Source organism: Mytilus californianus, unplaced genomic scaffold (assembly GCF_021869535.1).
Source record: "Mytilus californianus isolate M0D057914Y unplaced genomic scaffold, xbMytCali1.0.p SCAF_10, whole genome shotgun sequence".
NCBI lineage: Eukaryota > Metazoa > Mollusca > Bivalvia > Mytilida > Mytilidae > Mytilus > Mytilus californianus.
The window spans coordinates 57883831-58020767 of NW_026262582.1; the positions used below are offsets into that span (position 1 = coordinate 57883831).

Below are 136937 nucleotides of genomic sequence, written 5' to 3' on the forward strand. Positions count from 1 at the left end.
ATATGGGTCAAGTGAAATACCTTTCAAGTGAGTCATAACAACAGAGTAGGTGTGTTTGAATAAAAGTACTTGACAGATCTTAAAAATGCATAACTTCAAAATAACTTCAACTTTTGTGTGTGTTATCTAGGGTAATTAGTCTTCAACCTCTGAAAATGTTTAGTCTGCCCCTCCACGAAATATTTTATTAGAATTTTTTTAAATATTTTTGAACTTTTGAAAATTCTGTTCTTGTCTCTTATTAATGAAATGGTTCAGTAAGTATGAAAATAAGGAGATGTGATGGGATTGCCTGAGACAACTATCTAGGATCTACCAGTCAAAGTGAAGTGGATGAAAGCATTTATAGGTCACTGTATGGCCTTCAACAATGAGCAAAACTTGTACCGTAAAGTCAACCATAAAAGGCCATGACATGACAAAATGTTAAACAACTGAAATGAGAAAACCAACCGCCTGATTTATGACAAAACAATAAACGAAAACAATTGACAGGTGGTAACCAAGACAACCATTGAATCAATGTCTCCTGACTTGGGATAGGTTCATAAAGAATATATATGGTAGGGTAAAACATGTTTGTGAGCGTTCAACAATCCTCCTAACCTGGGACAGTGGTGTAATAGTAAGTTATTCTCAATTATGCAGTGTCCTTAAAGAGTTGTTAAGGATTTGTTTGGTCTCATGCGACTTAAGTTTCAGAGTGAAAATATAAGATTTACTTTTCTTGGCAGTTGCATGCATTAATAGTTTGCAAATACCTCAATATCCAAACATTCACCTAAGATAAAAGAAAATTTTAATGAAGGCCATGTATGAGAAGTACTGTTAAATTTTCTGCATGAGGGTCATTTTTCTGCAACTGAACATGACAGGTCAACAACTTTTGGTTTGTGTATGTTGTGAGCAGTTTATGTCTTTCTGACAAGTGATATATGGCCTGACCTCATTTTCATACTTCACTGGCCAGGGCTAAATTTTCAATGGTTTTCATTAACTACCAGTATGTACAATTCAATAAAATTTTGTATATGGATTGGTTACAAGGATTCTTGAGGGCTATTCTCCGGGTCCAATCTTTCTGCATTACACGTACCTAATGAAAGTTATTACAAAAATGTGTGATGAGCATATCATAAACCTTCCACTAGTGGTTCTCCTTAAACTGACGTAATTACAAACAAAGTTGACTTTGATACTGTCAGAAACAGCACAACTCAGTCCCACTTCCCCAAATTTGTTGAGACACAACAAAAATTATCAAGTGTATAGTTTATTTTTAGGCTTGATCTGTCCAACAATTATTCAAATGAAAATAGAACATTTAGAGATCCTAATAGTTAAGGTATCCAAAATGATTCAAATACATTTAATAGTTAAGGTATCCAAAATGATTCAAACACATTTTTAGAGGGATCTGAAAATAAACTTATAACCCCACATTTATGTGCCGGTTTGAAAATTCTTTTGTTGATTTCAAACTTATTATTAATAATATCAGTTTTTAAGTCATTATTAATATTCCTTTGCTATTAGTAAAGGAATGATTTTAATCTGAGTGGGCAATTGTTCATCATTTTACACTGCAGTGCTCCAGCTAGAAATCAAAAGGGGCAGGGTGCCAGTGGAGGGCAGGGCACTTTTTTATGAAAGGAAAAGGCACTGCTCATTTCTTTTGTCTACGTTTCTGTGTGTATTACGAGTTCACATTTTTTTTTACTGTATATGTTGTTAATAAAGATGTATAAGTTGTTGTTTTGATTATTTATTCTATAAAATTTGCATTAGAAAATGTAATTCATAGGACATGTTCATAAAACATGTCAATACACATTCATACATCACATCACTATAAACCAATAGAGGCAAATTAACTAACTATTCTCACCCCCTTTTCCGAAAAAAACAACATAAACTAAACATCTCATAGTTAAGCATACATGTGACAGAGTTGTCTTATTTCAAAATTCTCAGCTAGAGTTTGGCCCTCTAAACTTTTTTCATTGTTTGTGTTAAGGAATTATTTAGTAAAGTTTCATCAAGTTGATGTCATGATAGTTTAACTTCACACAGCCCATTTATGTAGGATTGCAGCTTAACATTATCATAACAATTGATCTTTTAAATTTCTTAATTGACAATGTATAGAACATGTTTTGCTAAAAGTATGATTATCAAAAATAAATTGCAATATATTTTTTTTGGTATGTTCAAAGACAGTTAATATCCTTAAGGTAACATTCTTATATAATTTTGTATTCAATTGGTAATTTATTCCTATTTTTAATACTAGATAATATTTTAGGAGCACAAATTTGTAATAAGCTAAAACAGGGGAAGTAACTCCACAATTAATTTCTAACACGTTTACTGTTTGCTTGTCGCTCACAAGTTGAGATGGACAGCATTTCTGTGAAGGCATAGTTGTATTTTGATGACTTAAATTCTATTCTAAAGTCATGAAAGTCTTCATTTATACACTCTTCTTGGAGATCGAAAATGCCAACCCAAGCTAAAAACACTCAGCTAAAAACACTCGCTGACACATCAAATTTATGACAAAAAGATACATTGTCTTAATTAAATTACCTAGTTATAAACACCTTTGAAGTCTTATCCACTGTAATTGATTGTAATGACATGATTAACCTGGGTGCAATCACCTGGTGTCATATATGTTATTAACTTTGTGATAAGAAATCGATGAAACAAAAGGCAATTTTACCAAAACGGCACAAGGGTTTTGGGGAAAAAGGCGTCAGGGCAGAAGGGCGCGGCTGAGGGCACACAGGGCGCGGCGCCCTTCTATTTTGGGCTAACGAGACAACTGCACTGTTAGGTGACCTCAAATTTTGTTGGTAAACTTTTAATTTGACTGCATTCTCAATGATGTTCTCTCAATCAAATCTCTTTTTATCACTATTTCTGCTTTACTTATTTCCACAAGTTTTGTAATAGCATTTTAAACAACTATTTAAATAGTTCTACCATATTAATTATATAAAGCAACAAAAAACATTAATTCAACAATTTTATTTTAACAATTCACCTGATTTAACATTAAAATTGATTAATAAAAATTCAATTCAATTTAAAAATTACATTATACAGAAAATAGAAAAACTGATTTAATACAGTCATATAAAAATGAAACAATCAGACAAACCAATACTGTATAATTATTGTTATTTGTGCTATTTTCGAGAAGTCCCGATATCAAATTGGTTCATCTAATAATAACCACCGACTCTGAATTTCAAGGTTGATATTACACAGTAGGTATACTGAGGATTTAGATAACACATAGGTCTGTTTATCAGAAATAGGAAAACTGATGCATGATGTTACTCCAATTCATAGTTATTTTTCCCTTATTTTGAAACTGATCAAATACCATTTGCTAAATCATTTCTTTCAACAGTTCACGATTAAATCAATCATATACCGTTCATTAATACTTTATATTGAAAGAGAAAAATAAATTATTTTTTCATTTTGAAATATACAGAATGAATAATAGTAAAATCCGCCTATCAAACCCGACTTACAGTTTTGACAATTTAAGGAATGTTCTCTATAAATCTTCAGTATACATTTATATTGGGCAATTCTCACCTTTTTTACCTATATTTCAAAATCAACAGCAGACTTGAATAAAAAATTCATTCATTTACAATTGAACAGCACTTTCTATTGTTAAGATAGAAATTGTTTTTTTTAGAAGTTGAAAAAGTGATCTAATGTTAATTTTCAATTCCATTAATTAATTAATGAAACAACCCTTGATCCATCAATGGTCAAACGGTGGTAAAAATTAATTTGTATCTTTAAACATGTTAAATATAATATAAATGACTTGAATAATTAAAAAAAAATCTATGATAAGAATCATTAAATTCCTTGCATACAATGTAAAATTATTTCACTCTATCACATGGCATCATTACTATTTTTAAGTATTTCAAACTCAATTTTATCACCATTCATTCTGAAAACAATAGTTTCTTCTGTGAAGCTACTCTTAATAAATACTTGTATCAAACAGTCATGTTTACTTATTTTCTATACAGACAATACACATATTTCAAATACAAACTACTTCCCAATTAACAATTTATAAATAATAACATGTACTAAAATTACAAGTCATACTTAAATAAATTCAAATACATGATTCTTTCCTCACAAAACCACTTACACAAAATCAATCTCTATTCCTTAAAAATTACATTCATTTCAAATAAATATTCATATTCAAACATACATATACATGTACATTTTCAAATACACAATTCTCTCATTTACAATGCCAAAGACTTTTCAAAAGTGTTTTTTTCTCATGGCAATAAATGTTATGCCAAAAAAATCCAAGAATTTTCAGAACTTAACCATTTCACTAAATACAGGACACCAACATTATTGTAAATGATATGAAGATCAATAACATACTTGGGAATGTACAATTTTATCTAAAACTTTATGCCTAAAAATATAGGTATGAAAGATGTTTTTTTTTTCATTTTTTAAATAGTTTTAAACAAGTATTGCCCAAAATGTGATAATAATTTTTCTTCTCTGAACAATAGAGACAAAAGCATTCATGTCAAAAGTATTAATTTTCAACACATCGGACCAAGATGTCATTCTTACAGACTTTAATTCTAATTGTGAGGTGCAAGCGTAGAGAACAATAAATCTTGCTTGGTCTTCAAAAGTCTCTCACTTTACAAAAAATTAGTACTATCAGTTTAAATTCACTTTGGATCAAATATACAAAGTATAACAATCAAATGAAAGCTCAAAATGACTCTTAAACCAAATATCTGGTCACAAGAATTGGCACATCCTTAAAATAAAAATTTTCCTTAGATTTAAAGCAGTTGCAGCTTTTTCATTAAAATCAGATATTCAAAAATGGAATTATACCAATCATACAAACTACATATATCTCTTGTATAAAAAAGAAAAAAAGAAATGTACTATAATGTTTCACAAATGATTGCAATGTTATAGCAATTCACATTTTGCATATGCATAATCTAGACACGACTTGCATCATTTAGAAATGGTTTAGCTTGAATTGTAAGTTATAAAATGGAGTGAACTTCATAATATAAAGTAAAGTGCAATTGTAAGCATAAGGAATTCTACATCCATAAAAAGGAATTTCTAAAAATTCTTATATATTTTGGTACATCAGTTTATAAGACACATGCATCAAGTGTGCCTTGAATTTCATCTATTACTACTACTATTTCATTTTGTTTGAACTTTTTGCAATTTTTATGGTAAAACTATTTTTTGTTTGTACTATTTTTTTGCATTTTTCTTCATTTAAGTCAATTATAACAAAATAAGCATTATAAATGTTCCTGTTCAGAGAACATCTACCATGGATTTTCTTCTAAGCCGATTCCTCTATTGAATCTCTTTTTACAATATCATTGTGGACATTTAATCCTGTACATCAAATGCATTGTGGGATATATCATGGAAGTCCATCTTTCATTATTGATGACATTAAAATTTTATCTTGTAAAGTATGATCCAGTTCTCTTTCATCAAGTTTCAACACAATCTGCAAATAAATAAATAATCTAAAATCTGTAAAATGAAATATATCATACGATATTAAATCAAAAGGTTAAAAAGTGTTTTAACAGTACAATAATTTTTTTTTCTCCTTGTTAAAAGTTATATGGAACTATTATTAGTAACTCAATAATAAATATATGTCTACATGATGCTTAAAGCCATTTCAAATTTATAAAATCAATGTTCATACAACTTTAAAACAATATAACATTACCTTTTTTTATAATAATGGGCTTTTTTACCTGGATTTATGTGTAAAACTTTCTTTTATTATATGGTTATTTTAATTCAATATTTCCATTCTGGGAGAATCTTTGTGAAAAGTAGATTCAGGTCAAATGAAATAATTAATGGTGAAAACTAGATTTTCTATTTATGAATATTAGTGACATTGTTTTAAATTTCATAAATTGTCTTATGTGGATTTCATAAACAAACCTTTGCTAGACGTCCATCTTTAATTTTCTTAATACCCATAATTCCTCTGGTTTCCAGCAGATTACAAATGCCCTGGTATTCTGTGTAATCAACTATTGCCATCTGTCTTTTCTTGCATATTTTACAGTATGTATCATGGACCTATAAATTAAAATATAAAACAGATACAAAACATTTCATAATTATTAAATACATATTCTCCTGGAAAGATAAATTGTCCATCGTCCCATTCCCAACTTTCTGCAAATTAACAATTTTCAGTGTTTTAAAATAAAAAGCACAAGACTTCATTTTGTTTGTTTTTCCAAAACACTATACACAATTATAACAATGTGCTCCAACATATATCTATCAAAAATTATTAAACACTAAGGGTGATGCTGAACACTATTGACACTTTGCTTGCTTCATTTCTAAACTCAATTGTGATTATAATTGTTATCTTATTACCTTAAAATGTGATCTATTTTTAATAACTGTGTGAACCCGCAAAACCACCAAAGATATACAAGCAAGTTGTAAGTTCCACAACCTTTGATCTAAGGCGGGTGAAGTAGTTCATAACAGCATGATCGACATGCTGACTTAATATCTGACAATCTAAAACCACAAACTTTATAACTAGAAAGTTGTAGGGAACATTGTCAGGACAAAAAGAAAAATATGTACATTTTAGAAATACTAGGGTTTTGTGTTTGAATTTTAGTGGAAAATTTCTACATACATATTTATTAGAAGATTGCTTTTGTTGAACACCAAAATTTCTGATTGGTAAATTTGACTTATTAACACATTACAGTGTTCTCCCCAGGGCCTTAAAGCACTGTGGTACCATGGTGCTATCTTGGATGACTTTATAACAGAATGTATAGGAGCCATGGTGCTATCTTGGATGACTTTATAACAGAATGTATAGGAGCCATGGTGCTATCTTGGATGACTTTATAACAGAATGTATAGGAGCCATGGTGCTATCTTGGATGACTTTATAACAGAATGTATAGGAGCCATGGTGCTATATTTTTTGGAAAACCTGTACTATGTTACTTTCCATGGTGCTATTTGAAAATTCTGGGGAGAACACTGCATTACTTGTCTTGTGTAAAGAAGTTTTTATCATCTCTGCTCAAACTTGCATATCTTTTTCTTTTTTCGTAATAAGGAATGCTTTTTTTCATTTTTTACTTTAATTCAAACTACTTTGCTCATTGTAATCTCCTTTATCTTGCCTTCTTTACCTATCCTCAAGAATATAATATAACTTTTGCCTTTAATCAACCTACCTTGCCCATTGTGACCTCCTTCATCTTGCCTTGTTTAACCATCAACAGCAGTGTACAAACTATTAGTTTCTGTTGCAATGGAATGCTGTCTTGACTGTTGGATACAGAACTGGAGCCATATACCTCTGATAAAACTTTGTTGATCTGGACTACACCAATCTTTTTTGGTACTGCTGGTGGTCGTTTTGTAGGACTAGACAAGACCTTCTGTGTTTTCACTTCATGTTCCACAAGTTCTACGGCACGGCGACATACATCAAGAGCCTTTCTCATGTCCCCAGCCACTGCTGATATTTTACGGGCACAGAACTGTATAGCACTTGGTTCCATAACTGCCAAACCCTGTTCCTCTATCTGCAAATATCAAATTTTTTTGTGATAAACTTATTAGCATTGAACACATAAAAATACTCTATACAAACTTTGGGAATTTAATTAATCCTAATGAATACATTTTTATTTCCTAATGAAAGGACATTAACATTGTAAAGCAATGATAAAAGCTATTTCCTTACAAAACTGTATGGAATTTTAATAATGAGATACTTGAATAAGACTACATCTAAACTATTGCAGTTTATTTTTACATACCTTTTTTAATCTATCTTTAATAATATTTGCAATCTGGTCTTTGCTGTATGGAGCAAAGTTTAAGAGTTGCGGTTTACAGTTAGGTCTAGCCTGTAACCGTGGCAATATCCTATCTGTTAGATCTAAAGCATTGGCTATACCAATCAATACAAGTCTGGATTTCTGTAATGATGGCCACTCGAAGATTGTGTATAGTATTTCTTGATTTTTACTGTCGAGTTGATCAATCTCATCCAAAACCATAATACTGTAATAACAATGCAGTGTATTGTTTATATTTATTACGTGTGATCTTTTGATGCATGTCCCATTTCTCTCTTTTAAAGAAATAAATTGATATGGTGACCAAGAAAAATAATTAGCTGATCTGCAGACATAACAACATCACATTTTTCAGCTATTTGTATATTAACAATGTTTAATACTTATACAATAAAATTGAATGCATAAGACAACTCCATCATTTAATTTCTCTATTGCATTGCTTTGATTCCAAAACATTGTACATACTATGATTCAAATTAATTTTTCAATTTTTATTAGACACTCAAAGTGAACCTGAACAATTATATACACAACTGTCACTTTGCTGGATTAATTTCTAAACTTTGTTAATGTAAATGTTATCATAAGTCATATAACCATAGAATGTGTAGTCTTATTTAAATAACTGTTTGAACCCGCAAAACCACCAAAGATATACAAGCAAGTTGTTTAATCCACAGACTTTGATCTGAGGCGGGTGAAGTAGTTCACAACATCATGATCGACATGCTGACTTAATATCTGACAATCTAAAACCACAAACTTTATAACTAGAAAGTTGTAGGGAACATTGTCAGGACAAGAAAGAACAAGAAGATGTGATAGGAACATTTAAACTATATGGTATAAATGGAGAAAAAGAACTTACATGCTTGGTCCAGTCGTGGTGAGGTATTTCTCTACTGCACGTAGCCTGTCTTTAGCTGATGGTGGTGACTTTCCTGTAAGATCTGTATATAATTTACCATACACTGTTGCTGAGTCTCTCAATGACATACAGTTTAAATATACAGATTTACAGCTATGAGCAGCCTAACAATAGAAATAACAAATGGAATTGATGAAGTTTTCTGTGAAGGGTTATCATTTAAAGAATAAAACTAAAATACAATTTTGAAATTAAAGTGTTTTTCATAAAGAATAAAATATTGGTAGCTTATGTCTAATGTCTCTGACATGACTGATGTGTTATTGTTGTTGTTTTGTATGCATGCAACACTTGTGTATTTGTTGTGTGGTCATCAGATGTTATGTTATAGTATATGGGTGCAAACTTGAGAAATTTTTTTTTATTCCACTTGTATGATAGTCAAGTTATTTTATTTCCAGTCTGTCTCATATGAGGTTAAAGTTCTAGTTTCAGGTAGTCTCTCCTGAAGTTATGGTCACATCAAATTGAAATTTGTTCATTATGATTTGAAACTTATGCCCAATTAGGGTTGGAACCATATTTCATGATTCACTGACCAAGGAAATGTCTTGTTTAATTGTTTTCCAATTTAATCATGAACCACTAAAAGTGATGCTGAACAGTTATATACACCTCTGACACTTTGCTAAATTCATTTCTTAGCTTTGTTATTGTAACCATTATCATAAAACATATATTAAACCATAAAATCTGTGATTGATTTTCAATAACTGTTTGAACCCTCAAAACCACCAAAGATATACAAGCAAGTTGTTTGATCCACAGACTTTGATCTGAATTGGTGAAGTAGTTCACAACATCATGATCGACATGCTGACTTAAAATCTGACAATCTAAAACCACAAACTTTATAACTAGAAAGTTGTAGGGAACATTGTCAGGACAAGAATTTAAAGAAAAAGAAGAATATATTGGTAGCTTATAGAACCGGTTGTCCTACAGTCAGGGGACTTACTCAGTGTTCTCCCCAGGCCCTTAAAGGACCGCGATGTATAATTTTTTACCGTGGTGGTATCGTTCTTACCGTGATGTATAATTTTTCTCCATGGGGCTAAAATTTTCAGTTAAAAAATCGTAAATCGGTCAAGTTTTAAACGACTTGTTATATCTTTTCCGTGCGGTATAAAATTCCAGGTGAAATTTGACCAGTTCAAACCAGTTCAACACAGATTGTTTACACCACGTGATCGATTTACCTTATGAGGTTAACCTTGTTGATTGGATTTAATCGATGTAATTAACACTTGTAACATGATTCTTTTGTGTTTTAATTAAGAGTTCATAACTTTATAATCACAGATAACTATTTTATGGCTTCACTCTCCACCCAAGCACTGACCTGTGACAAGTCGGCAAATACTTTGTACGCAAACAGTGTCTTGACCCGAATGGTACATTTTTTGTACATCATAATGGTGGCTCCTTACGTATAATGGACAACTATACATTTCCCAATTTTTATATTATAGTATTATATGTCTCTGATTAAACCATGGCCAATATTATCTTTAATTATGACATACTAATTGCATGATAGTCGGGTTTCAAACTGTAGTATCTGTCTGTACATATCACATGACCCAGTTAGTTCATGTAGAATATTCAAGTTTATTTACAATTAATTGCAATCTATTATATTTTATAAATAAAATGCATGACTGTACCTTCAAACTGGATATCTATATCCATAATTAATGAATAACAGAAGTAATCTTGCAAATTTTATCCATAAGCACATGTTAAATCTATTTATATCTACTTCCTGTCATTTAGGCCGGAAAATAGGGAGACTTAGTTGTTGACATTGAATATGGTTACTTATAGATCTATAGACCAAAGATAAATTTATAGATTTAGGAATTCTTTTTAAATGGTTCATGACAAATAAAGATTTAGATTTTAGGGCAGTATTAAGTCTGTATCTATGTTTGATTATCACCAAAGACAAGAAAGGTTAATATTTACATGAAATCTATGGCAAAATGTTCTAAAATTTATGAAAAATTTCTTTTTATGAAAATCTAAGATAGAAACTGGTTCAAATAATAAAACAATATTTGCAATTGTTCTTGTTAATTTTATATCTTCTTATGACAGGAATCCTTTCACATACAACAACTTTTTTTTCTAGATACTAGAAAGATTTTTAAATTGAACATTTTTGTTCTCTTTTGAATGCTATTTTATTTTTATTGATTTTGGATTTTATAAAAGATTTAATTACTTTAAATTCAGATGAATATTTTATTATGAATCATAATTTATTTATTTTAAAAAAATATTAAAGTATACAAACTGTTTTTTGATTTACAGTAGACTCCACCTAATCGGATATCGGCTAAACGAATATATCGGCTATTGTAATATTATTTCAAAACACCAAACCCTTCCCTATATGTTTAATGTTAATTTTATCGTGTAATCGAATATCGGATATAAGAATATATCGGTAAATCGGATAAGAATATTCAGGTCATTTTGTTCAAAACCATGCACAATCGGATATTTTCAATGTTTTTCTGACAGGAAATGGACCCGGAAGTTACGAATTTACAATCTTGCAGACAAGAAGATTTTGTTTTTACTTAATAAAAGGAACTGTTTCTTAATAAATTGTTGTCTTTAATCATTGTCTTCCTTTGTCATATGAATTAGATGCCCTTTTACTTCAAATGGTTTGAATTTATTTATAAAATATGCAAGACTCAGTTGAAAACAATGACGTTGCTGTTTGGAGAATTTTGATTAAACTCTAAATGTTCACAGAATCAGAAATATAATCTAAACTGAATGTACCTCCTTCTGAATAATTTATTGCAATATAAATATAAATTCCCTTTTGAAACGAGAAATCTGACTTTTGTCAGATATATTTTTTTCACATGTGCAAAAGTAACCACATGTCATGGACGCCATTTTGGTTGTTTACAAATTTGAGAGGAAGCCTCTAGAACTATGACCTAAATATAAATAGTCTTCAGAAAACGTAAACTTTATGCAATAATATTTTATCAATCATGATTATTTTCATAAATTTAAATTTGATTATTTAAAGAAATAAAATTATAACAAATACGATTTTAGTTTGGAGATTCTACACGGACATGCTTAGATCTATTTATAGCCAAATTAGTTTACCTGTGTGATAATGTAAATAATGGATATTAATTTGCTTACAAAACAAATAAAGACAAACTATGGATGGTAGATAATAATTCACATAAATATTTCAGGACATTTGATTTAATTTAATAAATAAAGGATTTAAAAACTGCAAACAAATTTAATCATTACATAATCAGCTGATAATTTTTTACACAAACATCGTGGTGATGTAACTGATAAAAATCACTCCATCAATCCTCCAGCCCTTTCACATATTTAGCAATTGTCAGGGTTAGTAACACCTCAGGATTATATCTACTCATTATTGCAGAATATTCAATGAATATACATTCATCGTCTAATTGAATATATCGGGTAATCGGATATTTTTAGCTGACATTTTCGGTATCCGATTTGCCGGAGTCTACTGTACTTCTTTTTTACCAATAATTTTCTGAATCAATGTCTACATAACACAGTACCACAGTATTAAAACAAAACAAGAGACATAAAAACTACAGTAACTAGAGCTAAGCGACGCGACGCTACACAACTGATTGCATGAAATATTTCACCAATAAGTCCACACGCGTTACCCTGGTGCTAACCAAAAATCCTGGGGAGAACACTGTTACTTAAATGAGTGATTTAGAAAATCACTCATTTAACATTATGTCCATAAAGGTTGGAAGTAAGAGTTGTCTTTCTTTAATAATCACCTATTTAAGTAGTACAAATTAATCACTAGACTAAGTGATTTAATTTTATTGTAGCTTTAAATATAGAATACTAATGATCTGATGCAACTTTTGGGTTTATAGTCATATCAGGGACTAATCATGTTGCTAAAATTATCAGAACCAACATCTGTGTTGACCAGGTCATGTCAGGTGATGACCTTGTACTAAATCTAGGATAATGACATAAAAATCACTTGTTTATTTAAGTCTCATACCTCAATTTCCTTCCAAAAAATCACTTCTTTAAGTATCATTATTTTAATAACCCCCACTAATTTCAACACCCCCGAACAGTGAAATTTTGATGGCGAACAGTAGAATTTTATTACATAATCTATAAGATGAAACCTTGAATTTTACAGGAATAATACTCCCACTGCTGGAAAAAATCTGTTAAGAAAGTATCAGTTCATTATGTAAAGCCATTTTTATAGCATTTTTTCAACTAAAATAGAATTTGCAGCTAAATGATTGCATCAAAGGCATAAACCTTGCTGCTTCAAAGAAGCAAAAAGTTCATTCTTTTCAATTTTACTAATGAAAAGATATTATCTAAACCTATGTGTTTAAAATTTTGGTAAAACTACAAAATCACAATTTGTGACAAAACTTTGAATTTGCTACTTAAATAAGTGATTTAAAAATCACTTATTTCAAAGTCCCCTGACTGTCCTATAGATTATGTTTTTGTATCTGTCCAACATATTTTCACATATTAACAGTGATACATACTCTAACATTATCCAGTATATGGGTAAGCACAGCTGTTTTCCCTGTTCCCGGTGCCCCTGATATGTATAAACTTCCACCTGCTTTCTTTGTCACATGACCTCTGACAAACTGATTCACGGTTTCAGTCTCTACTTCTCTACCAACAATACGGTCTGGTTTGGCTGTATGAAATGACTGTTTAGCCAAGTGGTATGCATGTGCTACAAAAGAAGGAAGAAATCTGTCTTACAAGACATCTCAATATATCAAAGGAATGCCTGAAAAGGACTCTCTAAAAATGTCCATTAACTGTACATTTAGCTCGTAAAAGCACCATATATAAAGGGCACCTACTTAAGAAACATACATATTTTTCCCATGTTTGCTCTCTCTATAACAATTTGGCTAAATAGTAAAATACATTTAACATCTGCCACCAAAATAATCCAAACTACCTAGGCTTCAAATTGAATTTCTTTAACAAAAAGAGATGTCTGGTATACATCAACAGACAGCAAATGGATGCAAAAAGTCAAAGACAATCGCATTTCAACATTTGTCTACTTTCAGCATTATTATTTCCAATCAACACAATGGTCTCAATATTTTCAAATAACTCAAGATTTAAAATAGCACCGTCTCCCATAATTGATGACATATAACTCAATGGAATCTGCTTGTTTAGGTTTAAGAAACTCAAGTTAAAGAGCTCACTTTCAATGAAAATTCAAACTTTACATTAATCCTAAAACATTAGTTTTCATGCAGAGTCTTTGTTTTGAGAATTTTTTGTCAATTCAGTTTTGCGAATAATAATATAGAATCTTAAAGTCAAAGACTAAAGCATTTCAACATTTGTCTACTTTCAGCATTACTATTTCCAATCAACACAATGTTCTCAATATTTTCAAATAACACCATGGGATTTAAATAGCACCGTCTCCCATAATTCATGACATTTAACTCAATGGAATTCTGCTTGTTTAGGAACACGAAACTAAAGTTTAAGAGTCCCCTTTCAATGAAAATTCAAACTTTACATTCATTCTAAAACATTATTTTTTATGCAGCGTCTTTGTTTTGAGAATTTTTTGTCAATTCAGTTTTGTGAATAATAATATAGAATCTTACCTTCCTGTTTTTCTAATTTGAGTGAATTGGTTGGTGAAAACAGGGACTTGACTGGTGAACCCTGGGAAAACAATGACAGACCACCTTGAGATTTGCCTGGTGATGACATTATGTTGTAATCCATCTTTCTTGGTGACAGAGGAACTCGTACTGGAGACGACAGCTTCAGATTACCCATCATCGTTCCAGGTGACATCATTAAATTACGTGATGAGAACTGATTCTCGTTTCTAGATGGAGACATTACTTTCCGAGGAGAAAGTAATAAATCTGACTTTTTAGGAGACAAGAGATTTCTCCTCGGAGAATAGAAATGGTCTAACGATAGGTCTTTTCTTGGTGATAGGGGATGATCAGATCCCCTTGGTGATAATAAATGTTTTTTAGGAGATGGTGGGTACTCAGGTGATATGATAACTTGTTGTGGTACAATGCTCGGTGACGGTAAACTTTTCCCTTCTGGTGATCGGAAGGGTTCCACGGTTTTCTTTGGTGAGAAAGGGAACTCTGAAAAATTCAAATAAATTTATATAACTCACTTACATTATGAACATTACAATATCACATAATGTACTTGTACCATATAAGAAAATTACAAGCAATTACAATATCACTTTGAATACCAACACAATTCAACTAAAGCCAGAATTTCTTTGAAAGGAGTGCAAAGTGAAAATAATATTTAAATTCTGGGCTGATCTTTATCATAATATTCACAAGTAATGTATGTTTCACAAGATCTATTACCAAACAAGATAATTTTCCTTTGAACATTATAATGCTAAACATACTCTCAGTGATTTTACTTTCAGCAACGACTTCTCTTTGACCTTTTGACTTTGAAGAAGCTGGCATTGAATTTTCATCATCTAAAAGAAACCACTCAACATCTATTAATGTCATCAAATAATAACTTCAAGTCAAGTGCAAAGGCTGTTCATCAGTTTGGTTTAAATTCATGTATGCAATAAGAAAAAAAACCTGAAATCTGTCAAATGAACAGAAATTGTCAGTTTGGTCTATACATGATTCAAGCAGATAACACAAAAATCAAGCACATTTTCAATATTTTCATGTGATAATCATTGAATAAAATCATCTATGTAAATCATTTACTTAATGAAAAATAAAATATTTATTCATGCAAAATTTGATCTCAAATGTGCAGGAGATGCAAGTGATGATTTCATAATTTTTTTTTCTGTTTGTGCTTATCGATTTATCAGATTTTGGTAACTCCCTTGCATGTTCCTTCAGAAATGAATGAGTTGTCAATGAATATCTAGGAACCATTGAAGCTGACTCTAGGGCTGTACTGATCTCCTTGTAGGTGTCAGCTGTTCAATATAGAAATAAGATGTGGCATGATTGCTAATGAAAAAACTATCCACTAGAGTCAAAATGATGACCTGCTTTGAAAGAAAGCATTTTTCCTTGAGATATTGACTTCTAAGCACATGTGGAGCTTACAGATCACAGTCTTGTATAGCCTTACCACTTGATGATGTAGATATAAGTTCCCACATATCTGTGTTCATTTTTTCATTAGTCTCTCCTTTTTTTAGCTTCAGCTTGGTCTTTGTTTCACTAGAGTCCGATAAGCCATTTTTCCCCCTGATTGGTGTCTCAGCATTTCTCTGTCTGGCACTTCTCCTATTTGGTGTTTCAACTTTACGTCTGCCAGTTGTTGGTGTTTCTGATCTCTGTCTTGTGCTCGATGTCTTAGCACTTCTGAATAAAAGACAGTTAAAACTTTAAATTCACATCAACAGTGACATGTCAGTCATGAATATTTGTCAATGAAAAATGTTTATTCATAGCTATAATGGGTGATTACCATGTTTCATTTTACAGTTTTTTTTAAATCAGATTGGATTGGTATTTAATTAATGTTCTGTCGGCCAACCAAAGAATTTCTCTGTGTCGGTTACAAACCGATTTTTGTTTCCAAAATTGAACTGCATCATAACAGGGTCAGTGTATTGTTACAGCACTTCATATTTGAAGGAAATTAATTTCTACAGAAAGTATTTCTAAAAGATTTTAGATGAGTCGACCACTTTTGAAATTTAAAACTTGAAAAGTTATGCAAGCCAAACTCAAAATGAAATCTACAATTCATCTTACAACTTAAAGAAAGTTAAAGTAAGTACAAATTTTTACTTGTGTGTGTTGCAAGCACTGATATTTTCATGAGGACTATGAAAAACACAGGTAATACCTTGACATAACTCATGAAGGCTCTATTCTCAAATGAACATGCATTTAGGGAATATATTCTAAGTATAATACATTCCAACTGCCAGTTTTTCAATATATGTGATAATTGTCTCATTTAAAAAAAAAAATTTTTTGCTGAGCATGAGAAATGTTACAAAATGCTGCTTGTCTGCAACAAATGTCACTTTGGAAAAAGTGCTCCTACCTGTCAGTTGATGGTGTCTGTTGTCTTGTTGATCTTAGCCCTTTCTTCTGTTTACTTGGAGAACACTGTAAATTCTTGTCGCTGTTTTCTGGAGAAAAATAGTAGTGAGCGTGAAGTTCTAAATTTCTTTTATCTGTGAATTACTCAGTAAGTGAATTCGTAGTCGGACAAAGGATAGGATTAAACAATTGTTTCCCCTTCCTAATTCTGATATGTTTTGGGATAGGAAGTGAAATCGTTATTTTTTTTATAACTACAATGTATCATGGTATATGCAATTCCTAAAAATGTATTACTGCTCCCTTAAAATGTAAATAATTCATTTGAAAATTAATTCAAATATTTTTGCAATTGCTAAACTTCTTAAAAAATTTCTAAAATAGGATATTCACATAATATTTTTAGCATTATTACTCATAAAAAAACAAATATCAGGTTAACAAACAAAATTTGTCCTGACAAAAAGTGTTAACAGATAAAACACTATTAATAAAATTGCAACAGCAGTCATAAAACCGTTCCACCCCCCCTATTTGGGGCACACCAGTTGTTAGGATTCAAAGTCCTACAATATTGCATTTATTGTAAGGTTCAATTTTATCATAAATTAATATACCTCAATGAGACAACATCCCATCCTCAGTAGCTCACAAAATCCAAGCCAGTTCAACATTGAACAGATGCCTTTACAATGTGTCAAACTATAAATCTCCAAGTCTTAAAATGTCCTGAATTTATTTAAACAAGTTGGGACCAATCACCCAAACGGGATATAAATTTACAATGCAAAGAATTTTTAAGTTTTTAATTTTGCACAAATATTGAAAAGTGCATTTGCTTTAGATCAATAGTAGCATCTGTAGGTTAGCGTATTGTTCATAACTTAAGAATTCTTTGCATTGTAAATTTATATCCCAAATATAACCTGCCAAATGGGGATTAGTTCCCCAAATGAGGGATACTTTTCCAATGTACTTTTTTTTAATACACTATATGATCGAAATTGCACATATTCATGTAAAAATGCACAAAATTTCTCAAATAGATGAATAGCCCTAATCTGGTTTACTGAAAAGTAACAGGCCTATAAAAACTTTGAAAAATTGACAATTTTTAAGGCTTTAAACTTTTTTAAAAACCCAAAATAAAACTATAGTTCTTTTGAAGAAGTTGTTCTATTTTAAGTAAAAAAGACTCAACTAAGAAAAGTTCAACTTTAGCAATGCCACTTGATTACTAAATCATTATCAAGGGATTGTTACTCGGGGAATAGTTCCTAATTTTGCAGACAACCTGTTTAAGTAAATGTATAAACCCTGGACCTTCAAGTATTTATCATCTTAGTATTAATAAAACCATGTTGTATACCTTCTTTTGTTCTTTTTCTTGGGGACTCTGGTTTTACTGTATTTTCTTGACTATCAGCATCTTTAGAACTTCTAAGACGAGTCGACTTTCTGATGGGAAATTCCAATTTTCTCTGAACAATTGCAGACATTTTTTTACCTGAAATTTCAATAATAAAACCCCATCACATTTATTTAATCATCAAAGCATCCATCATAAGATTGGTTAGTGCTTGATCTCCAACCTGATGAACTGGTGAAGGCATTTGTCAAAAAGGAATTCAAAATGAGCAAGATATGCCCTAACTCGCGACAAATGATTCATTATTTTGACAGAAAAAAAAGCAAATAGCTTGCAACCCGTTTTAATTAAAGATTTAAGGTTGCATGACGAAATTGACATAAAAAAAAACATAATTTATAGATGATGAGATCGAGTCAAATATTCTGCCACATAAACAAACTTTTTTACCGTTACCTGGACACTTATTCCCTGTACTTGCAAATCATGAAAAATACTTTCATATAATATTAAACCAGTTATGACAACTCTTGGTACAGTCACTTCTCTGTTGTTCAGTTCACCGATCCACTGAGTAGGATGTGTAGAAGAAAGAAAGTAAACAAACTTGGCGGGAAAGTTATGTTAGCATCGATTTGATTGGTCATTAAAAGTAATATTTTTGTTAACTATAGTACAGACTTGTAGCATACCTGGTTGGACGTATAATTTGTTAACTTCGGCTGAGACTACTATAACACATTTGTTAGTAGTCTCAGACTTCGGTAAAAAAAAAATTCTGCTTTTTATTAAAATTTGAATTCGAATACTTTATTGATGAGAGTCAAAATACATAATTTGGGTATATTTTACGTGTAAAGATTTAAAGTTGCATGACGAAATTGACATAAAAAAACATTTTATGATGCTTTATGGATGATATTATTTTTCATGATAGATGAAAGGACTTAAATGTAACTTTATAGATTGTTTTCAATATCTTTGTCTCCAAACATTTTCTTCAAAAGGGGAGGAGGAGTGTTTCATAATCCTAGTCAAAAAGTTTATATTCTACTATCTAAAACGGTTGATTTTTGTTTACATCTTCTTTGAATATTTCAATTTTTATACTGCTTTAAAATGTTTACCCTGGAAAATTTTCGATACTATCTCATGATTTTTATATGGTTGAAATGATAGGAAATTTCAAAGAGCGAAGTACTGAATTATGGTTTCACCTTTTTTGAGAAAAGAGGAGTTGGAAATGTCATTTCTTTCAAAAAAGTAAAAATCAAGTATCAAATAAATAAACACCTTACACTGTTAAAACTGAGACTACTATAGATAATAAGATATATAAGATATTTTTATTCCAATTAAAGGGCCCATGAAGAGCTAAGTAATTTATTACAATGATTTTGATAATTGACACGACAATTTTGATAATCATATATAAATATGAATATAATGACCTCAATTCTAAGATCTTAAACCACAGCCAGACCAGAGCCATACGCATATAAGTAAAAAATCATAACAGTTATATATAATATTAACTGGCAAATATTCTTAATGGGTTACATAAAAACATATCTGTACTATAATGATATAGTTTTCTGAGTTCAAAACATTTATTGCATATGAATTGCAATAATTTTCAATACCTCTAGGTTTTCTTGAATAAAAGTATGCAATTTAACAAAAAAACTATATGCATGGTAATCTCAGTTCAAGGGGACACAATACAATGGGGAATAAACCTTTACATTGTATCGCATTTTGCTGGAGGTTAGACCAAGTAATTAACAATTTAAACCAGAAATATATATATATTAAAAAACTGGTTTTTATATGTCTCTGTTTAAAGTTATGTAATTTGCTTATTTTCTCAGTATGTGAAATGCTGATAAATGACGCTTAATTACTGATAAATTACACAGATCATTATTTCGCCAATATTACACGCAAAATATGCCCACCTTGGGTTTTCGATTTATACATAATTTGTTCTTATTGTTTTCTTTTTAAAAAAACACACACATCTGATTAATTCATAATAATTCATCTCTGAGGCATCATTTACAGAATGATGTTATTTAGTGTAGATCAAAAGTTATAGGTAAACATGGTAAATAAGTATAGCTTCGGGCAATTATGAAGTCCAATTATATCGTCATTTGAGAGCAATAACTCTAATAAGGAGTCATCTGACGATTTCGACCAGCTGACTTATTTGTATAGATCTTATCTTACTGATTATTTTTGCTATATACAGTTTCTCGCTATCTTTTATATATTTCAAGATATCAGGCTAAAATGGTAAAATTCGTCATTTAAGGGCAATAACCCCTATAGAATTCCTCTGACAGTTTTGACGTAAATAAACAATGGGTAGAGATCAGCATTCTGAAAATGTTTGCTCTGTCAATTTTCTCTATTTATAGCCAATATAATAGTGGTCAGGTGTATATGATACGGCGGATTAACCTTTTTATCAATCTGATTAAAACTCATATATATCTTAACTCGCGTGCTCAGTCATAAAAATAAGGATAACGAAATCAGAGATCTATATTTTAATTAGATTGAACCTGTTTATGCCTTTTGGTTATTTGTGTCGTTAGGTTGCTGTCTCATTGACGTATACATGGGAAATCCCCATCCTCATAAAAAAAATCATCGTATCCATTTTTATATAAAACTCTTGTTTACGCGGCCTATTTTAAAAACATGACACGTTTGATTTTTTTTGTTAGAGATCTATTTTTATTCATTATTAGAAGCAATAATATCTGTGAAAAACCTCACGAGATACATTGTATCTTCTTTTTCTATGGTTTGGAGTGTTATTCGGTAGGCATTTCTGATATTCTGCTATTTAGGACAATGGTATATAAAATTTATTTAATTTTTCAACCAATGAAAGCGGACATTTAATTTACAGAAGCGTTGTTCTCATGGAGATTCGTTACAAGTATCAGTCTCTAGTATGTCCAGACAGTGTGCACTTGTGTCTTAAAATGCCGATGATTTAGTGTCTCAAACTGTCCTATGATAGATAGTTGTGTCTTACAATGCCGACGATTTAGTGTCTCAAACTGTCCTATGATAGATAGTTGTGTCTTACAATGCCGACGATTTAGTGTCTCAAACTGTCCTATGATAGATAGTTGTTTCTTACAATGCCGACGATTTAGTGTCTCAAACTGTCCTATGATAGATAGTTGTGTCTTACAATACCGAATATTTGGTGTCTCAAACTGTCCTATGATAGATTAAAATGCCGACGATTTAGTGTCTAAAACTGTCCTATGATAGATAGTTGTTTCATTGGCAATTCTACTACATCTCCTCGTTTTAAACTCTTCTGAAATTTCAGACAAAGAATTTGAATAAGGACATCAGGTCTTACTTATAAGGTAGCATTAAGTTGCATAATTACAACAAATGATTTGAGTGTTTTTTTTACTATCGAGTTAAGAATAATTTGCTTTCCCCCGATATTATTGCTTATCTACACTTCATTTGAACTTTGGTTGACAGTTGTCTCGGTAGAAATCATACCACAGCTCCTTTAATTATTTCTATATTAAATATTTTTGTCAAAACAGATCCATATTTGAAGGAGATGTGTTATGGTTTCCAATGTGACAACTGAGTTCAAATGACGTGAATATAATCGTAATTGTGTCTTCTTGTTAGATATTATAATAAGACCGATCGTAAGTTTCAGTGCGTTGGGTTGATTCTTTCATTTGCCTTTGTAAATTATTAACCTTTACTGTTTAGTCCATTTTTGGTAATATCCTTTAGACATGGCTCGGTACTTATACATCCTGCCATTGTGTTATTGTGCTGAAGGTCATTTTTTTTGTATTCTTGTCTTTCATTTTGCTTATGTGCTTTGTCTGTATGCCCTTTTGTTTTTCTTTGTTGACATATTTGTTGGTTTTATAGTGATTAAGATTATAACACAATGATGAGTGCTGTACCCGTATTTTTGGCATTTTTACCTATTATGTCTGTTTGTTTTGTTCTCACATGCATTGTTGTCAATTGAATGGAATTTTATGCGACTGTCATACAAGTGAGAGGTTTAGCTAGCTATAAAACCAGGTTTAAGCCACCATTTTCTGCATAAGGAAATGCCTGTACCAATTCAGGAGTAAGACAGTTGTTTTTCATTCGTTTGATGTGTTTGAGCTTTTGATTTGCCATTTGATAAGGGACTTTCCGTTTTAAATTTTTCTTGGAGTTCGGTATTTTTGTTATTTTACTTTTTGATACGAAGGCTTGTTTGTGGTTCTCATTCATTTATCGGTATACAGGATAGGAATCCCCCCATTGTTTTTTTTATTTATAATATAAGTTGTTTTGAAGGAAAACTTCTTATTAAAATTGACGAAAATCATTCGCTCGAATGTCTTTCTCCGTAGATAAAAAGTTCCGTTCATAATTTTCCGAATCCGTCGTAGTTTATAGTAATCTAGACTGAATTATTACTATAGTGACCAAATCTCTACAGGCAATGGAAAACTCAGTCGAGTTTAGCATAGTATCTCAAATATCTTGTACTCAAAAGATTGTAATAGAAAGCACAAGTTTACGAGAAAAGTGAGAGAAAGAGAAGACTGGCACTCTATCAGATTATAGATAATTCCTGTAATGTCGCCGATACTGACCACAATTTGCCTTTTCAAAATGTCCCACGCAAGCTGCCAATACTATCAAAGACTCTCAGTTTGACAAAACTCCAAATCAATATCGCGTTTTCGTTTGTAAACAGAAAGTTCATTTTAAAACCCTACAAATAATCAAATACTGTTCAAAGGAAAATAAAGCTGAAAATCATAAGTCGGTAATTTTTCATTCACGACTATTCTTCGTTTTCAGCTGGATCCCAGAAATAATATGACATCGTTGTAATTTGAATCGGATGTAGAAATTAATAAGATATAAAGATTGTTACTATTGACGTGCCAGAGGAAACCAATTATGCATTGACGTTAAGCACGTTATTGCGTCTATGCGGCTCAGTCATACACAACACAATGATAAGCAACTAAGGTAAAATACAACAACAGATGTTTGAGCTCTTCAGGAAAAAAGGTGAAATTCGTGAAAATTTGTATGAAATTTCAATGGCATATTTCCTTTATGATTTAATTCTCAAATTTACGCTAATCCGATTACCAGACCGAATTTTGCAAAAATTAAAAGTTTTCACCATGGTCAGATTTCAGAAAATGTTAAGTTGTCAAAATTTATGTGTTTTTTTAATGTATGTTGATATGATATTTCGTTTTGATAATCGATGCTCACAAAAGTACATGGATATATCATTCCCAAAAATATTTTTTTTACAACATTCACGCCACAAATAAAAACGCAACTGTCTTGCAGAATGTCCAATGTCGAATTCTGTCGCTGTTTAACCTGTAAACCGTCATTTGCGACATCATTGATAAAAATATTCGATTTCAAGTATACGACATAGTACTTTTCCCTAATTGTATTTGAACGCATTAAAACGATCACATACTTTTTGATAGTTTGCTTACTCAAAAAGACCTTGTTTTTGAACAAATCCAATGTCTTGCAAGTTTGTCCACTCAACGATTTTCGTACGTAATGAACGTTATCTCGGTTCGGGACGCAATCAATGTCTTGTCAAATTGATTCAAAAGGTTTTCGAATTCCTCATTTGAACATTTTTATTGTGTTTTTTTAAATGCTTTGAAAATAAAAAGTACGGTTCGACCTCATTAATTTTAAAATTAGAGAACAAAACAGAATAAAATATTATATATATACTCTCATATGTTATATACAAAAGATAAGAAAAACAACGCATAAATAATTTTTAATAAATGAACCTATCTAAATAAAATGTATAAAAATTTGTCCATAAACCAGAAATATAGTAAAACTTAAAACTTAAAATCCGATGACCAGAATCTCAAAATACGCCAAATTACTTCCACAAACGCCTACTCCGAAACCTATCGTGTTACATACAACTGTGATAACCATTTAAGTGAAGAGATAAGCCATTGGAAATTAAAAATATAAATAAATTGCTCCAAACTATAAGCTACTCAAATTCTTATATAAATGATGACATTTGCGGTATAAATGATGATTTTATGCAAAGCGTCGTCGGAAAGACAATGTGGTTATGGTAATAGCAGGGGATTCAAATTATGACCCAGTGGCGGATCCAGAACTTTTCATAAGGAGGGGCGCTGACTGACCTAAGGGGGGCCCCGCTTCAGTCATGCTTCAGTGATTCCCTATATAATCAACCAAATTTTTCCCACAAAAGGGGGGCCCGGGCCCCCCAGGCGCCCCCTGGATCCGCCTATGTGACCAATACCTTTTTAATGTAACAGTAAGACCATATAAAATTTAATATAATAATTGCAGAATATGAAACAGTTACAGTTATTATCTTTCAAAATTTAAATTATGATCAGACTTTAAAATTTGAGAAGTGTTGATTATTTAATCGTGTTTAATAAACTTTTTTTAAGTAGGACTCAATCAATTGTAACCAAAATCTCCACTGCTTCATTTAAATCAAAATTTGGGGCTTCTTTCGGAACTAAATTGGACATAATTGCATTTTATTACATTTCATACCTTCTAATCTTACTCACACATATAGATGTATCTATATTGACCACAAACAACTTTGCCGACCAAAAGAAGAAAAAGAACAGACGTCCTCGATTATCTGTGGAAAACGTCAAATTACGTCGTTACCGGCCGATTGAGACTCAATATTTATCGTGCATAACGTCGTTATACTCCCTTCATAAATTTTCTCCTGGGACCAGTGTGTTACAGGGTTATTTCAAGGACTCCTGCACTGTGTAGACAGGAAAACTTTTAATCCAATGCTATGATTTCATTTTCTGCTACATAGATGAAAAAGAGGGACGAAAGATACCAGAGGGACAGTCAAACTCATAGATCGAAAACAAACTGACAACGCCATGGCCAAAAATAAAAGCGACAAACAGACAAATAATAGTACAGATGACACAACATAGAAAACTAAAACTAAACAACACGAACCCCACCAAAAAATGGGGGTGATCTCAGGTGCTCCGGAAGGGTAAGCAGATCCTGCTCCACATGTGGCACCCGTCGTGTTGCTTATGTTATTACAAATCCGGTAAATAGTCTAATTCGGTAAGTCACATTCGTGAAAAGGGAAGGGTATTGTAGTTACGACATAAAGAACATATCCGATATTCTCATGATATTCTCACTGTATCTTATAGTCATTTTGTTTCACCGAGGTTAGAAATCATGCAAGCTACATTAATAATAACTAATAAATCATTTCTAATCGATATCACGACAATATCATATCCACAATAACAACAATATCATAGATTAGTTTTCACTTATGTGAACATAACTGAATGTTGATGTATAATTATCGTTTGCAATTCGAAGAGTGGGGAACTTTTGTTCTTATACATCATTGGCTTTCAAATATTCGGCTGTGAGCGTTCCTGATCATGAAGGTAAATCCAGAAATTTAAAAGCGCTTCGGAAGCATGGAATTTGTAACGTGTTGTTTTCATTTTTATTACAATATTACAACGGCACTGTCAGAATTCAATTGCATTGCAACATATATATTATCCTTACTTTATTATCATCGTGACCCTTTTTACCATTTCAACACGCAATTCTGACAAATTGAATACAATAGATTTATGACAGGGTAGCCGACAAACAGAGGGGTGTGCTTTAGGTTAGCAGTGCTGTCAAGTCTCACGCATTTTCATGCTTATTTTGCGGTATTTTCCTTTGATCTATTGTTTTTTCTCTTTGATCTTTACAATTTTTACCAAATCGTACGCATTTGCTTCATGAAAACTGGGATAGTTGATATTTTAATAAAACTTATATAACATTTAATGTTTTTTTTATAGAAATCTTGTTTACATTTCAGTATGCAATTGTCAATCATTTGAATATTTTTCTTGTTCTGTGAATAAAGCCATGAGATCAGCTGTTGATACAAGAAAATGCCGCGGGACGTACACAAGTTGTCAAAAATATTTTAAACCGGAAGTGTATTTTTTATAGCAGAAAACGAGAACGGATGAACTTCGTTGAACTACAATATGCCGAGGTATTTTTTGTTATATTGTGTAACAACAGGGACAAATTACACGATCAAAGCCATATATATTTGATTTAATCCTTTATTTATTATTTAAATGTAACTTTGATTTTTCAACAGACTCATTTCACGTGTAAAACAAACATTTTTGAAGACGAAAAATCTGAAAATTTTCAGGGAAAAATTATCATTTGCGAACAGACATGTTGCAGGAACAAAACACGTGCATACATGATATAATTAGCAGAATAGATAACACTTAGATGCAGAATTAATCAACATAAATCGAAAAAAATATGGTTTCATGAGCTTGTGCATTGTAGAGAAAACTTAACAAAGTGAGAAATGCAAGTCTCGTACCATTGTAAACTCGTACCACTAAAAAAAAACTGGTACCACTGCTAACTCGTACCACGGTAAATTCATACCATTGTTAACTCGTACCAACTTATTTAATGTCTATGTTTTTGTGGTGTCGTTGTTTTTTCCTATCCTGCAATGGTCGTAAGTCGACCCTCGGCACCTGTTAAGCAGGCAGGATCTTTAGGTTTTGTACAGGGTAGGTTTCTGTCTTCGAGGGAAGTTTCTGCCGGCTGTTCCTTTGCGTTCGATTCCTCTAGGGATTGAGCTGTAGTGTCTACCAGCTCACCGGTGTTAATGGCGTCGGGGTCATTTTCTAGGTCTTCTTTATGAGCGGCATCTCCTATCTCATTAATCGGTGGCATGGATTTCCTAGCAATGAATGCTTCAAGGCGGCGTTTGTTTCTGTCAGCCCTGGCTTTCGATGACCTTTTCTGAGTCTTTGTTGTTGTGGTTGTTGTCTCGACATGCTCCACATTTTTGGATTTCTTTCATCTTTTTACAAGTTTGTAATTTCCTTTCCATGCTGAGAGATCCCAGTCTGCGGTTTGATGCTCAAGCAAGTGTAAGATGGTGAAAATATCTCCAGTTAATAGTGGAGGGGAGCATGGCTCATTACTCATTGTCATATCGATTCAGCTACCTGACATGTTTAACTAAATGGCACCATATACAATTGTCGTCTTCCGTTGTGATTATGAGGAACCTCACATACATGCCCCATTTTATGAGGAAATTGGGCTTTGAGACAACTCATGTCAGCTTGTGTTTTGATAATCAGGAATTGCATTTAATAATAAACATTATACATTTAATTCCAAGCTGTTAAATTATATAACAACAATCAAAATTTAATGATATGATTAAACAAGTTGATTAGTTAATAATCAACCAATAATCACACAATCAAAGGAATTTAATATATTAATTAGCATGGTAATTAAGAAATTACATTCATATTTTTGTCTAAGTTTTCATTAAAATCTAGTATAAAATTCAAGTAATTCAACTTTTAAGTTTTACCAAAAAGAAATCATAAAACATTCGTATTTTTGAATATATTTTTAATGGTATGAGTTCTGATTGGTACGACTTCCCAGTGGTACGAGTTTACGTTGGTACGAGTTTACAATGGTATGAGTTAACTTGCTTCCGCCTTTTCATACCGGGATCAGTTAACAATTGTTTTTGTTTAGGGTTAGGTTGAAACTGTCACTGATAAGTTGTGAGTCCTTCACATTCCACATGTTTCTCATCATTGTTTTCCCAACAAAATTTAAGTGCAGCTTGTCACAAAGTCAAAGAACATTCTCAAGAGTCAGAGCTCATGCCAGCAAGTGGACGAAGGAGACATCTGTTACTCTGCTTTTCCAGGCCTCCAAAAGGAACATCATGTCAACCTGGTTTTCCACCAGTTGCTCTTGTTGGTGGAAATTTTCTTGTTATTATGGAACAGAAATTTTTCATTCAAATACCATACATGTATATTTCTTTAAATGATGTCAAAGCCTTTACTCAACATATTTAAAAAAAAATTGTTTGATGCAAATCAACCTTGGTGTGTTACATGTATTTATGTTATTTAGATTTACACCAGTGAATGAACAATTTCAATTAACTGCAAATCAAATTTGTTACTTCCGTAAAGAAGTCTTGGTGGTTAATCCATAATGATGTCACATTTATTTCCGTACAAACTTCTTATTCCCTTCCGGAACTGTGTGTCAAAGATTGTTAAATTATGGTAAATTTGTAAAGCATATCCACTCTATATAGAAGACATCATTTTTTGGACTTGTGTGCCTATTTTCTGTCTCGAAATCATAATAATTCAATTTTCAAGAAGTTAATCACACATTATTTCAATTGTAAGTCCATGAATATATAACTTTTATTAGTGTATATTCCCCCTGTTAAACAAATAAAATCTTTATGTTAAATCAATTTCAATAGAGCTTTGCTTTTATTTTGAATAGCTTTTAATGATTCATAGTCAACAGCCATTTGCAAACATTTGCATTGAAAGATATTAAGGTAGCAATACACGGTTAGGAAAAAACTTAAAATTGACATTCATAATTTTTAACCGTTCTCTTTCCCTTGCTTTCTAACTAATAAAGCTTAATGTTTGTGTTATGTATGTGCATATGTATGGAAACAGCATCTTCCATAGATTTGATTTCCAATAGTTAAAATGGTGAAATATAATCTCTTTTTGATATAACCAAGGCAACAATCTGCATTTATTTGATACAAAATACGTATTGCAAAAAAAGGGGGTGAAAATGTCACAAAAGTCCCCAAAATTTGGTCCAAAGTAGAATTTCAATTCATTAGAGTGATACCTTTGCTGAAACCATTGACATTTATCTATCAAGATCATGATTTCACCTCATTTTTCCTTAAACATGTTAAAATTGAATTAAAAATTTCGAGCATCAAATATTTGTTGAAAAACACTACAATAATTTCTGGACCTACAGATGTGAAAATACTAACTGCCAAACAGAAAATGGCTTATAAAACATGCAAAAAAAAATCTTGATGTTCATATAAACCCACTTTGAAGGCTATATTATTCTTCAGCTATTAAAAACCAATTTTATTGCACAACAACTTTCATATTTAAAAATTCACCATGGCCTTAATGGAGAATCTGTTCCGTTCGCCCAAAATCAAATGTATAAATAAAAAATAACAGTCACAATTTTAATTAAAGTTCAAAGTCTGCAGTGGCGGAAAATTGTCAATTGGTTTGTTTCATGGTCCATACAGTCTTCATCAAATCCCCCCAAAAAATACTTCATTTTGAAATTCCCGAATTTTATTAATGAAAATATAAATATTTTGATTTATACATCTAAAAACATTTAATAATTCAATTGGTATTTGAATAAAAAAATGTGTTTTGCTACTTAAGTTCTCACATTTAAATTTTATGCTTTTAATTGACAAATGGCATTCTTTTAAAACCTCCCCTAAAAAACTTAGAAAAAAATAGCATTGTATCCCAAGGAAAAAATATGGTGCAGATTAAACTTTGAATATATACAAATGAAAGCATGTGTTTATAGATATATTAAATAACATTAAAATACTTATAAGAGCAGGGGCTAAATGGGGATGAAAAAATTAACAACCTTTGACATACGTTTAGGAATTAAACAAGATGTACAAACATGTATATATATATATTTATACTTAAGTCTAAATTGAAAACAACGTTCAAACCTATAATTGCGTTGGATAAAAACCGCAATTTTTATACGTGTGAATGCAAAACAAATTTCTTGGTAGAGGGGTCTAAAAACAGCACAAACAACATTTTCCAAAAGACCAAAAAAGTGAAAAAGTATATTTAAACAAAACGCATTTGACTAACAGGTCGAACAACGGATGTTCTTAAACCCTGCTGACTGCCATTGGCGATTGCCAAATAAATGGATCACAAGATGTAACAAAATGGATCTTTATTATAATTTAATACCAAACAGAAAACAATAAATTATATATACTGCTACAGATATGTCAAACTTTAATATGGATAATTTTAATCATGATTTTATGAAGTAATAGTTTTATTTAGTGGAATGTTGAAATCATTTGATGTATGTTAATGGCTAAAAGTAAAAGAAAATGCCTTGACTGTTCCTTAGAAAGATTGTATAATCAGCCTCATCATTCAACGAAGTCCGAAGACACATTGGTTTTCGCACTCTAACTTTAGTTTAAGTGAATGGATCTCTATGAAATTTTACCATAAGGTTCAATACCACAAAAGGAAGGTTGGGATTGATTTTGGGGGTTATGGTACCAACAGTTAAGGAATTAGGGGCCAAAAAGGGGCAAAAAATAAGCATTTTTGTAACTTCCAGACATAACTTGTGTGTTAGTGTATGGATCTCTCTGACATTGTACCACAAGGGTCCATATCACAAAGGGAATGCTGGGATTGATTTTGGGGACAATTGCCTCAAAATTTTAGGAATTAGGGGCCAAAAAAGGGGCAAAAAACAAGTTTTTTTCTAGTTTCATGACAATAACTTGTGTGTAAGTGTATGGATCTTTCTGAAATTGTACTACAAGGTTCCATATCACAAAGGGAAAGCTGGAATTGAGTTTGGGGGTAATTGCCCAAAATGTTTAGGAATAAGGGGCCAAAAAGGGGCAAAAAAATAAGCATGTTTCTAGTTTCCAGACAATAACTTGTGTTCAAGTGTATGGATCTCTCTGAAATTGTACTGCAAGGTACCATACCACAAAGGGAAGGTTTGGATTGATTTTGGGGGTAATTGCCTCAAAATTTTAGGAATTAGGAGCCAAAAAGGGGCAAAAAAACAAGCATTTTTCTAGTTTCAGGACAATAACTTGTGTGTAAGTGTATGGATCTGTATGAAATTGTACTACAAGGTTCCATATCACAAAGGGATGGCTGGGTTTGAGTTTGGGGGTAATTGCCCTAAACGTTTAGGAATTTGGGACCAAAAAGGGGCCTAAAAACAAGCATTTTTCTAGTTTCCAGACAATAACTTGTGTTCAAGTGTATGGATCTCTCTGAAATTGTACTGCAAGGTACCATACCACAAAGGGAAGGCTGGGATTGAGTTTGGGGGCGATGAATCATAAGGGGGTTCAAAAAATTTGGGGGAGGGATTTTTTTTTTCTTTAAAATTTTCCATTTTAAATTGGTTATTTCTGATTTATATATAAAAGCAAATAATAATGATATGGTTTGAATAGGTAAATTTAAAAAAATTAAGTTCTTAGACCACATTCATTCTGTGTCAGAAACCTATGCTGTGTCAAATATTTAATCACAATCCAAATTCAGTGCTGTATCAAGCTTGAATGTTGTGTCCATACTTGCCCCAACTGTTCAGGGTTCGACCTCTGCAGTCATATCAAGCTGCACCGAGTGGAGCATTTTATTAAAGAAATAAATCACATCTTTATCTAAAATTTTTAAAAAATTCACTTACATCATTTACACATCATTGAGTAGATTTATAGTCAAGTTACTTTTGAAATATGTTGGTTCTGTGTAAAATTTGCTTGTTTGCTAGCTGCGGAACTGTAGCTCTCAGGTCCACATGATATATTTTCACTGCAAATTGTCAAAAAATATCACAATAGTTACAGGTTTGTCATGTGGAAGAGATATTTTAACCCTTGTCCCATTGTAATACAGTATAGATGTAATTAATTATTGGGATTATATTTGATAAAGAAAATTTAAATACAGGTCATATTTTCATGATTTTCTAAAAATGCTTACACCTCAGGCTCATATATTTTTGCAATAGACATGAAAGATAACTTTTAAAAAAGAAAGGGTAATTTGATAGCAACTGAGTTTTTTTTTTTTAGGTTTATATACATGTATTTGTTAGACATGGCCTAAACTTAATAAGATCTATAATATATTAATTATCTACCTTACCATGTACCCCAAACATAACATGCCATTGTGGATAATAAGTTTTAAGAATTAAAAAAAAAGTTGCCAGATGCAAATAAAAATCAATGGAACCTTCACAACTGAAATGTAGCTGGTCTTTTCATTATATTGTCCAGACAAAATTACTGTTTCAAGGACATTTGATTAAGTTGTTAGCTCTCAACAAAACATAAAGATGAATATGTATGTTTTTGTTAACACAAATTCATGGTTTTCATCTAAAAACTTCATCATTGAAAACACCAATATTCCCAGAATATATGTAGTAGTTAAGGCGTAACAGAAATAGTTTTAAAAAGTTGCCACCATTATTTTGGGATTGCACTGTAATTTTACTGATTAAGCTCTTCAAATTCGGAACTATTATTTCTATTCTATTGCAATTCTTGTAAAATGTTCAAAATAAAACATTTGAAATAATAAGTAAATAGCGACTAGGCTTGTACAAACCTGTTGCCAATGACTCGGGTGGAATTTACAACAGAAATCATCAAATTTAAAGTTGCATTACATGTCATATTGTATTATAATAATGGATTGATTAATGATTTTTGCTCTGTCAGTGCGAAGTGGCTATACATGTATTTCGGCAAGAACCTGTTGATTATTTACATGTAGTTATCGTTATGGATGAGTATCAGTCAAGAGATCATTGATTTTACTAAATATTTTGCATAAGACAACATAACTTTTATGCAAATTTCATTACATGTACTACCAACCAAATCATAACACATAAAACAATTGATATATTTATAACACAATTAGATTTTGGAATACAGTAAATTCCTAATTCTTTCTAAAAGTAAATGACAATAATTTGACTTTTGTTGGTTTTGATAAACAAATCAAACACAAAAGTTTAGTCATTTCTTGATTGGAATTCTATAGGGGAATCATCAGTTTTCTTATATTTTGATCAAATTCATTATTTATTTTTTTATAAAAAGTATAATCTCAACAATATCTGTATATTTTTAGGTTAGAAATAGAAAATCGATCATCAAAGAGTAAGACCAAGATATCTCATAGAGACAGTTCATCTGGTACCTCAGATTCTGATTCAGATAGCTCATCTTCAAGTGATTCCTCAAGCAGTTCATCAAGTAGCAGCTCAGGTTCACATAAAAATAGGTCAAGAGCAAACAAGACAGACAAGTCCAGAAAATCAAGTACAGATTCCAGTTCTTCAGATGAATCCCGTGAGAGATATTTGAGGACAAAATCCAGCGTAAATCAACAGCCGTTAAGGAAATCACATGATCAGAAACAAAGATCTCGTTCTCGTGATAGAAAAAGGTCAAGATCTAGATCATATGACAAAAACAAGCACACTTCAAAGTTAAATGACAGAAATTTAAGTGGGAAATTGGCCACTGATTCTGGTAAAGAAAAATCAAATAAGGCCAGACAAAACTCTCCCAATAGACGCTCAAATCGTAGATCAAGGTCAAATGAAAGGAATTCCAGACATAGATTAGAAGGTGCACAAAGGTCATATGCAACCTTGAGGGATGACAGATCACCAAATTTTATTCCACCAAGGTCAAGGTCACCTGATGATAGATTCAGACGAGGTAGATCTCGGTCCCGTAGCCCAAGACTAGATCCAAGATATTACAAGAGAAATGATCATGGTGACTATGATGATTTAAGACACCCAGATGATATAGATCATCATGATGATTTCGTTAGACTTGATCGTAGGGATGACTTCAGGGATTATGGTAGGGATAGTCCTAGGGGATATGGTAGAGCTGGTTCCAGAGAATATAGAAGAGAGGACCCTAGAGATTTTAATCGAGACGATCCATGGGAATTTGGTAGGGAGGGTAGTAGGGGTTTTGACAGAGACAATTTGAGAGGTAGAAGACAAGATTATAGAGAATATGATGGAGATCGTGGGAATAGAGATATTCAGAGAACACGGGCAAATGATATCTCAGGGTCCAATAATATCTGGAGTTCACGTGGTAGAGGTGATCAAAGACAAAACAGACGTCAAGAAATTGCAATAGATAAAGAATTCTTGGAAAGAAACAAATCAAGTTGGACAGATAATAATTCTCCAAGAGAAACTGAGAGAAAATCTTCAAAAGATAACTTTTCTAATAATAAAAACAGCAGCAGATCTCCAGCTCCAGGATCAGGAATGAAGTATTCTAGGGAGCGAGAGACAAGCAGATTTAAAGAAAAATCCAGGGAAGATCAAAGGTTATCTAAGGAAAAAGGAACAGATGACAAGACAGATAATAAGTCATTAACAAAAGACAAGAAAGAAGAAAGGAAGAGTTCTGAAACTAGTAGATCTAGAGATAAACACAGGGAAAGTAGGTCACCAAGCCATAGAAAATCTAGGACAGAAGACAGCTCCAAGGAAAGTGGGAAACCTGGTGATAACAGGGACAGCAAAACAAAACATACAAAAAGTAGGTCACCTGAAAATAGAAAGAGTAAATCAGTAGTTAATGAAAGTAGGTCAAAGTCAAACCAAGCAAGGAAAAGCAGATCCCCAAGTGACACTAAAACGAGATCAGATGATAGAAGAATGGACAATAAGTCAAGGTCAAATCAAACCAGAAGTAGGTCACCTGATAATAGGAAAAGTAGGTCATCAGATGATAGAATTAAAGAAAGTAAGTCAAGGAAAGATCAGAAAGAAAATGAATTTGCCAAGAGAACTGGAAGTAAAGACAAAAAGGATTCGCAAAAGAAAAATGATAATGTTAATGAAAACCAAGGTTCAAAATCCAGAAGAAAAAGTTCCACATCTTCCTCAGACAGCTCATCTTCAAGTAGCTCAGATGATGACAGCAGTTCTTCATCATCTTCATCAGAGGATAGTGAACCTAGAACAAAAAAGACAAATATCAAACAGGCTACAAAATCTAAGCCAAGACATGATAGTTCAAGTGAAAGTGATGGTTCACCACAAAGAAGAAAAAGAGGTGAAAAGGAGAAAGAAGGGAGGGAAAAAGAGAACAAGTATAAAGAAGTATCATCAAAAAGCATTAAGTCCCCAAATTCACAAAAAAGGGAAAAACTTGGAGATAGAAGTGACAGATCTCTAAAACAGAAAAGGAGATCAATTTCTGATAGTCCACAACGTAAAGAGAGTAGGAACAAGGAAAAGTCTTCAAGAAGACATGAAGCATCACGATCTCAGAGCCCAACAAAGAAGGAGAAAACTATAAATAAAAGCCGGGAAAATTCATCTAAAAGACAAGAAAGTTCTGATTCTGAAAGTCCACAAAAGAAGAAAACTATTTCCAGAAAATCAGAAAAAATACCAGTTAGACGTCGAGATCAAAGACAGTCAGCGTCTGCTAGTCCTGTTAGAAAAGATCATAGACGGTCTGTTACTGCTAGTCCTATTAGAGAAAGAAGTGATAAGAAAAGGTCTGATAGTCAAAGTAAAGATAAACAGAGAGGGAGGAGATCTGGGTCAGGTAGTCTAGAAAGGGTCAAGACAAATAAAAGTAAGGAATCTGCAACCTCCAGTCAAGCACAGAGGAAGGGAAAAGAAGTAAAAAATAGATATAGTGATAAATCTGAATCAAGAAGTCCACAACAAAAAAAATCTAGGACTCCTGCTACAAGGAAAGATTCAGAAAACAAGCAAGTTGATAGAAGTGGTAGAAAAGGATCTGATTCACAATCTAAACTTGAAAGAAAGGACTTGCAAAGAAGAGGTAGAAGATCTAAATCTAGGAGTCCACTTCTCAGTAAAGAAGATAGAAAAAGATCAAATTCTGGAAGTCCATCTGAAAGGAAAGACTCACGAAGGAAAAAAGCTAGTGCAGAAAGGCCAAAAGACACATCAAATTCAAATTCATCTCCCAGGACACCTGCCTCTAAGAGTAGAGAGATAACTGGTGGTAAGTCACAATCACCTGAAAAGTCAAAATCAAAGAGATCAAGTCCAGAACAGAAAAAGGCAGATTCTTCATCTGATAGTCCTTCACCAAAGCCAGTCACTAAACATAGGTCAACTTCAAGTTCTTCTTCTGTCAGTCCTCCAAGGAGAAAAGCAAAAAGGTCAAGATCATTATCAGGGAGTCCACCAGGGACTAAAGCTGATCTCAGAAAACATGGTGAAGACATAAGGTCTAGGTCATCTTCATCAGACTCAGAATCATCACGATCACATTCATCTAAATCACCAAAAAGAATAAAAAGTCACTCAACAAGAAGCACTCCTGTCTCTAATCATTCCACCCATAGCTCAACTTCAAAACAGAGACAAAAAGATGACTCTAGTAAAACATTTGGAAGTGTCAAAGATCTTGAATCAAGGTCTCGTTCATCTTCACCTATTGTAGAAAATGCTGATTCAAAGAAAAAATCAGATAAAAATGATAGAAGTTTTGAGTCTCTAAAATCATCTTCACCACAAAAGCTGAATGTGAGTTCTAAATCTGGTGATAGAAATAGGAGTCTCACATCAGTAGATGGGGATCAGTCTTTTGGAAATGAACCAAGCTTTACGGTTGAAGCAGGGAACCAGTCCTTAGTATCAGACGGTCCCAACACATCAATGGACAGTGAAAAGAGATTAGAACGCAAACATGACATGGCAAAATTTGAAAGTGAGCCGGAGAGTGGTGAGATTACTAGCAGTGATAGTGAAGAAGAGAGACCGCCAGCAATTAAAAGTATTATACAGGTATATTATTTATCAGGCTGTTGTTGATGAGGCTAGACATAAAAAAGTTTGTTTGCTATACACTTACCACCAAAAATTCTTACTGATCTCATTGTCTCAATTTTAAATTCCACTGGTTTTTTTTTAAATTATTTATGTTCTTATTGCAGGCTTTATACTGTGGATTCATCATTATTTGTGGGATACCAATTTTTGTGGGGTTAGGTAAACCACGAATTTAAATATATTTTAATGTTCAATGAGGTATAAATTTTCTAAAGGCTTGTATGCAGATTTACCACAAAATCAGATACCTCGAAAAATACAATTTTTCCTCAATCAATTAATGCCCACGAAAACAGATGAATTCACAGTAGTTAACCACAGACCCTGGTTGGGGATTCTTAATTTCTGTATAATGTAAATTGTATGGGTATTTTTCTTTATCTTTTAATGTAATGCTTATTATGTAAAATTCTCATGAAAATTATTTTATTATTATTCTCTATTCTGTGTGAACAAGCCAGACCCTCATAAATCATCATGAACAAATTGACAATATGTAAAGTCATTTGTTAACATTGAAAATCTGATTACAGGAAATCATGTATAAAACATCGTCTTTAATAAACTTAGGAAAAAAAGAATCTTTTTGTATTCCATAAGCACAGTGTCAATTGTCATATGAATTGCATGTTTATGAACAACAGAAATACTTTAAATCTTATTACCTGAACAAAAGAAAACGTGAAATTTAGCTCTATATTCATCACTTTCATCAGATGATGAACTTTCAGAAGTATTGTCAAATGCAATATATTGTGGGTTCATCATATAATCGTGGGATGCCAATTTTCATTGGAAAAGGTAAACTACAAATTTAAATGCTGAAAGAAGTACACTTTTTATAATAGATTTGTATGTAGACTTTGGCAAAACCAGGAAATCAAATAGCAAAGAAAACATAATGAATCAACAGTACATGTCACAACAACAATAAGGATTCAAACTCTTTATAACCAACAATTTGAGTGGATTACTATTTCTGAAATAAAAGACTTGAGTTACATTCTATGGCTTACCATCTTTATCTATGGAAGAAATTTCATCTAAAAATAAATGTTTTGTAAGATGATTGTGCTATTTTTAAGTGAACCATCTTTCTTAAGAAAATAAATCATGATTTTGATTTTAATTCAAGGTCAATTTTCATTTAAGATTCAAGGTCAGAACCAGAATGAAGAGGATGAGACTTTTGGTGTAGATGATGACGATAAGGATCAGCAGGCAAGGAAACGTAAATACAGCAGTGACAGTGGTACAGAAAATGATAAGAAGGAGAAGAAGAGGGAAAGAAAACAAGATGAAGGTCAACGGTCATCATCTAAACGGAGAATTGATGAAGAAAGGCAAGATTCCAGGGGTGATGACAGGAGACGTATGAATGATGGTAGGAGTAATCACTATAATGATAGAGGTGACTATAATGATGACAGGGACAATAAGAGAAGAAGAAGAGATGGAGAGAGAATGAGGGATGGATATGGTAATAGAAGAAGAAGGCCAGAAAGTGACAGGTGATTTATAAATATACATCCAAACTTTTATGAATATATTAAAAAATAGAGATGTTTCATGTAAACCTAATTAGTTTAAATTAAATAAAGTCAGAATTGTAAACAGTTTCTAATCTTAATTCTTCCTCAAGCCCTATACAGACAGTTATTATTTTCCAGATAAAAAAAAAAACTTAACAGAGATATCGAGGAAAATTGAATACAAACTTGTGTAGAATATGATAAGAAAAGTTTCATCATATTTAGTAGAAAATAAAATTTTACCTTATATCTGAAGTATAATTCTATGACTCAATGCTTTCAGTGAATCGAGGAAAAGGAAATCAGAAAATATGAACACAAGTAACAATGCTGATGACCAGCGTCCTGATGATACAGAAGAACCTCCTGCCAAAAAGAAGCCAGCAGACGACAGCTTGCTTTCCTTGACAACAAGGACAGGTGGTGCTTACATTCCCCCAGCTAGACTTAGGGCAATGCAGGCAAAAATTACAGATAAAACAAGGTATATTAGGTGTTAATATGAAACAAGCAAATTTGATTATTTTATCCATTCTGCATGTTTTGTTAAAAAATTTAAAATAGCTCTTGCTGCAATATAGCCTTTTTGCGCTGATGCAGTGTAAAGCAATCATCAATCAATCAATCCATTCTTTATGCTTAGCAAGACCAAGTGTGCAACATTTATTTCTTTTAGAATAAATTCTTTTATAACACAAATTTTCCTAACAAACTCCAGGTATTACTTTTAACTTGTAATTGACATGACAAAGAATTGCGAAATATTAGTAGTTTTAAATTAAAATGTTCTTATGCCATACAATAGTTATCACAATTTAAAAAATGCAGGTTTTTTCAGCTTTTATTTGTTTGTTTAACCATGTATTTACTGAGTAAATCTTTGCAGTTACACGATTTCTTTTTCAATTTAAATTTTTGCTCTGTACATTTCAGTATTGAATACCAGAGGATATCATGGGAAGCGTTAAAGAAAAGTATAAATGGTTTAGTGAACAAAGTAAACGTCTCCAATCTGATTTTCATTGTTCGAGAACTGTTCCAGGAAAATATTGTTAGAGGGAGGTAAGATTTTCACAGAATTTCTTAAATGAAGCAGAAGGGCTATGGTTGGGGATAAGTGCAAAGTACATATAGGCTGGTCATAAAACATTTGTTATATGTGATAAAAATGACAATTGATTCAAAAATTTTTTTTCATTGCTAAAAAGTGTCTACACAGTTTTAGCATACTTACATGTACATCACTAGTTCATTGTTTGGTGCTGTCTCCCTGACACATACTCCACATCCTGTTCATTCAATCATAATGAATATCATAGTGCATAAGTTAGTTATCACAGTTTTTTTTTATTAGAGCCCCGCCGAATGGCGGACGCCCTATAGTGATCAGTCTGTCCGTCCGTCCGTCCGTCCGTCCGTCCTAAACAAATTGTGTCCGCTCTATATCTAGAGAACCGTTATGATTTCAAAGTTTATACTTGATATGTATATTAACCAACACCAGAGGGTGTGTCATAATGTATGTTCAACTTCCTAGGTAAAAGGTCAAGGTCAAAAACTTTGGTTTTAGTTGACAACCCCATGTCCTATGGTAAAGGTCGTGTCCGCTCTATATCTTGAGAACCTTTACGATTTCAAAGTTTATACTTGATATGTATATAAACCAACACCAGAGGGTGTGTCATAATGTATGTTCAACTTCCTAGGTCAAAGGTCAAGGTCAAAAACTGGTTTTAGTTGACAACCCCATGTCCTATGGTAAAGATCGTGTCCGCTCTATATCTTGAGAACCGTTATGATTTCAGAGTTTATACTTGATATGTATATAAACCAACACCAGAGGGTGTGTCATAATTTATGTACAACTTCTTAGGTCAAAGGTCAAGGTCAAAAACTTTGGTTTCAGTTGACAACCCCATGTCCAATGATAAAGATACAAATTTTTTACCACACATTATTCACAGCGGGGCCCACAGAGATGGCTCCCATCTCAATGATATCTAGTTTTTTCAGAATTTTAATTCTTTGATTAGATATTATTTATATAAAATTGGCTTATGCCCTCAATTTTAGAATTCATTCATACATTTTTGTATTATTCAAAATTATCAGTAAATTGTGTGTTCTACAAGGATCACCAGTCCTTCACCTTTCATCTGATACCTTAATTACTAAAATATATGCTACATAGTTTAAGATTTACCCATATGCGTAGGAATTATTTTGTTTTATACTATTCCCAATTCCATTCTCAATTTTACTACTTTCCAGTATGTTCTTTTATGACCAGGCCCGATTAGGTGGTGTATTATCTTACAAAGTCTATCCAAATTATTTTTGCAAAGAATTCCGCTCAAGCCGGTGCTAGGGGCCGTCTTAAACTTGCAGTGAGGTGAGAGTTTTTTTGCTCCAAAGGGCCAAGTGAGCTTTTCTCATCACTTGGCGTCCGTCGTCGTCGTTGTCGTTAACTTTTTACATTTTGAACTTCTTCTAGAGAACCACTAAATGGAATGAAACCAAACATGGCATGAATGTTCCTTATGAGGTGCTTACCAAGTGTTGTTACTTTGTAGCCGATCCATCATCCAAGATGGCCGCCAGTGGGGGACTTAGTTTAACATAGGACCCTATGGGAAATACATACAAATGTCTTCTTTTAGAGAACCAGTGAATGGAATGAAACCAAACATGGCATGAATGTTCCTTATGAGGTGCTGACCAAGTGTTGTTACTTTGCAGTCGGTCCATCATCCAAGATGGCCGACAGTGGGGGACTTGTTTAACATAGGATCCTATGGGAAATACATACAAATGTCTTCTTTGAGAGAACCACTGAATGGAATGAAACAAAACATGGCATGAATGTTCCTTATGAGGTGCTTACCAAGTGTTGTTACTTTGCAGTAGGTAAATCATCCAAGATGGCGGACAGCGGGGGTCTTAGTTTAACATCGGACCCTACGGGACATACATACAAATGTCTTCTTTTAGAGAACCACTGAATGGAATGAAACCAAACATGGCATGAATGTTCCTTATGAGTTGTTGACAAAGTGTTGTTTCTTTGCAGCCAAACCATCATTCAAGATGGCTGCTAGTGGGGGACTTAGTTTAACAAAGGACCTTATGGGAAATACATACAAGTGTCTTCTTTTAGAGAACCACTGAATGGAATGAAACCAAACATGGCATGAATGTTCCTTATGAGGTGCTGACCAAGTGTTGTTACTTTGCAGTCAGTCCATCATCCAAGATGGCCGCCAGGGGGGGGGGGGGACTTTGTTAAATTTAGGACCCTACGGGAAATACATACAAATGTCTTCTTTTAGAGTACCACTGAATGGAATGAAACCAAACTTGGCATGAATGTTCCTTATGAGGTGCTGACCAAGTTTTGCTACTTTGTTGCTGATTTACTGTTCAAGATGGCCACCAGGATATTTTATTAAATAACGGGAACAATATTAAACCAAATTTGGCCTCAATCATTATTTGGGTATCTGTTATAATTTTTATCTATCTTTACATGATTTCTAAAACCAAAGAAGAGTCAGGTGAGCAACACAGGCTCTTGAGAGCCTCTAGTTTTAATGGTCAAAATAAAATTTAAATACAAAATGCTCATTGTTGAAGGCCGTACATTGATCTATAATTGCTAACTTCTACTTCATTTGGTCTTTGGTTGATAGCTGTCTCACTGGCAGTCATACCACATCTTCTTATTTTTATATTGACCACTTGCAACAAAATTGGTTGTAGACATGTTAAAAGTTTTCTGGTGTAAAATCAGGTAATATATTGTAATAAATAATGAATTTGATCTATATTTCTTTACAGGGGGTTATTAGCCAGATCTGTGATACAAGCTCAATCAGCTTCACCTACTTTTACTCATGTTTATGCAGCATTAGTATCCGTCATTAATACAAAGGTCAGTATCCTACTTGTCTGCATAAAAAAACAATATATATATGTACTTGAAATAAGGTGGCCCTTTGTAAAAATGAAGTGCCCTTTATGCATAGCTGTAGCATTTTAAATGCTTGTGCTCTTTTTAATCCTAGATTCAAGACAAGTTAAATAGTTATAGATATAGAAATAGCAAAACTAACTCCTTGTAAATATGGCTTCAGTTTGTTTGTTTTGAAAATATAAGATTTTTAGTTAAGTTTACAATTTTAAGAAATGACACAATTCTAATATATTTTTATTATACGACCACAAAAAATTTGGGGATCGTATAATGCTATCATGTCTGCCTTGTCGTCGTCAGAAGACATTTTGTTTCCGGACAATAACTTAAATTTCAGTGTATGGATCTCTTTGAAATTTAAGCAAAAGGTTCAATACCACAAAAGTAAGGTTGGGATTGTTTTTGGGAGTGATGGTCCCAAATGTTTAGGAATTAGGAACCAAAAAGGGGCCCAAAATTTAATACTACAAGTCGAAGGTTGGGATTCAATTTTTTTCTGCAAGATTTAAGAAATTGTCAATTTTTCCAAAGAAAATTTGGGGGTCACAATTGCTAATTCTTTGTATATAGTCTGAAAACAGATTTACTAAATAATGCGCAACATCACAGTGCACAGTGTATTGCACAAAAGCAAGAAATCTTCAATTGAATATAAATTCAAATCATAACCAATTTTAAGTTCTTTGACTACATTTTTTCTGTGTCAGAAACCTATAATGTGTCAAATATTTAATTACAATCCAAATTCAGACGTGTATCAAGCTTGAATATTGTGTCCATTTTTGCCCCAACTGTTCAGGGTTGGACCTCTGCAGTTGTATCATGCTACGCTCAGCGAAGCAGTTTATTTGGTTTGTTAAAAATGTTAATGTTTTATTAGCAGGTGTGTATATAGATAAAATAAAAAATGATAAACAATTTCCCTTTTACTTTTCAGTTTCCACAAGTTGGAGAGTTGATATTGCGACGATTAGTGATACAGTTTAGACGAGGATTTAAGAGAAATGACAAAAGTCTTTGTTTATCCACCACCAGATTCATAGCTCACCTAGTCAACCAGCAAGTGGTAAGATCAGATGCAATATAACAAAGTTTCAGAATATTTATTATACAATTTGAATTTAACAGATACCATCATGATTTGGTTGACAATGCAACTTTTCATTAAATTGAGTGATTTATTGATTATTGATTTCATTTGAACTTACTCCTTGGAACACCCTATTTTTAATCAGAACTTTAGATTTTTTCATTCAAATCCATCCCACCTTAAGAAAAAGACCCTCAACATTTACTGGTTTTGTGTCAAGATATATGTTTGTTTTGCCCATGAAGTTATATCATTAGAAATATTGACCTTATTATTGGAGAATGCTTCTAGATATATAAGTTTTATTGTTTCAGGCCCATGAAATTCTATCATTAGAAATATTGACCTTATTATTGGAGAATGCTTCTAGATATTTATAGAATAACTAATCGAAGAATTCAAATAGAGAAAAATATTCAACGAGTGACCGAACAACACATTAATTCACGAATGCGCGTAGCGCATGAGTTAATTATCAGTGTTGTTCGGTCACGAGTTGAATATTTTTCGATATTTGAATTCTTTTATTAGTTATTCTTTTTATTACATTGGCAAATGGCTTTTTTATGAAATTAAAGTAGAAAACGTAAGGAACTATATCTTTTTCTACGCATTCACAATTTGTTTTGATCCGACGTTATCGACGTCTTGACAACGCCTATTGTTGTATGACGTCAGAGGAGTGAAATAACCACATTTATTTCACATGTGAAATTATCGGTTTTTATTTCACTGGGAAATCAATGTAATTCATTGCAACCAATGTAATAAATAAGTTTTATTGTTTCAGGCCCATGAAATTCTATCATTAGAAATATTGACCTTATTATTGGAGAATGCTTCTAGATATATAAGTTTTATTGTTTCAGGCCCATGAAATTCTATCATTAGAAATATTGACCTTATTATTGGAGAATGCTTCTAGATATATAAGTTTTATTGTTTCAGGCCCATGAAATTCTATCATTAGAAATATTGACCTTATTATTGGAGAATGCTTCTAGATATATAAGTTTTATTGTTTCAGGCCCATGAAATTCTATCATTAGAAATATTGACCTTATTATTGGAGAATGCTTCTAGATATATAAGTTTTATTGTTTCAGGCCCATGAAATTCTATCATTAGAAATATTGACCATATAATTGGAGAATGCTTCTAGATATATATGTTTTATTGTTCCAGGCCCATGAAGTTCTATCATTAGAAATATTGACTTTGTTATTGGAGAATTCTTCTGATGATTCTGTAGAAGTGGCTGTAGGGTTCCTAAAGGAAAGTGGACAGAAATTGACAGAAGTCTCACCGAGGGGAATTAACGGTAATAGTCAAACTTAATGCATGATAAGATTTACTACATTTTAAAATATGAAGTACTCAGGAGAAGATTTTTGAAAAAATTTTGTTATTGAGTGTGTGAGAAAAAAGAGCATGAGAGAATAGATAATACATTTGACAGATATATTAGAAGTCATCAAGTTTTTCATCAGTTTATCAAATGACCATTACAGATAAGGAAACTGTGTGATGTTGTTCAATATAGTGGTATTATGAGCAGTAAGCTTTTTTGTGCAACTATTAATGTCCCAAGAGGGGATGGTTATAGTCAGTAAATAAACTAATAATAAACTGCTCTTTGTGCAAAAAAGGAGTTTATATCTTTTATGTTGTAAATAACTTAGTCAGATGATAGAAGGTATATAACAATTTTGATTGTCAAATAAGTAATTTGTCAAGATTTTGTTAAGTCAAAAACTTATTTTGCAGCTGACTAAAATTGTCCAAATTTCAGTATGTTTCCTTGTTAAATATCTGCACATTTCATAAAAGAAAATTAATATTACAGCAATATTTGAGAGATTGAGGAATGTTTTACATGAAGGACAGATTGATGTCAGGGTGCAGTATATGGTAGAAGTCATGTTTGCCATCAGAAAAGATGGATTCAAGGTAAGAAACTATGATGGATTCAGAAGTTGTAAGAGTATTGATGTCAGGGTGCAGTATAAGGTAGAAGTCATGTTTGCCATCAGAAAAGATGGATTCAAGGTAAGAAACTATGATGGATTCAGAAGTTGTAAGAGTATTGATGAATAGGCATGTACATATTATAACTGATGATTTTTATTTTATGAATAGTGTGTTTGATATATTTAGAAATTAATTCCACCTTGTGTAATAATGCTGTATTTTGATTGGATGACACAAATTTTCTATATATTGAGATTTTCTTTTCTCTGCCGATGTATTTGTCTTTAGGGAATTCCATGTGCCGAGGCAGATGGGAAATACCATGTCATAAATTACGCGACTTCAAAAGACCTCTAGACTTTTCGTCGTGAACGATAAGTACAAATACACAAGATGGTTGACAACGCAGACGATGCATCAGTCCAACAGGTTGAACATCGATTTGCAGATGATTCTGAGGAGGAAGAAAATAAGCTTCTTACAAACATTCACTCTAAAAACACTGCAAAGTCTACAAAATTTGCGGTAAAATTGTTAATGGACTTTCTGTTTGGCAAAGGAATGTGATATTTAATTTGAAAATTTGCCAGTGTCAGAACTGTGTGCACTTTTGAAGGGATTTTATATAAACTTGCATTGCCACAATGGAGAACTTTATAATGGCTCTGGAAAAAAATTAAACAGTCATGCAAAAATTCCATAGCATACCTGATTACAATAAAAATTCTGAGGTCAAGATGGATACAAAGAGCATTCGGTGGAATTAAACAAATATATCATGCTTACAAGGGGTATTTGCCAAAAACACCGGTTTTGAGGAAAACAAATTTCCCTCGCCTAAACGCTCTGGAAATTTGTTTACCTCTCAACCTGTATTTTTGGCAAATACCCCTTGTAAGCATGATATATTTGTATAAAATACAAATCTTTAAATTGAAAATTGCTGTTATAAAATTTTGGAAATCATTTTAAATTGAGGAGTACAACTCTGATGCCTTGCCTGGATTTGGTTATACTTAAGGTCCTTCATGGTTTTATAAAATCTTCAATGTTTGTTATTTGTTTTGGATTTTCAAACATCTTTCGCCACAAGCATTAATTGTCAAAATGCACATCTAATGCAGTAGAATTGATAATTTTAATGTTATTAAATCGTGCATTGAACATAAGAATTGAACATGAGACCATTTGGTTCTTACGTTCAGCGGGTTCAAAAGCAACTGTTAACATCAGTTAGTTTAAACATTCACAACTTTGTGTATAAATTTCTTTTTAAAATTGTTTTTTCACATTGATCGTTAACAAGAATTATAGATAGACAAACTGGAAATTGGTGTCTGTTATTATCTGAAATAAATTAATACCTTCATTATAAGACAAACAATATTTTCAAAATGTTACAAAAATTGTCAACATCCATATTCTCTTTTGACAAAATTGTTGTAATGAATTATAACATTTTAAATAAAATGTCTCTCAGGCTCCCTAAATTTATGGACTCATAATTTATTGGTCAAATATGTAAAACAGGGCATATTAGTTCCCTATATACATGCATATTGAAAAAATCTCTTGACCGTGGACTATTAATTGTACAATACCATTTTGTACAATTTTTGATATAAACCTTTTTTGGAGTGTGTTTAAATACCAAATACATGCCAAAAATAAACTCTCCATAAGGTTAATGTCTTATTATTAAATTGGAAAATATACCAACACTGAATTCTGTGTATGCTGTTAGAATAGATAAATTGTAATATATCGTATGGTTATTTTGTGCTGATACAAGTGGAGCGAATGATCCAAACTGGTATTAATGGTTTCTGTGTTTTATTTAGGATCATCAGTCTGTTGTTGAGGAGCTAGATCTTGTGGAAGAGGATGACCAGTTCACTCATATGATGACTTTAGAAGAAGAAGGAACACCAGAAGAAATGCTGAGTAAGAATTCACATGTTTATGTGTGTATTATAATAAAGAATAAAAATTTGACAGCCTGAATTTTCATCACTAATTTATTTGATAGAGAATGTTTATTGTGCCCCACCTACGATAGTAGTAGGGGCATTATGTTTTCTGGTCTGTGCATCCGTTCGTTCGTCCATCCATTCATCCGTCTGTCCCGCTTCAGGTTCAAGTTTTTGGTCAAGGTAGTTTTTGGTGAAGTTGAAGTCCAATCAACTTGAAACTTAGTACACATGTTCCCTATGATATGATCTTTCTAATTTTAATTCCAAATTAGAGTTTTGACCCCAATTTCACGGTCCACTGAACATAGAAAACGATAGTGCGAGTGGGGCATCCATGTACTATGGACACATTCTTGTTTTCAAGTATGTTTTTAAGTCATTTGTTAAATATTAAGGTCTAATTAGAAAGACATGGTATTTGGAACACCTTATTAACAGAAATTGACCAAATGACAAAGATATTCAATGATGGATTTTGAAAAAGAATTTATCTTTATTTACTTGTTTAAACTTCTACAATGTAATTCATATAAGTGTCCAAGTCACTGGAGAAGCAGTGTTTTTTCTGCTGAAATTATTTTTAGCTTTTCTCATGGGTCTTATGAAAAAATGGAAAAAAAACTTTTGAAAAGTAGAGTAAACATAGTGTAAAAGCAAGAAATAACATGTCTCAAAATGTTTTGATTAACAAAACTATGAACACTAGATGCAGCAAAACTTACTACATTTACAGAATTTGTAGTATAAAAAAATATATTTAAATACTGTAATTATGGATGTATGGATGATTTCTTGTCATTACAATCTAAGAAAAGATTATCCTAGGTGTAAAAGATATCCTTCAGTACTAATAAAGATTACTTATCATTTTACTAAAATAGTAGCTTCAACTAATCATACAAATATATCTATTGAAGTTTCATCAAGTATGCATTGCTGTTTTTATAAAAAAAAGTAAGCTTGAAAATAAAATGTTTATATTTATTTCTTTATACTTTCAGATGTATTCAAGTTTGATCCTGACTTTGAATCTAATGAAGAAAAATACAAGACTTTAAAGAAAGGTAAGATACAATGTGTAAGGTTTTGTGCTTATACTGGCTAATCTGAAAATCCTGCCACATCATGTTACACATACTGGAGGAATCTGAAAATCCTGCCACATCATGTTACACATACTGGATAATCTGAAAAACCTACCACATCATGTTACACATACTGGCTAATCTGAAAATCCTGCCACATCATGTAGCACATACTGGCTAATCTGAAAATCCTGTCACATCATGTTACACATACTGGATAATCTGAAAAACCTACCACATCATGTTACACATACTGGAGGAATTTATGTCACTCAATCTGATTTGTTATTATTTTACTAGGAATAACAATTTGACATGGATTACTGTAGGGAGTGAACATGTTTTCATTACAAGCACACAAAATGGAAGTTCTTGCACCCCACACTTGCGGGGTGAAGCTATGACTAATTGAATATCTTGTAAAATTACCTTTGAATGACATATATATGTATGTGTGCCTTGTTTGATATTTCATGATGGAAAATATGATAGAATTCTTCATTTTACCTTTTGAATGCAAGGCCTTTTTAAATAGATTCTTCCCTCCATATTTCTGTCAGTTCATTTTGAAATTTTGTGTCTTCAGAACATGTTTTAAAAGGAATTATAAATATTTGTATGAATTTTGTTATTTTAGAAATATTAGATGAAGGCAGCTCTGATGAGGATGGTGGAAGTGGATCAGGATCTGGATCTGAAAGTGATGAAAGTGGAGAAGAAAATGAAGGTAAAGTAGTCACACACATACACAAACAAAATATAGATACATGAAAAATATACATATTAAGGAAAAAAGTAATTTTGCATTCAGTAAAGGGAAGAAAAGGTTAATATAAAAACAGTATGTCTCACACAAAGTAGAGAATGTATTTAAATGTGATAAAAAGTATCTGACTCAGATTGAAAATTATTCGGTAGAGTAATGTTTCATTTCAGATTTACATTAAAAAAACTGATTTAGGAGAAAAACTATTCTGCAGGCAGTAGAGCAATAATTGTTACTTTTATCTATGAAAAAAATCATTTAGGTGAACAGTTAGATGGCAGAGGGAATTTACTGATATACTTGAAACAAATGGTTCATTTAGGGTAAAAATCTTACTGTAGGTGGTAAACTTATAAGTATATGATAATCAGTAAAAATAATTCTTGTAATTAAATGAAATTATGGAGATACACAAAAAACTGGTCACATGTTAAATATAAGGAAAAGATTCAAAAATTACAATTGGAAGAGTTATGTCACATACAATAAAAAAAATCCTGAAATCAGTATGATCAGTAAGAATATAAAAATATTCAGCAACAATTATAAAACAAATTAACTTTATAAGACTGCTAAATTTAGACCAATGTTAAGTTTACTGTAACTTGTACATTATATGTTCTAGAAGCAAAGCAAACTATCATAGACAACACAGAAACAAATCTTGTGGCCTTAAGAAGGACTATATACCTCACCATTCAGTCTAGTCTGGATTTTGAAGAATGTGCTCATAAGTTGTTAAAGATGAAAATGAAGCCTGGCCAAGAAGTAAGTTTGATGTCATCAGGATGCTGTCTTTCTGATGTATTTTTATGCCCCCGCCGTAGCGGAGGGGGCATTAAGTTTTACCCATGTCTGTCCGTACGTACGTACGATCACAAAATTGGTTTCCGTTCTCTAACTTTAGTTTGCCTCAACCAAATGTTATGAAACTTCTACAAAATACTTAATACAAAACAAAGATCAATTTTGAATTTTGGTGGCGTCACTTTAAGTGTTCTAGAGTTATGCCCCTTTACAAATGGAAAAATTTCTCAATTTTTCGTTTCTGTTCCCTAACTTTCTTTTTTTCTCAAATAACTTATTTTTCTTTTATTATCCTTTAAACTATGCATGATTATGGTCTGAACAGGATTTTTCACTTTTTGTCTCGCCTTGATGGAGTCAAAAAGCGAGACATAGGTATGCTGTTGGTGGCGGCGACGGCGGCTGCAGGGTCAACAATGTATCAGTTTGTGATTAGGTCTAGTTCATGGTGAACCACTAGTGGTAGGTCAATGATATTTGGTATGCAGTTGTATTAGCATTGGCACATCTCATTACCATGGATATTATTTGGCCCCTCCCCCTCAGTCAAAGTCTATTGGCATTGAAACTTTTCATAGTTTACATGTATTAGTTTGTGATTAGGTCAATTTATGGGGAACCACTAGTGGTAGGTCAATGATATTTGGTATGCAGTTGTATAAGCATTGGCATATCTCATTTCCATGGAGATTATTTGGCTCCGCCCCCTTAGTCATGGTCTATAGACTTTGAAAATTTTGCTAAGCTAACATGTATTAGTTTGTGATTCGGTCAGTTCAAGGGGAACCATTAGTAGTAGGCCAATGTTAATTGGTGTTCAGTTGTATAAGCATTAGCACATCTCATTTCCATGGAGAATATTTGGCCCCGCCCCCTCAGTCATGGTCTATTTACTTTGAAACTTTTGCTTAGTTTTCATGTATTAGTTTGTGATTAGATCAGTTTAAGATGAACTGCAAATGTTAAGTCAATGATATTTGGTATGCAAATTTATTGGCATTTGCAAGTATCGTTTCCATGGAGATTATATTGCCACACCCCTGATCATGGTTCATTGACTTTGAAACTTTTACATAGTTTACAAGTTAATGTTTGTGTTTAGGTTTGTTTAAAAGAGGGATGAAAGATACCAGAGGGACAGTCAAACTCATAGATCGAAAACAAACTGACAACGCCATGGTCAAAAATAAAAAGACAAACAGACAAATAATAGTACAGATGACACAACATAGAAAACTAAAGACTAAGCAACACGAACCCCACCAAAAACTGGGGGTGATGTCAGGTGCTCCGGAAGGGTAAGCAGATCCTGCTCCACATGTGGCACCCGTCGTGTTGCTTATGTTATTACAAATCCGGTAAATAGTCTAATTTGGTAAGTCACATTCGTGAAAAGGGAAGGGTATTGTAGTTACGACACAAGGAACATATCTGATATCATCTGTGAAACGGTTATTCCATAACGGTCAACCAACTCGTGATGGCGTCCATAAAATTTACGAAGGGATGATTTCAACTTCACCATTTGGAACTCTTGGCTTAATAGCTTCCTTGTGAGCAGCAATCCTCTATCAAGGAAATCATGATAGGAAACACAAGCCCGGGAATATCGTATCAATTGGGAGATATATACTCCGTATGCAGGCGCTGCTGGAATGTTGCTACATAGAAATGGAAAGTTCACAATTGGGAAGCTGAAATCATCTCTTTTGTCGTAAAGTTTTGTTTTCAACCGACCCTCATTGTCAATTTCTAGATGTAAGTCAAGATATGAGGCAGACTTAACTGTATCTGTAGTATCCTTTATCTCTAGTTTGATGGGATAGATTCGTTCAACATAGTCACCAAATTTGTATTATTTAGTGAGAGAACATCATCTATATAGCGGAACGTAGAGTTAAAGAATATTGCTTTCTTCCTAAGAAGTTCCTGTATGAAGTCAGCCTCATAATAATAAAGAAACAAGTCGGCAAGAAGAAAGGCACAATTGGTTCCCATTGGAATTCCGACAGTCTGTTGAAATACACGTCCTCCAAACGTAACAAATATGTTGTCAATCAAGAAATCAAGCATCTTGATAATGTCAGTTTCAGAGAATTTTTTGTTTGAATCAGAGTGATTCTTTACAAAGTAGGATTTATCCCTTCCCAAGACAAGATACTTGTATCTACGTTCGCCATTCTTTTTAATGAAACAAAGTACGGTAATACCAACTCTTTCAATTTGTCTTTTAGTTTGGAATGGGGAATACTTGTGTAAAGTGTAGAAAAGTCAAATGTTTTAATACTATTGCAAGATGAGAGAGTCTCAGATTGTATGTACTCTAAAAGATCTTTGGAATTTTTTAGTATCCACATCTGATTCACGCCACCTCTAGAATAGGCAGTTTCACAATAACTTTGGAGCCCGGCTTTGATTGCTGATAAAATAGATGTTAATAATTTAGAAAGAGGTTTCTAAAAGGGAACGACTTATGATAAGTCAATGGTATTTGGTATGCAGTTGTATTAGCATTGGCACATCTCATTCCATGGAGATTGTTTAGCCATGTACCTTCAGTCATGGTTCATCGACTTTGAATATTTCCATAACTTACATGTTAAAGTATTGCTATTTTAATTTCAACATTTGCATTATCAATAATTACAAAAAGGCGAGACATGTCTCTGTGATAACAGTTTATTTTATCTTTAGTAAGTTAATTTTCAAGCAACCTGAGCAGTTCTTTGAAATTAATTTATCCAAACCTAGGTTAAATTGTCTCATACATTAGGTTACATATTATATTGAATGTTCTTTTCATGATATTTATCTTTAAAGCATACTATTGGAAGATTCAGTGGACTCATGTCATTGATATATATATATAAATATATGAATTTAAAACAGCTGTTATTTGATTGTTTTGGCATGAAAGTCGCTGGAGATTTAAAGCTATTTTTTTTCTTATTTCTTTTATTAATTATCTTCTCTTGATAGATAAGTTTTGGATTAGCTTGCATGTTGAAAATGTTAATTTTGTACTTAATTTAAAGGGATTTGGAAACAGAATAAGAATTTTAAAATGTAATTAAAATAAATTTGCTTATTTTTATTTTGTTGGTTTCTTATAAATGTTCTTAGTAAAGGCAGAGATTGAAAACATGGAAAATCTGATGATGGTGACTTTTTGAAAAGGGGCCAAAATATAATGTGGAACCACTATAACATATTTTCATAGGAATTTTTATTTACAGATGTTAATATTTTGTCTCTGAAAGGATGAAAGAGTCTTCATAAAAAGATTCTGGAAAAAAACAAAAAACCCAGGGGATTTGTTGTGCCGTTTGGATGATTATCTGCTCTTAAAGTTTTAATTACTGTAATTCATATATTTTATGTACAATGAATTTTTCAGATTGAGCTATGTAATATGATTCTGGATTGCTGTGCTCAACAGAGAACTTATGAAAAGTTTTTTGGTTTATTAGCTCAGGTGAGTGTTAAATTATAGCTGATACTCAACTTTTGAAAATGCTATTCTGCATTTTAAAAGATTAAATCTTTTGGGATCTGCAGATAATTAAAAATTAATTCTGTTTATTAAGAATTTACTTTTAAGCATTGTGTTTAATTTTTTAATGTCTTTTTTGTCTTGTAGAAGAGATAGACTCTCATTTTGCTTGTTTAATTTGGTAAAATAACTAACACTACATATGTTGTTTATATATTTTCAGAGATTCTGTATGATAGATAAGAAGTATATAGAACCTTTCCAGGGAATGTTTAAAGAGCAGTATGAGACCATACATCGTCTAGAGACTAACAAGTTGAGGAATGTTGCCAAGTTCTTTGCACATTTATTGCATACAGATGCAATTTCCTGGGGAGTAAGTTTGCAGCACAGATTTTTTAATCTATAAATGATAAAATTAGCAAACATGATATTTGATTTGAAATATGAATAGCCTTTAAGTGCATTATTTGTATTGTTTGTATGCAAGTACGTCCTTTAACAGTATCCGGTAGGGAAAAAAGACATTCAGTTCAGTAAATTTTCAGTGGAGGATCGTAGTGGGTAAACTTATGGCTCAGGTCTGCCATTTTGCCACTTTTGTTTGTGTCATATGAAGTTTGACATTTACTACAGATCAGGATGGATTACCTCCCTTTGACCAGTATGATAAATTCTCACAAACTACATGCATTGTTTTTAAACAGAATATTGTAACAGTTAAGTTAAAAGAAAATTACTAGTTGGATATGGTATTTCTGAAATGTTTAAAGTCGTGAAAATATTAACATTTCTTCACAAAAACACAGAATTTTTCCAAAATTGGCATAAACCAGGCTTGTGTCTGGAGGCTTTTGTAATATATTTACTAAATAGAATTTCTAATATACTACATACATTCTTTGAAGGGGGCTTTAGTCTGGGAAGCTTTTGTCCAAGGGGCTTTTTTCTTGCTCCCAAACAGTTTTTATATACCGGTAATTAAACGTCATATTTGGAATGTATTACTTTATATTAATCTGTAAAATTAATCAACTTCTGACAAAATCAACTTAAAAATTCAATAAATTTTGACCTTACTTCTTGTTATGGAATACTGAGTAAGCCAATATTCAAATAAACCACAAGTTTTTTCTATAGACAATTCATCTTCTCCCAAACAAAAAAACTAAATGTATGATGATGAATTAATTTGATCTGTTTTCTACTTATTATTCTATGCCAAAGTTCTATTTCTTTAGTTTTTAGCTGAGTACCTCGCGACCTTCCAATAAAATGTTGTTGAGGGATAAATGTCTTAAAATTGAAATTGCAGATTTTTTTATAAAATGATGAATCGAAAATATGGTTTTCTGATAACCTCAACTTCATTACTGTATTTAAAATTTGGAGCAAACATGTTGTCAAACAGTCATATTTCAATTATCAAATTCAAACTTAGCATATATTTTAATAAGTCAATTACAGACTGTAAATGTTGTGTATATCAGTTTGTTCTACTTCTCATGTCACTGGTACAAAAACTAGAGAATGATTTCATCAAATTTTAGAAACCAACATGAAATTTTTGAATCAGAGGAAAAAAGTGCTTTTGATTTTGAAAATGTTCTGATTTGTAGAGTTGTAGGACTTTAACCAACAAATTAACAATTTTCCACTTATCACACTCCAGCTTGAGAAAGCATGGATCAGTCTATTTCAAACTTTACACTGTTGGAATTGGTGAAAGCTCACTTCAGACATTGAAATATTGAAGATTGATGTTCCAGAGTTACAGAACTTTATTTGTCAAATTTGAGCAAATTTTATACCCTGAAAGATTTCCTCCTGCAGTTTTATCTGCTGGTCATTTCACCAACCTCTGATTAAATAGCTTTTAAAATATTCCATTTTATTCTAGTATCATTTTCAATGTGCATACAATGCATATTGTGTGCTTAATTTACTTAATTACAGTTCTCTCCCTTTATTTATAGGTCATCACCTGTATCAGGTTAAATGAAGACGATACATCCTCAGCAAGCCGTATTTTTATCAAGATTATGTTTCAAGAGTTGTCTGAATTCATGGGACTTCCAAAGTTAAATGAAAGACTTAAGGATCCGTAAGTTATACTTATGTATTTTGATTGGACATTAATTCAAGAAAAGAAAAGGCTGTTTCCTTAAGAATATTGGGAAAATAAGCCATCTGTACTGTAATTGAGAATAATCATATAATAAGTATATTGAGTATACTGGCAATATTTTTATGCCCCCGCCGTGGCAGAGGGGCATTAAGTTTTACCCTTGTCCATCCGTCCGTCCGTACATCCCAAAGTTGGTTTCCGTTCTCTAACTTTAGTTTGCCTCAACCAACTGTTATGAAACTTATACACAATGCTTAATACCACAAAATACAGATCAGGTTTGAATTTTGGTGGTGTCACTTTAACCGTTCTAGAGTTATGCCCCTTAACAAATGGAAAAATTGCTGAATTTTTCGTTTCCGTTCTCTTACTTAAGTTAACCTGAACCAAATGTTATGAAACTTATACACAATGCTTATTACGACAAAACACATATCAAGTTTGAATTTTGGTTGAGTCACTTTAAACGTTCTGGAGTTATGCCCCTTTGGCTTTACAAAAGAAAAAAAATTCAGCATTTCGGTTCTCCAACTTTAGTTCGCCTCAACCAAATGTTATGAAACTTATACACAATGCTTATTACCACAAAATACAGATCAAGGGTGATTTTTGGTGATGTCACTTTTACTGTTGTAGAGTTATGCCCTTTTACATTTTTGTTTCCATTCTCTAACTTAAGTTTGCCTCAACCAAATGTTATGAAACTTATACACAACACTTATTACTACAAAAATACTGTATTTAAAAACTTCATTTCTTGTTCCTTGTTTTTCTCCAAAAAGTTCTTTTCTAACAAGCAGAGAATGTATTTAACATTGTACTGATTTTAACCTCACCTCAAATGATACATTAGCCATGCTAAGATGGATGCTAAGATGAGTCTGATACTTTGGCGTTTTATGTAATTTTTGCTGTGTGATTGTTCAAGCATTTAATGTTAATATTAATTATTTCTGTTTCAGGACATTACAAGGTTTCTTTGAAGGCATCCTACCTAGAGATAATCCAAAGAATACAAGATTTGCTATCAATTTCTTCACAACAATTGGTTTAGGTGGACTGACGTAAGTGAACTTTTAATTCTATTACATATCAAAAAGTCAATCATGGTAGACAATATTTACTATTAAGTTCTGTTCACTAATTAGTGTAGGTGGACTGACGTAAGTGAAATTTTAATTTTATTACAAATCAAGATCAAGGAATACAATATTTACCATCAAAATTAGATCAACAATTGGTTTGGTTGGACTGACAGAAGTGAGTTTTAGTTTTATTACAAATCTAAATCAAGGTATACTTTATTTTCTATCAAGTTCAGTCCAGTTTTGTGGGAGCTAAATTGAATTTTGAATGCATGACAAATCTGATTGGTTGTAAACTTGCCAGTTGTATGCCAACATTTGATTGCATAAATGTACTTCTTTATGGATTAAAAAACTGTCTGATCTTATGCCTTTGCCATCATTGCATGCTATTTGAGCAATATTTTGTCATAGATAATAAAATATACAAAAGTAAAGCAGTCGATAAATTAAAACTTAACTGCAAAAAAACATGTATTGTTTATGCAGAAATATAAATTTTTGTCTTATACATGTTTTGCATTTTGATAAGACCAAATAATGGAACCTTCTGATTTAAAACCCCTGATAAGGCAGTTTTTATACGACCGCAAAAAATTTTTGTGGTCGTATATTGGTATGACGTTGGCGTCTCCGGCGTCGTCGTCGTCCGGCGTCGTCGTCCGAAGACACATTGGTTTTCGCACTCTAACTTTAGTTTAAGTAAATCGATCTTTTTGAAATTTGACCATAAGGTTAAATACCATAAAAGGAAGGTTGGGATTGATTTTGGGGGTTATGGTACCAACAGTTAAGGAATTTAGGGGCCAAAAAGGGGCCAAAAATAAGCATTTTCTAGTTTCCAGACAATAACTGTGGAACGGTGTATGGATCTCTCTGAAATTATACTACAAGTTTCCATACCACAAAGGGATGGTTAGGATTTGCTTTGGGGGGTTATGGCTCAAACCGTTTAGGAATTAGGGGCAAAAAAGGGGGAAAAACAAGGTTGTCCTGGTTAATGGACAAATACTTTAGTACAAAACATAATTTAAAGCAGTGTAAGGGAGATAAATCAAATACATCATTGAAATTATCTCCCTTACACTGCTTTTAAATTATGTATAAAGTAATGGTTAATGAACAATAAAGATAATTTAAAACAGTGTAAGGGAGGTAATCCAAATACAACGTTTTGGTTACTTCCCTTACACTGCTTTTAAATTATGTTTAAAGAAATGCATATTTATAAAGGAAGACCAGTAAAAATATCTGCAAATGTTGCATCTTTTTTTTTTACAAAAAAATCCATATGAATGATTTGACACTATATTTTTAATTCTATTATAAAATAGATTAAGTTAGCACTATGGTAAATTTAAATGGGTAATTATGGTTGCTAACTCCATTGGAAATTTGAAATGAGATTATGACCATATCTTGAGGGAAAGAATTTTTGGGGGGAAAAAAAGGGGGGGGGGGGATAAAAAGAAATTGTGGGGGGTCAATTTTTTCTCATTTCAGATTTCAGAAATTAAAAAGAATTATTCTTCAAATATTTTTTTTTTTTCAAATTTCAAATATTGAAAAATTTCAAGAAGTAATCTTTAATTGCACAGTATGGCGCATTAGATTTGTAAAATCTTTGATCACATTTATTTATTTGTTATGCCGAATCTAACAGTGTATTTAGATTTTTAATTTTGGGTCCAGTTTTCAAATTGGTCTACATTAAGGTCCAAAGGGTCCAAAATTAAACTTTGTTTGATTTTAGCAAAAATTGAATATATGAGGTTCTTTGATATGCTGAATCTAAACATGTATTTATATTTTTGATTTTTGGCCCAGTTTTCAAGTTGGTCCAAATTGGGGTCCAAAATTAAACTTTGTTTGATTTCAACAAAAATTGAATATATGGGGTTCTTTGATATGCTAAATCTAACCATGTATTTAGATTTTTTATTTGTGGACCCCGTTATCAAATTGGTTCATATTGAGGTCAAAAGGGTCCAAAATTAAACTTTATTTGATTTCATCAAAAATTGAATTATTGGGGTTCTTTGATATTCCAAATCTAACCGTGTATTTAGATTTTTAATTTTGGGTCCTGTTTTTTAAATTGGTCTACATTAAGATTTTTTATTTGTGGACCCTGTTATCAAATTGGTTCATATTGAGGTCAAAAGGGTCCAAAATTAAACTTAGTTTGATTTTAACAAAAATTGAATTCTTGGGGTTCTTTGATATGCTGAATCTAAACATGTGTTTAGATTTTTAATTATGGGCCCAGTTTTCAAGTTGGTCCAAGATAGGGTCCAGTATTTAAACTTTGTTTGATTTCAACAAAAATTGAATATATGGGGTTCTTTGATATGCTGAATCTAAACATGTATTTAGATTTTTGATTATGGGCCCAGTTTTCAAGTTGGTCCAAATTGGGGTCCCAAATTAAACTTTGTTTGATTTTAACAAAAATTGAATATATGAGGTTCTTTGATATGCTGAATCTAACCATGTATTTAGATTTTTATTTGTGGGCCCCGCTATCAAATTGGTTCATATTGAGGTCAAAAGGGTCCAAAATTAAACTTTGTTTGATTTCATCAAAAATTTAATTATTGGGGTTCTTCGATATGCCAAATCTAACGGTGTTTTTAGATATATAATTTGGGTCCCGTTTTTTAAATTGGTCTACATTAAGGTCCAAAGGGTCCAAAATTAAACTTAGTTTGATTTTAGCAAAAATTGAATTCTTGGGGTTCTTTGATATGCTGAATCTAAACATGTGTTTAGATTTTTAATTATGGGCCCAGTTTTCAAGTTTGTCCAAGTTGGGGTCCAAAATTAAACTTTGTTTGATTTTAACAAAAATTGAATATATGGGGTTCTTTGATATGCTGAATCTAACCATGTATTTTGATTTTGGACATTGGACCATAATAGGTAAATTAAAAAAAATCAAGTTCTTAGACCACATTCTTTCTGTGTCAGAAACCTATGCTGTGTCAAATATTTAATAACAATCCAAATTCAGAGCTGTATCAAGCTTGAATGTTGTGTCCATACTTGCCCCAACTGTTCAGGGTTCGACCTCTGCGGTCGTATCAAGCTGCGCCCCAGCGAAGCATTTTATTTTTTTTTAACTATGCTATTGAGATCAATAAAGATTAATGTTTCAACAGAATAAGAATTTATATTCATTAATATAAAGGACTAGAGTAAAGTTTTATAGAACCAACCTCTTATTGTTGTCACCTGCACAGAAGTGTCTTAAGGGGCTTATATTTGCCGAGATATCACTAGTTTGTTGTCCCTGTGTCATGCGTTGCAGGGGACATAGAGATACGAGGTGTTCGTCTCTCAAGTCTTGTAAGCGCTCTTATATGTAAAATTTATGTGAAAGGTGTATATCAGCAATGTATTGGACATATATAAAAATCAGTGCCGATCAACTGTATTTAAAAGAGTTATACCCATTGGAATTTTTTTGAAAAATTGCATTGTCAGAGCTCTCGAGCCTTCATTTCTCTAAGAAATAAATAAAAATATTAAAGAACAAAAAAATTTGTTTGTTATTGCCCTTGGACAGAAAAATATGTGCAAAGGAGGGACATTGGAACTCTGTTATTTTAATCAACTTGTAATATTGGAAGCTAATGGTCTTGTTTTCGAATCTGTATCAATTTTTTTATTAGGTAAATTAAATAATCTATTTGTATATTAAGCTTAACTTATATTATTATCATTGTTTGCAGGGATGATTTACGAGAATGTTTGAAAAATGTCCAGAAACCAGCAGTTGAACAACAAGCAGCAGAGGATTCTGACAGTTCATCTTCATCATCGTCCTCATCATCTTCTTCATCATCAGATGAATCATCATCCTCAGACAGCAGTAGTTCTGATTCTGATTCTAGTTCAGGTAATGTCAATTCTTCTAAATATCATGCAAACACATAAAATGTTCATCACATTTAGTTAACAATAAAATATTACGCAGTAATTCACAGTACAGTTTGTTTTCCAAAAAATATAATCCTTGAAATTTCTACATGTTTTTCTTCTGTTTATTAATTGACATGAGTGTCCTTTTTTAGCTCACCTTTCCAAAGTAAATGTGAGCTTTTGCCATCACTTGGCGTCCGTCGTTGTCGTCCGTCTGTTGTAAACTATTTCAAACATCTTCTCCTCTGAAACTACTGAACCAATTCCAACCAAACTTAAGCTGAATGATCCTTAGGGTATCTAGAATAAAGTTTATGTTTATTTTCTGTTTCGTCAAAAAACATGGCCGCCATGGCTAAAAATAGAATGTAGGGGTAAAATGCAGTATTTGGCTTGTATCTCAAAAACTAAAGCATTTAGAGCAAATCTGCCATGGGGGTAAAAATGTTCATTAGGTGAAGTTCTATCAGCCCTGAAATTTTCAGATGAATCTAACAACCCATTGTTTGGTTGCTGCCACTAAATTGGTAATTTTAAGGAAATTTTGCAGTTTTTATACGACCGCAAAAAAATTTTGTGGTCGTATATTGGTATGACGTTGGCGGCGTCGGCGTCCGAAGACACATTGGTTTTCGCACTCTAACTTTAGTTTAAGTGAATGGATCTCTATAAAATTTTACCATAAGGTTCAATACCACAAAAGGAAGGTTGGGATCGATTTTGGGGGTTATGGTACCAACAGTTAAGGAATTAGGGGCCAAAAATAAGCATTTTTGTAACTTCCAGACATAACTTGTGTGTTAGTGTATGGATAACTCTGACATTGTACCACAAGGTTCTATATTACAAAGGGAATACTTGGATTGATTTTGGGGGTAATTGCCTCAAAATTATAGGAATTAGGGGCCAAAAAAGGGACAGAAAACAAGCATTTTTCTAGTTTCATGACAATAACTTGTGTGTAAGTCTATGGATCTTTCTGAAATTGTACTACAAGGTTCCATATCAGAAAGGGAAAGCTGGAATTGAGTTAGGGGGTAATTGCCCAAAATGTTCAGCAAAAAGGGGCCAAAAATAAGCATTGTTCTAGTTTCCAGACAATAACTTGTGTTCAAGTGTATGGATCTCTCTGAAATTGTACTGCAAGGTACCATACCACAAAGGGAAGGCTGGGATTGATTTTGGGGGTAATTGCCTCAAAATTTTAGGAATTAGGGGCCAAAAAACAAGCATTTTTCTAGTTTCAGGACAATAACTTGTGTGTAAGTGTATGGATCTTTATGAAATTGTAGTACAAGGTTCCATATCACAAAGGGAAAGCTGGGTTTGAGTTTGGGGGTAATTGCCCTAAATGTGTAGGAATTTGGGGCCAAAAAACAAGCATTTTTCTAGTTTCCAGACAATAACTTGTGTTCAAGTGTATGGATCTCTCTGAAATTGTACTGCAAGGTACCATACCTCAAAGGGAAGGCTGGGATTGAGTTTGGGGGTGATGAATCATAAGGGGGTTCAAAAAATTAGGGGGGGGGGATTTTTTTTCCTTTTTTTCTTTAAAATTTTCCATTTTAAATTGGTTATTTCTGATTTATATATAAAAGCAAATAATAATGATATGGTTTGAATAGGTAAATTAAATTTGTTTAAGTTCTTAGACCACATTCATTCTGTGTCAGAAACCTATGCTGTGTCAAATATTTAATCACAATCCAAATTCAGTGCTGTATCAAGCTTGAATGTTGTGTCCATACTTGCCCCAACTGTTCAGGGTTCGTCCGCTGCGGTTGTATCAAGCTGTGCCCAGCAGAGCATTTTATTGGTTATTATCTTGAATATTATTATAGATAAAGATAAACTAAACAGCAAAAAATGTTCAGCAAAGTCAGATCTACAAATAAGTCAACATGACCAAAATTGTCAATTGACCCCTTAAGGATTTATTGTCCTTTAAGGACAATTTTACATAATTTGTTTATCATGTTTTTCTAATTTTAAAAAATCTTCCCCTCTGAAACAACTGAACCAAATTAAACCAAACTTAAGCTGAAATATTCTTAGTTTATCTTTAATAAAGTTTATGTTTTATTTTCTGTTTCCGCAGAAAACATGGCCACCATGGCTAAAAATAGAACATAGGGTAAAATGCAGTTTTTGACTTATATCTCAAAAACTAAAGCATTTAGAGCAAATCAGCCAAGAAGTTAAAGTATTCATTAGGTCAAGGTCGACCTGCCCTGAAATTATCAGCCTAATCGGGTATCTGATTTTTAGGTTATTGCCCCTGAATTGATGATTTTAAGGAAATTTTGCAGTTTTCGGTGGTTATCTTGATTATTATTATGGATAAAGATAAACTGTAAACAGCAAAAATGTTCAGCAAAGTAAGATCTACAAATAAGTTTAATATTACCAAAATTGTCAATTGACCCCTTAAGGAGTTAGTGCCCTTTAAAGACAATTTTTCACAATGTCATCTAGTTTGCTTACTTTAAAAAATCTTCTCCTTTGAAACTGCTGAATCAATTTCAGCCAAACTTGGGTACACATGCTCATTATGAATATGATGTTAACTTTTTAAATCATATGCCGAATTGTACTTTTGACTCTAACTTTACAGTTCACCGAACACGAAAATGTGATAATGCGAGCATGTGCTATGACATATATTCTTGTTTAGTTTTGTGTTGTATGATATCTATAATAAATTTCACTCAAATTTTAGGAAGTTCATCAGATGAACAGTCCAAGAAAAAGAAGACCTCAGCAAAACATCGGAAAAAAGTTGAGGATAAAAGAAGAGGAAGGAAGACTAATGGGGATATTGAAGAACAACATAAGGATAAACGATCGTCAGAAACAAGTAAAAGACGGGGCAAAGAAAATAAAGATGGTTATCGTAAAAGTGATAAAGAAAGGGACGATAAAATGGATTTTAGTGATCCATGGTCGAGACAAAAAACAAACAGTGAAAACAATGTTATCAAATCAAAGAAGGGTAACTCTCATAAAAATAAGAGAAGTGAAAATTCTCCAGAAAAGAGGAAAAAGGATAAACATCAAGACAATGAAAGAAGGGACAGTAAACGTGACCAACGAGAGGAAAGACATCGAAAAAGAAGCTACTCACCAGAGAACGTTAGAAAACGATGAAAATAAATTTGATTTATTTATAATTATCATTATGCATATGAATTTATTGAGGGGGTGAATGGGTTGTTGAGAGATCACTGTTCATAGTGCTATTAAATTATGTCATTATTGTCTGAACATCTTTACTTTCTTAGATTTATTTTTCATGGGACTGTTCCAGGTATTTTTCAAGGGACTGTTCCAGGTAGAGGATTGTCATCTACCTATCCCTGTTTGATTATCTCTTCTTTAGGGGAAGAATTTCTGAAATGATTCAGGAAACTTCATGAGAACATCATCTGTTTGTTCCTACAATTACGTGATGCTGTAATTAACATGTCTTAGCATCACTAAAGATTTGTTATGGATAGAATCTTATTTAGTTTCATTTTAAATATTTTGAGAAATATACACTAAAATACCTGTCATTTGAAAATTAAAAAAAGTTTAACGTCTAAAGGTATTCATTTTTAGACTGATGGTTATGTTTGAAATAGACAGGTGTTTGGTTTACACAGGTTAAATTATAAAGCATTCCCTCCAGCATATTGAATTCATATATATATGTGTTCTGTCTACTCATATATATATGAGTTAAAAAAAACTCAGAACTTAATTTGAATTAAACTCAACATAACCAACTCTGGTGATTTTAGCCACTTACCATTCATCTCTACTGTTGACATTTGAATCGTCCATTTGTTGTGTAAAAAGAAAATTGCTCTGTATTTCCAGGTATATAATGTAAAATATGAAAACATTTATAATTGTTTTTTCTTCATAAGCACCTTCTTGAGTTTACCTTCAACAGGATTGCTCAAGCCCAAACATTTCAAAGCCAAAAAAAATGAATAGTTGAGGAGGTTGTCATTGACTTTCAAGTCAGTATTTTTACCCTAGGTACACTTAGATGTCCTCTACCAAAAAATATGACCTACATGAAACTGCCCGTCTATGTGAAAAAGCAGTTCTTTAACCCAATCACAAAAATGATCATTGTTAGTGGAGCAAGTTGTCTAGGATATTTTTGTATAGGTTTGATGCATTATACATTCTCTATTAAACAAGATTACATTATGAAAATGTTGTTCCTTTGAATTCCGTTATTGTCACGTTATCTGTTTTCTTATTATGTTTATATATGTTTAACTGAGGGATAATTAGAGCCCCTCCATCAATGGGGATTGCCCCTTAGTGATGAGATTCTTTGTCCATCCATCCTTCAAATCATGTCTGCTCTATATCTTGCCTACCCCTTGGAGTTAATTAATGATACTTGGTACGAGTGTTCATCCCTACTGGAAAGGTTTTTGTCAGACAAATGATTTGAACCCTTAGCCTGAAGGTGAAACTCACAAACTTTGTCAAAAGTTTCCCACAAAAGGTCTGTGGTCATTAGTTTTGTCCCTTCTAATCTATATCTTTAATACCCCTTGGAGTTTATTGTTAATAATGAATGTTTTTCATTTCAGATGGTGCGTTTTTCAAAAAGATTTGAAACTCAAGCTTAAAGGCTTGTTACTGATAAGCTGTTAACCTGCTGTCTATATTGGAAAAACACCGAAAATTATTGCAAATGCTATAAGTTTTGGCACATTGCATTAGTAAAATTATGCCATTATGCATTTATGAGAATGCTATTGTTGATATTGCCTTTGTCGGTTTAATATTTAGTCCTTCTTTTCATAATAGTTACTTTAAATAAGGTTTCAAAATAAATTTTTTACACATTTTTTAAAGCAATGTCATTTTTAGCCTCTCTGGCTTAAGCTCCAAAATGCTTTATGGATATTGTTTCTAAACTTTTGGTCTGGAGCTCATCTGAATAAGGGGATGCAGGTCAGCCAAATTATGTATTGTAATACTAATATTTTCCTGATTTAATTTCTATGTGTCGTTACAGGATTTCACACATTTATTTCTTCAGAAAGGATTAGAGTTAAATCAGAAATTCCTACCACATCTTTCTTGTGTGACAAACACCAATTGCACATGTTTGCTGACCTTAAACATTGTCATAAATTTTCTTAAAAATAACAACATTGTGATGAAATGTAATCATGAGAAAAGGAAGAATGCACATTCTTAAACCACAATTCAGGCAACAGTTTTACTTGAATTCATGAATTCAGTTGGCATGAATGAAACTGTTGAAGAAATTTCTTACTTGATTCTAGGTTCATTCAGAGTTAATAGAAAAGGGATGTAATACTCTTTTCAAAGATTTCTGTAATCCCCCAATCAGATAAATGACATTGCCTTTATTTGGTATTGATTGGACAATTTAATAATTTCTTGTTATAATGCCAAATCAATGACTTGAAAAATTCACAGAATCACCTTGACATGTTGAAAAGGTGGCCAGCATGCACCTTTTAGAGATGGATGCAAATTCTGCACAATCTTTCATAATATTATAATTGGAAGCTGTTCTCCAAAGCCATTAATTTTATTAAGTAAATTAAAGTGGTCAAAATTATTTTATTATAACATCTTATATGCATTGTTCTTAAAAATAGTCGTTTTGATAAGATTAGTTTTGATGATAAAAAAATTAAACGGTCATCTTGTTTTCCCTTTTCCATTTGTTATTGGTGGAATGGTTTCATTGTCTGCTACAGTTGTGATAACCATGGTTACCAGTGGTCTTATATCAAAATAATTTTTGGGTTGATATGGTAACAACGTCTTTCTTCCCTACAACCAACAATCCTTTGCCAGCATCTGTTACAAAACTATCCCCATTATTGCCACTGCCTTTGAAAGTTCATTGTTATATTGACCAGTTCATGTTGCAATTAAATTTCTTCAACTTGGTAATTAAAGATAGAACTTCAGAGAGATGCTATCCTACTTGGAAAGTTGCTTGTGTGCTTGCCCTCTAACACTCATTTCCATTGCATGATTTTATCAATTATTTTTATCCATTATTGATTGACAGATATAGAATTGGTATACCCCCGATTAAAGTTGAGTTCATGTTGCTCAATCTATACGGATTCTTTTCATGTCTTGTCATTTGACCACAGTGGCGGTGTCTCTCTCACTTTTGCCTATGGATGTTGATTCCCCTCCCCTTATCTTCTTCATTTTATTAAATACAGCTAGATTTCAAGTATGAACTAATGGAGATATGTTGTATCAGTCAATGAGGTAGCAACCCATCAACACAAAACAACAACAACTGGGAAGAAATCTAGGTCAACATAGTAAGCTATTCAAGGATAGACAAATATCTAATACAATAGGTCAAGCTCTAAATTGTGCAGAGTCTATAAAAATTGTGACACCTAATTCCCAAGTGGTTGTCTTTAGTTATATCTTAATGGATTTTTTTTTGTCATTTTGGGAATTAGGTGTCACAAATTTATCAAGTCTGTTACATTAAAAGTAAAATAAGTATGTAATCTTTATTTAAAGTCGGATAGTCATATAATCATGCATAAACATGAGCTTATAACCCACTGATGTTCTAACTAAAAATGAACACTATAACAGACATATCTCAACAACATATTGCATTTCAATACAGACTAAATATTTCATTTGAATCATGTCAATACTAAAGCACTGGCTACTAGGCCGATGATACCATCAGCGTTTAGGTATATTGTTCACTCTCAAATATCCAAGCTCATGTTATACAATAGCACCACTGGAAGCTCAAGCCTATGGGGCGATACATATTTAAAAGTTATAGCCAAAGACAACAAATTATAATATATCATCGAGCAAGCTTAAAAAATCAAATTTACCAAGGGGTAAACTTTATTCATATTTATACTTTGCTGTTGGACCATTTTGATTTACAGTTACAACTGAATTATTCATGATATGTTAAATTTTGGATCAAAGGACATCTGAAACCAAAGGTTATTAATTTGAATCTTAAAGACCAACGTTACCTTATCACAGTTTTTTTTTTTTTTTTTTTTTTAATTCCCTAGTTAAGCCTCAAAATTTTGATAAAATAAAACACCTTTTACAACATAGATTTAATTTCTTATGACAAGATCAAGGTTTTCAATAGTTGTCAGTTTTTCACTCGATTGTGTAAAGGGTCAAATAAGAAGTAAAACATCTCAAAAGTCTTGAAAAATTTGGGTTAAAAATATAAACGATTTTGTGAAACATAGTCAACCTATTTTTTGTGACAATTAAGCTTTTTATCAAAATACACTTTCAGTTGAAATATATTGGTTTGGAAAGGCCAACACTATATCTGCCTTTTTTTAAAATAAAATTTGATTTTATATTATGAAATGACATACTGTCACTTAACATCCAAAAAAACTTCATAATTTTGTTGATCAAGTTAAGGATTTGTACACAATTCATTGATCCAGTTTAAACGATTAGCACATTTTTTTTTACTATTTAATGGAAAGCCATTGACTATTGCTTTAACGAATGAGAACCTATGATATCTCTCAAAACGCTTAGTTAAATATATTAATTCCCTCATTTATTTATTCATCTTCCTACAGAACCGTGTTTACAGTCATGATATACAATTTGGTCTACGAAGAGACAGAAGAATGTGCAAACAAAGTAATATGTTTTATGGAGATTAATGCATCATATATTATTTTACAATTTGTTACAAGTCTTTTATGAGGAGCACTTCAGTTGTGTCATAGTGTCAAGAGTAGTTCACTAATACGTGAATACAGTGCCGTCAACTGTATATAGATATAAATTTAACATGAAACACCCTTTTTTCGACATAGACTACACTTGATATACAATATAATCATAATTTCCATATTTCTTGCAATTATAAATGATCAACTGATTAAATATAAGAAAGATGTGACAAAAACAATAAATGCTGTAAAAGAGGGACGAAAGATACCAGAGGGACAGTTAACTCATAGATCGAAAACAAACTGACAACGCCATGGCCAAAAATAAAAAGACAAACAGACAAATAATAGTACAGATGACACAACATAGATGTAAAATGCTTTTCAGTGAAGGGTTTGGAGCTAAATTGAAATGCTGTAAAATAGGTGATAAATGGGACCAATAGATATGTATAAGGCTGTTCAGAATCCATCTTACGGAGGTAAACCCTTTGCAATGTTCTACATTTGATTCATAGACTTAGCACGTTTCACCTATTTTCTAGTGCCTTTAGTCAATGTATCCGATTAAAATAATAGTCGTCAGTAGTATATATTTGGATTTTAAATTGTTGTTATTAAAAAATCCATTTAATTTTGAAATTAGGCAATTTAATCCTTCTTACAAAGAATAGGTTCGTTAGATATTTTTACAAGGTCTTTTCATAAATATTGGAAAAATTAATCCGTAATACTATAATTAGTCAATTTAAACCCAACGTAGTTAAAGAACGGCTACACACGAAACATGTAGTTTACAAAAAACGTATAAATATTAATTGATAATGAAATATTCATGGCATAAAATGGAATCAAATTTTAAAGGATAGATAATGTCGTTCAGTGCTAAATCAAACAAATCTGTAAGGTAAGAGAAATGTTAATTTAGAGTCAAATAAAACGACCCTGTAACAACGTCATATTCACGAGCCTGTCCTAAGCTAGTGCAGGTTTTCTAATGTCATGTCTTTTTATATATATTTCTTTTCATTATGAATATTTGGTGTAATGGCTACTCTTGAATGTTTCTGCAGAAAAGTATTCACAATTTGTTTAGACTCGTGACGATTTATTGTATTAACACCTTTCTATTGTTGAATACTGTAAGTTGACCTCTAGACTGTCTTGGTTGTTTTTGTCGTTGGTTTTCTGTCTCATTGACGTATAACACCCCTTTTTATTAATTTTAAAGAGAGACCGCTGAGGTTATATATCCCCATACTTTCCGGTATCAGCTAGTGTAGTGCATTTGACGCCGTGCATGAATTTATCTGTGGCGTATTTTTCTTATTTGGTTCGAGTTGACGAATACGATTTTTCCATCAAAGAATATTTAGGTGATAGGCAAACCGTTAAACAGCAATTAATAATTATTGTGATATTTTGTAGAAAATACATTTGCCAGTAACATTAACCATATTTGCAGAGATAAAAATTCTAATCTAAAACATGTTTGTTGTTGTCCAGATATATAAACTTACATATATCACCGGATTTTAATATGAGTAGCATCACTGTTGTCACAAGAGGAACAGACATATAGAAACTGACTCCTCGTTCTGAGTATTTGAGCTTACCTCGGTTTATTATTAGTTATTTTTTGTAGTTAATTTTTGGTGATGTGTTCTTTTTTGTATTTGTTTGGTTAGTTTGCTGTTGTCTGTCCTATGATTAACAGTTTCGTTTTTCTTTTGTTATCTTCTAACTTTTTAAATTCAACTGGTGATATGTGGATCATGGCGATTCATCAGTTTTTATACATTCATATATATATACATAAATATACATAAAGCACACTATCATCTCTCTAAAAATTATCTTTTAATTCTAAATTCCCTTTAAGTGTGTTAGTGAATCTTTAACAGTTTACAATTTTGCGACAAATTGTTACCTCGGAATACACGGTTATGGATGAAATGATTGATATTGAAAAATTGGTGAAATGGAATATATTATTTTATAATACATATATCTGGTTACATAATACTTCTTGAACAAACCGATATTTGTGGTCTAGCGATTACCACAAAACTGACGCGTATCGCAACAGGGAGCTAGACCACAAGCGGTTTAGTTGCTTATGTTATGTTTGGCACATATATAAAGACGTGTATCGCTTGTAACAAAGGTTATGATGTACATATCTTTGAAACAAAAGAAACATATATCAATCAATGACAGATGATTAATTAAACACTCCAACAAAAACATTTTATAGGGAAGCTTTGTCATCTTGCTTAAGTGTATTTATAAATAGGTCCACAAACTTTGAGAGTTCTGCACTTAAGTTCATATAAAGAAACATTTAATTCCCCATATTTGGGGGAAAACACAAACCCAAAAAGCTGATTGCCGCACCATCGGTAAAATGATGATGTTGAGTCTAAGATTCTCTTAATTCTAAACAAATCGCTCCTAAATCAAGAATCTGATAGCACCATTGTTTACCTGTCTGTGGTATGCAGAAATGTAATGTACAAAAGTACTGTTACTGTGCATGTTTGTTCCAGGTTGTTGGTGTTTTCTTTTGGTCCTTACTTTTCTTTCATGTGTTACAGTCAAGCTTTCAACTGTCTGTAACAACTGTTATGATTCGTGCTCTTTGTTGTTTCAAACATTTCAAAGTTGTCTTGTGATCATTAGAACCGACAAATGAACATATTGATACATTAAATGTACATGTATCTACCCCTATCGCTAATTGTAACCGTGAAATAATTTTGTTCGATTTATGGCCTAACATCTGATTTCTATAACTGATTTTATGTTTAGATCCGTTGAACCTCTGGTATGCATATAAGTCACCAACAGACGCTTTATACACGCAAGGCTGTATCCAACACATTGTAAAACGTTTTTATGTTTTAAACCTACTTCAAATTGTTTGCAGTATTTTAACTCGTGGAATTTGTCATAAAGGAATGATTTTTAAATTCACAATCTTATGATATACTTTTAAGAACATACTTACGCATTTAATTTAAAAGTTTAACTTAAATAATGTAGAATTATGTCGATATGAAAATATTTTGATAAAAACTACTATTTAAATGAGGGCCATTATGGCATATGATAGTTAAATTCAAAACATGACGAATTAATACAGTATTTAATAGTTTTACCACAATAGAAACAAGCAAAAAAAGGCGGCTGAATAAACTGACATTGAATATTTTAAGTGAATATCGGATAATTAATTCAGTTAGAATCGCTGAAGTAACCCCTTCGTTTACCTCTTTTTGAAGTTTGAATAAGCATTTGATTCCATGATTCAATAAAGCACCCAATTAACATATAATTGGTTTGTATATACGTCTGATAGTTTTCCATTATTATTTTTTTTGAAAATGTTTACTTAAGGAGAATAATAGATAAACACATTGAATGAGGAATACTCTTATCGAAGAACCAGATGACTTTGTAATTGAACGAACAGTTCCCCCTCCACAAATAAAAATAAACAAAAATAATAATCTTATTTCATATATATCCCTTGAACAAACAGTCTTCTTTCCAGATGGGCGTATACGTTGTGGTCTAGCTGTCATTTTTTGGTCGTCTGGTGACTGTCTCATCGACTTTTACATCGCATCTTAGTTTATACTCATCATAGAAATTAAATAAGATATTACATCGTGATGGCTAAACAAAGACTAACAAAGACCATTGTACATGCAACACCATGCATAGTTCATCTGCATGGAAGGGTCTGTATGTACCAACTCATTTATACTCTCTGGCACCGTTATCTTAGTGTTCAAGAGGCCTCTATAGTCGCTTGGTCTAGAGAGCTCATCTACTGTATCACTAACCTGTCTAGCACTGTGGTTGTGAGTACGAGAGTGGTCTAGGGAGCTCATCTACTGTATCACTAACCTGTCTAGCACTGCGGTTGTGAGTACGAGAGTGGTCTAGGGAGCTCATCTACTGTATCACTAACCTGTCTAGCACTGCGGTTGTGAATACGAGAGTGGTCTAGGAAGCTCATTTACTGTATCACTAACCTGTTATGCACTGCGGTTGTGAGTACGAGAGTGGTCTAGGGAGCTCATCTACTATATCACTAACCTGTCTAGCCCTGCGGTTTGTGAGTACGTGAGGGGTCTAGGGAGCTCATCTACTGTATCACTAACCTGTCTAGCACTGCAGTTGTGAGTACGAGAGTGGTCTAGGGAGCTCATCTACAGTATCACTAACCTGTCAAGGACTGTGGTTGTGAGTACGAGAGTGGTCTATGGGAGCTCATCTACTGTATCACTAAACTGTCTAGCACTGCGGTTGTGAGTATGAGAGTGGACTAGGGAGCTCATCTACTGTATCACTAACCTGTCTAGCACTGCGGTTGTGAGTACGAGAGTGGACTAGGGAGCTCATCTACTGTATCACTAACCTGTCTAGCACTGCGGTTGTGAATACGAGAGTGGTCTAGGAAGCTCATTTACTGTATCACTAACCTGTTATGCACTGCGGTTGTGAGTACGAGAGTGGTCTAGGGAGCTCATCTACTATATCACTAACCTGTCTAGCACTGCGGTTGTGAGTACGAGAGGGGTCTAGGGAGCTCATCTACTGTATCACTAACCTGTCTAGCACTGCGGTTGTGAGTACGAGAGTGGACTAGGGAGCTCATCTACTGTATCACTAACCTGTCTAGCACAGCGGTTGTGAGGACGAACACCGCATTCGACTCCAATTCTAATTGACTAGGATTGCCAGTTTTCCTGTCAAATGTTGAAGATTCTCTCCGGGCACGCTGGATTTCCCTCTTGTCATTTCTCTCTGACAAAACTGCCATATAGTACTGAAAGTGGCGTTAAACACCAACAATCAATCAATCAAACCATTGTCAGTAATATACACTAATACAATATACAATAACTTTGCACTACTTTTGTGTCCCTTTTTGCTACATGGAAGTTGATTATTGAGGCAATTTGACATCCAACGTGTAAATTTTTATTATCTAGTTAAAATGTGGAATTTGTAAACATTAAAATCAGAAAATCGAAAAGTTCTGAAAATTACTGGAAATGTTCTGTGGGCATATCATAAGAAGTCTTCAAAAGCGTAGAACGATTGGTCAACTGTATATGTATATGTGTATATATAGGGGTTACGTTTCTAATGGCAATCGGTATATATAGAGTCATACAGGTTATAGTATATAAAAAGAAAAGTAAAAACAAATATTTTTCTTTTGGATTAACATCAGAAACACTCAAACTTAAATCGGAAAGGCAAAGATACAGATAGATCAACTAGTAAAAGGACCAATAAAAAATTGAACTCCTGCTCCTCCCAACCAAAATCCGGGATATGTGCCTTTTTAAAATGGAATAGACCCTCTGAAGTATTGTTTCTTCCATGTTTTCGTAGCATTGGCGGTGTAAGGTACCTTTGAGAGAGTAGCAAATGGATTAAAGATAAATGTATGGTGTATCAAGATTTCATACTTCCTATCTAAAATGTAGACTGAACATCGAAAAAGAAACGATTAGATGCTTAAGCGAAAAACAGAAACAGACACAGAAAAATACAAGAAGCTTAATATGGCAATCCATTAACCTACTAGTATCTTATATATGACTATACAACTTATCATATTTTACTCATAACTGATACCTTAGAATTGTTAACTATATACACGTATTAGGTTCAGTCTCGGTATACTTAATTATTGTTTACATGATCAAATATCTCGAATTCATTTGTCGTAGTAAATTTGTATGATCTATGTATATATACATATATCTATATCCATTGTCTGTTACATACTAACAATATATTTGATTTTTAACACTACTGGTGTTGAACTATGCGGGCAAAAAATATTGAAAATTATGCAACCATATCAGTCAAAAGGCGTATATTTACATAGCGTTATGTCAAGTCTTGTTTACCAATGTCTTGGTTTCAATTTCAGACTTTTAAATTGATAAATTGTTTATGTTCATGTGTGGATCATAGAACCTCCAATTAGTTAAGCCAGTTAAACATGTTCTTTCAACCCTGATAGTACCTCGCTCACGAATGACAATTCAAGATTCTATCAGAATCGATCCCTATATATTAACTTGATATTGAATTTTAATTATCTGATATTAAAGGAAATATTCTGAAATGTACATGGAATAGATAGTTATGTTACCTGCAATTAGACCAAGGTAAGAAATATATACAATGTAAATATAGGTAAATTTTGATAAGAGTGATAGTCTTATAAACCTTATATCAATAAAAATGAAAAAGCATTTTCTTATGAAATTTTTCATATGTAATTGATTCAAAAGAAATAACGAATTGGACTGATCTTCACTGTTGATAATATCTACAACAATAGTTAGAAATATAACATTTTAATACTGAATACAGGACTGATATATATTTTTTAATTGTCCTAAAATTGCTCATATATATACAAAGTTGAACTCTTTTATTCTCTCTTGCATTTTGTTTGTTCTGTATTCTTTTGGTTTCTTAGTTTTTCTGTTGTCCTCTAACATTTACTTGTAAGCATACTTAAATGATTCCCATATACTGTATACAAAGTTTCATGATTAGAGTTGCGTCGGATAGAAATCGACCTTATGCAAATTAATATCAATACATCTGTTATACTATTTCGGGTTGAAAAAATTTCTATTCAAAGTCTGCAATTCTTTGAATATTGAGTTGTTATAACAACCCTACAAAACAGACGTAAATTCATCTTTCATTTCGTATTTGAATTTTCCAAAATCAATCAAAGTCTTATACATGTACATGTATATGTGCACTTGCATAAGGTCGATTTCTATCCGACGCAGCTCATTAGAAAAGAGTAAAAATACTATAGTTTTTTCAATTGCCCATTTTCATTATTTGAAATGACGAAAATAATTGAAACGCTGTTTTCCATAGTGCTACATTGGAGCGAAACAGAAAATCCTGTGCAATTGACCTCATAGGAGGACATATCTTTCTTTAACTATAGATCGTAGAAGCTCGAGGTAAAACTGTGATTTTAGTGTGATTCTCACGATAAAACTTGTGTCAGACCCTTTGAGATATTGTGTCAGACGACTACATTTAATGACAATGGTGGTATTTCGAGCGAAATCTGTACAAAATTGATGAATCAAGATCAGCAATCAAAGTTTGTTTAAAACAATGAAGTTGTTTTAGGATTGAATTATTTATGTTTTTTCTGCTTTCTGAAGTTATATACATTGCCGCGCTTTCCTCTGTGCTCTTCCATTTACTTTAACTTAACAACAAGAGCATACAAGAGTATTTCTTGAGCTTATCTTTTAACTTTTAAAGATTTTATGGGAAAAGAAAGATGCGAATCAATACAAACTTTGATTCACTTTTTTCTTGAAGAAATCCATAATCAATAAGCTCTAAGTCTTTAATACTTTGTGTAAATAACCTCTCTCTACGGTCAATGACGTAAAATTGAATTTGGATTTAAAAAAGTGTTTGAACTTCAATAAATCAATGCTTATAATTCCTCGGTCAAACACACTATTGGTGAATCCTTTTCATCTTTACTCTAAACTTCGAATTGATAAGGATCTAAGTACATTTTAGGTCTAGTATCTTAACTATATTTTCATTTTTATACTTAGTGTAAGCAGCAATGGACTTAAGGTAAGACACACAAAGACTTCAATCTCCATGTGTAGGAAAATTATCGAAAAATATAATAAAACAATTACAGACCCTAGCACTGTAGGTCCAAAGAATGACAATCAAAATCCAAAGTATGAATACATTTGAACTTGTTATTAAATGTTTTAATCTATCTATCAAGTGTACACGGAGTTAGACATATCGGTATATCAGTTTATCTTGTAATAAATTACGGGTGACCGAGTTAGGTCAGACTCTTAGATTACAGGAAAAGATTAATAAAAAAAAATATTTACAAGTATGATGTTTAAGGTTTAATATACACGATGATATACAGAACAACATGCGATGAGTTTGGTCCCAAGTTCAAGTCTGCGAAATAAGTTTTCTATATGAATGTTGATAATCACTTTTATACTTATTTTATTCATTTGTTCTATGCATATTTGTCCATTTACTGAAAAATAATCTACAAGTTTCTTGTGAAGGTTAATTGTTTTGGTTTGGTGAGATTATATTTTCATGTAGCAGGAAAAGCACATTTGTGCTTCCTTTATTTATGATGGTAATAGGTGTGATATTTCCCTTCTTTTTCCTGTTGCCGAAGTCAGTTCAAAAAGTAAGTACCCTGCCATGTCCACTCTGTGTTTTGTTAGATGTATTTGTATCGATCTGATGAGTTAAGCCCTTTTCAACAGATTTTTATAATTGTTCTTAAATTGTACTGTTACACCACTGTTCCAGGTTAGGGGACGGGGGGTTGATGCGCCTTCAAATTAGTTTAACCCCGCCACATTCTGTATCTGCCTGTCCCAAGTCAGGAGCCTGTAATTCAGTGGTTGTCGTTTGTTGCTGTATATCATATTTGTTTTTCGTTCATTATTTTGTACATAAATCAGGCCGTTAGTTTTCTCGTTTGAATTGTTTTACACTTGTCATTTCGGGGCCTTTTGTAGTTGACTATGCGGTATGGGTTTTAATCATTGTTGAAGGCCGTACAGTGACCTATAGTTATTAATTTCTGTGTCATTTGGTCTCTTTTGGAGAGTTGTCTCATTGGCAATCATACCACATCTTCTTATTTTTATAATAAGGAAATACTATCCTCTATTTGAACATAGTAAAACTTGAATAAATTTACACATTACAAGTTAAATTATACTAAATTGAGATATTTCCCCCTAATCTTTGATAAGAAATTAATTCTGACGTTCAAATACTTAGGATTATACTTCAAATTATTTTCTCGGCTCCGACTCGTCTGCTGAATCAGATTTTATGTATATTGATTAATGGCAGCCACTAGTTATAATTAGTGTCCTGATTTATTCAAAGCTGAAATTGTTTCTTTTCAAATCATAAAAGGATCAGATTTAATTTCAAAAGTGACGACGGGATATGAAATCGACCAGATTTATTGTTTACCATAAACAATTGTTTATTTCCATAAACGCCACAGCTTATTAGTACCAGAATTTTAATTCTATTGTCTAGAACACATGCCTTTGTACGGAAGCCAATACACAAAAGTTTACATTGAACAATTTTCGACCTTTTAGTTGTCAAGGCGCTAATCTTTACAACTTTTGAAAAGAATACAATACTATGTTATGAGGTCCTTTGTATGGGATATCTGATTGTGGAGAAAAATTGCTATTTTTGTATAAATGATAATTTGAATAGGGCATTTAAATCGCTTTTTATTTTTTTTCTGCATTGTACTATTTGTAAAGGAGGATATGTTTGAAAAAGAAACACTGATTTGAGTAGTCATAAAGTAACTGTATACCAACGCATAGCGTCATGGAAGTTTTAATTCACTATGAAATTTAATTCGTTTTAATCCAAAATAATCGCGAATGCATCAGTTAATTATGGACCTGAAGCATATGTTTATGATTTTTTAAATATGGATATCAGATTCTAACATAAATATTATATAGAATACGTAAAGTCACAACAGGATATAAAAGCATTAAATATCTATAGAAAACAAAACCAAATTGAAGTCAATATGTTGTATGTTAGAAAGTAAGCATTTGAAAAGTTTTGTTCGACTTCAATTGGAAAATAAATATTCAAGGAGTTAAAAAAAATGAGTACCAGTTCTTTGAAACATTTTCCGGATATTGAAGCTGACCCTTATAATGGTGCACATTATTTGAGGTATGTTTTATTTTCATGCAATTAGTTAATCAAATCAATTAAAATTCACTGACTGCTACAACATTGTATTTAACGTATCCTTACTGGAGACAATTGTATGGCCTTTTTAACTTGATTGATTCGAGCTTCACTGGTGAGTCTTTTGTAGACGAAAGGCGCATCTGGTGTAAAATGTTTTTAAGCCTGGTATCTTTGATGAGTTTATTATACGTCTCGGCTCTTACGTATTTATAAATCTCGTAATTTAAGTTTTTGGAGAAACAGGGCTTTCAGCTTTCCCATTTTTTTCAATTCTCAATTCGTTGATTTTGATAACCAAATTATGAAATTGATTTATTTAGACATATCAAGTGAAGGGAAACGAGCCTTCATATGTCGTTTGACACTTTCTTTTTACCATACCTCTTCATGTGATGAATATTTATTCAACCTTTCATATTGTTAATTTTCCATTTTTAGATGGAGTAAAACTGCGCGAAGTTTACCATCAGGTTCAAAGAGCAGACTTACAACATCGTACAGTCGGGAACTTTCTTTATTGGATGACGATGTGACGACAAATATTCCTTACCGGTTGCCAAGAATCTCCCATAGAGATGATTTCAAATCGGAAGATGACGATGATAAAATATTCAGCCGCTTTGGATATGAACCTTCATTGAGGTACAAGAAATTAAAAAAAATCAGGAATAAAAAGAAAAAAGGCGGCGATATCGTTATCTTTAAGAAAATGCTTACATTTTGTTTGAAAAAATGAAATGTATTTTGTTTTTGTTCGATGCACTTAAACACAAAATATAACCGGCTATCAGTCAAACACATTTAGATCTGTGTTACCTACAGTGTCGATAGCCGGTAATAAAGTGTTTTAATAATCAAAGAAACGTTTTCTTTGGATAAAACATAAAAGTGATTCAGTACTTTTTAAAAAAATTATATAATTCATGAACTATCAACAGGATATGTTGTTAGGGTTTAACTTAACGGCTTATAATTATCTTTTATATCATGTGAAATTATTCGAAATGTGTCGCTTGCAATTTAGAATTGGCAACTTTTATGTGAAAGTTAATCATTTTTAAACGAAATATTTCAGAGTTCCCGAACTAGTGCCAGTAGTACGTATGTTGAACCCTCCACAGACGTATTCTCAACAAGAGCGACAGGTCAACTTGGCTGTACCAAAATTCCAGAACGCCGCCATTACACCAACAGTCAGACAACTTCAATGGCATCCTGTCAAAGATAGCAATATGGAAGATGTACAAGTCTATAAATCGTATGTTTTTCGTAATATATTCACATTTGATAGTAAGATATAAAATTAGCAAAAGATTACCAAAAATTATAAGTAAAAGAACAAACCACGCATTGCCAAAATAAAAAACAAAACAAAACAAAAAGACAAACAATAGGCCACAAAACTCTACACAGACAACATAATATTGGACAACACGAAACCGAGAAGTTTAACTGGAAGATCAGAAAGGCCAGAACCATTGAATCACATGGCAATATGACATAAGGAGTGACAGTTGACATAACAATGTATTTTAAAAGTGCAGACATTTTAAACATATTTGTAATTGGAAAGTTTTTCGTTCAGTTTCATTACGGTTATACACTTCAGATTTCAATATATGCCTTCAGGTATGTTGGTGTCTGTGCACTTTACTACTGTTGAATATGTTAATTTTCACCATAAAATATATTATGTAGACACACGGTGTTCAATATTTGTAATATACATTTAAAAAATTGAAAGATTTTAGTATTCTGCACTTATCTTAATATACAAGTGTTCGTGTTGCTCAGTCTTTAGTTTCCTATGTTGTGTTTTGTGTACTGTTGTATGTCTTTCGTCGTTTTTCGTTTTTTTGCCATGGCATTGTCAGTTCGTTTTCGACTCATGGGTTTAAATATTCCTTTGGTATCCATTGCATGCCTCTCTTTTAATATACAATCTTCTTTCTTTCCAGAATGATAGGTAATCAGCGACAAAGGTCCAATGGGGACTACTTCCGACCAGAGCCGTCACCATCCCCCATCAGCAGGACGGACTCGCCTACAAAATCTATTAAAAGTATTCACTGGATGTTGGGTAGTGCTAAACATCCGATGTTTGACAACAAGGTAAGATCATTCAATTAAGGTTACAATCGTTTTGGTTGTAACGATATTTAAAAAATGTATATATTTTTATTTTTTACATCATGTTTTTTTGTTCTTGCAATTGGCTTCGATAAAGCCACGAGAAATAAAGTCACAAATAAGAGAAGAGAAGATAGATCAAAGCAAGATCTTTATGTTTATATATGTATAGTCTTTTCTTTTTCTTATTTATCTTTTGAAAATATTTAACTTATCTTATCAACTTGTCACAGAAATTTTTCAGTTATTATAATGACTAAAGTGTTTTGAACATATCGAACTTATTTTTTGATTGCAGTTATATTCCGGATTGATTGATTGATGCCTCCGGTGAAAATTTTACCAAGAAATAGTTTTTCTATTTGTTTTCTTGTGAATAAATTCGACAATTTTTTGCTTTTTTTACTTCACTGTTTTTATTCAATTTTGTTTGCAGGGAAGAACACGGAATCAAGGACCCTTTTCAAGAGAATTTACAGTGACTTGCATTGCACCAACAAATTGGATGAAAATGAAATGGGGAAGATCGCGGACTATTATTCACTGATCAAAATTGTTGGATAAACAGTATTGGATACTATTATTGCCTAACTGTGAATAGTTTGAGCAATTTTTGTAACTGTTCAACGAGAGTATCAGGGACATTGCAGTCGTTGATTCAATTAAACGGATTCTCATTCATCAACAAAATAAGGAAATAAATCGTTCAATGCAAATGGAGAAATGACACATATTGCAGACCAGCGTATGAAATAAGCAGGATTTGATGTGTGTTCTATAATCAAAGCCTCTTTCGGGAGCATTTAATTCTAAATATCACAGTATACATTTGACATTGTTTTGAGTGGGGTAAAGTTTACTCTTTACTCTAGGTATCTATTGTGCTTTGAATTTGACTGTCAAAGCAAACGTTTATTTTTGCATATTATGCTGTTTCTTTCCCAAACATTATCTCAAGATGCATCCACGTTTAACAGTTAAAAATGTCTTGCTATATTGAACTGGCAAATTGGCAGTTGGAAGCTGATTTCAAATTATTCCTATTCAATTTTGACTACTGCTAAATTTTTCGTATTGAAGTAATAATGTAAACTAGTAATGGACGAATTTGATTTTGGAGTAAAAGCGAGGAAGGCAAACATGAAAAAAACATATGTGGAAACGTATGCCTAGAAGACTTAGTTTTTAGATTTTATATAAAGGATGAATATATTTTGAAATTGAAAATCGAATACAGTTTTCTGGGTTTTTTTCCGGCGTTCATTTTGAACAGAAAAATATATCCTGTGATGACATTTCAACTTGAAGTTTTGAACATAAAAAATCAAATACTCCAACACCCATTTCGTACATAATCAACAGAAAAAGAAAAAAAACACGGCTGCTGATACGTGTGTTGGGAAATGCTAAATGGAAATATATCTTTAGACATTTGCAGGAAATTATTTGTGTGTTCTTCAGCTTAATGGTCGTACTTTTACAAATACATTTCTGTGCATTAGATTTTTGCATGAGGGAATTGTATACAGAACTCTCAACGACACGAAACTCACTAAAACCCTTGGATGCTCCGGAAGGACCAGTGGTTTTGCTCCACCAATGACTCCCATCGTGTTACTCAATAAGTGTATTACCTGATCAGCTACCAAATTACTAGATTGTACTCTCAGGCCTGATGGTAATTTGAACGAGATTTGCTAACTGATATTTTCTCAAAGAATATGACACTGGAGGTCAAGCAAACGATAGAACATCAGTCAATAATTGCACCAGAAACATCGGATAATAATTTTTCGGTGGTATTTTTAAACGCGTTTTTTTTTAAAATTTCTTTGAGAATCAATGATATAAACTTAAATCAATCAAGCAGGAATGTTTACAGATAAAATAATGCATGTTATAGTAAATTACTTTGTTGTTTGTATTTCAATATTAAAGGAGTCATTATGTCTATTTTATGTAATATATCAAATGTGCAATTTGTTATAAATTATTTCATTAAAAATTCATATTAATGTGTTGTTTATATGAGGAAACAAAAGGGAAATAGAAAATCTCAACTTAGTAAGCTCGGGTCTAAAGTTTAGGTTAGTAATTACTTTATAAATAAGAGAACAAACCACTCATTGTAATAAACTCCGGGTAACATATTAATTCAAATCAAATCTTCTGTTATATAAATTATTAACTGTTTTAACATGGAAAATGAGACAATAGTCGGCTATAAAAGGCCCCAGCATGAAAAATATAACACAATTCAATCGAGAAAACTAACGGCCTAATTTACAACAAAGCAATTCACGAAAAACAAATATGACAAATGAACCAACGACCACCACTGAACTACAGGCTCCTGACTTGGGACAGGCACATATCTGATGTGGCAGGGTTAAACGTGTTTAGAGGCGAAACCTCTCCCTAACCTGGGACAGTGTGTAACAGTACAACATAAGAACACGCTATAAACATCAGTTCAACCACCGTATAATTGTTCACGGAAATAACATTTTCAATTTGCTCTAGTGTTGATGAACGATGTTTAGGTTTTTCATGTAAATATGAGATGTATATTATACACAAATGTGACAGTAACACAATAAAACCAGGAAAAAAACAACCATAGTCAAGTTAGGATAGTCAACAGTCAGTGTTCTTACCACATGTAGTTATTACCGTAGGCCCCTGTCTGTAAAAAAAACACCTATACACTTTAAATTTAGCGTATATAGGTGGGTTTTTTTCAGAGACAAGTACCTGTGGGTATATAGATTATCTCAACGAAATTTTAACACACATCTGAATTTTTGTCACAAGAAAGATAAATTATTTAAACTAGAGGCTCTAAAGAGCCTGTGTCGCTCACCTTGGTCTATGTGCATATTAAGCAAAGGACACAGATGGATTCATGTCAAAATTGTGTTTTGGTGATGGTGATGTGTTTGTAGATCTTACTTTACTGAACATTCTTGCTGCTTACAATTATCTCTATCTATAATGAACTTGGCCCAGTAGTTACAGTGGAAAATATTTTGTAAAAATTTACAAAATTTATGAAAATTTAAAAAAAATTGACTATAAAGGGCAATAACTCCTTAAGGGGTCAACTGACCATTTTGGTCATGTTGACTTATTTGTAGATCTTACTTTGCTGAACATTATTGCTGTTTACAGTTTATCTCTATCTATAATAATATTCAAGATAATAACCAAAAACGGCAAAATTTCCTTAAAATAACCAATTCAGGGGCAGCAACCCAACACCGGGTTGTCCGATTCATCTGAAAATTTCAGGGCAGATAGATCTTGACCTGATTAACAATTTTATCCCATGTCAGATTTGCTCTAAATGCTTTGGTTTCAGAGATATAAGCCAAAAACTGCATTTTACCCTATGTACTATTTTTTAGCTATGTCGGCCATCTTGGTTCGCGGGCGGGGTCATCGGACACATTTTTTAAACAAGATACCCTAGTGATGATTGTGGACAAGTTTGGTTAAATTTGTCTTAGTAGTTTCAGAGGAGAAGATTTTTGTAAAAGATTACAAAAATTTACGAAAAATGGTTAAAAATTGACTATAAAGGGCAATAACTCCTTAAGGGGTCAACTGACCATTTTGGTCATTTGACTTATTTGTAGATCTTACTTTGCTGAACATTATTGCTGTTTACAGTTTATCTCTATCTATAATAATATTCAAGATAATAACCAAAAACGGCAAAATTTCCTTAAAATAACCAATTCAGGGGCAGCAACCCAACAACGGGTTGTCCGATTCATCTGAAAATTTCAGGGCAGATAGAAATTGACCTGATTAACAATTTTACCCCATGTCAGATTTGCCCTAAATGCTTTGGTTTCAGAGATATAAGCCAAAATCTACATTTTACCCCTATGTTCTATTTTTAGCCATGGCGGCCATCTTGGTTAGTTGGCCGGATCACCGGACACATTTTTTAAACTAAATACCCTAATGATGATTGTGGACAAGTTTGGTTAAATTTGTCTTAGTAGTTTCAGAGGAGAAGATTTTTGTAAAAGATTACAAAAATTTACGAAAAATGGTTAAAAATTGACTATAAAGGGCAATAACTCCTTAAGGGGTCAACTGACCATTTTGGTCATGTTGACTTATTTGTAGATCACACTTTGGTGAACGTTATTGCTGTTTTACAGTGTATCTCTATCTATAATAATATTCAAGATAATAAACAAAAACGGCAAAATTTCCTTAAAATAACCAATTCAGTGGCAGCAACCCAACAACGGGTTGTCCGATTCATCTGAAAATTTCAGGGCAGATAGATCTTGACCTGATTAACAATTTTACCCCGTCAGATTTGCTCTAAATGCTTTGGTTTCAGAGATATAAGCCAAAATCTACATTTTACCCCTATGTTCTATTTTTAGCCATGGCGGCCATCTTGGTTGGTTGACCGGATCACCGGACACATTTTTTAAACTAGATACCCCAATGATGATTGTGACTAAGTTTGGTTAAATTTGATCCAGTAGTTTCAGAGGAGAAGATTTTTGTAAAAGTTAACAGACGAAGCCGGACGACGACGACGACGACGACGACGACGGACGACGGACGCATAGTGATGAGAAAAGCTCACTTGGCCCTTCGGGCCAGGTGAGCTAAAAATGAATGTATTTCTTAGGGTATGTTGCATGGCATAAAACATGCATTGAAAAAAACTAAATATTACATTGATGTTTACCACTTTAGTTTCTTTACCTATGATTTTAAATAAATATTGGACTATACCTTTTACGTCCTGTTTTGGAAATGCAATCTACTATTCACTTTTAAGATATTTTCATCTTGCAAGACAACATATCATTTCCTGGATGCTCAATTTTAACAGAGATTTTACATTTTTTCAATTGATACTAGGCTTGAAATCAACAAAAAATAAATAGTTTGCAATGTGCAACCAACTGGAAGGTTTTTGACAAAGCCCTTTAGAAATTTTGGTCCTCAATGTTCTTAAACTTCGTACTTGATTTGGCCTGCTATCTTTTTTCTATTCTAATGTTACTGATGAGTCTTTTGTAAAAGAAACACACGTCTGGCGTACAACAACATAAGCCTGGTATCTTTAATGAGTTTTTTAACATGAGTGTTGTAATGATTCCAGCGTGTACAGCATACATTTTCGGAATAAACGTCTTCTGATTTTTGTCGAGCCTGCGACTTTTGTCGCAGAAAGCTCGACATAGGGATAGTGATCCGGCGGCGGCGGCGGCGGCGGCGTTAGCTAACTTCTTAAAAGCTTTATATTTTAGAAGGTGGAAGGTCTGGATGCTTCATACTTTGTATATGGATGCCTCATGTTACGAAGTTTCCGTCAGTCACATGTCCAATGTCCTTGACCTCATTTTCATGGTTCAGTGACTACTTGAAAAAAAAGTTAAGATTTTTTGTAATGTTAGATTCTCTCTTATTATAAGTAATAGGATAACTATATTTGGTATGTGCGTACCTTGCAAGGTCCTCATGCCCGTCAGACAGTTTTCACTTGACCTCGACCTCATTTCATGGATCAATGAACAAGGTTAAGTTTTGGTGGTCAAGTCCATATCTCAGATACTATAAGCAATAGGTCTAGTATATTCGGTGTATGGAAGGACTGTAAGGTGTACATGTCCAACTGGCAGGTGTCATCTGACCTTGACCTCATTTTCATGGTTCAGTGGTTATAGTTAAGTTTTTGTGTTTTGGTCTGTTTTTCTTATACTGTATGCCATAGGTCTACTATATTTGGTGTATGGAATGATTGTAAGGTGTACATGTCTAGCTGGCAGGTGTCTTCTGACCTTGACCTCATTTTCATGGTTCAGTGGTCAAAGTTAAGTTTTAGAGTTTTGGTCTTTTTTTCTAATACTATATGCAATAGGTCACCTATATTTGGTGTATGGAAATATTTTATGATGTACCTGTCAGTCTTGCAGGTTTTATTTGACCTTGACCTCATTTTCACGGTTCATTGCTCAGTGTTAAGTTTTTGTGTTTTGGTCTGTTTTTCTAATACTATAAGCAATAGGTCAACTATATTTGTTGTATGGAAGGATTGCAAGCTGTAGTACATGTCTGCCTGGCATTGTTCATCTGACCTTGACCTCATTTTCTTGGTTCATTGGTCAATGTTTAGTTTTCTTGGTTAAGTCTGTATCTTAGAAACTATAAACAATAGGTCAACTATATTTAGTGTATTGAATGATTGTAAGGTGTACATGTATTTCTTGTTTGGTTTATATGACCTTGACCTCATTTTCTTGGATCATGTTAAGTGTATGTGATAGTTGTAGTAAAGCTTTATATTTAGGACTATCAACATAATATCAATGATTAGTAAAGAAGGCGAGACATTTCAGCGTGTGCACTCTTGTTAAAAGTAAACAAGACACCGAACAAGTAAACACAAAAGCATGTGTGGACATAACAACCAAAAGAACCTGAACAGAGCATTCACACAGGTCTTGGGTCAATTTAACCCGAGTGAGTTGCATGTCACATTAGTTTCAGTACATAATTCATGAACTGAAAGATTTACAGCAAGAAAGATTATCTAAATCCTGGTAGTACCAGAACATTTCTTATTTGGACTATTTGGAGACTGACAACCAACCAGTGACAATATAGACATGATTATCACTTCCTTGTATTAGATTAAAATCAACTAATCTGAAGAATCAACATTGTGTTAATAAGATCAATATTAGCCAAATACAAACATTTACACACTCAAGGAATGTAAATGAAAGCATGGTTCTTCTGAAATCTTGGTTGCTAACTGTAGCTAGGCCTCTTTGTTGTAAATGTCTGAAATTCATATTGGTATCAAAACCACTGTTACAACAAACAATCAGTTTTGCATCAAAATGTTATGCTGAATTTAATCTTTCTGTTTTCAAGAATCCTAGTGTTTCTCCCCTGCTAGTTTCATATAATATAAAATATTGGCATCTGAATATGGTTTCCTGAATTTCGAATTGGTATAAAAACTATGATGACTATGTAAGCTTGGCACAACATAAGCCTGGCCAATTATAATAAATAACCTGTTTAAATTTTTTTTATGTACAAATATGTTTACAATATATTTTACGAGCATTCAACTGAAAGTAATGGCTATCAAATTACTCGATTGGCATATACTATGACACTAAACTAGTAAGCTTTCAAAGCTAGAAACATACAAAAATAAATAGTCTAGAAACCAAACTAGAAGTTTACATGAGCCTGTATCAATTACTTGCCAGGCATGTCTTACTTGTTGAGGAATCTCATTATATGCAACAATGAATTCGCTATCCTATTAACTAGTACATGCAATATGCTTCCTGGCATATTGGTTATCACTTTTGATATGGTAGCTTTAAAGAAGAATTTTCTAAAGGAATAAGTTCGGTAAGGGCCAAATTTGGCCACGATTATTAAGTTCAATGTTTCAGGATAAAACGTGGTTTAAGTTGATGAAAAGGCATATGAGAAAGTTAAATAAAACTATTTTTGCCATAGTTTTATTTTCAAGCATTGATTTTTACATCCCAAAAATAGAGTTTTTGTGAAACATTGGACAAAATCATCCGGATTTCAACCTAATTACAATGTAGGAAACATAGAGCGCAGGCATCGACAACAATATATTCCAGTCAGATATGTAAAATTTCATAACAAAACATTAGGCTAAAATATTTTTGTTGTTGAAGCATGCGCTCTATGTTTCCTCTCCAAAAAGTCAACGTAAATTTACCCGTTTTCATCGAATTTTGGCGGAAAATCAAAATGAGTGCTATTTGTGACGTCATGAATAGAACACAAAAAACATAAATTTTCAACAAAAAGACGTTTTTCCAATCTAGTCGTTATATTACCAATGATTCCTTGTGACATTGGTCAATAAATTCAAATTTCAAATTTCAGCTAGAATTAGGGGCCATTTTAGGGCCTTATCGAACCTACTCCTTTCTCATAGGTCCAAGTGAAATACATAGTCCCCTGCTTATAGCCATATCAATACACCTTATCGCTATTTGTCCGCCATTACTGGACATCACAGAAGTTCCTGTCAAATTTTGACGTCACAAGAGAAAATGTATGACGCCACAAAGGAAAAGTGAGTGTTGTATGACATCAAAAGTTTAAGTGTCACAAATTCTTGGGTCAAGTGTTGCAGATTCCCAAATAGCGATAGGGTCTATAGGCAGATTGACACCAATGAACCACTACTGATAAAGCAACTTCAAAGCCAGTTTTCTGTAATACTTGGCTTCAATAAGACTTTTCTACACATCTTTGAAGGCTTCAGTTCAAAATTTAAATCCTCAACCATAAGATTTGGCTAATCCATAACAAAGTAACAAAACTCAAAAGAAAGCCTCCTGACATTTTTGGTTTCAACTGGTGTTGCAGATCCCAAGAACATATTTGCTACATGTTTCCCAAAGATTTCTATGTAAAATGAATGTTTCCTGTTAGTAAACATGCCATATGGTAATTATGTTACACATCTCTATGTACCTCAGATACAATTTCTAAAGTAAATATTTGGAAAATTTAGTTTTTTGTGTCCCATTATCTTTCATCATAGTTGTGAAACATATGTATTTAGTATAATTTTGCTGTCACCTTTTACTCCAATGTATTGTCAAAAATTTGTGTAATCTAGCGAAGGAACAACAAGTCAATATCTAATAAACATGTTTACCATTTATTGACAATCATAACAACTTGTATAAAGGGAGGTAACCTCAATTATTTGTTTTGATGTGTAGCTCAACATGATTATGTCCCTTTATGTGACAATATACTCAAATTCAACTGTATTTTTTTTGGCTTTAAATTTTCATTTTTAACTGAAAAAAAAATCAATCTAAAATGTTGGTTGTTTTTCCTTTTTAATGGATACCAGCCATGCTGAACATACACATTTCACTAAGGTTATTCATTAATTCAATGTACAAATGAGTTCTTTAAATGACATTACTTACAATATTTCAATTTTTTTAAACAAGAAAACAAAAATAAATTCACCATTTTACTTACTATTCAAACATTACATAATTCCGGTGTAAATACCTCTTTGCTGTATATTGAACAAATAGGTAGGAAGAGGTAAAGCATTTTTTTCCCAAACTAAGCAGGTTGTGTTGCACTGATATAATACAAATAATTTAAATTGATGCTGTGGATAATCTCAGCTATGAAATATGTGCTCAAGTGGCCACAAGATTTTGAAAAAAAAATATACCTCAAAACACATTTAGGGCTTACTTGAAATTTGCATTAAAATTTTTTTTAGACAAAATGACTGAATTTATCACTAAAAAGAAATTAAAAAGTTGTTCTTTTGTAAAATGATCTAGGTAATGTAAGGAGGTGAATAGAGAATCTTATAGTCAGGAATAAATATGTAAGGCTATTTGTTTGGACTGCTTACTCCCTGACAGATATACAGTAAACTGACAGATATACAGTAATATACAGTAAACTGACAGATATACAGTAAACTGACAAATATACAGTAAACTGATACTTCTTTATGTTACATTTTATTGACATATTAATTCCCTATATTTACCATTTTGTAAATCATGAACTTTGAATTAATTGTATGATATATAATATTCAGCTGATTTTGCATCAATTTATTTCCATAATTTCAGAGTCAAATTAAATTCATCTTTCTTTTAGTGCAAGACATTGGTAAATTCATAGACAACACATGTATTTTTAATACAAAGAGACTTTCTACTACAAAAAGACACATTCCATTCTTTTCAAAGTAAACAATGTGGAAATAGTTCTGTATTCCAACTTCATTTTGTCCTTTTCAGATTTCTTGCACTTTCAATTTTCAATTATCTGAAATCCGTAAGTTAAAAAAACTGTCTGCGGTACAAAAAAAAACCAAGTTTGTGAATATTTGTCTTAATCTGTCTGAGAAGACTTTGTTTACTTTTTTTATAAATCAGATCTAAAGAGCTAATACAAGTTCCCTTTACAATACAGTTTTCCTCCCATTCTATTAAAATTACAGTAAAAATATGAAAGAACTAACAATAACAAAATTTCCAATACAATATATCTTTCTCTCAACAGACAAGACACAATAAATTCTTTCTCTCAATAGACAGGACAGTCATTTCACTAGCCCTCCTCATATGGTCACAAATCTATGACAAGACACAATATATGTTCTTACACTTATTTCCATACAATTTTACAAATGACATGATAAAATACACCTAGTTTAAAAAAATACCACTGAGAGTTCATTGTATAATTACAGATCAGTACATGTGAATGTAGCTTTCTCTTCGCATGTTAAGGAGCTCTATTTCACATTGGCTCAATACAACAATAGTCATTTAATTTGGGACAATAGAAAGTATTACTTTGAGGACAAGTGGTCAAGAGATCATGGACAATAGAAATTATTACAAGTGGTCAAAAGAACAATCTAGTTAATTTATGAGAAATCGGATTACTAATTTTCAATAGTATTCTGAAATGCTGTGTATTCAACTTTCTGTAATACACATGAATTACCAAATATATGAAGTCAGGCAACAAGCAGTCAGTAACCCGACATCTCTATAACATAAAATAAGAGGCCACTGTATCATGCAGTAAAATTTGTAAATTACAAGTTGTTGAACGTAAAATTTAAAATACTGAACAAAAAAATTGGGTTGATTTTGGTTGTGATTTTTCACTTCTTTTCTTTGCCTGATTTAAACTAAACAAATCTTGAAAGATTGCCATATCAATTAATTTGAATGTCTTAAAACTATAGAATTTATAATTTATTTCTCTAACGATTCAGCACCAAATAGAGACTTTTATTTTAAAAGGTCAAATATTTCCTAAATTTGTACTGTAAACAGAGCCAGTAAGATGGGAGCTGATTTATGTTACGCTGATCAAATCAACATACAACAGAAATGTCACATTAACAGGTGCTCTCACATTCAAGATCTCATAACATTACATACATATAAACAACTGACACAACATGCTCATACAACTTAAAACACTCAACTCCCTTAAATAACATGTGACAAAATGCTTACCCAATCACATCTCACAAATAACATCTGACAAACGGCTTACCCAATCAGATCTCACAAATAATACAAATAGACTTCACATACAATTACATAATAGTACATTACTTTAAAATATTATCTGGCAGTTCATTAATAATAATTTACACTTTCATCATCTGTCTGACTGAATTATAGTCCTCTAGGCAGACTACCATATGCTTCTCGATGTAACTCAAAGTTCTTTCAAATCTTTCATACATTTTCATATCTGTTTCACAGACTTTGAATTTACATGAATAAATTTTGAGTAACCCAGTATTTGAGGAGTCTTCCAAATTTTTGCCTCACTGAACTGCAAATGCGCAAAGATGAGTTAACAAACGTAATTTTTTGATCTTATATTCCAAATGATTGCAGATAGAGAGGACTTCTTTCATTCAGACATCTTTCTAAAAGCCAACAATCTGTTACAATCCTGTAGCAAATCGTTTCGTCCACTGTCTGGCAACTCTATCATGTTCTGGCCGATTCTGTAGGTACTGTGTAGCGATGCTTCCCACCAATGGGTCGGAGGGATTACAGTCTGTTAATAATGAACATATTGATAGTAAAACTTTTGATATTGTAAGGGCTGGGCTCCAATTGTCTTTCAAAATGTCCAGACATATAACTCCATTACTGTTAATGTTGCAATGGTAAATACGAGTCCTGAATGTAACCTGGAAAATACAACACAATTTTACATAAAATCTAGTATATAAACAAATAGTTTCCAAGAGTCTTATAATACATGTGATACATATTTTACATTTTAAAACCAGTCAATTAATCTGTACAAGAATAAAACCAATCATACAAATGATAAAACAGTGAACTGCGAAAACAAGATATCTAATACACCCAAGCCTGATGGGCTGTTTTTAACCATAAAAGGTTGTTACAGGTAACCTTATCTTAAAAGGAATGCGGTATGGTATACTAGGAAATTCAGGTACCACATCATTTTCTTGAGTTATACTAAAATCCCTACATTGGTTAGATTTCTTTTGTTTTATATATTTATTTTGCAAACTGCTTTACAGCTGTCTGATCTCATACAATTTTATTTATGAGCTGTCATAGAGAAATTAAGAACTTGCTGTTAAATTTTCTCTGCTAACACTTACATTATGAATCTCTCTTTGTTGAAGTTTAATAAAGAAACTGCAAATACCAATGTTCATGTCTTTTGTCTGACATTTGGAAGGTCAAAACTTCCATACATTAAACCATTAACACCAAACATTTTCCCCAAATATCTGGTAGCCAGTTTTAATGATTTTTGAGTGATTGTTGCAGAGAATACACTTACATTTTTTCTGCTACTATTATTACTCTTGACCTTACAAAAAATGTAACTGACTAAATCTTCATTTTGTTATACTGGTTACTAATAAACACAGTTCTTTCAAGGATAGAATTATTAAATTCATCTCATTCATATGTTGTTCTGTTCTGTTCTAATACCTTATACTTGATGAATGTTCCCCCAGGAAAAAAGTGTTGTGGGCATCAAATTTAGTATAGTATATTTGTATAGCTGAGTTTCCAGAAATGGCTGTCTTTTATACATTGTCCTATTTTCAGTATTGTGTGTTCATTTATTTTGAGTGTTTTAGTCATGTATAGTTGAAATGTTGATTTCTGATATTCCATTAGTCATTAAATGAGTCAGTTAACATATATATGAAGAAAGAAGTGTAAAATGAAAAACTTACTTTTGGTGGTTTGAATGGATAATCTGTGGAAAAATGTATATCCAAGAAGAACACGCCCCCTTCATAGACAGATCCTGGGGGTCCTAGAATGGTTGACACCCATTCATACATATTGTCATTCTTGGGTCCAGCACTGAAAACAGAAAATAAAACTATGAGTGTTACGTACCAAATAAAGGATTTTGTAAATGGTTAAACTGAGACTGTTGGATGAAAATCTGGTGTATCTTATTAAGATTACTTTTAGTGGCACTGGTAACAAATTAAAATACGGTGGTTTTAACTAACAAGAGTGCACACGCTGAAATGTCTCGCCTTCTTTACTAATCATTGATATTATGTTGATAGTCCTAAATATAAAGCTTTATTACAACTGTCACATAAACTTAACATTAACCAAGTAAACTAAACATTGACCAATGAACCATGAAAATGAGGTCAAGGTCAGATGAACCATGCTAGGCAGGCATGTACAGCTAACAATTCTTCCATACAACAAATATAGTTGACCTATTGCTTATAGTTTAAGAAAAACAGACGAAAACACAAAAACTTAACACTGAGCAATGAACCTTGAAAATGAGGTCAAGGTCAAATAAAACCTGCGTGACTGACATATAGATCATAAAATATTTCCATACACCAAATATAGTTGAACTATTGCATATAGTATTAGAAAAAAAGACCAAAACTCAAAAACTTAACTTTGACCACTGAACCATGAAAATGAGGTCAAGGTAAGATGACACCTGCCAGCTAGACATGTACACCTTACAATCATTCCATACACCAAATATAGCTGACCTATTGCATGCAGTATTAGAAAGAAAGACCAAAACTCAAAAACTTAACTTTGACCACTGAACCATGAAAATGAGGTCAAGGTCAGATGACACCTGCCAGCTAGACATGTACACCTTACAATCATTCCATACACCAAATATAGTAGACCTATTGCATGCAGTATTAGAAAGAAAGACCAAAACTCAAAAACTTAACTTTGACCACTGAACCATGAAAATGAGGTCAAGGTCAGATGACACCTGCCAGCTAGACATGTACACCTTACAATCATTCCATACACTAAATATAGTAGACCTATTGCATACAGTATAAGAAAAACAGACCAAAACACAAAAACTTAACTATAACCACTGAACCATGAAAATGAGGTCAAGGTCAGATGACACCTGCCAGTTGGACATGTACACCTTACAGTCCTTCCATACACCGAATATACTAGACCTATTGCTTATAGTATCTGAGATATGGACTTGACCACGAAAACTTAACCTTGTTCACTGATCCATGAAATGAGGTCGAGGTCAAGTGAAAACTGTCTGACGGGCATGAGGACCTTGCAAGGTACGCACATACCAAATATAGTTATCCTATTACTTATAATAAGAGAGAATTTAACATTACAAAAAATCTGAACTTTTTTTTCAAGTAGTCACTGAACCATGAAAATGAGGTCAAGGACATTTGACATGTGACTGACGGAAACTTCGTAACATGAGGCATCCATATACAAAGTATGAAGCATCCAGGTCTTCCATCTTCTAAAATATAAAGCTTTTAAGAAGTTAGCTAACGCCGCTGCCGCCGCCGCCGCCGGATCGCTATCCCTATGTAGAGCTTTCTGCGACAAAAGTCGCAGGCTCGACAAAAACTAGAAAACAGATATGTCAGCAAGGGCCCTGTTTGCACATTTTTGCCGAGCACAGAACTGATCATTGATACTGATGCAAACAAAACAATACATGTTACTGGGATTTTTATTTTCGTGTATTTAGTGTTACACGTGAGACATAAAATTCAGTGCCTAATGAAAAAAATCTTTTTTAAAAATATATTACTTATAACCATGCTATTTTGATTTTAAAATAGGCTACAAACAGATATTTAAATTATGTCAGCAGATAGATAGTTTTTGGAATCAGAAATTGATTCATGATATCATCTACTAAGATCAATTTTTTGGTAAATTATTTGAACTTTGAATGCATGTTCAAGTATTTTGGCAGCCATTTTGGAAATGGCAGAAACCAATTTATTGATACCAAGAATTAATTCAGTATATGAAGTTCTATGTAGATATCAAATTTCATTGGAATCCAAGCACTTTTAACGTTTATATATTTTGGCAGACTTTTTGAAAATGGTGACAAGACAGATAATTTAAGACACTAGAAATCAATTTGGAACAGCATCGCTTCTATTAATTTCAGTTGAAATCATTGCACAAAAAAATGCTTCTTAAAATCAAGGAATTTTTAAGGCTTATACCGGAACTGCTTATTTTCTCTCTCCCATTTTCACCTAAACATAGGTCATCAAGCATCATTCCACATGAAATAATACATTGTTTGTGAAAATTTTATAACTTTGTTTAATATATAGAAATGCCTCACATTGGTTGGATAGTTGTGTGGTTATTATAGTATCATTAACCATGTTTTTTTACATCTAAGAAGACATTAAATGGAATTTCTAAATGGTCTTAAAATGATTCAGTCCAATTTTGATCTGGACTGTTGTACTGGTTGAAGATATTGCAGAGTTTTGTAACTTTACAACATGTATCTGTAAAGCAGCAATGTAGACAACTGGAGAAAGCATTTTGTTATGCAAGGACATATATAGCAAAACACTCTCTGTCTCAGAATGACATTGTTATGACTTTCCAAGATGTTTCCCTGCACTACTGTCAACCCTATTATAGATCAAATCTATTCAATAAATGTCTATTAAAGTATTCATTAGACTTGAAGATAAATAAACTTTTTGTATGGAATTCAATTGTAATCACTGCTCATTTTGATGGACTTCCATCATTATAAAATAACACAATATCTGCAGTAATAATCCAAACTTTTAAAATTCAGTACAAATCAGTAATACAAGGTGATGACTTTGCTTGCTGAATTGAGTATTGATTTTACAATCTATACTTAAAAATTCCAGGTTATATCATCCAAGTTTATTAACAACTAATTCAGATTCTACAAGGATATTTTAGATATAATTTTTCCTTTTTATTCTTCTTTAAGTTCCACTCCATTCTTTCATTTTCATTCTCTCTCCAACAGTCCAGAAGTTCACTATAATTACATTTAAAGTACTGAGAACAAGTAAAAGTTCTGGTGAGCGATTCCATTTCTAGTTAGAGATAACAAAGTCATGATGTTAACAGTCAAAGTCTTCAGAAAATAAACATATTCAAAAGAAAACAATTGGTACTCCTCTCAGTTCTCAGTTCAATGAGTTCACAGTATAACTGTTAACATTCAGGTTCTCCATGTTGTACACACTATATCAATTTCTTTCCAATCATGTCGTTTATATGTAATACATTTGTAATATGAGGGTAGGACAAGTTTTATCGTGGTTTCTCAAACATGTTAATGTACTCAGACTGTGCTGCCAAACTGCATGTGTGTAATGATTCGTTATTTGAATTAAGATTTATCTGTATTGCATTTGGATCTTGGGCCCTTGGCCTACGTAAAACAAAGGTTTTACTATCGCAAATTGATTTTGCCTAGTGATGCGTAGCAGAGCTAAGTAAACGGATATTTGCAACAGTAAAACCAAAGCCTAAATTTCTGGAAAATGTTGTTCTCATAATTCTTTGGCAACTAAAAAGATTGGTACCACTTCCTTCATCAAACTTAAACACCAGGTACTTTTAAGCTTTGGGATCACATAGTAAGCTTGTGAATGAAAAAAAAATTAACAAAAAGATGTTTAGGTAGATATATCTTATTTTTTAATCATTAAGGAAATCACATACCAATAAATTTTGGTATTCAAAATGGAGGCTTAAATTGAGAAAATAACCCGTTATGATAAAATTTATTCAATAAGGAATCATTTCTACAAAATTGATAAGCCCGGTAAAAGTACTTGTATGTAATCTCAGAATTGCTATATAATATGTCATATTGTCAATCCCTGGTGAGAATTACCAGTATTTATTATGCTTATGTCAAGCAACACAAAATCTACTCTAATGCTTCAAATGATATTCAAAAGTTAGTATGAATCGAATCGGTGATACATGTTGTTGACTTTGCCTGTTGAATATTGATTCTATAAACTAAGAATTTCCTGAACCTTCAGTTATATCATCCATTCAGTTTATTCAAACCTATTTCAGATTTCTACATAATTTGTCAATTTCTGTTGGTGATCTTCCATCTTTATCAAACAATACAAAATCTATGGTAAAGTTTAAAGTGTTATTTAAAATTCAGTTGGAATAGTGAATTGAATATAGATTATATAATCTATAATTAGAAGTTCACTAAACCTCCAGGTTATATCATCTAATAAATTAATGGAAATAACACTTCAAAACTATTTTAGATTTCTACAAGGCCATTTCAACTATTGTTTTTTTCTATACTCAAAAAGATCAACAGCTTTGCAATGTAAAATTATGCTTTAAGCTCAACATAGAATATGATGAATGTATTGTTAACTTCTCCTTTCATTCCTATAACTTATATAAGTAATGTATTTTCCTTTCTAATATTATTCAGGGATTATCTATCCAAAATTTATGTTGCATTATGGGAAGACATTGGACAAAACAGATAGCGATCAGATAGCTGAGACTGTGGAGCATAAATCATGAAGACAAAAGATGGAGATTTTGAAATAGTTTATTGAAATAATTGTGCAATGCAACATTTATTTTAGAAAGTTATTCTTGAAGGTTAATCCAGAAAATTGCTTCAGATACACCAAAATTATAAAGTACAAAAATATATTATTTTTATTTTCTGATTATTTATTGTTTCTCAAACTACTTAATGCACTCTTAGAAATGTGCATCTGCAAAGGCTTAGGGGTTTGTTCTTTATGGTATTCATTGTTTTTGTGTTGGCTAATTTCTATATGTTGTCAATAAGTAAACTACATAGCCATATTTAATGAAAATGGTTGTTTTTATTTGATAAATATTTGGTAAATATAAATGAGACAGCAACCCTGCATTACAAGATAACTGACAACAGACATCAAAATAATGATTCTTTAATGTCAGTGAGACAGCAACCCAACATTACAAGTTAACCAACAACAGACATCAAAATAATGATTCTTTTATGTCAATCAGACAGCAAACCAACATTACAAGTTAACCAACAACAAACATCAAAATAATGATTTTTTTTATGTCAATAAGACAGCAAACCAACATTACAAGTTAACCAACAACCGACATCAAATGATTCTTTAATGTCAATGAGACAGCAACCCAACATTAACAACATACATCTTATGATTCTTTAAAGTCAATGAGACAGCAATGTTGCATTACAAATTCACCAACAACAGACATCAAATGATTCTTTTTCGTTTTTTTTTTTGCAAAATAATTACAATTGGTAGGTGTGCCATATGTTAAAAAGTCATTATCAATAAACTAAAAGGCACCTTTAAACCACAGGCACACTAATTGGATTATTATAAATAAAGAGATGTGGTATGATTGCCAATGAGACAACTATCCACTAGAGACCAAATGATGTAGATGTTAGCAACTATAGGTCACCTTCAACATTGAGCAAAACCCATACTGCTTAGTAAGCTATAAAAGGTCCCAAGATAACAAAATGTTAATCAATTCAAATGAGAAAACCAATGATTTATGTACAAAACAACAAACATAAAAAACCAATATGATATACAGAAACTAAGGACATTAACCACTGAATATTTATTTTCAAACTTTGTCATCTGCTAAGGTACACATATTACTAATGTTTAACTGTTTTTGTTTAATTGCTTTATTCATTTGATCATGGACTTCATTTTTTTAGGGTTAGACCAACTTTATTTTTATCTAAGAATGTAAGGGGAGGGGGGTGTTATGTTGTTAGAAATTTTTGTTTGGTTTTAGGTCAAATCTTGATTCACATAAGAACTTTGTTTGCATTTGTTGTTCGTTTTCCAGTTGCTATAAGTTGATACAAGATGGCTAAAGTAGTATTGAAATAAATATTAATCAGATGACTGGAAAGACATTTGTTTCTTCAAACTATTCCCCAGGAAATTCATAGTAAATAATGAATCAGATGAGGGGAGAGACATTCTAAAACCATTTTCTTATCCAAGCTTTATTCCCCTGATAATCCAAACAGATAATGAAAAGTGAGTTTAAAGAAATTACACTGTACATGCTAGTTTTAGGACACAGCCATGCTGATTAATTTAATTTCATAACTGGAGAAAGGTCAACATTCACATTAGAAGTATAGATGATAGATCCATATTGTTGGTCAGTTAATCTCCTGCCAAATCTTGAGCTTCTAATGCCATTATCTGCACCTTGCTACCCTTCAGCCATTCATCTTTTGGAGACAATAATCTAATACCAAATTTTAACCTCCATATTCTATTCTTTATATTATCAATTAAAATTTATGCAAACTAACATGGCCAATATTTCTTTTTCAGAAATTAACAAATATCACTTCTGTGTAACATTAAATGCTGGTATACTGTCATCTTCAATCATTGATTAATAATTTAACTTTTTTTCCCACCCTTAATCCATATACTGAATTCAATATTTACATTATTATGTAGCTTACAAAATATGACAACAAACTGTCAGAAAAGAAGTGTAATCCCTTTATATACAATCTTTCACTATCTCAAGGGTCCTCATTAAATACCCCATATGGACCCCATCCAAGGTCATTCAAGCATACCAAGGTAATAAATCATATATATATTTTATAAACATTACATAATGATTAGCCTTGCAATGTATAGTTTTAGTAAACACTGATTGTAGCCTTAATGTTAGTTATTACATTAAGCAAATTGATATTATAAAAAAATTTCAAAAGACAAAAATTTGAGGCTCTCAATGGGTATTGTCATTTACAATATAATTCAATGTTTAAATCTTCAAATTTTACACTTTAATCATTCACTTCAATATTTCCTTCAGATCTTGTCAAATATTGTCAGAAAACTGTCATACAAATGCAACCTCAGACAAATGATGATAGACTGCATTCTTTTGTTTGATTGCTTGATAAAACAACCCCCCACCCCTCATTTTCTTCTCAAATACAATAAGATTCACTACAGCAATAAACAGTACAGTAAACTGGATACCTGGCATGCAATTCTACTATTGCAGTTAATCCATATTGAGCCATTTAACAAAAGTTACAAGTAAAGGAATGTAAGGTCTCTGATTTTTTGTGTTGTTGGGTTGCTGTCTTATTGAGGAATACCATACATTTCCTTAATTCATCAGACATTGTTGGTCTAGCTCTTTTCAATAGATGAATTTAATTTTTTTTTTAAATCACTGCCTTATGTTTTTTTTTTCTTTATCTGTTAATAGAGTATTTCGGACTCGGAATTCCTTTTAAACTAAATTTTACTGTGTGTATTGCTGTGTGTTTGTTTATTCCACATTGGCTAAGGTATAGGGGGAGGGTTGAGATCTCACAAAACATGTTTAATCCCACTACATTTTTGCACCTGTCCCAAGTCAGGAACCTCTGGCTTTTGTTAGTCTTGTATGTTTTTTAATTTTGGTTCATTTATGTGTTTTGGAGTTTAATGTGATGCCCGTTTTTTGCTGAACTAGTATACAGTATTGTTTAGGGCCAGCTGAAGCCCGCCTCCGGGTGCAGGATTTTCTCACTGTGTTGAAGACCCATTGATGGCCTTGAGCTGTTTTCTGATCTTTGGTCAGGTTGTTGTCTCTTTGACATATTCCCCGTTTCCATTCTCAATTTTATTTCTACATTTCTTATTTTTCAAAAAGACTTTATCATTGGTATGTTCAAATCTATCTCATCCTAAAGAATGAAAAAAAAAAAAAAAAACAAATTCCCAAGTCTTCTTTTTTCTTCAATTCAAATGATCTTTATAATATGTTTTCTCCTGAATTTAACAGTGTCATTAGCATTGTTCAGCAAGACTTAATGCTAAACAACAATTATTTGTATTTTTGTCAATAAGAGAAGTACAGACTGATCAGACTGTATATTGACTGGAATGTAAGCCTTACATTATTGGATACTACTTTGTATGGATACATATTTTCTGCCTTCTGATTTACCAATGATGAATTACAAAGAAACAGGACCGTATTAATTTTCATTTGGTTCTTTTTGTCTATAAAATTGTCAATTCATCATCAATATTGTAAATTAGGAAAGTATTTAGGATATACGTTGACCAATAATCCATGAAAATGAGGTCAAGCTCAGATCAACCCTGCCAGACAGACATGTACACCTTACAAATATTCCTTGCACAATACATAGCTGAAATATTGCACAAAATATCTGATAAAAGTACCTCATCCATGAAAACATTAGCCAATGAACTATGGAAATGAGTTCAAGGTTAAGCAAACCCTGTCTGACAGACATGACTACTAGACCTTGCCATTCTATATACTAAATATGCATGTAGTTTCGTATTACTCATAGTACATGAGCAATTCATGTGATACATAAAAATGCTGATAAGCCATGAAAAGCATCCCTGTGTCTTACATTGACAAGTCAAGGTGATACAAAAACTGACAAGTTAGCAAATGTCCTGTTAAACAGCATTTGTAAAGTGGAAGGAGGCCTTGAAATAAGTAACATAGAGAAGTGATTCAGGTGTAAAAAATATCAAAAGTAACCCACTTGCTATAACTTTAAAACATGAACATGTATTTTAAAATTAACCCAAAAAAGATGAAAGTGAATTTGGTCGAAATGATATCGTCTGATACATAGATTACTTCAACAAATCCAAGGAAACTTCATTATTGAAACAAAGATAGAACTAATTTAACAAGGTTAAATCTTAGTTCCTCAATACATGTCTACAACCATGTTATAAATTAAGTGAAAATCACCTAAACATTCAAAGGGAATGTACCTGTACTTTTCAATCACTGATCCTAATAAACCTGAATTATATCAACTGTGGCTGAGATTACAATGGGTTAACAAATGATTATCTCCAGGTTCTATTATTTTATTTACCTTCCCTTCTAGAAGTGGGTAAATTTCAGCCTATTTTGAATATAATTTGACAAGTGAAAGTTGATTGGTCTTTTTTATATTAAAATACAACCAGGTGTATATAGCAGCATGTGTAAATGAATTGTATCAGATATTCCTATTTAATTTTTGTTTAAAAAAAATCCTCCCAGAATTGCTGCGAGTCAAATTTTGAAAATTCAATGACAGGCCAACCTTATTTAATTTGGTGTGCCCTTTTTTAATTTTTTAAAATCAAATTTTTTTTCAAATATGGAGTGCCTCACAAATCAGCAAGTGGCCATGCAAATCTTCTCTGTAATAATTCAAATTTGAGTAAATGTTCTGCAGAAGAGAGTGTAGGTGTAATACCACCAAATCATAGTACATCACATCCAGCTGCATACGAAAAAGGGTTGATAAAAAATATTCCCAGTTGAAGGAAATTAATCCTACATTTCATTGCAGTAAAAAATTTCTGAGTCATAAACATATATCTTGGGTGTTTCAAAGCACCATAATTTTTTTATTTGGTGTTTCTATAGAATATTTTGGAAACTTGAGGTTACATTGTACATGGTTACTAAAGCTTGTACACAGGAAAAAAAGGGGTGAAATTTGATTGGTTAATAGCAGTGAAATTTTGTCTATAGTACTGGACAGGATAAAGCTTTACTCATGAAAAGCGTTTTTTATTTGAAACAAAGATAAATTCTGCACAATTTTTTGAAAAGTGCAAATTTAACAAAGACTAATTATTAAGGGGAAAATCGATGGTGGTATTACACCTGTATGGCATTACTGTTCTAGTCCTGGTAGGGACTTCTGATATAAATAATTGTCATGAAGATAAAACTTATCAACACTCCATAATCTTTGAATATATAGAAGATAAGGCAAAGCTGTCAAACAAGACTCTCATTAGTTGTCAAGGTCATTAAAAAACTTGCACCATCTGATTAAAGTTTAAACAGACACTGTATATTAAACTACACTGCATGACTTGTCAAATAACTACTCAGTTTCTTTAACTTCTTTATACTGACATTAATATATAAACCTCACAGATAATGAACGACCTTATGTTCACTGTAAAATCTGCCTTTTATTCATATTGATTTTAATGATAGCATCAAAAGCAGCATCATATTATAGTGTATCATTTGTCCTCAGCGTCGAGTCATTTTCTTAGCACAGTAACCTAATTTCTAATTCTGTATCAAATTTGTTACATGTTTAAAAAAAAAATGCTTTTCCACTGCTCAAAAAGTGTAAGTTAATTCACACCATTGTTGTACATATCAAGTTGTCTTCTTCATAAATAATCTTCTGTTTTCTTCTGACATTTAAAAAAAAATAAATTCAAATTGATTGCTCAGTTGGCTATTAGGGTTTAACATAGGAGTAGTTATATAATGTAAATGGCAATCTGGAACTAGACTTCCCTGGTAAAATAAGACATTTGAACAGAAACAAACATATTATAGACAAATAAGCAGTCCTTTCCTGTAAATAACTATAAGTTAGTTAGTCAACCACACTATCCATTGCTAACACCAATCCATTTGTAGATCAGTATGAATCATCAGAAACACAGAAAAATCTGTCACTACAACCAAGATGACTCCTCACAAAACAAATAACCAAATTCCAAATTGCTTCCAGCAGTCAATTTCCTAAGGTCAAAGTAAACTATAAGTGTGGTTCCTACTACATGCAAATTTAAATAAGGAAACAATCTCTGCTTTAACAGTTCTTGTTAGAAAATTTAATAAAATGTTTAGAGCCAAATCAAGGATCAAAAACATAGCTTAAGTTCAAACTACATAAATTATCTAATACCAGTAGGTAAAAATACTTTACTTTATTCAATGATATTGCACATCTATACCGGGATAGGGTATAATTAACATAAAACACAATAAAAGATGACATAAAAAATCTGAAAACACATCACACGGTGTAACTAACTTATATAAACCCTGAAACCAAATTTCAGAAATCCTTGTCAAGCAGTTCCTGAGAAAAATGCGACGAAAATATTCATGGGGACGGACGGACAGACTGACGGATGGACTGACAGAAGGACAGACAGAGGTAAAACAGTATACCCCCACTTTTTTAAAGAGGGGTATAACTATCTAATACCAGTAGGTAAAAATACCTTATTCAATAATATTTCACATCTATACCGGGATGGAGTATAATTAACATAAAACACAATAAATGATGACATAAAAATCTAAGAGTTCAGAAAGAATATGACAACATCTTTCAAGAGGAAGAACACGGACTTTTCATGAACTTGCAATAAAAATTTAATAAGAGAATATGTTAAAGTAATGTATAAAGATATTGATAATATTTATAAAAGCAATAAATTGATCATATGTCTGTCATATTCACAAGTTATGTGCAGTATAAGGTTTATTTCAATGAAAAGACCAGTGAACTTAGAGACTGTGTAATATATATATAATATCTCAATGTATCAATGAATGTATTATCTTATTTTATCTTAAGAAATAAATATGCATTATGTTTTAAATAATGAAACACAGATTAAGTTTTTTAACATTTCATAAAGAATATCAATAATGATAAACATGCAATGTGATTATCATTGATCCTGAGTTACCAAGACTTTTTAATTGATAGAGTCATATCCACAATCTTGGGAACCAAATTTTTGGACTTCATTACATATTCATGTGTCTGTCCCATGTCACAGGAACTTCAACAGTAGTTAACTTTCAGTTACCTTAACCTTTGTCCTTAAAGAAATCAAAGCTGGCAGGGAGGGAAGTTTATTCTCACTTAGTCACTAGAATTGCTAATAACTCAAAATATACATAAAGAAACATGTCAAGATTACATGTTTAAAAATTATCATTTCGGATAACCAAACTCAAAATGTATCCATAATTCATCAAACATCTTAGAGAAAGGTCAAGGTTTAAAGTACAAATGTGTACTCCAATGTGTTGTGAGTACTAATATCTTTATGAGAACTACTATGGAACACACAGGTAAAACCTTGACATAAATTGACAACTCCTGAAGGCCTCTACTCTCAATGAACATGAATTTAGGATCGGGTCAAAAATAGTATTAAAATTGTTTGATGTTGCCTACCTACCCACCTAAAAAATTTATGACAGAAATCATTTCAAATTTTTTTTTAATAAAAGTTTTTTTTCATGCTCTTACATCGTTTTCTTGTCTCAAACATGTAATTTGTGTTGTTGGCAAAAAAAATTAATAAATTCCTACCTACCGACCCAACCCTACTACAAGGCATGGGTAGGCAATATCAAACAAAGAATTTGTTAAGGGTGGCCTGATAACAGGTGAAAATGTATTCACAACTTTCTAGACATCTAATTAAGAACCTTCCATATTGACACTTGTCTATTGTTGAAGATGGTATAATGTTGATCTCTGGACATAGTTATTGGGTTGCTGTCTCTTTGACATGTAATATTATGTATCCCACATCTCTTATTATTCGTAAGACAGAAATACTATATATTCATCAATATGTTCAAATCATCAACATTTTGATGTATATTACCTTTAACCTTTTAGAAATAAAGCAGCTGCTCAGCAGCACCTTGAATTGTTTTGTACATTTTCCAAACCAAAAGCAAAATTGACTTTTTTCCATTCATATGTCAATGAATATGCCTGAATCAATGTGCTGTTACATAATATGGTGAAATTATTCTGAGTTAGTCAATCAATGCCTGATTAGTAATTACATTGTACTTGTCAAATCAGCAAAAAAATCATATGTGTACAAATTCCTAAAAAACAACCAGATGTTAAACAACCCAAAATCATGATCCCGTATCCATTTTTTGGCCTGGCCTTATTAGGATATATAACAATTGAGTTAATCTGTTCCTCTACAAAGAGGCTCAAACAAAGAAGTCTCTGAACAAAGTTCATCTGAATTTAATATGAGAATCAGTACATGGAGTCCTTAAATAATATAATTCATTGATTTGTGTAAAAGTTGTATATCTATTAGAACTGAACACATAATGCATCTTCGAGAATTTATCAACAGTGGCTCACTTATAGTTTATTTTTTGATTTGTTAAACTTAATAAAACAGCTGTACAATCACTCTTTAATAAGCCTATCTGTAACAGATAAAACATTAAGCAGTATTTATGATGGCTTCTTAGGTCACATACATTTTATTTTTTTAAGATTCTCATCCCTCCCTCCTTGGAGATATTCCACATTTTATCTTTATATACATGTTGACTTTTTCTTTAAAACTATTTCAGCTATTCAAGTCATAATAAGCAAAAATAAAAACTTCCCTCCCTTCCCAAATTTTCAGTGATGAAAATGTAAAATTAAAAGATTTCAAAATAAAAATGATTGAAATTCCTTGGACCTGATGGTGAAGTAAATCATCTTGACAACATAACATAATTAATAATAAACAAGCAAATCTTTGATTTATTGTCCATTACTCAATCAACTCATATTTAAAGAATGTGACAGGTGATTTTATCACTATTTTATATTAGACAAGCATTCTGAGAGTATTGCATGGCAATACATAGTCCCCTACCAGTTAAACATTCATTTTACTGAACAAAATGCTAACTTGATCTATAACTTGTCATGGTGTAAAATTGAGAATGGAAATGGGGAATGTGTCAAAGAGACCACAATGACTGAGGTACATGGCTAAACCATCTCCATGTAAATGAGATGCGCCACTGCTAATACAACTGCATACCAAATATCATTGACTTATAAGTTGTTCCCTTTTAACAAACCTAAACACAAACATCAACTTGTAAACTATGTAAAAGTTTCAAAGTCAATGAACCAAGAAGAGGGGGTGGAGCTATATAATCTCCATGGAAACGATGCTTACAAATGCCAATAAATTTGCATACCAAATATCATTGACTTAACATAAGCAGTTCATCTTAAACTGATCTTATCACAAACTAATACATGTAAACTAAGCAAAAGTTTCAAAGTCAATAGGCCATGACTGAGGGGATGGGGCCAAATATTCTCCATTGAAATGATATGTGCTAATGCTTATACAACTGAATACCAATTAACATTGGCCTACCACTAATGGTTCCCCTTGAACTGACCTAATCACAAACTAATACATGTCAACTAAGCAAAATTTTCAAAGTCAATAGACCATGACTAAGGGGGCTGAGCCAAATAATCTCCATGGAAATGAGATATGCCAATGCTTAATATATACAACTGCATACCAAATATCATTGACCTACCACTAATGGTTCCTCATAAACTGACCTAATCACAAACTATTAATACATGTAAAACAAGCAAAAGTTTCAAAGTCAATAGACCATGACTGAGGGGCAGGGCCAAATAATCTCCATGGAAATGAGATGTGCCAATGCTAATACAACTGTATACCAAATATCATTGACCTACCACTAATGGTTCCCAATAAACTGACCTAATCACAAACTTATACATGTAAAATAAGCAAAAGTTTCAAAGTCAATAGACCATGACTGAGGGGGCAGGGCCAAATAATCTCCATGGAAATGAGATGTGCCAATGCTAATACAACTGTATACCAAATATGATTGACCTACAACTTGTGGTTCACCACAAACTAGACCTAATCACAAACTAATACATTGTTGACGCTGCCGCCGGAAACAGCATACCTATGTCTTGCTTTTTGACTCTGTCAAGCAAGACAAAAATCAAGTAAATATATTCAAGCATGACAAAAAAAGAGAGTGGAAAACTGATTATTTAAGTGAATTTTCTTAGTCCAAGGACCATAACTCTGCACAAAATCATCAAGCCTGAACAAAATTCGAACTTGATCTGTAACTTGTCATGATAAAACAATATACCAAATATCAAATCAATATCTTCGAGGACAAAGAAAAAAAGTGTGGAAAACTGATTGGCCAGACTGACGGATGGACCGACAGACAGACAGACAGACAGAGTGCAAACCTAAAGTCCCCTTCGACTTCATTGGTAGGGGACTAAAAACTTAAACTTATATTTAGGTTCTCCCTATCCCCCTTCTTCAATTTCATTTTTTGCAATTTTATATTTTAAATATTTCTTCAAATTCCAAGCAATTTTTAAAATTCATTGAAACAGAAATAATGGTACAAATTGTATTTCAAGGACAATAACTGATATCAGATCTCAGGAGTAGACTGATTATACTTGTTCAAAGGTCTTATTCTGCTGATTATTTTTGCATGGAATGTATTCCCTCTACCTACTTTACTATAGTTTCTGCAAAAACTCAAAATATGGTACAAATCGTAATTCAAGGGCATTTACTTCTTTAACAAGCTGAGTAATTATTTCAACCATGTTCACTTATTTGTAAATCTAATTCTGCTAATCATTCATGGTATCTACAGTTTCTCTACCATGTCTACAGCTGCCATATAGTTTCTGCAAAAAACACAAACATCCACAATCAAGGGCAAAAACTATATATGCGGTCAAGTTTGGTTCAAATTGGGCTACAGGTAGTAGTTTTTGTGTAAAAGTTAATGATAATGACAGACTCTAGGAATAAGAAAGGCTCACATGGATCTTTAGTACTAAAAACAAAAAACCTGCATTTTTATGATAGCTCCACTCATTTACACTTCAAATCACATTTTGTTGTACGGATATCTGGTCCTTCTATTGTCCTAACAACACAATACAACTGTTACCAAGGGGAACATCTCATAGATATTACATAACTTAGTTTGTTTAAATTTATAGTTCTGTGGAAGTGGGGAAAACAAATCAAATAATGACAGCCCCCCCCCCCCCTTTTTTTTAAATCACAATGTTGTTCTCCTCCTCACATTTTTTTTTAAAGAATTGTAGTCCATAGATGAATACAAACTCTATCATTAGATAGTTATTAATGAAGAATCACATGCAAATTATAGCAAAAGTAAGATACAATTTGAAGGCAGAAAATTCAATTATATTTTCCTTCCCTTTTCACTTAATATACAGCCAATTTAATCTGATATGCTGGATAATTAAAATGTCATCATATTAGCTGTAAAACATTTAATAATTTGTTTGGCCTGAGATCAGTTTGTTAAGACAGATTTCACTGTATTATCATCAAATCAATAGTGTATATCTAGGTAAATAAAGTTGCACTGGTATATAAATGTTATCCTATCTATAACTGTTAAACATTCATTTATTTGTTTAGCCTAAGATCAGTTTGTTTTGACAGGTTTCACTGTATTATCATCCAATCAATAGTGTATATCTAGGTAAATAAAGTCGCACCTGTATACAATTGTCAAGGTCATTTACAAAATTAGTAAGCATAGATATGGTATGTACAAAAATACATGTCAATCTCCTGGTTTAGTCACAACTCTCTCTACATTACAGTGAAGCTCTGTATCTTAATTCATCAACCTTTAAAACTTGATACTTAGCCATTAAAATCTTCACATTGTGAACCACAGAACTGAATGTTAGAACATAAAGCTTTACATGTACTGAACCACCTTGCATCAAAGTGACAAACAGTCCATTTTAAAGACAAGCACCGACACTGTCTTGTTTTGGAGTCAATAGTCTCACCAATGTTTTATTGATTCATGTCACACTTAAAAATCAGTCAATAAAATATATTAGCCTGATGAAATATCTGTCTGAAGTTCTACAGATCTATTGAGGTTGATCTAATTTCCTAGAGTCCTGAATACCTTTAAACTGAACACTTGAGCATACAAATGTCAAATTTGATTTTATTTCTAATGTCGACATCTTAAAAATCATGCTTTGGTAAATTAGTCTACAAGGCTGAATCCAGTAGGGATTTTCAGTGGCCTCCCAGTCCCTTGCAAATGATATGCACACGCTATCCATGCTTCTGTCCTTGTCTAATTCATCAGTATAAAATCAGGGGCAGAGAGGTGAACATAGAGGACTCTCCATACATTTAGGGGAAAGAGGTGTACCTAGAGGACTCTGCATACATGTAAGGGAGAGAGAGAAGGGTGAACCTAAAGTACTCTGCATACATTTAAGGGAAAGAGAAGGTGTCACCAAAGACCTGAAATGCATCAAATAATTGCCAGTTAACGTTTAGCAAACAACAACCAAACATCAAAAGACATGGTTCTACTGTACCCATACATACTGGAACTTTCACGACTTTCATGAGTCGAAAAATAACATGAATTTAAATTGTGGTGATATGTGAAACTTGGATATTTCCTTAAGTACATCAAGAAAATGAAAATGAAAATAAATTGCCACAAAGTTGGCTAGAAAGAACTTAACCCAGAAATAAAGGATGGACGAAATAAGTTGGTTTAAAGTAATCAGTATTGTCATTAGAAGATGGATGTCTGCTTAATAGACTTCTACTTCAAAATTTTGTCTGTATCCTTTTCTGTCAATTCTTAGTTATCAGTAACACTTATCTAACAATGCAAAGTAGGCCTCTTTATAAAATTGTCATGTTATAGGTTGTACTTGAAAATAGTATTAATGCATTCTTACATTGTAATTATGTTCAAAATGGATGAAGAAATAATTAATTCCGTTATTTTTATACAATAAACATTTGGAAATACTAAAATTTGATGAGAAAAAGTTATTTATGAAAGATTACTATTACAGCTTGTATACTGAACACAACAGGATTTGACTGTGTCTGTGTAGTGTTGACTCCATTAATACTGGGTGATAGTGATTTAATCATTTTAAACTAACAACAATTATTCGCTTTAAGTAGTGAATTACTTACCTATCAGTCCATTCCCAAAACAAATACAATTTTCCATAGGCCTTAAGAGTTATAAATGTCTGTAGTTAGTAGAACAGTTCTATTTACAACATGTAATTAGTTATCTTGGCCTAATCCACTGTGAATATATCTATAGTGTAGCCTACAGAAAAGTTCTATTTACAACATGTAATTAGTTATCTTGGCCTAATCCACTGTGAATCAGATAACAGTTGCAGGATCTATGAATAAATCAATCCTGTTGAAACTTACCTGATCTTACACCTCCCTACAAGTGCAAAATGTATAAAAGAGGTTTAGTAAGCAAGTTTCAATTTTTCACTTGCTAGTCTATGGCAGCTTGTAGAATTTTTATGAGTAGTCAATACATATTTCTATTCTGGATGATGGCCAGTAAATTTCAGTTGAGTATGACCAGTTATAGATTAAAACATGTACACTTGTAAACTGGCATATGTTTCCTGACCAGAAATGTGCATTGGCAAAACATGACGTTTAATTTGAATGCAGTACTTGATGATTTTTTAAAGCTATTGTATTTCTAGAATTTATAATTAATTTTTTATGAGAAATTAGTATGAGTTCATGATGCATGAGATCTAACCCGAAGAAAAAGTGGATAAAAACTGGTGAAAAGGGAAAGGGGGCAGTGAAGGCAAAACATGATTGTTTGATGTCATAACATAATTATAGAGAAAGAAAGTTCATGTAAAGGTATTGGTTATATACAATGTATGATAATGTTTGCTAGTCTTATCTACAATACATGTATGCAGAGTCCTCTAGGTTCACCCTTCTCTCTCTCCCTTACATGTATGCAGAGTCCTCTAGGTTCACCCTTCTCTCTCTCCCTTACATGTATGCAGAGTCCTCTAGGTTCACCCTTCTCTTTCTCCCTTACATGTATGCAGAGTCCTCTAGGTTCAAAGAAATTGGGTGCTGACTATGGTTTCAGTAAGGTATTAGCTTTTTAAAATTTGAAGTAACCTAACAGTGTTCAAATAAGATTTCAAAGTTGACAAATAAGTAAAGGTCAATTGTTCAACCTACTCCTGAAGCTAAAACTTTAAATTATCATGGTACCATGTATCATAGTTAAAACCATGACTAGACACTGACATTCACTCATCATACAGACCCTTGAACACCGACACTGACATTCACCCATCATACAGACGCCGACATTCACCTATCATACAGACCCTTGGAGACCGACGCTGACATTCAACAAATATACAGACCCTTGAAGACCGACACTGACATTCACCCATCATCCAGACCCTTGAAGACAGACGGCGACATTCACCAATCATACAGACGCCGACATTCACCCATTATACAGAACCTTGAAGACTGACACTGACATTCACCCATCATACAGACCCTTGAAGACAGACAGCGACATACACCCATCATACAGATGCCGACATTCACACATCATACAGAACCTTGAAGACTGACACTGACATTCACCCATCATACAGACGCCGACATTCACCCATCATACAGAACCTTGAAGACCAACACTGACATTCACCCATCATACAGAACCTTGAAGACCAACACTGACATTCACCCATCATACAGACCCTTGAAGACCGACACTGACATTCACCCATCATACAGACCCTTGAAGACCGACACTGACATTCTCCCATCATACAGACCCTTGAAGACCGACACTGACATTCACCCATCATACAGACCCTTGAAGACAGACGGCGACATTCACCAATCATACAGACGCCGACATTCACTCATCATACAGACCCTTGAAGACAGACACAGACATTCACCCATCATACAGACCCTTGAATACCAAAACTGACATACACCCGTCATACAGGAAGGACCTTGAAGACCGACATATTGGATTTATTGTTCAGTTTGTTCTAGCTATATAGTCTTAATGATGAATGAAATATTTTCTGTTAAAAAATACAATAATCAAGCAAATCCACTGGTGAGCTTTGTGATTTTTTCAGAGGGTTACACAGTTAGTTATACAACTTATCTTTCCCTGCTAGAAAAAATTAAACTTTGTTGAAGAACAAAAGTACAAACATGTACAAAATGGACTGGAGTAAACTATCCAAAGAAAAGAAGGGAATTAAACAGGAATCACAGAACAGTTCTTTTATTGCTGTTCTTCATCTAATTCTCATTATTTTTCTTTTCTCTTACATTTTATTAAAAATCTGTACAAACTATGTAAATTGTTCTGTTTAATCTTTATCTTGACATTTTGCACATGCGCTAACTGAACAACTTGTGGATAAACGATAAAATATCTTCATACAAACAGATACATAAATAAACACAACAAATAAATATTCATTTTGAAGTGATGGCTATGACAGGTTCCACATACCAATAAATACATAATTCTAAGGCTAAGATAGATATATTCAGTGTTATTAATCTGTCTTTAATAATCACATTTGGTGTATTTTTCAATAATATAAATAGATATTTAATCCCAACGTTATATCATATAAAGTGTTTAATCATTAAGGAATCCTGTAGCAATTTTTATAAACTTTTCTGTGGGATTAAAGGTTCTCATTAAAAGTATAATTCACATTTTTTTTTATTAATCTAATCTAAATTCTCAAGGCAGAAATTATCTTAATTCCACTGTACCCTGAGGTAATACATTTTATCAATTTCCAGAGGTATAAACTTGTCCCACATCCCACAATGATTTGTTACTTCATAGTTTGAAATCATTTGTCAAATCCGGTAATTGAGAGGGTTTATACTATTTTCTTTGTCCACTAGTACTTGAATATTTCATTTTACAATGAGACAAAAAAGCATATAATTCTAAGAAAAACAACATTAAAATCAAATTGTACCAGGAAAGCAGGCGAAACAAAATAAAATCCTCATCAAAATTTGTCCATTATAATTTTTTTTTAATAGATTTGCCAACTAATTCTTATTTGGCTGTTTATCAATATTGAAAGTTTTCTACTATGATTTATAATTACAAGCTTCCTGTACTTAAGATGTGAAAAACTGAATATTTCTCCAACAAAATGAAACAATGGAACAGTTGGCTTATTTGTTTGTAATTTATTGAACTTCTATAGCCCTGATATGTGTTCACCTGTATTAAAATTCTCACACAATCCATTGAATTCTAAATAAATCCTTTAACTATATAATAATTATTTTTACCTGGCCTTTTAAATGGATAAGTTCACCAAGCAAAAAAATGTTCACTTACTATATCCTCATTGTGGTCAAAGTTTATAGCTAAAGATTATATAAATGCGAACATATTTCACAATAAATTTCCACCTCTGAAAGGTATTGTGTGGATCCTTCTCAATTATTTTTATTAAAAAATATTGAAAATTTGTACTACATGTAGTTATATAAGTACATTTGTAAATAATGAACAAAGATTAATCATTATCTGTGACACAGATTTCCTGTGATGTTAAATCAAGTCATAATAGCATCCACAAAACTTTCAAAGACCATTTCAACTTAATCATTAAGAACCTTAAGTTCAGTAATATATATCCATCAGGATTTTTCCATTGATGTTTTAAATCAATGATTTTTAATTTGAGAACATTTTTACTGGCTGCTTGATCAAGTCGGCTTAATAAGCCTTTCAATCCTTAAGGCACCAAATAACAACCGTGGTAATATTTAAATTTTAAATAGAAGTTGTCTCCCACAAGACTATTTACCTTTGACTGACTATTACACATTGTTAACATGTCTCCATTTGGGGTCTACTAGGGACTGCTGTTTATATCAATGCAGAGTCCCCACAACCCAGTTTATTTAAAAAGACTAACCATTTGATGCAGTAACCAACAGATAATGATAGTCCAGGATGAATGAACTGTTCTCATTATTTGCAGTTGACCAGTCACCACTGCTGTTCTGTGGCACAAAAAGAGAGTCACTGGGATTGTTAGTTTCATAGTATATACATTATTTTTATACATCTACTTGCCACAATACATCATGTACTGTGGTACAACACTACATAAAGCTGACTAGGAAAGGCAATACTTGATTAACAAAAAGCTATATTTTTATATAGTTAGTTGGTCAAGTGGTCTAGGACGCTGGACACAGTTCAAGCAATGTTGTCACGATGTCACAGAAGCAGGGGTTCAAATCGACAGCGGGAAGAACAAAAATTGTAACAAATTTATAGGTCTAACATTATTGGCCTAAATTTCAGACGAAGTATATATACATTATACATATGTAAAAAGTAAAATTACACAACTACGTATCAGTGCTCATTGTTTAAATATAGAACGGGGTAGATATAATAAACCCAAAATTCCAAGAGAACGACGTTTTTGCAAATTTTGTACTGATGTGGAGACAGAACATTTTTTAATATCTTGTGATAAATATGAAGATATAAGGAAACTTTTTTCCAATCTTATGGTTTAGATTTGAAAGATTCACATAATAATTATTTTTCAGTTTCTAAACTTTTAAATCCACAAAGTATTACTGAATGTAATTATTTATACAAATTTATTAGAGATGCATTAGAAATAAGAAACAATTCTTAAAATTATGGGTACAATTATATTATTATATATATATATACACTACATGTACAACTTGGAAATGTTGTTTTGTATATTATCATATGATTTGTAATGGAGAACACTAATGTACTATTAGTTATCTTAATAAAGAATCTGAATATGGAATGTCTCTAAAATAGTCAACTATCATTCTTGCACAGGTGTTGTTTTATATTATAATCATGTATATCGGGTTTTTATTTTGAGCAACAACTATTTTCTTAAAACTGATTTTGAATGCTTTATAAGTTTAAATTAGAGCTTAGTTAAAAATGAATGTGTAACCAGACTTAATTATTAACAATGATGTTCTGGTCTACAACCTATATTCCAGGTTACATGGCCACTGACTGCTGAAAAAAGCTATGTGGTAATGACTGAAGATGGTGTGATTTCTAATGATACAAATGGATCAGTCAGAACCTACAAAGTTCACTATTGATTAAAACATATAATCACAAAGGCATGTTCATTATATCTAGTATTATAGCCTTGTTAAATACTTGTAAAAACGGTTTATCAAAATAAGCTTTTAGGTGATACATGTTTTGAGTTTCCAGTATACTTTATATTGTGCATAGCCCTTTCTTACTCACTTTGCAGCAATTTCTTAATTTCTTGATGTATTTATACATGTACAAGGAGAGGGTTTATTCATTAAGACAGCAACCTAACGACTCAAAAACCCAAAAGACATCTAGAATTCTACATACAGTCTTCAACAATAAGCAAGTGTCTACAAAATATTTAAAGCTCTTAATCCCAAGTCTAAAAAAGTGCTGATTTACTTAAGCACAGATTAAGAAAGATCTATAATCCATCTATCAGATTCCCAAGTTGAAAATTTGTTTATAAAAAATATAGGAGCGAATTATAACCAAATGTATAAAATGCAAGCCTCAACAGCGATGACATCTATACAGCTGCAGTGACTGCTTTCATCTCATTAAATACATTTGTCAATAAAGTAATGTAACACTGTTCTTTAATGGCTGCAAAGCTATCTTCTGAAAATATATGTTCATCTAACATCTGACATGTCTGACACCATAACTATTTCTTCACAAAAGTAGACGCCTTACAATAAATTAATTTTTAAGTATCTGAAATTATGTTAAAGCCTTTCCATTGTGATAAGCCAAGACAGCTGGACCATAATGTGGATACATGTTGTTTAGATCAGAGCATGATAGCTGGCCTGTATTTGGACAAGGTATGATACCATAACACCATGATATCTGGACTGTATTTGGATCCTGGCATAATATCTTGACTGTACATGTATTAACTGGCTCAGGGCATGATATATAGCCAAATACATTTTGATCAGGGCTCGAAAGCTGGACTGTTTTAGGACTCTGGCATGATATCTTAACTGTATTTATTGGCTCAGGACATGATCATGATGATGGCCAAATAAAATTTGATCAGGGCTAACCCGACAATATTTGGAAAGTGATAACATGAAGACATACCACATTTAAGATAATCAAAGCATGGAAATGAACAAGACAGTTGTATGTTTATGACACTGATGTGCAGTGAATTAGCTTTCCAATACAGAGAGTTAAAATATTTTAAAGTGTTTTGTTTTACTTATTCAATGCATAACTTTTTTCTCTCAGAGTTAGACAAACCAACACTAAATGCTAGTAGAAGAATGCACTCTGAAAATCACACAATAGTGACCAAATAAAGTAAAGAAGTCCTTTCCTTTGAATATTAAAGACAAATGTCCTAGCTAAGTGACCGAAATTCAGACCAAAAAATCAAACTCTTCAGTTCAAATTTTCATAGTACATGTACTGGTATGTGATAACAATAGCATTTACTCCTGATTTCACCTGTGATACAGGCTGCTACAAGTGATGCAACTTATTAAAGTATGAATGTATATATATCTTGTACAAAAAAAATGTTTAGAAATTTGTCCTTATCTCTGGTGATTTTTTTTAGGGGGTACGGTATATTCTTCTCATAATACATCATATGCAGCACAAAAAAGGATGTCATAATATTGGTGTTCCTTTGATGCAAGTGTTACTACTGTGTTGGATGCCAATAGACATAAAGACACATGTAAGATGACTAAGTCAAGAAATTACAAATATTGAAGCATTTTTTATAAAGAAGTTATTTATAAATAGTCAACAACAATTCAATTAGCATCGTAAATTGTGTTCGTTATTTAATCCTATGAATGTTTTTTAATAACAATAATCCTTCATTAAATATACATCTATTCATTTTTTTTTAAAATCCAATTTCATATACAATGATATAATTCAGATTCTGAAATAAAATATTCCATTTATGATCAATGTTTAATATTATCTGTACATGAAAGTTTGATATTAAATGGGATTCTTTAAAAAAAATTTTTTATAAAAACAACAATTTCTTTATGTGTAAACTGTACATAAAAAGGCTGACATGGACTATCATTTTTATTGGCGTTTGGATTATAATCACTGAATTATTAATTTTAACACAAATTCTAAGTTGTGAGAAAAACTGTGGATGACTACTTAATCATTACAGTTTCTAAAATCCTAAAACAGTCATTTGGCAAACTACTGAATATATATCTTGTACCTGTACATAGTGACTTCAGAAAGCAATTTTAAAATCAATTGTTCATAATCAAAAAGTAATAAAATTTGCTTACCTGCAGTTAGGGGGTGGGTCCAATGTTATTTCAGCCAATTCTTTCTGAATTCTACAATAAATAATGTCAACATGTTTATTTGGCCCTTCAAGGTATGTTTAAACACAACATAAATGTTTGTAATTGGCTTGGCCTAATACATAGAAAAAATTCAATTACAAATTTCTCGAAAACTACACAACCGATTTTCAAATTTTTTCCAACATGACAAACTAGAGATCACACGGATTTTGAAGATATATATTTAATATACAAGTATACAACAGTTTTCAAGAGACGAAGTGTAAAATGTTATATGCAAATGAGATAGTCCCGGCTATGTTCAACGGAAGAGATCGTACAACGAACAATACAAAAAGGACACATTGAGAATCATCTTTGCTCACCTTTTCAAACTCGTTCCTGTCGGTTTAATGCTTTTGGTGGATGATGACTTTGTTGCTGAGGGGACAGGGAGGGGTGTCTCAGGGACCGGGGCTGCACCAGAACTAGTGCTTGGGCCTCCGTTTGTTTCTTCGTGTCCCCCTCTTGACCTTCGTCCTCTACCACGACCAGTGCTTCCCCTTTCACTCGACATCGCCTTCTTGCTGCTCAAAATAAAAAGAAATTGTGACGTGATATGTACAAATCTATTTTGAAACATGTTTTATCATTCAACGGAATCGACAAGTAGAAAATTTCAATGTATGAAACGCGATCTTTTAACATAAAAACTGAAAAATATACTTAAAATAGTTATCAAATCATCAAATGTTGGTGACTAATATTTAGAACAATCTTTTAGCTATTATCATCACTAATCCAATTAATTTATCAATCCGTCTAATCAACACAATTAACCTTTTTCTTAACCGTAGTGTCAACAAATATTTGACCGACAAGCGATGTAATCAACAAAGAAATTTTCACTTTGAAGTAAGTTTTTACCTATTTAAAGATATTTTTCAACAAAATGACCATGGTGCATTTATAGAACTATTATTTACCTAATATCCTGAGTGGTTAAAGTAACGATATGATGAACTTAGAACAGGAAAAATCCAATAAAAAATACTGTTTTCAGTTCCGACTTGAAACGTGCAGGGCGATGAATTACGCTGTTCTATTTACCTCCGGCGAACCTGTCAATTTTACAAATGAATCTTTTTATGGTTAACGTCAAGAAAAAATATTACATGATGACATTTTCTGTTAAAAATAGAAATATGAATATTTTCGGTTCGACTTGTAATTTCTCTTTCAACAGATATAAGTAATAATAATGCTTTGAAATTCCACGAAAATTTATCATTTTTGTTGGGGAGGTTAACGTTACCGCATTAATCTTACCAAATGATTAGAACTAGTTATTTTTATGCAGGGGCGAATCAAGCAATTGACTAAGAAGTATTCTTTTCAAAATTGGAAATCGAAATGTAAGAAATACGTTTTAAGTTTGTATATTTTTTTTAAATCAATTATATACATTAAATGGTACCAGTGCATTGGAATTCAATGTGATTCTAATGAAGTAATACCTTTCGGTGCCCCGTGAATGGACTGGTCTACATTCACAGTCAATCAAGGATAACAATACGAAATCAGTGTAATCACTATCAAATCTTGATAAGCATACTGACAGCTATAATTTCATGCAAATAACAATTAATTATTTTTTTAGTTCTTCAAACACCAACTGAGGGATGTGTCAAAGAACGAAACGTGTCTCCTCGTAGTTATATTTTTAATTACTGTAGCTTGAGTCAATCTATTGTTCAATATTACATTTTAAAATCTGGGACCAATAGATGTACGAAACATAAGAGTATAAAGAAGACAACAAACTAGCAAATTAAGAACCGAATCAGTAAGAATCGTCTAGAATTGACGAGACTGCACAAACAAGAAAAAATATAAATGTAAAGATGTGTGCAACGATACTGATAGAAAGTTAATATATACGAATAGGATGAAAAAACATCATATTGACCGAAATGTTTCGGCACATCAAAGGTCATGCGTCAGTGTCTATGCAATGGTATAGTACATGAAATAAAATTATATATATATATATATATATATATATATATCATAGGTTTGAACGCTGTTTTCAATTTAGACTTGTTTATATTTTTTCGTTTGGGCTTGTATTATATTTGCCTTCGGGTTTATATGATCCGTTCATCCTATTTTGACTCCTCAAAGTTCAAGAGTCTATCCTAAATTGAGGTAAATTGTATGGCTTTCCAAATACTGTTTCGATTCCTAACATCACTGAAGAGACATTAATTGTCGAAATCCGGATATGGTGTACAAAAACTTTGCACCTTTTGTTTGCGGTATATCATCTTTTCCGCAAGTTTATTGTTTTTTGTTTAGTATTAAATTTAAAATTAAGATCCGTTTATTACATCGGTGATCCGTTTATATGGCAATCGCCAATGGCAGTCAGCAGGGTTTAAGAACATTTGTTGTTCGACCTGTTAGTCAAATGCGTTTTGTTAAAATATACTTTTTCACTTTTTTGGTCTTTTGGAAAATGTTGTTTGTGCTGTATTTAGACCCCTCTAACAAGAAATTTGTTTTGCATGCACACGTATAAAAATTGCGGTTTTTATCCAACGCAATCATAGGTTTGAACGTTGTTTTCAATTTAGACTTGTTTATATTTTTTCGTTTGGGCTTGTATTATATTTGCCTTCGGGTTTATATGATCCGTTCATCCTATTTTGACTCCTCAAAATTCAAGAGTCTATCCTAAATTGAGGTAAATTGTATGGCTTTCCAAATACTGTTTCGATTCCTAACATCACTGAAGAGACATTAATTGTCGAAATCCGGATATGGTGTACAAATACCTTTGCACCTTTTGTTTGCGGTATATCATCTTTTCCGCAAGTTTATTGTTTTTTGTTTAGTATTAAATTTAAAATTAAGATCCGTTTATTACATCGGTGATCCGTTTATTTGGCAATCGCCAGTGGCAGTCAGCAGGGTTTAAGAACATTTGTTGTTCGACCTGTTAGTCAAATGCGTTTTGTTAAAATATACTTTTTCACTTTTTTGGTCTTTTGGAAAATGTTGTTTGTGCTGTATTTAGACCCCTCCAACAAGAAATTTGTTTTGCATGCACACGTATAAAAATTGCGGTTTTTATCCAACGCAATCATAGGTTTGAACGTTGTTTTCAATTTAGACTTGTTTATATTTTTTCGTTTGGACTTGTATTATATTTGCCTTCGGGTTTATATGATCCGTTCATCCTATTTTGACTCCTCAAAATTCAAGAGTCTATCCTAAATTGAGGTAAATTGTATGGCTTTCCAAATACTGTTTCGATTCCTAACATCACTGAAGAGACATTAATTGTCGAAATCCGGATATGGTGTACAAAAACCTTTGCACCTTTTGTTTGCGGTATATCATCTTTTCCGCAAGTTTATTGTTTTTTGTTTAGTATTAAATTTAAAATTAAGATCCGTTTATTACATCGGTGATCCGTTTATTTGGCAATCGCCAATATATATATAATAGCATGAGTTCGAATCCCGGCCAGGGAAGAACAAAAAATTTGCCTCCGCAAATTTACAGATCTAACATTGTTGGGCTGTTATTTAGAAGAATTATATATATATATATACAGTAAAAAATAAAACTGATGAACAAATCTAAAACGTCTATTTCCTTCTGTTAATGCTATTTGGATGAAGCACGTAAATTTCCTTTATCCAGAATCTTTCTCGATCCTCCCGCACGGCATCATTCCGAAATGAATCTCCTTGTCTATCGGCGTGAGAGTGAAAACCCGAGATGGAAGTTTTTGTTGATTAGAAGAATATGAGAAAAGGCGTGGGGTCATTCAATACTGTTTAAATAGGAAACATAAAAATGATAATAATGTCAAGAGTAAGTGTTGTACAAGTAAAAAAAATGTATCTTGGAGGATGAACACAATTTCTTTTTCAATAGCAAAACTGAAAAAAAACCCAGAACCTACATTATTTTCCCCCTTAAGCATAAACAATTTCATCTCCTATTCGGTCGTAAGAACAGTGTATGTATTTAGTTGATATAAGACTTTTGAATTGCGTATTGATTATTTACTTGTTTTTTTATTACATAATGATTATTTTCTCACCTGTTTTTTGTGTGTTGTTAATTGATTTCCCAATATAAATTCATTTGTTATTGCCAACATGAAAACAAATTCAGTAGATTTAAATTCGAGATTAAATGTCGGATACCAAAGGAAAAGAAGGGTAACATGAATTGTTCACATCTTAGGTTTCATTGGCAATCATAGCACATCTCCTTATTTTATATGAATTGCATTTGCTCACTCGACGTAATACCTGGAGAAATAATTATTACTTTAATAAGGCTGTCCTCTACTCACTGAATTTCACATTTTACTTGTATTTTGCAACCCCTCTAGCATTTATTTGACAATGCATTAAAATGATTTGCCTAGTAACCCCCGTTGATATTTATCAATACATATTTTGAATCATGTTTATACAGGTAGCTGTCTCAATGAAGTAACCCCATAACTTCTTTTATTCACATTTCAAACACACTTCGGACGATTAATTTTCAGTCCTTTTTTAATTTTTTTTTCATAATGTCGAACATAAGTTTCCCATACATTTCATTCAAATACAAATGATTCCTTTCCCCGCCTAAAATTTGTTTATCTCTAAACCAAACACGTAAATAGATCTTTATTTCTCAACAAACCATATATACAGGAAATGTGATAAGCGACAAATCAATATCTATGAAGTAGATGTAACCCCCAATCACATAATCATTGATCAGGGAAGATCATGTGATTTTCGGGGGTTGGGGTTGGAAATGATTATCTTGGCATGTGAAGGACAAAAAACAAATTGATATTGACAGGATGAAAATAAATATTCTGCCCCACAAATGCAGAAATTTACTGTGTACAAAATTGAAAATAAGAAGGAAAAAACTAAAAATTCAGATAAGCAATAGGTAAAATGAATATAAAAAAGAAGATGCGGTATGATTGTCAATGAGACAACTCTCCACAAGAGACCAAATGACACAGAAATTAACAATTATAGGTCACCGTACGGCCTTCAACAATGAGCAAAGCCCATACCGCACAGTCGGCTATAAAAGGCCCCGAAATGACAAAGTAAAACAATTCAAACGATAATAAAACTAACGGCCGAATGTCTGTCTGGAAGACCCCCCCCTTTAACGAGTTTGACTCTACACAATGTAAAAAGTATTTTCTTGCATCTGGATTTTTAAATTATAGTACAGTTACCTCACAGAGATAGTGGCGCTTTCCATACAGGACCATGTATAAAGGGTCAATGGAGACCTCTTAAACCAAGGGTGAATAATTCTATATCTTTTCTACATGTGCATATTACATCTGATAAGTTCGAATTTTAAAATATATCGTTTGAACATTCTCGTTAGCTTTTCCCCAGCCAAACTGAAAGAAGAAGATATTGGTGTCTTGGATTCCTGTGCATATCCTTGTATGAAAAAATACTCTCATGATATGTTGGTTGAACGAAGTCTTGTATAGTGGTAGTCTAACTAGATTACTATCCTTGCATGATGCTATTTATTCAGGTCCTAGTGAAAAATTTTAAACCTTAGAACCAACCTTTCAAGCTCATCCAGCTTTTTATTTATTTTCATGACTTCCACAATATTTCTATCTGATTACACCTGCAGAAGAATTCTTCAACGTTTTCACAGAGACATATATACACATATGTGTATATATGTCTCTGGTTTTCATGACATTTTTTTCTCTCCAAAAATGCCAAAGTGGTATCGCATCCTGTTAATGAAAAAAAAATATCAATATACCGCAACGGAAACTGCTAAATGTATTTTATGGATAGGGATAAATCTCCTGCTGTCACCAAAATTACTTGAATTACCAGTTTTCATCCAAAATTATGCAGTATATGCGAACTGACTAAAATATATAACAAAGTCTTTGTTACATATTTTTTGACCAGCTGATTGTTACATGTCAAAGTGTTTTTCGTAGTCCGACTTGAAGCAGACTGGCATTGTCAACGCCTGTCAAAAATGAGAAGACCTGCTTTTCTGTATCAAAATGCTGGAGAGACACTAGAAGAACTATGATGTTCTATAGGACCGTTTGGTATAAAAAAAAAAGATTTTCCTTAAATACTGAAACAGTGTTAAACTTTCAGCCAATTAGAATTACCACTGTAAACTCAAAACATATTTTACATTCATTTGGGTTTTATTTAATTTTGAGAAATAACTTAACATAACAAACGAGATAAACGCCCAATGCTTTCTAGATTCAGATAAAGAAATAACAGTCTCCACATCTGAGCCACATTTATAGAGAGAGGTCGATATGACTAGAGACAGCTAGATGGATATGGAAAACTAGTTAATTTACCCAGATCGAGAGCATTTGTAAATTCTGTTCTATTAACTCAGTAGAGTATGAGTTTCATTTTCTGTTGACCCCCTCTGTATATTCATTCATATGCCTGTCCTTTATACACCCAGACGAGGAATTAATTTCTTTGAAGATTTCCTACTGCTTGAAAAAAATAAGTGAAATACATTTATAAGATTTGATTCTGTCCATTGACGTCCACCTGTTTTTCCTAAATATTTGTGACAACTTTTTACTTTTAAGCATAAAGCAGTCAGATAGCTTTAATACACCATGTACATTTTGTTTGTATGCCCAACGTTTATGTAATTTAAGAGTTAAATCGATTTTAATTAACTCATAGACAGACATTAATCAAATTAGAGTTATCTCTCTTTACACTGGTTTTAATGGTTATCTTTTCCGTTTGAATAACCCAGGGACAGTCTCCCTGAATAACCTAGATCTCACTATACAACTCCTTGGTATAAAGTAAAATTACAAAAATACCGAGCTCCAAGGAAATTTCTAAACGGAAAGTCCCTAAGTAAATGGCAAATTCAATAGCTCAAACACATCAAACGAGTCATATTACTGACTTGGTACAGGCATTTTCTTATGTAGAAAATGGTAGATTAAACCTGGTTGTCGTATATGAGATCATATGAATGAATATACAATAGTTTTGTTTATCATTGTTCTAAGTATAATAGTTGTAATGCCAATTGAAGAGAGAAATGTTGTCATGCATTTGAAAAACAAACATTTTGTCAATGTTACACGGTTGTTTTTTTTAATGTTCATTTGTCAACGTATATTTGTTCTGCCTAACAGAAGTTCCCATGGAAACTTTGTTATAAACAATGCCATTATATCTATTCCTGTTGGAACAAATATTCTATACCCTTCATTCTGCAAGGAACAAATTATGTAGTATCTGTTCCAATGGAAAAAAATATTATAGAACATTTCTTCCGTTTGGAACTTATATTATAACGGAACTTCTATTTCATCACATGTCCAAATCAGTTATATTTTCTTCTCTTCGTCATATTCTTGTAAGGAGTCCTATGATTCGCTTTAATGACAGTTTATAGGTTAAGTTTAAAGTTGTTTCATATCAACATTTGTCCGGGCCTTCCTTCAACCCAATGCTGAATATTGACAAAAGCGCTAGACAACGACAGATCAGTAAACATTTCAGCATTAATAGCTTCTAGTATAGAAAGTCCCTGAAATAGCTTATAAATTCCAGTTTTCATCTGTATATCCTGACAACATATCATAAGAACTTATTATCGACATTTGACGTTGATATTCAGTAATCAAAAATATAACCACTGATGAGGTCTGTGGCTTGGAACAGGCAAATCATCAAGTATATATATATATATATTGCCGTGTTCAAGAAGTAATGGTGCTTTACTTGATAATACCGGAATAACATGCAAAACAACAGGTAAAATAATGTAAAATAAAAATCTCATACATCACTGTTTGTAACGTTCATTTTTGTTGGATAACATCTAAATTTCAGGACACCAGGGACAGTCTATACTAGTATAGAAAGTCCCTGAGGACACCAATTCTACGCTAATAGTTTGCCTGAAATGTATAATTTAACGGTTTTGTTTTTCAGTTTAATATGAAGTTTTGCAGACATCAATGTTTTATTTGGTGGTGGAAAATATCCGTTTAGTGACAACATCGCCAGTAAGCAGTCTCTATTGCAACAATATTCAAACCGTCAACTGATGCCCGCACACCTTTAACGTATACAATACTGTTAGCTAGTTATTATAAAGAAGAAATTTCGCTGTAACAAAAGTAAGTTTATGACTTACATTTTTGTTTGTGTTGATGGCCGCGCATCTTTGGTATAATTTCAGTCTAATTTATTAAAATCTGTCTTTACTCAGAACGATTTAGGAACATTCAGAGCTTGACTTATGATATAGACCTTTATAAAATATGGAGATGTGGTATCTTGCTTATTTATTTTGTAGACCATCGGTAATGAATGGCCTAGAAGCCCGGAACACAACCTAAACACAAAATAATCAATTTATGTTAACAGTGATATTAGCTTTGATCTGATGACCCCAAAGTCAATATGCTTCTTTTCCCTTCCTTTATCTTCCTGTATAAGTTGTATTTCAACCAAGCAAGAGATTCTCAAGTTATCCGGAAACCATATTATCAAATGTTTTCTATTTCCAGTAACAGTGACATTTAAACTTAAGATCTATTCACCCGAAAATCAATAGGCTTCTTCCCTTCCCTATATCTTTCATATGTATAAGTTTCATTTAAATTAAGCAAGGAATCTCAAGACCCGGAAGTGGGAGAAGACTATTAAAGTTTGATAAACTTGTGTCTCATCTCTTTTGAATATTTAAGCAAATAAAATATGTTTAAACTAAACCCAGAAACCATTTTTCCAAAAATGTTCTAGTTTTAGGTTCAGTGACCATGACCTTTGACATATTGACCCTAAAATAGAAAGGCTTCTTTCCTTTCCCTGCATCTTCTATATGTATGAGTTTCATTCCAATGAAGCAAATGACACTCAAGTTATCATCTTGAAACCATTTGTTTTGGACACACAGATAGATGGACACACTGACAAAGCGTTTGCTAGATGCTTCTGATTTTTTTTTAAAGTAGCATAATTAATATAAAAACCAAAAACATGGGGTTAAACAAATTGCTTGTGATCACTGACATTTATTTTGCAGTGGGAACTGAAAAATAAACATTTCTTTGTATTAAGTATTGTAATGTTCAACTACAAAGATATGGACAATGAAAGATAACTCAAATCTAAAAAAAATATTACGTTGTGATATTTTAAGAACTGATATGAGGGTCTGGATGGGGTCTTTCATTTCTTTATTCTTTTATATTTTAGACACTTTTGTCTATTATTTATTCATTTTGACCCTTATTCTCTATTCTTTATATTTTAGCACCCAATTATTCTTTATTGTTTTGGCCTATTTTTCTCTATTCTTTATATATTTTGCCCTTTATTCTGAACCTTTTGCCCATTATTCTCTATTCTGTATACCCAATATAGACCCTCTGATATTGGATTCATGCACCGTTTCCATATTTATATAATTTTCTGACATATACATATACCAACAGATAATTTTGTAACTTGAATATCTGAGTATTTATTTCATTGATAAATTTCTTGGTGAATGTTCATGGATAGGATGTATAGAATTTTATGCTCAATGCACTATGTATATTTTTTTTATATCTCAAAAGTATTGGTAAGTTCTGGAAAATTAATAACTTTCAAGTGAGATTGCTTGAAAGTAAATTTTTTTCCAAAAAATGGTTTAAATGTATTTTTAAAAAATGTTTTCTTTAAATTCCTAATGAAATTCTCTGTGTTTGTTATAAATTTGTGGCTTCTTCTATTGCTTGTTCAGGCCTTTCATCAGCAAAGCAGTTTAGCAAGCTCTTTCCTATAACACAAAGATAAAGATTACGAACATGGATAATTTGGACCTTTAGGACAAAAGTTGTTAAATTATGCCTGAAGAAAAGAAGTACAGAATACATTGATAGGATCACCATATGTCATATTTGAAGTTTCTTAATTTATTATTCTTGTACTTCAAATTCCAGTTATGTTTTGCCAAAATAAATATCTATAATCGAACCTTTTAACAGAATACTTAATGTTAAAGTTATAGAATCTTAAGCATTCAAAACTGAAATTGTTTTTCAACATGTTTCAGAAAAATACTTTGATTCCAGTTATATATATTGAAATTTATTGTTGAATAAATATGGATTGTGTCCACATGTGGACACAGATGATGCCCCCGCTTGCATATAGTTATAAAGGGACATAACTGAAGAACGGTAAAAGTGACCCTACCCAAATTTGAACTTTATCTGAGTTTTGTGGTAACAAGCATTGTGCGAAAGTCTCATAACATTTGGTTGAGGCTAACTTAAGAAGAGAACAGAAACTAAAAATTCAGCATTTTTTCTATTTGTAAACACGCATGACTTTAGAATGGTTGTGTATAAGTTTTATAACATTTGGTTGAGGCAAACTAAAGTTAGAGAACGGAAACAAAAAAATTGTACATTATCTTAGTTTTGAGGTAATGAATATTGTGTATAGGTTTCATAATGTTTGGTTGGGGCAAACTTAAGTAACAGAATGGAAACTAAAAATTTTGCAATCTTTCGATTTATAAAGGGGCATAACTCAATAATGGTTAAAAGGAAACTACCCAAATTCAACTTGATCTGTGTTTTATCAGTGGAAGTCAAAATTAAACATTGCATTGTATAAAGCATTGATTGTAGTTGATTCAACTATAATCATGGACAAAGGAAGATAACTCCAATTTTAAAAATTACTTGAATAATGACATTGATATTTTTAGAAATTACATTTAGTTAAGACAAACTCAAGTGAGAGAACGGAAACGAAAAAATTCAGCAATTTTTTCATTTGTAAAGGGGCATAACCCTAGAACGGTAATCAAAGTGCTTGTAAGCACTGAATGGTAAAGATTGCTTTAATTTATCAGTAGGAAGTAAAATTGAATATTGCATTGTATAAAGCATTGGTTGTAGTTGATTCAACTATAATCATGGACAAAGGAAGATAACTCCAATTTTAAAAATGACTTGATATTTAGAAAAAACTTTTTTATTAAGATTACAAAAAAAAATCATAAAACATTCGTATTTTTGAATATATTTTTAATGGTACGAGTTTGCAGTGGTACGAGTTCTGAATGGTACGACTTCCCAGTGGTACGAGTTTACGTTGGTACGAGTTAACTTTTTTGGTACGAGTTTACATGGTACGAGTTTACAATGGTACGAGTTAACTTGCTTCCGATTCAACTACCATTATGCACAAAGAAAGATAACTCCAATTTTCAAAGAAGACTTTAAAATATTTTTAGAAATGAAGGGTAAAAATTGCTTTAATTTACCAGTGGAAGGCAAAATTAAACATTGCATTGTATAAAGCATTGATTGTAGTTGATTCAACTATAATCATGGACAAAGGAAGATAACTCCAATTTTAAAAATGACTTGATATTTAGAAAAAAAAAAGAAAAATTAAAAAAATTTCCATTTGTAAAGGGCATAACTCTAGAACAGTAAAAGTGACGGCACCAAAATTCAAATTTGATCTGTATATTGTGGTAATAAGCATCGAGTATAAGTTTCATAACATTTGGTTGAGGCAAACTAAAGTTAGAGAACCGAAACCAACTTTGGGACGTACGGATGGAAGGACGGACGTACAGACGGACAAGGGTTAAACTTAATGCCCCCTCCGCTACAGCGGGGGCATAAATATTAGAAATATTTCATTATTAAGCTTCCAGTTAAAAATTAGGCTGTTAGTTTTCTCAATTGAATTGTTTAATATTTTTCATGTCGGGGCCTTTTATAGCCAACCATACGGTATGGGTTTTTCTCATTGTTGAAGGCCGTACGGTTGCCTATAATTGCTTACATTCAATTCATTTGAACTTTGGTGGATAGTTGTCTCATTGGCAATCATACCACATCCCCTTATTTTTATACTAAGCAGAGGTCAGGATACTTCCTTTGATAGAGATAATGTGATAATGTATCAGCAAATCAGTTTAATAAAATCCAGTTATAAAGTCTGAAATAAAATCCTCTAATTTTTGCTTTCATTTAGCTAAACACTTTCAGAAAAAATATTGGATCTTCTCTGCAATTCTTAGGAAATAGGAACCATGGATGTTTATAGACAGGTGTTATGGATATAATCTAAAGGAATATAATAAATTATTTGATTGATTAATTGGTATTTAACTCCACTGTCATCACTATTGCACTATTTAGTGGCAGTCAGTTTTGTTGGTGGAGGAAGTTGGAGTGCCTGCAGAGAATCACTGACCTTCGTTAGGAAAACTGACAATCCTAGTCAATTAAGATTAAGACTAAGGGTCGAGCACACCTGACACGTGCTGGAAAGGAATATAATAAAGATGATACCTTTAAAATATAATTTATGATTTGAAATTGTAAATAATTTTAAACAAACAAAAGATTGCAAGTATGACCACTGTTGAGTCCACTGGATAGATTGATTTAAAATATCATGAAAACAACCTGCTTTGTACCAAACCAACTGAGTTGGAATTATTATGTCACAAGGTTTACAGGGGACAACCAAAGATGGCTATCTGAAGTCAAAGATATGAAATGCTTGAGAATCTAACCTATGACCACATGCACTCAAGGTAAACATGATACCACAATGATATTTTTATGATGAAAAACAATGTTGTGGAGATGTATTTTGTACCACAAGTAAGTAGTTACTTAGACTTATGTATCATTTATATCATGTTTTTATTTGGTTAAAAATGAGTCAGTACTTTTATTAAACAGTCTGAAAATCCTGTATAATAAAAAAGTAGGTATATTAGCTTATGACACTAAATCCCAACTAAGGCTCTCAAGAGCCTGTGTCGCTCACCTGTATTTACTGATGCTTTGGAAATCATGTAAAATAAGGTTAAAATCATAATTAATAGTATTAGATATTAGATATTATAATGATATCTAAGATAATAACAACTAGAGGCTCTCAAGAGCCTGTGTCGCTCACCTGTATTTACTGATGCTTTGGAAATCATGCAAAATAAGGTTAAAATCATAATTAATAGTATTAGATATAAGATATTATAATGATATCTAAGATAATAACAAATAAATGTGAATAGTGTCCACATGTGGACACAGATGATGCCCTCGCTTGCATATCATATAGTTATAAAGGGACATAACTGAAGAATGGTAAAAGTGACGATACCCAAATTTGAACTTGATCGGAGTTTTGTGGTAATAAGCATTGTGTGCAAGTCTCATAACATTTGGTTGAGGCTAACTTAAGTAGAGAACAGAAACTAAAAATTCAGCAATTTTTCTATTTGTAAACACGCATAACTCTAGAACAGTTGTGTATAAGTTTATAACATTTGGTTGAGACAAGCTAAAGTAAGAGAACGGAAACGAAAAATTTTGCCATTTTTATGTTTATAAAGGGACATAACTCAAGAATGGTAAAAGTGTTGCCACCAAATTTCGTACTTAATCTGTATTATGTAGTAATAAGCATTGTGTATAAGTTTCATAACATTTGGTTGAGGCAAACTAAAGTATGAAAACGGAAACAAAAAGTTTGTACTTGATCTTAGTTTTGTGGTAATGAATATTGTGTATAGGTTTTATAATGTTTGGTTGGGGCAAACTTAAGTTACAGAATGGAAACTAAAAATTTTGCAATCTTTCGATTTATAAAGGGGCATAACTCAATAATAGTTAAAGTGACACTACCCAAATTCAACTTGATCTGTGTTTTATCAGTGGAAGTCAAAATTAAACATTGCATTGTATAAAGCATTGATTGTAGTTGATTCAACTATAATCATGGACAAAGGAAGATAACTCCAATTTTAATAAAATGCTTCGCTGGGGCGCAGCTTGATACGACCGCAGAGGTCGACCCTGAACAGTTAGGGCAAGTATGGACACAACATTCAAGCTTGATACAGCAATGAATTTGGATTGCAATTAAATATTTGACACAGCATAGGTTTCTGACACAGAATGAAAGTGGTCTAAGAACTAAAATTTTTTTAATTTACCTATTCAAACCATATCATTATTATTTGCTTTTATATATAAATCAGAAATAACCAATTTAAAATGGAAAATTTTAAAGAAAAAAAAGGAAAAAAAAATCCCCCCCCCCCAAATTTTTGAACCCCCTTATGATTCATCACCCCCAAACTCAATCCCAGCCTTCCCTTTGTGGTATGGTACCTTGCAGTACAATTTCAGAGAGATCCATACACTTGAACACAAGTTATTGTCTTGAAACTAGAAAAATGCTTGTTTTTTGGCCCCTTTTTGGCCCCAAATTCCTAAACGTTTACGGCAATTACCTCCAAACTCAAACCCAGCTTTCCCTTTGTGATATGGAACCTTGCAGTACAATTTCATAAAGATCCATACACTTACACACAAGTTATTGTCCTGAAACTAGAAAAATGTTTGTTTTTTTGCCCTTTTATGTCCCCATATTACTAAAATTTTGAGGGAATTACCCCCAAAATCAATCCCAGCCTTCCCTTTGTGGTATGGTACCTTGCAGTACAATTTCAGAGAGATCCATACACTTGAACACAAGTTATTGTCTGGAAACTAGAAAAATGCTTATTTTTGGCCCCTTATTCCTAAACTTTTTGGGCAATTACCCCCAAACTCAAACCCAGCTTTCCCTTTGTGATATGGAACCTTGCAGTACAATTTCATAAAGATCCATACACTTACACACAACTTATTGTCATGAAACTAGAAAAATGCTTGTTTTTTGCCCCTTTTATGTCCCCATATTCCTAAAATTTGGAGGCAATTACCCCCAAAATCAATCCCAGCATTCCCTTTGTGATATGGAACCTTGTGATACAATGTCAGAGAGATTCATACACTTACACACAAGTTATTGTCATGAAACTAGAAAAATGCTTGTTTTATGCCCTTTTTGGCCCCTTATTCCTAAAATTTGGAGGCAATTACTCCCAAAATCAATCCCATCATTCCCTTTGTAATATGGAACCTTGTGGTACACTGTCAGAGAGATCCATACACTTAAACACAAGTTATGTCTGGAAGTTACAAAAATGCTTATTTTTGGCCCCTTTTTGGCCCCTAATTCCTTATCTGTTGGTACCATTACCCCCAAAATCAATCCCCACCTTCCTTTTGTGGTATTGAACCTTATGGTAAAATTTCATAGAGATCCATTCACTTAAACTAAAGTTAAAGTGCGAAAACTAATGTGTCTTCGGACGACGATGACGACGACGATGCCAACGTCATACCAATATACGACCACAAAAATTTTTTTGCGGTCGTATAAAAATTACTTGATATTTAGAAGAAAATAAAAATTTTGCAATTTTTCCATTTCTAAAGGTAATACTCTAGAACAGTAAAAGTGACGTCACCAAAATTGAAACTTGATCTGTGTTTTATGGTAATAAGCATTCTGTATAAGTTTCATAACATTAAGTTGAGGCAAACTAAAATTAGAGAATGGAAACGAAAAATTCAGCAATTTTTCCATTTGTAAAGGGGCAAAACTCTAGAAAGGTAAAAGTGACGCCACCAAAATTCAAACTTGATCTGTGTTTTGTGGTAATAAGCATTGTGTATAAGTTTCATAACATTTGGTTAAGGCAAACAAAAATTAGAGAACGGAAACGAAAAATTCAGCAATTTTTCCATTTGTAAAGGGGCATAACTCTAGAACGGTAAAAGTGACGCCACCAAAATTCAATCTTGATCTGTGTTTTGTGGTAATAAGCATTGTGTATAAGTTTCATAACATTTGGTTGAGGCAAACTAAAATTAGAGAATGGAAACGAAAAATTCAGCAATTTTTCCATTTGTAAAGGGGCAAAACTCTAGAACGGTAAAAGTGACGCCACCAAAATTCAATCTTGATCTGTGTTTTGTGGTAATAAGCATTGTGTATAAGTTTCATAACATTTGGTTAAGGCAAACAAAAATTAGAGAACGGAAACCAATTTTGGGACGTACGTACATACGTACGTACGTTCGTTCGTTCGTACGTACGTACAGACGGACAAGGGTAAAACTTAATGCCCCCTCCCCTACGGTGAATTACTAACTCAGGGGCAGCAACCCAACAACGGGTTGTCCGATTCCTCTGAAAATTTCAGGGCAGATAAATCTAAATCTGATGAACATTTTTGCCACCTGTCAGATTTGCTCTAAATGCTTTAGTTTCAGAGATATAAACTAAAAACTGCATTTTACCCCTATGTTCTATTTTTAACCAAGTTGGCCATGATGGTTGGAAGGCGGGGTCATCGGACAAGTTTTTTAAACTAGATACCCTAATAATGATTATGGCCAAGTATGGTTAAATTTGTCCCAGTAGTTTCAGAGAAGAAGATTTTTGTAAAAGATTACAAAAATTTACGAAAAATTGTTAAAAATTGACTATTAAGGGCAATAACTCCTAAAGGGGTCGGCTGACAATTTTGGTCATGACAACTTATTTGTAGATCTTACTTTGCTGAACATTATTGCTGTTTACAGTTTATCTCCATCTATAATAATCAAAAACTGCAAAATTTCCTTAAAATTACCAATTCAGGGGCAGCAACCCAACAACAGGTTGTCAGATTTGTCTGAAATTTACAGGGCAGATAGATCTTGACCTGATAATCAGTTTTACCCTACGTCAGATTTACTCTAAATGCTTTGGTTCCAGAGATATAAGCCAAAATCTACATTTTACCCCTATGTTCTATTTTTAGCCATGGTGGCCATCTTGGTTGGTTGGAAGGGTCATCGGACACATTTTTTAAACTAGATACCCTAATGATGATTGTGGCCAAAGTTTGTTTAAATTTGGCCCAATGGTTTCAGAGGAGAAGATTTTTGTAAAAAGCTAACGATGACGGACGACGGACGCCAAGTGATGAGAAAAGCTCACTTGTCCCTTTGGGCCAGGTGAGCTAAAAAACTGCAAAATTTCTGTAAAATTACTAACTCAGGGGCAGCAACCCAACAACGGGTTGTCAGATTCGTCTGAAAATTTCAGGGTAGATAAATCTAAATCTGATGAACATTTTTGCCACCTGTCAGATTTGCTCTAAATGCTTTAGTTTCAGAGATATAAACCAAAAACTGCATTTTACCCCTATGTTCTATTTTTAACCAAGTTGGCCATGATGGTTGGAAGGCGGGGTCATCAGACAAATTTTTAAACTAGATACCCTAATAATGATTATGGCCAAGTATGGTTAAATTTGTCTCAGTAGTTAAGAGAAGAAGATTTTTGTAAAAAGCTAATGACGACGACGGACGCCAAGTGATGAGAAAAGCTCACTTGGCCCTTTGGGCCAGGTGAGCTAACAAGCACTTGGCAAAATCTTGAGAATAGTAAATGTGCTTTTATTGCTATTCTTCGTCTCAATGTCAGATTGAGTGGAGAGCAAAAGTCCTTCACACATTGCATGTTCAAGATATCCAATAAACAACATCTATTCATTGTAGTACACAGATGTCATAACTTACCCAACAACATCATTGTAAAATACTGAAATAATACACAGTCAGTTATGTGTTTCTTTCCTTTAAAATCAGCTGTATTTGTACGAGGCAAAACAAAACAACAGGTGAAATGCAAGCTTAAGCTTCAAACACTTCAATTAATTTGGGTAATATTGTTGTTTTATCATATTGGTAAACTCATTTTTATCGAAATTGTTTTCATTTAAAATTTAATTCATTTTGTTTAGTTTCCCCCATGAAGGCCACTTGCATATTACGTAATATTTACAAAAAAAAATTGACAATCATCTGATGATTGGTACACAGGAAAGAATCACTCATGCTCACATAAAAATACATCCTTCAAGTTAATAACCATTTATTGTAACATAACAATTAAATTTAATAGTAATTAACAATAATAAAACACTGTTTAACATTGTGTTCATGATTTTGTGTGGTTGGAGCTTTAAGTGATAAACGTAAAAAGTGTACTATTATATCGGTACGATATCTGTTGGGTAGTAAATGATACCCAATATTGCAGGATAAATACAGAATAATGGCATATTTTACTGACTTTATCACAAGAATATCAAACCAGCCAACAAGGCCAAGCTGATATTCAAGCTGATGAAGTCAGGATAAAAAATAAAATGCCATTATTCTTTTTATCAACATATTGCATTAAGAATATATTTTTATGGTTGAAAATATGAAATAAAATGAAATAGTTAGTATAAGTATTTTTACGTGATCAAAACATGATAGTTGTTTGGTTGTATGAATGAAGTCGCATGCATTTTAATGATAAAGTGACTCAGATGGACATGAATATGTGATGTTGCTGCACTGATACTTGATGTTATTGCCTAATATTTTTGAGTATCAGCTTCGGTCAATGACCTAAAAAATATGAGGTTGTATAATTAAAGGTAAAATGTTAAAATTGCCAATAAAAACATTTAGACAACCACTTGGCACATAAGGATTAATTTTAGATAACCTGGAAGGAAATAATGT

The 136937-nt window shown here is 32.3% G+C and overlaps 4 protein-coding genes across 6 annotated transcripts; 2 read left to right on the top strand and 2 right to left on the bottom strand.

Annotated features, from left to right (window-relative positions):
- Positions 1–1749: 1749 nt before the first annotated feature.
- Positions 1750–18967, bottom strand: LOC127718878 (cell division control protein 6 homolog). The gene is made up of 12 exons (XM_052224938.1): positions 18820–18967; positions 18364–18501; positions 16996–17083; positions 16066–16301; positions 15362–15439; positions 14571–15077; positions 13461–13660; positions 8821–8984; positions 7908–8154; positions 7317–7670; positions 6034–6174; positions 1750–5578 (listed from the first exon to the last, which is right to left on the bottom strand). The coding sequence occupies exons 2-12, from the start codon at positions 18491–18493 to the stop codon at positions 5489–5491; spliced, it is 2235 nt and encodes a 744-aa protein (XP_052080898.1). The 5' UTR covers positions 18494–18501; positions 18820–18967; the 3' UTR covers positions 1750–5488.
- Positions 18968–26424: 7457 nt separating this feature from the next.
- LOC127718866 (pre-mRNA-splicing factor CWC22 homolog) lies at positions 26425–64104 on the top strand. The gene is made up of 19 exons (XM_052224915.1): positions 26425–26497; positions 33288–36972; positions 38170–38528; positions 38833–39033; positions 39483–39611; positions 42387–42480; positions 43460–43588; positions 44798–44933; positions 45459–45562; positions 47425–47527; positions 48558–48620; positions 49279–49368; positions 50033–50175; positions 53612–53689; positions 53931–54083; positions 55684–55811; positions 56798–56899; positions 60655–60821; positions 63564–64104. The coding sequence occupies exons 1-19, from the start codon at positions 26490–26492 to the stop codon at positions 63989–63991; spliced, it is 6300 nt and encodes a 2099-aa protein (XP_052080875.1). The 5' UTR covers positions 26425–26489; the 3' UTR covers positions 63992–64104.
- Positions 64105–69309: 5205 nt separating this feature from the next.
- LOC127718914 (uncharacterized) lies at positions 69310–82541 on the top strand. 3 transcript variants are annotated; one of them, XM_052225011.1, is made up of 5 exons: positions 69310–69463; positions 78835–79038; positions 79472–79654; positions 80355–80508; positions 80963–82541. In XM_052225011.1, the coding sequence occupies exons 1-5, from the start codon at positions 69429–69431 to the stop codon at positions 81071–81073; spliced, it is 687 nt and encodes a 228-aa protein (XP_052080971.1). In that variant the 5' UTR covers positions 69310–69428; the 3' UTR covers positions 81074–82541. The 3 variants fall into 3 exon arrangements, with proteins under 3 accessions (XP_052080971.1, XP_052080972.1, XP_052080970.1); XM_052225012.1 differs by lacking the exon at positions 69310–69463 and adding an exon at positions 74565–74759; XM_052225010.1 differs by lacking the exon at positions 69310–69463 and adding an exon at positions 77938–78375.
- A 6685-nt stretch (positions 82542–89226) lies between these two features.
- On the bottom strand, positions 89227–119498 carry LOC127718917 (ubiquitin-conjugating enzyme E2 E1-like). Its single transcript, XM_052225017.1, has 5 exons — positions 119380–119498; positions 118780–118980; positions 118394–118444; positions 93344–93476; positions 89227–92305 (listed from the first exon to the last, which is right to left on the bottom strand). Exons 2-5 carry the CDS (start codon positions 118968–118970, stop codon positions 92054–92056), a joined length of 627 nt encoding a protein of 208 aa, XP_052080977.1. The 5' UTR covers positions 118971–118980; positions 119380–119498; the 3' UTR covers positions 89227–92053.
- Positions 119499–136937: the final 17439 nt, after the last annotated feature.

What these genes read in the sequence shown, in the direction of transcription:
- LOC127718914 (XM_052225010.1), top strand. Translation starts at nt 78,305, where the DNA reads ATGAGTACCAGTTCTTTGAAACATTTTCCGGATATTGAAGCTGACCCT. An exon ending in AATGGTGCACATTATTTGAG is followed by an intron (nt 78,376 to 78,834) that starts GTATGTTTTATT and finishes TTCCATTTTTAG; the next exon opens with ATGGAGTAAAACTGCGCGAA. An exon ending in GATGTACAAGTCTATAAATC is followed by an intron (nt 79,655 to 80,354) that starts GTATGTTTTTCG and finishes CTTTCTTTCCAG; the next exon opens with AATGATAGGTAATCAGCGAC.
- LOC127718866 (XM_052224915.1), top strand. An exon ending in TTTTTGGTTTATTAGCTCAG is followed by an intron (nt 53,690 to 53,930) that starts GTGAGTGTTAAA and finishes ATATATTTTCAG; the next exon opens with AGATTCTGTATGATAGATAA. An exon ending in AATGAAAGACTTAAGGATCC is followed by an intron (nt 55,812 to 56,797) that starts GTAAGTTATACT and finishes TTTCTGTTTCAG; the next exon opens with GACATTACAAGGTTTCTTTG.
- LOC127718878 (XM_052224938.1), bottom strand. Translation starts at nt 18,493, where the DNA reads ATGTCTGCAATTGTTCAGAGAAAATTGGAATTTCCCATCAGAAAGTCG. An exon ending in ATATACTGGATAATGTTAGA is followed by an intron (nt 8,985 to 13,460) that starts GTATGTATCACT and finishes TTCTATTGTTAG; the next exon opens with GCTGCTCATAGCTGTAAATC. An exon ending in AAGATGGACGTCTAGCAAAG is followed by an intron (nt 5,579 to 6,033) that starts GTTTGTTTATGA and finishes ATTTATTTGCAG; the next exon opens with ATTGTGTTGAAACTTGATGA.
- LOC127718917 (XM_052225017.1), bottom strand. Translation starts at nt 118,970, where the DNA reads ATGTCGAGTGAAAGGGGAAGCACTGGTCGTGGTAGAGGACGAAGGTCA. An exon ending in ACAGGAACGAGTTTGAAAAG is followed by an intron (nt 118,445 to 118,779) that starts GTGAGCAAAGAT and finishes TATTTATTGTAG; the next exon opens with AATTCAGAAAGAATTGGCTG. An exon ending in ATCCATTCAAACCACCAAAA is followed by an intron (nt 92,306 to 93,343) that starts GTAAGTTTTTCA and finishes TGTATTTTCCAG; the next exon opens with GTTACATTCAGGACTCGTAT.